Source organism: Macaca nemestrina, chromosome 9 (genome assembly GCF_043159975.1).
Source record: "Macaca nemestrina isolate mMacNem1 chromosome 9, mMacNem.hap1, whole genome shotgun sequence".
NCBI lineage: Eukaryota > Metazoa > Chordata > Mammalia > Primates > Cercopithecidae > Macaca > Macaca nemestrina.
Genome location: NC_092133.1, coordinates 67,675,535 through 67,819,081, shown reverse-complemented (window position 1 = coordinate 67,819,081; position 143,547 = coordinate 67,675,535). Strand labels below are relative to the sequence as shown.

Here is a 143,547-nt window from a genome sequence, read left to right as displayed (position 1 = left end):
TCGGGGCAGGGGTGGGGGCTGAAGGCGCAGTGGCTGTACTGAGATTCCGGCTGGAGAGAGCATCAGAGTCCCCCTGCCAGTCGTCCCTTGACAAGGAAGGCGCACTAGACAGGGAGTGCAGGGATAAATTCAAGGAGTCAGGGATTTTGCATGCTCTGCCACTGCTGTTGGGGAGCTTAGGCAGATCCCTCTCCTTCTGCCTCGCCCTCTGCCCCATTTTCCAGCCTCAGGATGGGGACAAAAAGCTCTGCCCTGCGCTCCAGTCCTACCTCCCAGCCACAGGTGTCCTGTGCACCTTGGTCACTGTTGGGGTGGCTGCAGCGTGGCCCACAGGAACCCCAGGGGACAGGAGCCTGACATGGTGTCAGGTGGGGAAGCCAGGTGGCCTCATGGTCAGGCGCATGGGTCCCCACCCAGCGCCTGGGGACCGAAGGAGTGACCCAGCAGGATCCTCGATGGCTGGTCAGTCTAGGATGGGATGGGGCGGGCCTGCCCAGGCCGCTTCCTGCCTCCCCAACCAGCCCATGGACGAAGGAGAATTGCTAGAGTACATTGAGGCCAGAGGGGAGAAGGGCAGGAGGCTTGAAAGAGAGAAGACAGGCTGGCAAGGGGTTTTGACAGCCCTGAGCCCTACCCACCTCTGACTACCAGGGAGGGGAGGAGAGATCAGCTGGGGCAACGGGGTCAGGTGGAAGCAAAGTGGCGAGGGCAGTGTGGTCTGGTCTGGGGCACAAGTGAAGGGCTAGGTCAGGGCGGGTGTCTAGAGGGTGGCCTGAGAAGGTGATTCAGTCACCCACTCTCCCCCAGTCCCTAAAGTCAGCCACTGCCCCAGCAGGCCAAAGGAATAGCACTGGCTGCTTCAGACAGGGACCAGGAAGAGGGGACTATGCTAAGCAATGAGAGAGAGAGGGACCCTTGTGCGTATGGCAAGCACATAGTCCACACGCAGGCCGACCACATGCGTTTTGGCATAGAATTGCTAGATGACCTTGGGCAACTTGCTTAGCTTCTCTGTGCCCCATTTTGCTCCCCTTAGAGAAAGATTACTTCTGATAATAAAGGAGCCAACGCTTAATAAGCACTTATTCTGTGCCAGTCAGTATTCTAAGTGCTTGATGTATAGATTAATCTATTTGATCATTTCGACGACCAGAGAAGGAAAGTCCTATTATCGTTCCCATTTTAAAGACAAGGAAATTAAAGCACAGCAAGGTTAAGACACTCGCCCAAGGGACCCCTTGGCTGAAGTGGGACTGGAAGACAGGAGGTCAGCTCTGACTGTACGCTCTGTTCTTGTTCTCACCCTGAATGCATGAAGCATCTTTCATCTGGAGAGCTCAAGGGGAGACTGCCATGTCTCACAGGGGAAGGCAGCTGAGGGCTTAGCACCTGCTATATTTCTACTGATGTATTTTTTTTTCTTTTTTCATTTTTTGAGACAGAGTCTCGCTCTGTCACCCAGGCTGGAGTGCAAGGGCACGATCTCAGCTCACTGCAATCTCTGCCTCCTGGGTTCCAGCAATCCTTGTGCCTCAGCCTCCCAAGTAGCTAGGATTACAAGTGTGCACCACCACCATGCCCAGCTAATTTTTGTATTTTTATTAGAGTTGGGGTTGTGCCATGTTGGCCATGCTGGTCTTGAACTCCTGACCTCAAGCGATCCTCCCACCTCGGCCTCTCAAAGTGCTGGGATTACAGGCAAGAGCCACCGTGCCAGGCCAAGTGTATTTCTTTTTAACAGATGAAGAAAGTGAGTGGAACGGAATGGGGGAGGGGGGTGGGTCCCAGGTGGCAGAGTCCCCAGGGAGGCTGAAGAAAGTGTCCTGATTCCCACCGTCCAGTGAACATGGAGGTCAGGGCTGCTCTCAGGCGCCCCTGATTAAAGCCTCCCACGTGGGGCGGGGGGAGCAGGGTTGGAGGGGTGATATCCTGACAGAAGCCCGCATGGAGGGTGAGAGACCCCTGCTTTGTACAGCCTTGGGCCAGTACTTCTCCAGGGTTCGGTGTCTCCTCTGTAAAATGTGCTGGGAGTTAAGAAAACGCCTGAGGCTGTCTTGCACTCTGAGAGTCTTTGAGACTGTGCTGTGCTCCTGGGTTGCCTGGATGGGAGTGAGCTCCCCACCACAGGGGGGATTCCAGTAGGGATCCCTCCAAACATGGAGGCAAGGAGAGGGGATCCTCGAGGGACACTCAGGCTGCAGGACGCTAGCAACACTCCAACAAGCACGAGCCTGCAGCGGCCTCCAGAGACTCCGCCTGGCTCCCTGCAGAGAGAGAAGGAGCTGGCCCCCCATAGGAATGTGTGTGCGTGTGTCACCAGGCACACGGTGCCCACAGCTCTTCTCTGGGGATGCCATGGCCCCCGGGGATGCCACATCAGGCGTGCCTGCTCTCCTGGCCTGCCTTCAGTGCAGCCCAGGACTGCTTTGCTCCCCACCACCTGCTGTCCAGGGGCCAAGCGAGAGGCGAATGCCCAGGCCTCTTCTAGCCTCCTCCATGGGCTCTGGAGCTGGCACTCAGAGCGGGCTGCTGCAAGGCCAGGAAAGGAGGGCAGAGGGGAAGCCTCCTGGCTGCGATTCCTTTGCTCAGACTATGCCCTCCAGCAGGATGCCCTTCTTCCTGCTCACCTAGTTTAAAACTACTTCTTGGTCTTCACAGCCAGATCAAATGCTGACCCTTCTGGCTGGGTTTCTGCTGTTCCCTCAGGCCCAGTTCATCTTTTCTTCTGATGGACGTCCCTGGAGCTGCTCCCATCCTTCATTACCACTCTATTCACCCTGCAGTATAGGAAATCCTGCGTGTGTCTTTCTCCCCTGCCAGGCTCTGAACTTTGAGAATAGTTATTTCCTCCATTCCCCCAGAGCTGGATGCAGTAGGTCACACACGGTGCAAATAGTAGGTGCTCAGAACACAGCCGTGGAACTGAACAGAGCTGTGGCCAGTCCCTGCACCCCAGGAGGAGGACGGTTTGCGGTCACAGGTGCCTCCTTCCCTCAGAGCTCACGTATTTCTCAAGGCTCCTCCCATTCCCTCTTGTGTCCCAGGCTTTGGGGACAGCTGGTATTTTCAGCCCTGTGAGAGCTGCAGAAGGCAACCGAGGCCCAGAGAGAGAAGTATGTGCCTCAGTCCCACAGTAAGGCAGTGTCTCCAGAGTCCCAGAGCACAAAGCTGAACCACCAGCCCCAACACCCTCCAGCCTGGCCTCCTGTGCGGAGGCTGCCCGTGGAGTAGACACAGGGAGGACTGGACTTACCCCAGCATCCAGAGATCAGCACCAAAAGCCAGGCCACGTGGCAGCTGGTAGCAACATGGCACCCCATGGCTCCTGGGGACACAAAGAAGGAGAAGAGGATGAGAAGCCTCCTGGGCAGCAGGGGGTCTGCTCCTCAGCCCCCCCCACCTCTGCAGCTCCAGAGAGAACTGGGGCTTGGAAGGGAGGAGAAGGAATCAAGTCAGATGGAGGGTTTGGGAGCACATGGGAAAAAAGAGAGGGTCTGTATCATTTGGTTTTAACATTGTTCAATCCTGGGTATAGCACAGTGGCCTGTGAAACACTGGGGCTGGGGCCTATCGGGTCCTCTTTGCCCTCATGGGGACTGGCTGTCCTGCAAGGGAACTCTGGGCAAAGAGTGACATATTCTAGGCTCAGTAGATGGAGGGAGGAGCTGCTGCCTTCAGCCTCCAGGACGACATCCCCCAAGAGTGACAGAGCCTGGTTATCCTGGGGACAGCATTGAGGAGATGGGCACTGCCTGGGAAGACAGAGGTCTAACAGGAGGCTTGACAAGTCCAACAAGCCCAAGCCCACCACCAGCGCCCAATGAGCATAGCTCTTCCTATTTTTCATTTTTTATATTCACCATATTATCCCATAACCTTGTATATGAAGGGATGCAGCAGGCCATGGTGTCCAAAGAGGCACAGAGAGGGGAGACCTGCCCAGGACCTCACAGCAAGTCTGTGGAGGCTAAAGCTGAATTTTGAAGGGCTCAGAGCTAAGCTCTAGTGAGATCTGGGGCTCAGCTGACAGAGGTTCTGTAAGATCAGATCCCATTTCTAAGGGTGGCTGGGAGGGTAGACAGCTCTCTCCCACATGGCAGCAGCCCCCACTCTGGTCCCATTCCATCAGGGCCCTGGTCCTCCAGCGGCTCAGAAGCAGGCCTCCCTAGAGCCCAGCAGTGACACCAGGGGGACCACGCTCACCAACCGGGAATCCTAACCTCCTACAGAACTGTCTGCCTTGGTAGTGCAGGGCCGGACTCACACACATCAGCCTTCAATGTGTACCTACTGTGCATCTGGCCTGGGGGGTGTCCATCTCCCTGGCTCACAAAGTAGGGTTAGAGCCATTCGGCAATTTGTTCAGAGACCTCCAGCTAGAGACCAGCATCAAGACCCAAGCTGGTGTACTATCTCTCTTGTCAATAAGTGACCAGGAAAGACACAGGGCAGTGAATGGAGCTGGAAGAAAGGACTTTTGGAGAGACTTCCACATCTCTGCCAACATATAGGGGTGAGGGATTAAGAAAGAGCTGAGAGCCCAGAGCCCTTAATTCTGGACTTGGAGGGGCCCCAATCCCTCTCAGCCCACATCCCCAGTGAACAATGAGGTGACCCTACCAGATGGTTCCTGACCAACATGACATACAACAGTCCAGTCCACAGTCCCCTTTTGCTTTCCTTCTAATATTATAATTAAAATATCCTAATTACAAAGCATGCAATAGTCATTTGAAGAATAAAATATGCTTTTTCTTTCCTTCTTTTTTTTCTTTCTTTTTTTTTCATTTTTCTTTTTTTTTTGGACAGAATCTCACTCTGTCACCCAGGCTGGAGTGCAGTGGGGTAATCTTGGCTCACTGCAACCTCCACCACCTGGATTCAAGTGATTCTCCTGCCTCAGCCTCCCGAGTAGCTGGGATTACAGGTGCGTGCCACCAAGCTTGGCTCATTTTTTTTTGTATTTTTAGTAGAGACGGGGTTTCACCATGTTAGCCATGCTGGTCTCGAACTCCTGAACTCAAGTGATCCACCCGGCTCAGCCTCCCAAAGTGCTGGGATTACGGGTATGAGCCACCATGCACGACAAAACACAAAAGATTCTAAGACGTATTTGCATAATAAGGGGCAACTCTTCCCCTACACATCCTATTGAGTTTCTGAATATTAACAGCCTATCACAAGGGTTGCAAACTGAAATGCCTACAAGGCCAGCAGGGAATTTAGATGAGGGTGATGCTGGGTGGGTGGGGATGATGGCCAGTTGGAGGCCACATGCTCTCTATTGAAAAGTGGCAGCTGTTGATGTGTTTCAGCCAAGAGGGAATGTGGGCCCAGGGTGGCAGAGCCTCTGATTTTTCTCAATGAAAAACTAGAAATCAGGCTTTTCACATGAATTCAATTTTTAAATGTTGGCAAATAACTCAATTTGTAAGGAACACTTTGTGAGTCAAACATGACCATGGCCAGAGTGGGCAGGCAGGGCCTGGCATGCATCCTACCAGGTCTTTCTCTGCACCCAAGAAATATGTTCCCATTACACACATGTACGGAGCCGTGAGGCTACTGTTTACTTTGAGAATAACGGAGTTACCCTCTACATACAAGCAACTTGCTTTTCACACTTCAAGAAATTCCACAGATGGCACTCCAGGCCAACATTGCTTAGAATTACCTCTTTCTATTTAGGAGATAATAATAGCTCATGGTATGGATGTTTCCTAATGGAGACTTCATCCCTTACCGATGGGCATTTGGATGTTTCCAGATTCCCGCCCCCGTGAGCAATGCCACCGCGAACGTCTCTCTGTACATAATTGTGTTGGGATTTGGCTCTTCCGTTTGGTTCTCCAACAGTGGGAGTGCTGGGTCAATTAAATACAACCCGGAGTGTGTATGTGAACTTTTACTAGACGCTGCCATATTATCTTCTGGAAAAGGCTGTGGCAATTCGCAGTCCCGCCACCAGTATATGAGGGGGCCTATGTGCCCACCTGGAAGTGATCTCTCTTTTAAATGGCTGCCAATCGGACACATGAAAAATGGTATAGCATTGCTGCTTTAATTTGCATTTCCCTAACTACTAGCAAGGTTGAGCAAGATGCCTTTCTCTAAACGTTCAAACCACTTTCCATCTGTTATCTTGAGTTACCCTATCATATCCTGCAAAGAAGCTAGCCAGCAGCACTAGCATTATCCCTGATTTACAAGTGGAGAAACCGAGGCACTGGGCAATTAGGTGACAATCTGACATCTCACAGTGAGTGAGTATCTTCTACAGAAAAAACCTCAGCCCTCTGCCATTCCAAACCAGATGTCATGAGAATTAAACAACATCTGCTAAGAACATCATCCACAAATAGCTGGGGAGAGCACGCCATTCTGCTGGGTGTTGCAGGAAGTTTGCGGTGGAAGGAAGGGAGGAAATGAACACTTGTTAGGCAATCCCACAGGCCAAGGATTTTCACAGGTATTATTTTTACTCAAACTTCCAAAATAGCTCTATGAAGTAGGTCTTCTTGTCCCCATTTGATAGACGAGGACATTGAGGCTCAGAGAGGTCACTCTAGGATTGATCAGGTGTGCCTGAGTCAGAGTCTCCTGCTGTTTCCATCACACCATGCTGCTGCTCCCGTTTCCTGACTGTGTAAAAGGGGGAGACATGACCCCTCCCTCATGGAGCATAATATCCATCACACAAAAAACACAGGGTGAATATCTGCCAAGAGGTGAGCGCCTGCACACACATATGTGCATAATGCCTTTCGCTTTCCACAGTGTGAGCTCAGGCTCCAACACTGCCAGGCACACTGGGCCTCCAACCTCTCTTCTTAAGTGCCCTTCTCCTTTCCCCATCTGAGGCGATCAGACTGCCTCAGTGCCCAGATCCAACAGTCAGGGGTAGATGCACACAATCCTAATTCTGCAGGATTGGCAGGGACTGCCTCCAGAGCATCCGGAAGCAGGGACCATCTCAGCTCCATCCTGACTCTGCCTCCATCCTCCCCATAGGGCGAAGTGGCACCGACACTAGGTCAAGGTGACACAGGCTCCAAAGGGTAAAGCAAAGCAGCTGGACCTGAAGGGCTCCACCCTGCTGCTGGGTTTTCCCTGAGGTCCCAGATCTTCTTCCTCTGGCTCCTCTGGCTATGGGAGGAAAGTAAGGCCCAGAGAGAGCAGAGGCTGATGCCAGCAGGAAGAGACAGACTCCTAAGCCCTGACCTCCAGCCTCGGTGTGGTGAGCGACGCTGCTTTGCCTGCTGGCATTCCTCAGTAGCGGGGCCTCAGCGAGCAGCATGGGTCCCCAGGGAGAGCCTGATCTCACTCTGCTCTGTGCAATAGCTGCTTCCCCAGCCTCCTGGCCTCCTCACCTCCCATTCAGCATAGCCAAGTGGCTTCCTCCACCATCTTCAGGCCCACCCTTAGGATGGGGCCTGAGCTCCCACCAACCCTCATGTCTCCCCACTGGATCAGGAAACACAGACACACCCTTCTGTGCTGGGCTTCCTGCTTGGACCTGGGATAGGTGCCAGAGACCTGCTCCAGAGGTAGGGGCAGGGCCACAGCCAGCTGCCCCCAAATCTCTCAAGTTCTGGCTTAGAGCTCTCCTCCTAAGACGACACACAGCCAGGCCCCAAAGCCCTCAGACTCCAATTCCCTACATCCTTCTTCATGCCAAACTTTGTGCCAGGCACAGTGGGGGACATAGGGCCATGAGAACATACAGCCGTGACTGGAAACATGTGCTAGGTTTCAAATAAGTGAAACAGACTGTCACTGCCCAGGGCCGTCAGGAGACAGAAAATCCCAGGGCTCCTAGCTTTCAGGGCTCAAGCTATACACACGTCAGATTCATAATTCTAACATTTACTGATCTATATTCTATGCCAGTCATTGTGATATACAATGCACTCTACATGCTGGGGCTCAGAGAGGCTAAACAACTTGCTCAAGGTCACACAGCTAATAAGTGTCAAATCTGGATTTGAACTCCATTCTGATGGCCATCATGGCCAGGCTCCCAGCCTCAGCCCCAACCCTTGCTGAGCTCAGACATGACCCAGGGGAGGGTCCTGCAGAGGCGCCTGATAGGAAGTCTTTGGGCAAGACCCTGTGGCATCTATTCAGCGAGCCCAGTGAGAATTCCAGCATGCTCACAGCCAAGGTACGCTGGGCCAGCAGGAGGTAAGCTGCACATGCCAGGAAGAAGGCGGATGGCTAGGGTGGTGGTGGGTGGGCTCCGGTTTCATCTGCCCTCCCAGGCTGTTGGCAACTCACATGCATTGCCCCTAGAACCAGTAGCAATCAGAGAATGCATGCTCCATCTGGGGTGAGCAAGTCTCCCCGCTCCTCACCTGCTACTGCTTCCCTCCACCACCTTCCCCTCAAGGTTGACACCTTCGTCCCTGGTGGAAGTTGACTACGAATTTCTCAGATTTAGGGCAGCAGCCCCACCCACATTAACCACCTTCTCCTGTCAGACCAGCTCTGGGATGAGGGCTGGCTAGGGAGGCTCTGAGAGGTGGTTCAGTGACAGCATCCATGGAGTCACCCACATAGGACTCACCCCCCCAGTCACCACCAAGTCCAATCAAATCTCAACTTACACCACAGAGAGCCACTGAGCTGCAAGGGGAGGCTTTGGGCAGTGGGAGATCCAGCTGGGTCTGGCCACACTGCAGAAGTCTGCCCTGACAGGCCCTACTGTGTGCTAGACACTGTGCTAGGGCTTAGGGACACAGAAGGGAACAAGGTAAAGCCCGCACCTTGGGGGAGCTGAGACTGCCTGGGAGAGACCAACCCCAATAGAGCAGGTGGGTGAGTCATCCAGAGTGTCAGGAGCGAGGTGTCCTGGGAAAGAAGGGGCAGCACAGGAACCAGCTGAGGGTCACTGGGGAGGTGACACTTGAGCACGCACTCGCAGGAGAGTTGGCCATGTGGATATCTGGGAGGAATGCCTCCCAGGCAGAGGGAGTGGCCTGTGCAAAGGCCCTGAGGCAACAGCATGCCTAGTGTGCTTGAGGAGCATGAGGAGGCCAGTGTGGCTGGAAAGGGTGCACAGTGGGAAGAGCTGCAGGAGATGAGGGCAGAGAGATCTCAGGGGCCATCATGGACACTTTGCAGGCCACTGATTGTGAGGAAACACGTGATATGAATAACCAGTTTTCAAGGAGCACCCTGGCTGCTGTGATGAGGACACACTGTAGGGGGTATGGGCGGGAGTGGCTAGACTGGTGTCCAGGCTCCTGCCAGGATGCAGGCAGAGATGATGGGCTCCAGGCAGCAGGGCGGTGTGGGATCTGGCAGATTCTGGACATATTTCAAGGTAGAGCTGAGAGGGTTTCCTGTTGGTGGGGATGTGACTGTGCAAGAATGAATCGAGCCCAAGCACCTGGGAGGATGGCATTGCCATTAGCTAGGACAGGAGAGGCTGCAGGTGGAGCTGGCTGAGGGACAAGATCAGAAGTTCATTTGAGACATGGCGAGTCTGGCATGGCTGTTGACAACCAAGTAGCAACAGTGGGTCGGCAGCTGGACATGCTCAGCCAAGGTCCAGGCCAGGCTGGAAGCAGAAGTGTGGGAGCCACCAGCAGGGAGGTGGCGCTTACCACCGCCAGAGAGGCAAGATCAGCAGGGCTCCCACACCCCTGAGCTGAGGCAGCCGGGCGGAGAAGCAGTCCGCCTTTGAAAATTGTCCAAAGAGCCTGAAAACGCATATACCCTGTGGCCCAGCAATTCCACCTCCAGAAGCTCAGCTGAGGAAATCGCCATGGCTGTACGTGGACACCAAGCCACAGGGATGTCCACTGCTGCGTTACTTATGACAGATACCCAACAGGGGACTGGTTCAACTGTGGGATGTCCCTAGGAAGCAACAGGGGATGGTGTGTGGATTCCTAGTGTGTGAATGTGTGCAGGGGAGTGTGCACATACGGCACTGGGGGGTGAAGCTGGGGTGTTGTGTGAGTGGTGAGGTCATGGGAAATTTTATTTTCTTCTACCTAGTTTCTGCATTCCGCCTGGCTTCTATAATAAGCATTCAACGTGTTGATATCAGTGACCTCACTTATGTCCACCCTACCAAAATCTTGCCACAGCCTGTGAACACGTGGACAACCCTGATTAGACGTTCTCTCCCGCACTCTCCTGATCCTCCCTGAAGCCCAGAGTCCCAGGTGCAAACACCAGGGGAGACTTTGGGAACTGGGAGGGTCCTCGGCGGTCCTCTGACTGACACCCCTCCCTAGACTGCTACCAGACATTTCTAGGGACATGGAGCTCCTTTTACCCTGGGCAGTGGGTCCCAGCTGGAGAGGCCCTGCCTCTCCATCCCCTGAGTCCAGCCCCACTGGGTCTTTCCTCGCTAGGCCAGGAGGTCAGATTGCTCCCACCACCAGGAGGGCTCCCTCATGCTTCACCTGCAGGCAGCCACGAGCAGCAGAATGGGCTAAACCCCAGGATCGGAGACAAGGCCCAGGGCTGGCGCTTGGCCACATACTGAGGGGTTCTCCTTTCCCCAGTAGAAGACCAACAGTGTGAAAGAAAAGCTTGTGCCTGAAAGCGCACAAACACACACAGTCACACACACCACATACACACACACACTCTGACACACTCACCTTTACACTCACACACCACACACACTCACACACACTCAAACACACACACTCACCCGCACACACCCTCATACACTCACAAACACCACACACAGTCTCTAACACACACACTCAAACACTCATACACTCTCACACACACACAGTCTCACACACACACATGCTCTCACACATACTCAAACACACCACACACAGCCTCCCACACACACTCACTCACACACTCTCAAACACACACACTGTACACACACACTCTCACACACCCACACACTCACATGGTCTCACACATACACACACCACACACACTCGCCCACACACTCGCCCACACACTCGCCCACACACTGCACACACACTCTCTCTCTCAAACTCACACCCACACACATGCTCTCGCACACACACACTCTCACACCCACACACTCACACACACAGCGCACACACTCAAACACCCACACACACTCTCATACACACACACCCACACACTCACACACACACACTCTTTCACACAGTCATCCACACACCCACACACACCACTCTCTCAAACACATACCCACACACTCACACTCACACACACAAATACACACACTGCACACAAGTCTCTCACACACCCACACACTCTCACACACACACACACACTCTCAAACACACTCATGCACACACACTCTCAAACACGCTCATGTGTGCCCACTCTCACACACACATACACACAATTGTGTTCTGCCACTCCCTCCAGGAGATGCATCCACAAAATGCCCTCACTCCACCACACGGTACAACCCTGGAGGGCCCCTCCTTCCTGTCCCACTCCTTTGCCCGGGCTGGAGGAAGCCAGATTCCTTGCAAAGCTCCCCATGACCTGTGGGGGTTTCACCAAACACCTCTGAATCCCGGTAAAAAAACCTAAGACGAAGCCTGTTGAAGCCTGGTGTCCTAGACTGGAAAGCCACATTCCTTGTCTCTGCTGGAGCAAGGCACACTCCCCTCTTTTGGGAAATAGGCAGTTCTGGGCCTAACTCCCGGGGCAGGGCCCCACCGTGACTGTCTCCCATCTCTTCCTGCAGCCCGCTCAGGAGGTACAATGGCAGAGGGCGCACTGCTGCCTGCGGACAGGCAACGCCTCCTGGCCCAGCAGGCAGGGGGACACGAGAGAACAGAGCAGGGGGAAGGAAAAGGGCAGGAGGGGACATCTGGGCAGTGTTTCAGTTTTTCGGGAGTGAGAGATTTTCACAGCAGGGTGCCACAATTTAGTTTGAACTGTTATGAATTCCCATAAAATCAGATGCACTCAACTTTGAATAGAAATACTGAAATGCGCTGCAGAAATCAAATACTACTGAAATGCGTTGCAGAAATCAAATACAATTTGGGGATTATTCACCACCGCTACACACAGAGAGTTTCGTGCGTGCAAGAAGGCGCCTGCAGACGACACCATTAGGGCTGCTAATGGCCAAGCCCTTGTAGGCCACCGATGACCACGCTTCAAAGCCCACACTATCCAGGCCACCACCGGGGAGGCTGCTGTGATGGAAAGAGGAGACAAGACCACCTCATGGCTATTCTGTTCTTGTGCCCTCCTCTGAATCCCTCCCAGAAGCTTCCATGAAGTGGTGCCTGGGGTGGGAAGGGAGGGCACGACCTGAGACCCCTAGGGTGGGGAGCCACAGGCATCAGCCTCCCCCATGTGAAGCCTGGTGTCTCCGAGTTCCCCTCACCGACTCTTTTAAAAATATAATTCAGCAGAAGACATATTTTATTTTACTTTATTCTTTTGGGGAGCAATGTACGGACATAGTAAATAACTGAAAAAAGAGTATACAGCAGGAGGCCAGTCTCCTGTCTCCCTACCCCACGTCTCCTTCCCAGAGGCAACCCTTAAGGTCTCATTCCAGAAGTTCTATATATTCATATGAGCACATCGGCCCCTCCCTCTCTTTAAAGAAAATCCGAGTTGTACTCATGCTATCCGACTCCTAGCTTTTTACATGACCATGTATCCTGAGGACTGTTTCACTTCAGTACATACAGAGTTGCTTGTTCTTTTTAGCAGCTACAGGGTGTCCTTCTATAGGGGGGACCATACTTTAACCAGTCCTCTGCCAATGGACATTTAGGCTGTTTTTTTTTTTTTTTCTGTCACCCAGGCTGGAGTGCAGTGGCGCAATCTCGGCTCACTGCAACCTCCGCCTCCCAGGTTCAAGTGATTCTCCTACCTCAGCCTCCCAAGTAGCTGGGAGTACATGGGAGTACAGGCGCCCACCACCAAGCCTGGCTAACATTTTTGTATTTTTAGTAGAGACAGGGTTTCATCATGTTGGTCAGGCCGTCTCAAACTCCTGACCTCAAATGATCCACCCACCTCAGCCTCCCAAAGTGCGGGGATTACAGGCGTAAGCCACCGTGCCTGGCCTAGGCTATTCTTAATCTTTCGCTTTGACGAAGAAAGCCATGACAAATATCTTTGTTCCTATGTCTGTGTGTAGTGGTGCATTTAGAAGCACGAAATTTTCATATTTTCACAGCTGTTGGCAAGTTGCCCTCCAAAGAGGGTGCACCAAGTTATACCTCCTCCACCACCAACAATGAGGAAACAGTGGTTTTCCCACAGCTTTGCCATCACTGGGCTCTCACCTTTTTTTTTTTTGAGTTCCAAAAAGACAGAGGAGGCTCCTGATCCTCATATCCCCAGGCCCCACTGGGCACACAGACAAGAATGGAGTGATCAAAGTCAGCTTCCTCCTATCCCCTGGCTCACCAGCAGGGGAACAGCCCACAGACCCCAGCCCAGGCCTGGCATATTGCTGAAACCTGCACCCACCCTCTCACTGGGGTCACTGCCCGTCACCCACCCTGTGTTCTCCCTGTGCCCTGACTCGGTGGCTCCCTCCATCTGGAGCACTCCCTGGCTCCACCTTTCACATTCCACCGTACAGCTCAAATGCCCTGCATCTATGAAGCCGCCGTGGAACCCTGCTGGAGCAGGAGGCTGAGTCACCCTCATCCTTACTACATTGTTGGAGGCATCTATCCCGGCTGCGTGGGACAACTGGCCATGCCCTTGTCCTCCTGCTGCCAGGAGACCCACAGATCCTTGCAAGCAGAGTCTACTTCGTCTTATACAGCCATTTGCCCACTAGCATGTGTCTCTAAAATTTAACAGGTCTGGCAGTGAGCTGATTTCTTTCCTAAATAGGTTCCAGTCCTTGCCTTTCCCATCTCAGCACATTCATCTCTATCCAGCCAGTCAGTCACGATACCTTCCTTTGATTAATTCAGTTAATGAACATCTTCCACGCACCTGCTAAATACGACTTTTCTCCCTGTCCCCGATCACTGTATTTCAGCCACACTAGCCCCTCTCAGCCTCAAAGCTGCCAGCTCATTCTCACCTGCTGGCCATCACTGGGCTTGATCAGATTCTCGATCCCAGCCCTCCACTCGTCTTCAGAAGAATGACGCATCCACACCCATGCAGGGGTCTCCCCCTTCTCATGCTGAGCTTGACTGTGAGACTCACTTTGACCAAGTTCCACAGTAGCACAAGTATGCACCTTGTGCAGAGGGACTTGTCTATTGAGCTCCTGCCATTCGACTTGAGAAGAACACACTCCATGCAGACCCCTGGCCCCAGAAAAGTGAGCAGATGGAACCCACGCACAGCCTAGAGTCAAGCTCAGTCACGCCCAGTCTAGATTTGCTGACCCTCCCTCCAGCTGACCCCTGACACATAAGCAAGAACAAATGACTGCTGTGGTGCTTTGCTGTGCAGCTTTATAAAGATAACAATGACTGATAACACTATGGATATGACACCAAAAACACAGGCAAGAAATGGAAAAAATCGATAAATTGGACTTCATCCAAATGAAAAACTTTTGTGCGTCACAGGACACTATCAGCACAGTCAAAACGCAACCCACAGAAAATATCTGCAAATCACATGCCTGATAAGGGATTCATACCTAAAATATAGAAAAGACTCCTAAAACTCAAACAAGACAAACAACCCAATTCGAAAGGAGGCAAATATCTCCATAGGATATATACAAACAGCCTGCCAGGTGTGGTGGCTGAGTCCTGGAATCCCAGCACTTTGGGAGGCCAAGGCAGGCAGATTGACCGAGGTCAGGAGTTTGAGACCAGTCTGGCCAACATGGTAAAACCCTGTCTCTACTAAAAATACAAAAATTAGCCAGGCGTGGTGGCATGCACCTGTAGTCCCAGCTACTCAGGAGGCTGAGGCAGGAGAATAGCTTGAACTCAGGAGGTGGAGGTTGCAGTGAGCCGAGATTGCACCACTGCACTCCAGCCTGGGTGACAGAGTGAGACTCCATCTAAAAAAAAAAGTAAGCATAGAATTACTGTATGCTCCAGGAATTCCACTTCTGGGAATATACACAAAAGAACTGAAAGTAAAAACTGGAACCTGTATTTGTACACCAATGTCTATGGCATCATTATTCATAATAGCCAAAACATGAAAACAAACCAAGTGTCCTTCAGCAGAAAAATGGATAAACAAAATGTGGTATATCCATTGACATACCACAATGAATTGTTATCCAGCCATGAAAAAGAATGGAGACTGACACCTGCTCCAACGAGGATGAACCCTCAAAACCTGGCGCCATCAGCCAGTCACCAAGGACCACATATTATGAGTTTCTTTAAGTGAAATGTCCAGAAGAGGTAAATCTTCCAGGCACCAGGGGTAATGGGGAGGGAGGGTAGCTAAAAAGTATGGGCTTGCCTGCCTGCCTGCCTTCCTTCCTTCTTCCTTCCTTCCTTCCTTCCTAACTTCCTTCCTTCCTTCCTTCCTTCCTTCCTTCCTTCCTTCCTTCCTTCCTTCCTTCCTTCCTTCGTTCCTCCCTCCCTCCCTGTCTCCCTCCCTCCCTCCCTGCCTCCCTCCCTCCCTTTCTTTCTTTTTCTCTTTTTTGAGACAGGGTCTCACTCTGTTGCCCAGGCTGGAGTGCAGTGGTGCAGTCACAGCTCACTGCAGCCTCAACCTCCTGGGCTCAAGCAATCCTCTCACCTCAGCCTCCCGAGTAGCTGGGATTACAGGAGCGTGCCACCATGCCTAGCTAATTTTTTTATTTTTATTTTTGTAGACACAAGGTCTCACTGTGTTGCTGAGGCTGGTCTCAAACTCCTGGACTCAAGCAATTCTTCCATCTCTGCCTCCCAAAGTGCTAGGATTACAGGTGTGAGCCACTGCGCCCAGCTAGAGGTATCTTTGTGATATGATGAAAATGTTCCAAAATAGGCTGTGATGATGGTTGCACATATAACCATTGAATTGTACATTTCAATGTGCGTGCCCTAATAACCATTGAATTGTACATTTTAAATGGGCATATTGGATCATATGTGAATAACATATCAATAGAGCAGTTTTAAAAAATTAAAAAATGAATTTAATAAACAAATAAATAAAGCTAGTGTAGAAACCGAAGCTTATCAAATCTAAGTGAGGTACACTGCCAAGTTCACCCTTGGTGCAGACCCCCTTCCAGTCTCCTTACTTCCCCGCAGCCCCCACTTGCCTCCCTGGGCCCCACCTCTCACCCCCAGCCAGAAAGGCAGGCTGGCCTCACCTAGCCCCTCCTGCTGCACCTGAAGTCCATCTCCTGTGGTGAGCCAACCCAGGCCAGCCAGCTCATTTGACAGATAAGGGAAATGAGGCTCACAGAGGCTGCCTTCCCTGTCTTCAGACCATCAGTCCAAGAGCCAAGGATGGAAAGGAAGACCCCAAGTCCTGGGCCTGTCCCCCATTCTCTCATAGGATGGCCCTTAGAAAGTCCTGGCCCCCCTCTGAAAGGGCAGGGCAGACTTGGTAACCCCAGGCATTTTCAGCTCTGCTCTTCTCAGCCTGTCGGATGCTGACCCCATCACCACTCCCAAGTTACGACCATTTGCTCAGGGGCCATGCAGGTGGTCGATGGAACTATGGGTGAGGCCAAGGCCACTCCTAGTGGCCGCCTGTTCAACTTCCACTTGCTCATTCACTGCCAGGCCCTTCTGCCCTCTCCAAGACGGAGGGGTGGGAGGCAAGCCAGGACATCCTTTCTTATTTCCCCTTCTCCCCAGTCAATAGAAAGGTTCACAGGTGTCCCAAGACTCCACCTTCTTCTCTCCTTTGCTCTCTCTGCTCTCATCCCCTGCACCCCAAAACCTTCCCAAAAGGAATCTCAATGCTGAGAACCCAGCAGCTTCCATCCTGTGTCCTCCAACTCCAAGCAGCTGCCAGGAGAACACCTCCCTTGATGACTTTAACTCTGCAAAGTCTTTCTGTACGTGTGACTGCAATCTAGACAGGGTGATGTTATGCCCATTTCACAGACAGGGGCACTGAGCACTCAGAGGATCAGCTTAACACCAAGGATCAGCCAAGGAGTCAGCAACAGAGTCTGGGCCTCTCATCTGAAGACAGAGCTTCCCCCTGGCACAGAACCCCATGCAGGGTGAAAGTGAGGCAAACAACATGCAACTGGCCACTCCCTGCTGCGCTCGCACCCACACAGGAGCTCCAAACCCCGCGCTGGGGCAGCACTGTCCTGCAGATGGGCGGGGCTGGCTCTAGATCAGCCACAAAACTGAAGGCCTCTCTCAGACTCCTCCCTCCCATGTGATCTAATGACCTGGGAGCTTATTCTTCTCCTCTCCCCTCCCTTTCTCTCTCCTCCCCTCCCCTCCCCTTCCCTTCTTTCTCTCTGCACCCCGTGACTATTCTGTTTTTCTTTCTTTCCTTTCCTTTTCTTCCTCCCCTTCCTTCCTTTCCCTCGTTCCTTCCTTCCTCTCTCTCTCTCTCTCTCTCTCTGTCTGTCTCTGCCCCACCGTGATTTTAGCCAAGCTGGTTTCCTACCCTTCCACCCTCACCCACTCCGGGACACCTTCCACGACATTCTCCAGTCATCACAGACACCCCTTCAGCACTCAGCCCCTCTTCCTTGACCTTAGGTACAAATAGGAGTTCTCACTCCAAGCAGAGCCGTGGGTCAGCCGTGTGACCCTGGGCAAGGTGGCAGATCTCTCCAGGCCTCAGTGTACTTGTCTGCAAAATGCAACTTGGGACACAGCTCCCGCCTTTGCTGAGACAGGGCCCTATGAGCAGAGGGCCTTCCTCCCACTTGGGATGCGGGGACTGAGGAGCCTTCCCTGAGCCCCTCTCAGGCGCCCGGGCAGAAGCAGGCCTTCTATTCTGTGTCTGGGGTCTCTGAGATGTGACTCACACTGCTTTCAAGCCTAGTGTGGTGCCGCTGGAGCTCTGCTTTGTGTGACAGTTTCACTGTCTATGCTGCAGGCTTCGCCACAGCCTGCCCAGAGCCTGGCAGATAGTAGGTGCACAGTGAGCACTGGATGAATCAATGACTGAACAAATAAAGAAACGAGGTCCCTTCCAGCCTGAACAGCCTGACACTATGCTGCAGGGAAGGCCCGGGCACAGCCCCACCAGCCAGCTGCCAGGCACACTCTCAGCCAGGGGAAGGGGATCCCTGTGGGGATGAGTGGGGGTATCGAAGAGAGAGGGTAAGGCACACACTCTCTAACAGCAAGCTGATCATTTTCCCTTTGAGTTAAGTCATACATCTTTTCCAGATTGCCTGTGACAGCCACTTCCTCCCCACATAATTGTGTGACATGCTGTTTGGATTATTTTTATGCGTGTTAATATCACAGCTTCCAAAAGGAGCAAGGGGCAGCCAGTGGGAGCTTGACCAGAAGGAGCTTTGGGCTCCTGAGAGCTCAGTGGGAAACCTGGGCTCAGTGGGAAACCTGGGTCCCATCAGGTTACCTAACTGCGAGTGGAGAGAAAAGGACAAGTCCACCCGGGAACCATCAGGCAGGGCACGAGATCCAGTTTCAAATCCCTGCTCTGCCTCAGTTTCCTCTCTATGCTGATGGAGGCAGCACCTTCGTGGCAGGATGTAGTGAGGACTCAAAGGCAGCATACCTGAGAACGCCCACAGGTGCACCTGGCACGTGGTGTGTGTCCGGCCCACCCAAGCATCCTCTTGCCTTGCCTCTTCCCAGTCCCCATCTCTTCTGCCCAATTCTCAAGCCACTAACAACAGTCGCAGTGACAACCATGCTCCGTTGTATGTAGAGCATGTCACCCTTGTTGTACTCATCACAAGCACCCGACACCTGGACTGCAGGTTCTGTGAGAGCAGGCAGGGAAGACCCAGACCAGGCGATCTTAGAACAGAGCAGAGAGCGCCACCCGTCCTGCCCTGCCCAGCAAGCATCACCAGCCTCTCAGGTCGCTCGGCCTTCACAGACCTTGGAGGCGGGAACACCACCTCATTTTCCAAATGGTGAAAATGAACCTCAGGGAGGATAGAAGCACAACCCTAAAACCCTGCAGTGCTGAGGCCCCAGTATGACTGACGGAACTAGAAATTTGGGGTGTAGGCTGAGTCTCCCCTAAAACTGTCACCTCCTGCCACCACCTTCTCTGCCTCCCTCCCCTCATTCCATTCTCCAGCGAATGCATCACCTTCCTGGAGGTACTGGTTGGCTCTCTCTCCTGCCTGTCTATTGCTAACCTCCCCGTAACTGTGCTCCTCACAGGAGCCCAGCCAAGGAGCAACTTCTACTCTAGAGGCAATGGACTTGCCCAGAGCCTACAGCAGGGGGTGCTTTCAAATCCAGCCTCAGGTGAAATGCACAGCTGGACATTTGATTGTCGCCAAGCCCCAGCTCTGTAGAGGCACCAAATCCACAGCAAGTTCCTTCTCTTCCTTCAACAGGGCTTAGCCATCACCTCCTCTGGGAAGTCTCCTCTGATTTCACCAGCTAGGCTGCAGCAGGCCCTCCCTCCACCCCACTGTGCTTCTGACAAACAGACGTCCCCCCGTTCGAATCCTCCGTGCCCTGTGTGTGCGCACACGTCTGTTTCCTTCACTGGCCCTTACACTTCCCGAGGACCTGAGGATCAGGGCCTACCTATTTCACCCCGGTTGCTCCAGAGCCTAACACAAGGCTGTCATAACATAGGAGGAGTTCAATAGTAGTGGCTGAAATATAAAAACATAAATGGAAGGGAGGGAGAGAGGGAGAGAGAGAAAGAGGGAAAGAAGGAAGGAGGGAGAGAGGGAAGGAGGGAAAGAGGGAAGGAGGGAGAGAGGGAAAGAGGAAAGGAGGGAGAGAGGGAAAGAGGGAGGCCAGAGCACAACCCCTCCTCCCAAAATCAAACTCTCAAGAATTCCGAAGACTTTGCCCCTCTGCTCTGCCCTCCCCCAATGAAGTTGCCCAGGAAATGGAGTCATGGGGCTGTGGTAGAGGCAGATAAGCATACTGTTCTTCCCCTCTCTGGGCCTCAGCTTTCCCACCCGTGAAATGGAGATCCAGTTTCCTGAAGGCAGATCAAGCACAGGGAGAGCTTACAGTGGGTCCTTTGGCTAGGAAAGCCACCCACATTGATGCAGGTGGTGAGGAAAGAGGTCCAAGCATTTGGGCAGGCCTGTGGAGGCCTTGAGACCCCAGGGGGCCTAGCTCCTCACCCCAACAATTTTTCTTCCTCATACAAGGGACACTACAAACCAGTGGCAGAAATCTAGAGCCAGAAGAAGCTTGGAGATCCTCAGCATACTGCTCATTTCACAGATGGGGAAACTGAGGCCCAGAAAGGCAGAAGGGAAGGATATTGGCATGTGCTGAGTGAGCCTACTGTGTGCTAGACTTTCTATAGAACTTCATAAATAGCACCACTCCCTATGAGGGGGTCTTGCTGACCCACTTTGCAGGTGAAGAAATGGGGACTCAGGAAGATCTGTAGTTGACTGAGGTCTCACAGAAGTAAGTGACAGTGGCAGGATTCGAACCCAGGTAGCTCTGGCTCCAAAGACCAAGCTCTTTGCATGGCACCACAGGGCAAAGGCTTCCCGGAGCCAGGACCACCAGAGCCAGTGATTTCAAGATGATGGTTCCTTGACATCCAATCCAGTGCTCACTCCTCTACACACTGTAGGGCTGCTGCACAATGTCCCACCTTCTACACCCATGTGTCTGCCATGTGTCTGATTCAGAAAATCATTAAACACCATGATTGGAGATGACTATAGTTGGCTCCTCATGTAACTGTTGTACTTTACAGCATCCTCCCTCATAGATCTTCAACCCAAACTTGTATACCTCCAGGGGTGGGAAGCTCACTACCTACTCAGGACACATTCCATCTTTTGGACAACTTGGTTAATAAGGATGCCTTTCTTCTTAATGCCCTTCCTCCTTTAATGACCCAAAAACTTCACACAACTCCTGGTTCACTGTGTCCACATTTACTCCCATTCAGACACACACACACACACACACACACAAACACACACACACACACAGGCTTCCTCACCATCCACCACACCAGCCTCTTTTAATTTATTTTCTAGCCCTCTCCCTCCTTCCCTTCCCCAGTAACTTTCTAACCTTTACTAAGGACAAGTATATCTTTTTTAAAATACTCAGTTTAAGAAAAAATATTTCACATCTGCATGAGCAATACACAAATCGTAATTCTTAAAAATAACAAATTGCAGGCCAGAGTAATCATAAGTAAATTGATATTGATAAATAAGCTTTTCTCCAGAGCAGTAGGTGGTTTATTTTAATCTAATGAGTTTTGTATTTTCCCAGCTTTCAGATTCCATGATGAAGGGCTGTCTGCAATAGAATTACGACGCTCTCCGAAATATTGTAATTTAATGCCTCATTTTGTCAAGACTTTCTTGAAAATGAGATTTGTTCCCAGTGAAGAATTTTACTCAGCTCTTTCTCATATGCCCCCACCCACTCCCCATGCACATAGGTTCTCCTCAGCTGGGGCAGGTCATGGGGCACAAGGGCAGGGGGCCAACAGGCCAGGTTAAATAAACATGGTGGCAGGAAGCAGAGGGCTGGGCAGGGAGCAGGAGTGGAACTGCTCCTGGCTGGACACAGCCTTGCTGTGTGACTGGGCAGTACCCAAGGCCCACTCTGGGCCCAGCACTGCCTCCTGCAAACAAAGAGGGGAGCACAGGCTTCATCTTTCCTATGAGGAGCTGAAAGGGCTCCTATCTGGGGGTTAAAGAGAGCAGTATAAGAACCTGGAGACCTCTGAAGACTGGAGAGAATGACAGACCCCACAGGCAGGGAGCAGCAGAAACCAAGGTTTGTGGGGAAAGGAACAAAGCTATTTGCAGAGAGCCTCTGGGGCTCATTTGGTTGAATGCCCTTCAGAGACAGGAAGCTCAGCACCTCCTCAGCCAGCCTGCTGCTCTGTGAGGTTACTACAGATCGGCCACTGCGGGGACCTTCCGGATGGGGGTGGTGCCGCGAAATGCTGAAGTGAGTAAAGCAGAGGCCAAAAGAGCAGCCAGGCTGACTGCCCAACTTGCTATGTGAGCTTGCAAGAGCTGCTTAGCCTCTCTGTGCCTCAGTTTCCCTAATCTCTTAAATGGAGATAATAGTCATACCTACTTCATAGGGTTGTTATAAGTATCAAATGAGGTAATACATGTGAAATCTCTGGAATACAAACTCACCTACATTAAGTTCCCAATAAGTGCTATTATTAGTAGCAGCAGCATTACCATCACCATCATTATCATCACCATCACCATCATTCCATCATCATCATCACCATTATCATCACCATCACCATTGTCATCACCATCATCATCATTGCCATCACCATCATTATCCCATTACCATCACCATCATCATCATCACCATCATCACCATCACCACCATCATCACCATCACCATCATCACCACCATCATCACCATCACCATCACCATCACCATCATCATCACCATCATCATCATCGCCATTACCATCACCATCACCACCATCATCACCATCACCATCACCGTTATCACCATCACCATCACCATTATCACCATCACCATTATCACCATCACCATCATCACCATCATCATCACCATCACCATCATCACCATCATCATCACCATCATCACCATCACCATTATCACCATCACCATTATCACCATCACCATCATCACCATCATCATCACCATCACCATCACCATTATCACCATCATCATCACCATCACCATCATCACCATCATCATCACCATCACCATCATCACCATCACCATCATCACCATCATCATCATCACAATCATCACCATCACCATCACCATCATCACCATCACCATCACCATCATCACCATCACCATTATCATCATATGTGTGCATAGACTACTGGAGAGGGCACTGAGAAAGCAAAAAAGGACAACTTCTGGGAGGGAAGCCTAGGCGTCTGGAGGAGAGAGGTGGGAGAGAAGCGTTTCACTGGATTCCACTTTGGGCCTTCTGAATTTTCTACATATGTTATTATTGCCTGCCCAAAAAAATAAAAATTAAAAAAGAGATAATTTGGTATTTTTAAAAAGAGAAAGGAGAAAGACAAATTGCCCTTCTAATGTACCCCAATCTGCCTTCCAATAACTTTCCCTCCCTATTTGGATTTCTGGACTCTAGAGTCACATAGTCAACCCCCGCCCTTTAGAGGAAGTCATTCATTGGCTTAATAAACTCTTCTTGAGCACCAGCTATAGCTGTTGAGTGCAAGGCATCCAGCAGAAGCCGGGACAGACTCCATCCCTACAGCCTGGCAGGTGAGAGACATGCTCAGCCTCGCCATCTGGGTCCCAGGTACCCCAAGTGAAACTCCTAGTGACATCACCTCCTTCCCTTCTTGGCCCACTCTCCCCTAAACAGCTATTCTCCTGACTGAATTAAGTTTCAGGTCCCCATTTTTGATTGTTAAATTAGATGAGTTCACCACTTACTGATACACATGCTGAGGAGTTTATGGGTAAAGTGAGCTGTTGTTCACACTAACTTTGAAATGCATCCAAAACAATGGTCTGATGGAAGGATGGGGAATGAATAGATAGAAAAAGTAAAGGAAATGTAACAAAATGTACTCTATAGAATCCCAGTGGTGAGTACCTAGGTGTTCACTGGACAAGTCTTTTGACCTTTCTGCATGCTCAAAAATTAATTAAAATGTTAGGGGGAAATTAGGAGAATTCAAAACCACCAAACCTCCAGGTGGCTTTTCACATCTGAGTGGCCCTCCAATGCCCTTTTCTTCTGGGCTAGAGACTTTCCATGGGGAAATGTCCCTGCACGTCCATGTTAAAGGGCCTGGGTGTTGCCTCCAAGGCCTTTCTCATACCATCCCCCACTGGAAAGGGCACAGTGATATACTGGGGCGGATGGGGAGCAGGGGCATAGCAGAGGCTAAGGGATGTCACTCCATTCCCCCTCAAGGTCACTTCATTCTTCAGAGAGTCCATTCCTGTAGCACAAGCAGCTCTGGGACAGGCCCAGCTAAGGAGAAGAAAGCTTGCACACTCTGCTATTGCAGGGAGAAGGGAAGGGAGAAGTAGAGGGAGGGGAGAGTATGCATATGTCTTTGAGGGCAGAGAGAGGAAGTGGGTGGCTGAATTTATGCTGAGGTCACAGAGGAAAACTAACCTCAGTCCCCTCAAAGTCATGCTATGAAACCCTTAACACCTTCCCAAAGTTTTTTCCTACTTGATAGTAAAGTAACAAAAACAAAGTTAAAAATTTATTATTATAGTAGCTCTCCTTTGTTGAGTGCATAGTACATGCAAACATTGTGTTTATTAGTTAGTTCCCACAGCCATCTGATGAGGGGGATGCAATTATTGCTATACCCATTTCACAGATAAAGAGATTGAGACTAAGAGAGAAGAGGTCATTAGCCCAAGGTTACTCAGCTAGTAAACAGTGAACCAGGATTTAAATCCCAATTGGTTACTGCTTGTAATTATAATGTAATAGCCATGGCAGACAAATAATCTCCATGAGACTAGAAAATTGGGTCCAAAAAATAAAAATTCACTTGAAGCTACCAGAGAACCGTCAGGTTAGACAGAAGCTGTGGTATGATAATCCAGAGAGAACAGAATCTCCCAGAGGTAAGCCCAGCCTTCTGAGAGCCTCTTTTGCACTCAGAGCTTTGGCACAGAATGAGAAAGGAGGCGCGGGCAGAATGTTGGCCTTTTCCTGTGAGCCTGGGGAGATCAAGATTGAGTTGGGGCTAACAAGGCAGCCAGGACTTGAGGCTCCCAGATCCCAGAGAGGAGGGAGGCACAGAGACATGAACTCAGACCCCTGGAGAGTTGCTGATGGACTGTGAATGAATTAGATGAAGATGAAGCATTACAAAGACTAACGGAACCTCGAGTCAGCTCAGGCCCTGACTGGATTAAGATGATCAGCTGCTCTGTTGTCTGCTGGATGATAAGATGAATCTTCCCTGAAAAGAAACAGTATCATTCAGATCCTCTACAATTTTTCATACGAAATGACTGACATTCATTAAAACATTACCAGCTATATCATAAACAGGAGAAAGAAAAAAACAGTCAATAAAAACAAGCCCATAGGTGACTCAGTTACTAGATTATCAAATATGGGCTTACAAATTATAGTGATCAATATGTTCAAGACAATGGTTGAAAAAAGATGAGCGACATCACCAAGGAACTAGAAACTACAAAACAAATAAAAGTAAATTCCCAAAAGGAATAATACAATAATTAGAATCAGGATCTTAACAGATGGGTTTAACAGTGAATTAGATAGAGTTGAAGAGAAGATGAGTGAACTGAAAATAGGCCCACAGAAAATAACTGGAATGAGCTGGGTGCAGTGGCTCATGCCTGTAATTCCAGCATTTTTAAGGCCAAGGCAGGCTGATCACTTGAGCTCACGGGTTCGAGACCATCTTGGGCAACATGACGAAACCCTGTCTCTACAAAACATACAAAAATTAGCCAGGCATCAGTGAGCACATGTAGTCCCAGCTACTTGGGAGGCTGAAGTGGGAGGATGGCTTGAGCCCTGGAGGTGGAGGTTGCAGTGAGCTGAGATTGTGCCACTGCACTCCAGCCTGGGTGATAGAGCCAGAACTTGCCTCAAAAAAAAAAAAAAAAAAAAAAGAAGCACAGATGGGAAAGTGTTAAAATAGCTTAAGAGATATATGGGACACAGTGAAAATATCTAGTACATGTGTATAATTTAAGTCATGAAGAAAGAGAGAGATTAAGTCAGAAGCAATAGTTGAAAATATATTGGCCGAATATCTTTTGAAACTGATTGAAATATCAAGTCACAGAATGGATAAATCCTGAGGATACAAAGCAGGATAAATAAAAGTATAACTGTAGAAAACCAAAGGCAAGGCCAGGCACGGTGGCTCAGACCTGTAATCCCAGCACTTTGGGAGACCGAGGCAGGTGGATCACCTGAGGTCAGGAGTTTGAGAACAGCCTGGGCAACATGGTGAAAACCCATCTCTACTAAAAATACAAAAATTATCTTGGCATGGTAGTGTGCACCTGTAGTCCCAGGTACTCGGGAGGCTGAGGCAGGAGAATCACTTGAACCCTGGCAGCAGAGGTTGGCAGTGAGCCGAGATCGTGCCATTGCACTCCAGCCTGGATGACAGAGCCAGACTCCATCTCAGTTTTTAAAAAAAGAAAGAAAGAAAAAAGAAAACCAAAGGCAAAAAAAGAAAAAAAATTAAAGGAGCCAGAGAGAAAAGACACACAAATTCAAAAGTGCTAATAAAACTTATAGGTGACTTTTTAAAACAAACAATGGGAAACAGAAGGCAATGAAATGAATGACCTCTTTAGTGTGACAATAAAATTTTATACTCAGTAAAAATATCCTTCAAAATTGAAGGTATTAGCCGGGCATGGTGGCACGTGCTTATAGTCCTACCTATTTGGGAGACTGGGGTGGGAGGATCGCTTGAGCCCAGGAGTTCAAGGTTGCAGTGAGCTATGATCACACCACTGCACACTCTAACCTGGGTGACAGAGTGAGACCCTGTCTCTAAAAATAAAAAGCAAAGGTATCATAAATACATTCAAAGATGAGCAAAAACTGCAAAAATTCATTAGCAGATCCACACCAAAAGGAGAGATCTTCAGACAATGAGGAAATTACTCCAAAGGAAAATGTAAAATACAATGAAGAACAAAGTATATCAGGGCAAATATGTAAGCAAACGAATACTGACTGAAAGACACACAATAATGTCTTATGGATGTAAAATATATACACAATTAAAATTTATAACAACCAGTAACACTAACCATAGAAAGGGAGTAAATGGAGTTAAAGTGTTCCAAAGTTCTAGTTTTGTCCAAGAGATAGTAGAAAAAAAGTTAAGAATACAGGCTATAGCTGGGCATGGTGGCTTACGCCTGTAATCCCAGCACTTCAGGAGGCCAAGGTGGGCAGATCACTTGAGGTCAGGAGTTATAGACCAACCTCATCAACATGGTGAAACCACATCTCTACTAAAAATACAAAAATTAGCCAGGCATGGTGGTGCGCACCTGTAATCCCAGCTACTTGGGAGGCTGAGGCAGGAGAATTCATTGAACCCAGGAGGTGGAGGTGGAGGTGGAGGTTGCCGTGAGCCAAGATCATGCCACCGCACTCCAGTCTGGGTGACAGAGTGAGACTCCATCTCGGAAAAAAAAAAAAAAAAGGAAAGAAAGAAAAAGAATACAAGCTGTAATCTCTAGGGGATCCACTGCAAGGAAGAGTAAAGAACTGCATAATTAACGAGCTAATGAAGGGGAGAGCTGAATAACAAAAAATATCCAAGAAATCCAAGAGAAAACAATAATGTAGTTAAAGGAAAAAAAGAAAAGAGGTGGGCAAATAAAAAACTATTATTAAGATGGTAGAAATTGCCTAAATATATCAGTAATTACATTAAGTATAAATGGAACAAATACTCAAAAGACAAATGCTCAAAATACTGGATTTTAAAACAACCACATTCTGCTTACAAAAGATATACCTTAAATATAAGGACACATAAGTGCTGAAATCAAGGGATGAAAAATATTACAACACACAAAATTTTGTCAGAAGAAAGCTGGCATAGCTACTTCAACAGCAAACAAGTTACACTTAAGAGAAAAAGATACTAGATACTAATAGTACAAGCTACTAGATATTCCTAGTGTTACTAACAACAGATATTTCAAAAACAGGCATTTCAACATTATCAAAGGGTGAATTCACCAAGAAAGCAGCTGAAGATAAAGAAAGTAGAAAGTACAACAATTCTAAATTTTTACTCCCTATTTTTCTTTCTAGTTTTGTCAATTTTTGTTTATGTATTTTGAAGCTGTGTTATCAGGTAAGTAAAAATTTAGAATTGTACTTTCTACTTTCTTTATCTTCAGCTGCTTTCTTCCCACAATCATAATGGGAGACTTCAACACAACTTTCTCAATAACCATAGAAAAGCTGAAAACAAATCAGTAAGGACACCAATATCTGAATGATATGATGTACATATTTAACCTCATCAATAAAATTGAACATGGTATACAATAACAGAATAAACACTATTCTTGTGGGACAATGAAAAATATTTATAAAAATTCCCCATGCTGGGTCATAAAGTAACTCTCAAACCAGGTCAAAGAACTGAAATCAGTAAAAGCATATTCTTTGATCATAACAGAATTAAGCTTAAAAACGACTATAAAAAAGCATGAAATCCCCAAATGTTTGGAAATAAAGCAATGAGGTTTAAAAATCCATAAATCAAAGAGGAAACTATAACAGAAATTAGAAAACACTTTGAACCTCACAACAATAAAAATATGACATTAAAATTTGTGACATACTAATCGCTGTGCTCAAAAGAAAATTTACAGCCTTAAATTCAGATTTTAGAAAAGAAGAAAATCTACAAAACAATGAGCTATGTATGTGTCTCAAAAAATATTTTTAAAAGTAAATTAAAATTGAAGAAAAGAAATACAAATTCTGAAGAAAAATTAGTGGTCAGGCGCGGGGGCTCACGCCTGTAATCCCAGCACTTTGGGAGGCTGAGGCAGGTGGATCACGAGGTCAGGAGATCGAGACCATCCTGGCTAACACGGTGAAACCCTGTCTCTACTAAAAATACAAAAAAATTAGCCAGGCGTGGTGGCAGGCACCTGTAGTCCCAGCTACTCGGGAGGCTGAGGCAGAAGAATGGCGTGAACCCGGGAGGCGGAGCTTGCAGTGAGCTGAGATCACACCACTGTACTCCAGCCTGGGTGATAGAGCGAGACTCCGTCTCAAAAAAAAAAAAAAAGAAAGAAAGAAAAATTAGTGACATAGAATACAAAATTTAATACACAAAAATCAGTAAAACTAAAAAGTTGGTTTTTTGAAAAGATCAATACAATTGATTAATCCAGTGATCAACAAGATGACAAAGAAAATGAGATAGATGGCTGGGCACAGTGGCTCACGCCTGTAATAGCACTTTAGGAGGTAGAGGCAGGAGGATCATTTGAGCCCAGGAGTTGAAGAATAGCCTAAGCAACACAGCGAGACCTCGTCTCTACAAATAATTTAAAACTTAGCCAGGTGTGATAGTGCATTCCTGAGAAGGCTAAGGCAGGAGGATTGCTTGAGCCCAAGAGGTAGAGGTTGCAGTGAGCCGTGATCATGCCCCTGCACTCCAGCCTGGGCACTAGAGTGAGATCCTGTCTAAAAAAGAATAATAACAGTAATAATAAAGGCAATAAAAATGAAAGAGAAGATACATGTTACCAATTTCATCCATGAAAAGATATCACTGTAGATTCTGTAGAGAGTATAAAAATGCATGAGGACAATTAAGGAGATTTTATAAATAACTTTATGTCAATTCATTTGGAATTACATATAAAATAGATAAAGTTCTAAAAAATGTAATGTACTAACACTGACATACGAAAACATAAGAATATAAATGATCCTATATTTATTACAGAAATTGAAACTGTACTTTATAACTTTCCCACTAAGAAATCTAACCTTACATGGGTTCTCCATTGAATTGTTCTAAATTTTTAAGGATAAAAATAACACAAATCTTATCCACACTCCTCCAGAAAACAAACAGAAAAAGAAGGAACAGTTCCCAATTTGTATTATGAGGTCAGCAGAACTTGATACTATAATCTGACAATGATTTTACAAGAAAGAAAAGCCACATGAACACAGATGAAAAAAATCTTAAGCAGAACATTAGCAATTCACTTATGCCAAAATACAAACAAAAGCTGTTGTAGCGATTGCAATAACAGATAAGGGATTATGAGAAGAATAACACATCATGACAAAGTTGGATTTATTCCAAGAATGCAAGGTTGGTTAACTTTTGAAAATCAACCAATGTAATTTACCACATTAGCAGAAGAAAGAAGGAAAATTATACGATCATTTCAATAGATACAAACATACATTTGATAAAATTCTATGCACATTTATGGAAAAAACTCTTAACAAAAAGGAACAAAAGTGGCCATAAAAGGAAAAGCCCACAGCTAGTATCATACAAAATGGCAAAAGACTGAATGCTTTTCTCCTAAGATCAGAAACAAAACAAGGATGCCTTTTATTGCCATTTCCATTTAACATAGTATTGGAAGTTGTATGTAGTCAGAGCAGTTAGACAAGAAAGAGAAAGAAAAGGTATGCAAATTGGAAAGGAAGAAGTAAAATTATTTCTGTTTGCAGATGACATGATCATACATGCAAAAAACTCTGACAATTACACACACACACACACACACACACACAACCCAGAAGCTAATAAACTCAGCAAAATTGCAGTGTAAAAAATCAACACATAAAAATCAGTTGTATTTCTAAATACCAATAATGAACAATCAGAAAAGGAAATAAGAAAAACAGTTCCATTTACAATAGCATCAAAAAGAAGACAATATTTAGAAATAAATTTAACCCAGGAGGCAAACAACTTGTACACTGAAAAGTAACAAATATTGCTAAAGTAGGCATGGTGGCACATGCCTGTAGTCCCAGCTGCTTGGGAAGCTGAAGCAAGAGGATCAACTTGAGCCCAGGAGTTTGCATCCAGCCTGAGCAACATAGTGAGACCTTGTCTCTAAAAAAAAAATTTTAAGGAAAAGAAAGTAAAGAAGATATAAATAAGTGAAAAGACATCCCATGTTCATAAATTGGAAAACTTACTATTGTTAAGATACCATATTTAATATTGTTAAGATATACTATTGTTCAGATACACTACTGCACAAAGCAATCTACAGATTTAATGCAATTCTTATCAAAAGCTCAATGGCATTTTTCACAGAAACAGAAAAACCCATTCTAAGATTTTATGTGGAATCTCAAAGTACCCCCAAATAGTCAAGACAATCTTGAAAAAACAGAAGAACAAAGTTGGAGTACTCACGCTTTCTATTTCAAAACTTACTACAGAGCTACAGTGATCAAAAAGTGTGGAACTTACGTAAAGACAGACTTACAGACCAATGGAATAGAACTGAAAGCCTAGAAATAAACTGTCACATAAACAAGCAATTGATTTTTTGACAAGAGTGCTAAGATCACTCAATGCAGAAAGGACAGGTTTTCAACAAATGATGCTGAGAAAACTGTGTATCCACATGCAAAATAATCAAGTTGGACTCTAATCCTATACCATATACAAAAATTAACTCAAAACAAATAAAAGACCTAAGCATAAGAACCACAACTATAAACTTCTCAGATGAAAACACAGGGGAAACCTTCATGATATTGGATTATAGCAATGATTTCTTGGATATGACACCAAAAGCACAGGCAACAACAACAACAAAAAGATATTTGTACTTCATCAAAATTAAAAATTTTTCAGCATCAAAGGACACTATCTATGGAGCGAAAAAGCCACCCAGAGGATGGTGAAAATATCTGTAAATCATACATCTGATAAAGGATTAATATCCAGAATATATAAAGAATGCCTACAACTCAACAACAACAAGACAAACAACCCAATTCAAAAATATTTTGCCATAGAAGATATACAAATAAGCAGATGAAAAGATTTTCAACATCACTAGTCATTAGGGAAATGCAAATAGAAACCACAGTGAGATACTACTTCACACCCATTAGGATGACTATTATCAAAAACCAAAAAATTAGCTGGGTGCAGTGGTGCACTCCTGTAGGCCCAGCTACTTGTGAGGCTGAGGCGTGAAGATCACTTGAGCTCAGGAATTCTAAACTGTAGTGCACAACTGTGTAGTGTAGTTTAAAACTGTGCACTACAGTTTAGTGTAGCCACTGCACTCCAGCCTGGTCAACACAGCAAGACAGCCATCTCGAAAAATAAAATAACAAGAGTTGGTAAGGAAGTGGAGAAATTGTCAGCCTTGTACATTGCTGGTAGGAATATAAAATGGTGTAGCTACTATGGAAAACAGTATGGCAGTTCCTCAAAAAATTAAACATAGAATTAACATATTATCCAGGAACTCCACACCTAGGTATACACTCAAAAGAACTGATAGCAGAGACTCAAATAGGTATTTGTACATCAACATTCATAGCATCATTATTCACAAGAACCAGAAGGTGGCAACAATCCAAATGTCCATTAACAGATGAATGGATATAAAACATGGTATATACATACATGGAATATTATTCAGCCTTTAAAAGGCATTAAATTCATACACCTACTAGAACATGAATTAATCTTGAAAACATTATGCTAAGTGAAATAAGCCAGACGTAAAAGGATGAATATTGTATGATTCCACTCATACCAGACACCCATAAAAGGCAAATTCGTAGAGAAATAAATTAGGATCAAGGTTATACAGGCAGACAGGAGAAGGAATGGGGAGTTACTGTTTCATGGGTACAGTATTTCTATTTCAGATGATGCAAAAGTTTTGGAAATGCATAGTGGTTGCACAACATTGTGAATATACTAATACCACTGAACTGTACACTGAAAAAAGGTTTAAAGTTAAATTTTATGTTATGCACATTTTACTATAATTTTGAAAAAAAAATTAGAAGAAAACTTTCCTAATTTGAAAAATGACAGCTATTTAAAAAAACCTACAGCAAACATCACATTTAGTGATAAAATATTGAAAGCTTTCCCCTTGATACCAGAATTGAAGTAAGTATGCTTATTATCACCACTTCCATTCAATATTATGCTGAAACTCCTTGCCATTGCAATAAAGCAAGAAAAAAAGATATAAGTATTATAAAAGAAGATATAAAACTGTTATTATTTATAGAAAACATAATCATATATGTTTTAAAAAATCAAAAAATGCAATGACCTATAAGAATAAATAAGTAAATTTAACAACAGTTGTGTAATCAATGAAAAAATCAGTTATACTTCTATATGACAAGTTAATAATCAAAATGAAAAAATGAAGAATCATTTACAATAGTAATGAAAAACATAAAACACATAGAAGGCAATCCAGTTCTAAAAGTGTAAGATTGCTACACAGACAACTAAAAGCATTCTTGAATATAATGTATTAAAACTTAGAAAAATGGAGGAGTATATCTTGTTCATGCATTGGAAAACTCAATATTGTAAAGATGCCAATTTTCCTCAAATTGACCTACATAGTTTTGATGCAGTCTCAATCAAAATCTCAGCAGGGTTTTTATGGAATTTCAGAAGCCAATTCTAAAATGTATCTGTAAATGCAAAAAGCCAAAATTAAGCAAGAGTCTTGAAGAAGAACAAAACTGAAGAGTTTACACTGGCAATATCAAGACTACGTCTGTAAAGCTATAGTAATTAAGCTCTAAAGCTTGTGTTGGTAAAAGGATAGTCAAATACCTATAGAATTGCATATACCTATGTACACCAAAGAACACACACACAAATATTCTTAACAGCCTCTTTTGTAATAGCCAAGAATAAAAGCAACCCGACTGTCCAACAACAGTAGAATGGATGAATTGTGGTATATTCACAACATGGAACACTATGCAGCAATGAAAATAAACACATTAACTATACACAACAGGATGACTCTCACAAACAAGTTAAGGAGAAGGAAACATCACAAAGACAACCCACTGCATTATTCAACTTACTTTATGTAAGTTCAAAATAGGCAAAATGAATCTATCGTATTCGAAGTCAGGATGGGAGTAACTTCGGAGGATGACGGGTAATGGCTCTGGTAATCGCTTTTTTCTTAGTCTGGGCGGCAGTTACATGAGCATGGTCCCTTTGAGACAACTCAGGATAAACACATTTGCACACTTTTCTGCATGTGTTGTACTTCAATTAAAAAGTTGCCTTAAAAAGTCATTGTTGACTTGGCACCAATATCAGTGCTACTAACAGCTGTCCTACTCTGCCTCTCTTCCAGCCCTCTTGCCATGGGAAGAACAGTGCTGGCGGGCAAAGAGCAAAGCTGCAGCCTCAGGGCAAGGGACCTCCCCATCCTGGAGGTCTTCCAGGACTGCACCCCCTCAACCTACAGCCTTTCTCATAGGTATGATAGTTAGTTACTCTTGGAACCCACAGGCAGCCTGCAAGACTGTGAGCTCCCAGAATGCAGAAGCTGAGAATAACAGTAGCACAGTAATAAACAATAGCAACATTTGTTGAACATTTACTATGTGCCAAGCACTTTTTCTAAACATTTTACATGCAATAATTCATTTTACATGCAATAATTCATTTAATACTCCCAATAACCCTTTGAATCGGGTACTATTATTCTCATTTTGTGGAAGAGAAAACAAGACACAGATGAGTAATGATTAATTAAACCGCCAGAAGTCCACACAGTTCACAAATGAAAGAGCTAGGATTTGAACCTGGGGGGTCGGGCTCCAGAGCCAGAAACATCTCCTCTCATTTAGGGGACGGGCCCAGAGGTAAGGCCTGGTGCCCAGAGCCCTGGCCACACCCACCCAGACAAGGCACAAAGGAAGAGATGCTTCTCATCTCTTACAGGCAGGCCAGTGTGTCTGTGGACAGTGATGAGGTGTGTACCCTCTTGAAAGCCTGGTTCTAAGACTTTAGGGCAGCAGGCAGGCTCCAGCCCATGGAACTGGGCTCTTAAGCCTGGGGAAGCAGGCTGCGGCTGCAGCATGGGTTTGGGGAGAGAAGTCCCTTTCCAGTCCTAGGGAAGAGGGTCTTAGAGCCCCTCAAGGGTCAGGCCCCTGCCAACAGCACTCAGGACAAAGAAGGAAGCAGACACCAAGGGCACCTTTTCCTGTCCCAAGCACTGCCCAGGGGCTGTCTGCTTTCCACTCCCAAATCATTTCATCCATCCCACCCCCAGGCCAGCAGTCAGGAAACAGCCATGTGGAAGGTAAAGCCAGTCTACTCTGGGAATGAATTCTAGTGCCTCACCATCCTCCATCCCTTAAACAACATACCATGTAACCAGTTCCTCCTTGGGTCTACTTTTAACCCCTCCTGGTGCAGTTTCCTCTCAGTTCCCTTTGTTCTTAAACAATGAGTTTAAGCTCATTGCTCTTGGAAGAGGCCCTCACCTCCGCTCAGAGACTTTGTCTACCTGAGAGGTACTGGGGTTCAGCAGCCCCTTTGTTTCAGGTCTGGATGAGTTAGCCAGAGCTTCATGACGGACCCCACACATTAGAAGGGAACACCAGGGAATCCCCTACCCCTTACGTCAAACAGGGCCCTTTTGTCAGAGGCCAAAGCCTCAGGAGACAAAAAGTTCTGCCCAGGAGACTTCTTAGTTCACAGCAGCCAGATACTTAAAGGTGACACCACACATCTGTGCCAGAGACTAGGGGCAGGCCTGATATCCAGTTCAGCAAACAGACCTTGTGATCAGGCCAAGGGGCAGGGTGTAAGAGAAAGCCCACCCTTACATCAGCCAGTGCATGCACACACACATATGCAGACACGCACACGCACATATGCAGACGCACACACACACACACGTGCACACATGGCCAAGGCCGTCTGGGTCAACACCAGAAAGGAGAGGCAATAGTTAGTACCACGGACTTCTGAGCCAGGCAGTTGAAAGGAAAGTAGGAAGGAAAAACAGATAAACTATGTCTACATGTGGCTTTTCCCATTCCCCTCTGCCCTTGCCCCTGACACCCAGGCCCTCCACAGCGGCTGCCGAGGAAGCTGTGAAGCACACAGGTGCAACGAGGTCACCTAGTTAACAGCCTGTCTCCCGCTGTATTATTCATGGGCTCCCTTCTTCCGGCCTGAGCTCCAGTTTCCAACAGCCCTCAGGCAGGCAGCAGACACAGCTTGGCAGGTCAGCTGCCCGGCAGGTCCTAGCCCATGGCTGCCCTCACTCTCTACACCCCATGCCCATCCCAGCCCCTCCTAGGATGTAGCCATCCCATGGTAACTCAGACCCAGTGGTCACCAGGACTTCAGGTGAGGGGGAGAATTTGGGGGCAGTGAGGAAGATCAGAGAAGGAAAACCTTGGCCTTGGCTGAGTCAGGCACGAGATGCTGGTATTTCCTGAGGAGATACAACTCTCTCTCTCTCTCTCTCTCTCTCTCTCTCTCCCCCCCCCCCTTCTAACACACACATCCTGAACTGATTGCCCCAAATACAGATCTCTGAATAAGTGTGAGAGCTCATGGGAGACAAGGGCCATGCTTTGTCTATTTCTGTATCTCAGTGTGCCCTGTATAGTATCTTGCAAACAGTAGGCGCTTAATAAATATCAATTGACTGGTACATCTCCCCAGAAAAGATGGATGTCAAATTGTTAATAGTGAGCAGAGTTACATCAAGTCATTACAAAGACATTGCTCCTTGGGTTTCAAGATTGTCATGTTATTTAAATGTCCAACTGCATATATCTCATAGATCCCACATAATTCAAGTCATTAATACTTAGTAAAAATTAATTACAATGACACATACTATTTGCATAGCATGATTTTTAGGTTATCACAACTCATTCGCAACTCATTTTGCCGAGCACTTTTATGTCTCTCATGAGAGCCCCCTACTCACTGAATCATGATTGGTCAGAAGGGGTTTTCTCCTCTCTTTTACAGATGAGAAAACTGTGGCTCAGAGAATTAAAGCACTTGGATCAATGTAAGGACTATCACTAAGGTCTTCACACACTTGTCGGGGGCATTTTTCTTCATTATTCACACCTGTTTCACTGCCGCATGATTACCACGCATATAGCAACATGATAAAACTACAAGGATGGGCTTCTCTGATGAGGTTACTTGGGTCAAGACCCAGAAAGCCCAGGCCAAGGTCAGCTTAAGACTAATACGCATGGCCAGAAATACCCAGGAGCTCCTGAGACAGCCTGGCCAATGGCAGGGAAAGGTTTGCGGTTGGAGTTAAATTATAGGCACCACTGCATGCAAACCCCTAGGTTTACGGATGGGAAGAGCTGGGGTCCAGGCAAGTGCAGAGACCCTGACATACGTGGCATTCCCAGATGGGGGCAATCTGCTCAGGGTAGATAACCATCCACCTCATTCACTCCCATGGATGTTTCAATCCCAGCCAGCCTCACTCTCTCACATCCCCTGCCCAAATGCTAGAGGTGCCTGAACATTCAGCCTCAGCCCAGGATCAATTACAGGGGAAGTCAGGACTGTAATAAACACACCTGGCAGGGCTGGATTGAAAGGGGTGACCCGGAACCCAGCCCCAGCTCTGTCATTGCCTCTCTGTGGATCCCAGGTGGGACTTTTGTCCTTTCTTGAGTTCAGTTTCCATCTGTATAGCAAAAGGTTTGGCTCTGGACTTCTGTAAGTGCAGTACAAAGTAATGATCAGGGAGTCAGACTGCCTTCGTGCAAAAATCTGCCCCACCGCCTGCAAGCTATGTGACTTTGGGCAAATTGCTTAACCGCTCTGTGCCTCATATTTCTCACCTGTAAAATATGAGTAACAGCTGACCCTAATTCGTAGGGTTGTTGTAAGGACTAAGTGAGGGATTTTAGATGAAGTGTTAAGCTCAGGGCCTGGCACACAGTAAGTACTTAATAAATGTTTCTCATTGCTACTGTCAGCTCTGACACTCTCTAAGTCTATGGTCATAAACTGGCCATCTATGGGCGACATGCAGCTTGCTGAAGAGTTTTCCCCACCGCAGACGCTTCATAAGGGCAGGGGCCACTGATGGGCCCCAAGGGCCTAGAACAGCACCTGGCACACAGTAAGGGCTCAATGACTATTTCCTAAATGAATGAATGGCCTCACTGTGTCTTCAAATATTAAATTCATTGCTAACATCTCAGAAAGATTTTTTGTTTAATCTCAATGTTTAGATTCTTTTGAAAATCAAAGTGTCTGGCAAGCCTAAAAGCTGTTCTGTACTGCGGCTTAGCAACATAGACCAAACAGTAGCAGTGGCCCCCATTAGCCGAGGTAAGTATGTACAGTTTGCCACAGTACACTTGCCAGCTGTGTGGACCCTGGAGCCACCTGAATGCTTCCTGGGGGGACCATGACACCCTTGGCCCAGGGTATATCACAGGAGAAGTGCAGACAGCACGAAAAGTTTGCATTTACCTGGCCCCAGGGCTTCTGCCCCCAGAGATTGCGCCGGGTTTGCTAAGTGCCCATGATACTCTGGCATCCAAACCCCCTCTGCTGTGGACAGGCCAGACCCTCGTCCCCAGAGGAAAGCCTCAAACACTCCACATTGCTGCAACTTCCTTAGCTTTCTAGGCTGTGTCACTCCCTGCTTGGAAAACTCCCAAAAGCAAAAACCAACAGAAAGATGAATTTAATACTTATCTTTCTCATAGAAAGAGCACAGAGATAGGAAGGCACACCTTGGGAGGCTCAGGTGGGAAGATCACTTGAGCCCAGGAGGTCAAGGCTGCAATGAGCTATGATCTTACCACTGCACTCCAGCCTGGGCAACAGAGAAAGACCTTGCCAAAAAAAAAAAAAAAAAAAAAAAAAAAAAAATTACCTGCTTCTTTTCACTTTTTCAAAGTGGATACTACAAAATTTAAAACTGCACATGTGGCTTGCATTATTTTTCTACTGGGCAGTGCAGCTGTGGACTCTCAGCATGAAGTCCCAGCAACTAGATGGAGACTGGGACACAGGTGATGTTCAGTATTGGCTGAGGAATGGCGTCCCCAACAGTAGATGTGAGATCCTAAAGCACAGACAGGATGGGTTTGGAAGGATCCCCCACCCTACCACCCAGTTATGTGCTGGTTTTCTAGTGAAAGTCCATCCATGACTGGGCACGATGGCTCATGTCTGTAATTCCAGCACTTTGGGAGGCCAAGGCAGGTGGATCACCTGAGGTCAGGAGTTCAAGACCAGCCTGGCCAACATGATGAAACCCCATCTCTACTAAAAATACAAAAATTAGCCTGGCGTGGTGGCATGCACCTGTAGTCCTAACTACTTGGGAGGCTGAGGCAGGAGAATTGTTTGAATCCGGGAGGTGGAGATTGCAGTGAGCCAAGATTGTGCCACTGTATTCACTCTAGCCTGGGCGACAGGGAAAGACACTGTCAAAAAAAAAAAAAAAAAAAAAAATAGTCCACCTGTGCCTCACCCTCTAAGACAAAGCCTTAGGCCCCCATAGAGTGTCTGAGAAAGGTCTGGCCTAGAGTTCCATTGCCACTGGTTCCCTGGAGATGACATCAGTGATCCTGGCTCCAGGAAAGAAGGGCAAGATCAGCCTCCTGCCGGGCCAGGGGCAGTTCCTAGCAAGAGAAGGAACACGGGGAGCTGGAGGAGAATAAACTCCCTTATGAGCCGGGGTAGGATGGCTAAGCTCCTGTCTCTGTAGGCAAGGAACAGAAGAAAAGTGAGCAGAGCTAAAGGGCACACCTCAGAGGGACTCAGCCCACACTAACCCGAAGCCAGGGAAAGCCAGCATTCCTCGGGGACAGAATTAGTGATACAAATTGATACCCAGACAGGGTCGCGGCTTCCCCTTTTGTTTTCCCTTTCTACCCTCCCACTCTCTCTCTCTCTTGCTCTCGCCTCTACTTCCCTCCCTCCCTTGCTTTCACTGGCTCCCAAATTACAGCCTTCTCTCAGAAACAGACACAATCAAGGTGGTGTGCATGGCCCTTGTCACAAATGGCATCTCAGGTCCTCTCCAAATGGAGCATGGCGTTTAAAGAGGAAGGTGATATCACTAACCTCCTGCCTCGAGGAAGATGCATCTCCAGGAAGACACAGGTCAGAAAAAACTCCCGCCCTCTTCGGCTGATTGGCCTGAGGCAGGCTCTGGGTGGCTGATTGCAGGGCCAGGCCTGGGGCTGCTGGGGTCTGAAAGACAAGGCATGCCCGCCCTCCTCAACACTCCTTGTGCTGGAGCGGGAGGAGCAGGGCTCTGCCCTTGACTGGCCAGCATTCAGGCTCAGCTTCATCTGGGGTCCTTAAACAAGCTTACTCTCTGACTCTAGGTCTCAGTTTCCCCACTTGTAAAATGGAACGACTAGCTGGTCTCTGAGAACACTTCCAGACCTTGAGTACAGGTCACAAACTCAAATGGCTAAAGGAGCAAGGCGGTATCGGAAATGAATAAAGTGGGGTCTAAAGTGAGGCGATAGGGAATGGTGAGGACTGTGGAGAACTGCAAGCTGCAGGCTCACCTAAATCTAAAAGGCAGCTGCAGGCAAAACTCACAGGGGCGACAGAAGTCAGAGTGAAGAGTAGTGACTTCTGGAGTAGATAACATGGGGTGGGAGGGGGCATCAGAGAGCCTGCCAAGTCACTGGAGATGTTCTGTATCTCCATGGCAGTGAGGTGGTTACACAGGTGTATACATATGTGAAAATTCACCACTTCCACTTAAGATCTGTTGACCTTATTTTATGTATGTATGTATGTATGTATTATTTATTTATTTATTTATTTATTTATTTATTTATTTATTAAGACAGGGTCTTGCTCTGTCGCCCAGACTGGAGTGCAGTGGCACCATCTCAGCTCATTGCAACCTCTGCCTCCCGGGTTCAAGAGATTCTCATGCCTCAGCTTCCTGAAAACCTGGGACTGCAGGCACGTGCCACCACGCCCAGCTAAATTTTTTACATTTTTAGTAGAGACGGGGTTTCACCATGTTGGTCAGGCTGGTCTCTAACTCCTGACCTCAAATGATCCACCCACCTCGGCCTCCCAAAGTACTGGGATTACAGGCATAAGCCACTGTGCCTGGCCCATTAAATAATTTTTAAAAGAAAATAGCACTTTGGGAGGCTGAGGCGGGCAGATCACAGGGTCAAGAGATCGAGACCATCCTGGTAAACATGGTGAAACCCCGTCTCTACTAAAAACACAAAAATTAGCTGGGTGTGGTGGCATGCACCTGTAGTCCCAGCTACTCGGGAGGCTGAGGCAGGAGAATCACTTGAATCCGGGAGGCGGAGGTTGCAGTGAGCTGAGATCGTGCCACTGCACTCCAGCTTGGCAAAAGAGAGATACTCCGTCAAAAAAAAAGAAGAAAGAAAGAAAAGAAAGGAAAGAAATGAGGGAAGGAGGGAGGGAGGGAAGGAAGGAAGGAAGGAAGGAAGGAAGGAAGGAAGGAAGGAAGGAAGGAAGGAAGGAAGGAAGGAAGGGAGGGAAAGAAGGGAAAGAAAGAAAGAAAATGAAAGAGAGAGAGAGAGAGAAAGAAAGAAAGAAAGAAAGAAAGAAAGAAAGAAAGAAAGAAAGAAAGAAAGAAAGAAAGAAAGAAAGAAAGAGAAAGAAAGAAAGAAAGAAAGAAAGAAAGAAAGAAAGAAAGAAAGAAAGAAAGAAAGAAAGAAAGAAAGAAAGAAAGAAAGAAAGAAAGAGAAAGAAAGAAAGAAAGAAGAGAAAAGAAAAAGAGAGAGAGGGGTACCTGCAACTCAGCTCCAACCAACAACTGTTCAACTGTTGGTTGGCAACATGGACACAATGTTGCTAGTTCTAATCAGAGATGCCAGAAGTCTAGATGTTTACACTGGACTGCTGGATTTTTAAATGCTATCAGTAAGTAATTACAAATGAAAAACCACAACATCTCCCACCCAACGTGCGCTCGCACGCACACACACATATACACACATACACACATACACACATTCAGGAAGAATTCAATTTATGAAGAACAGGTTTCACCTCTTTACTAGAATACATTGTGCCTAACATATAAGTAAGTCAAAGGCATACAATAAAAGCTACTACATTTTGCATGTATACTGTGTGCCAGGTACTACACAAAAGGCATTGTGTAAAGTTGTCCTCTTATTAATGCTCATAGCAAGCTTATAGGGCAATTGAAAATTATTTCCATTTTACAGATGAGAAAACTAAGTCAAATCCAAGGCTTTAGAGCTCTAGTGGAAGAACTGGTGCTCAATATCAAGTCTGTCAGCCTGCAAACTGCCTTATGAAAATCACAAAGTGAATGCATTATGATCATAATAATAACCAACACTTGCCTGGGGTTTTAGAATATGTAAAAAATATGAATGCTAAAACTGAACCTGCTGTGTCACTCTCAGCAACACAGCCTGCAGCCCCTGAGGCTGAGGAGGGCTGTCTGATATTCCCATTCCCCTCACCAATACATTGAGCTATGCCAACATTTATTATCGAGGTGACACAGGGCCCCAAGACCTCAAACCCTGAGGCCCCAAATATATGGAGCTGTGGGCAGTAGCAGCGGCCCGCCCCACTCTCCATGAGGGATTCTGATCAACTTTCACACTGAAAGACTAGAAAACTGTCTCCATGTGGCTACATCTTAAATATGCCAGTTTTCTGGCTGACACCTTTCTCGTGAATAAGGTTGGTAAGAATATGCATTTTCTGCCCTATGGGATTCAATAAAGCCATTTTCATGTTGAATCCAAATAAATATGACCTATAAATGTTCTAATGTTTTCTGAATTGGCTCTTTTGCAAAAATGATCATTCACCACTGTTGCAGACATTCAGATCGAGCATTAGAAACATCCAGCATGCCAGCAGCACCCCTGTACCCCAGTCATTATGCCCCCGGGAGTAACCATTATTCTGACTTCTATCACGTGGATGGGTTTTGCCACTTCTCTGTGGGGCCTATGCTTTTCAGTTCTCCCCAGTCCCCACCACTCCCTATTGTGTTACATTTGGCACTGCTTTACTCTTTTGTCTGCATCCTCGCCTCCCTAGGTATGCAAATGTCCAAGGGCAGATGCCTAGAGTCCAGAGTACAGCAAGATGGACATTCACCACCCATCTTGAAAGTAACCACCATGAAGAGTTAAAACTGGATACAGGCACAGCAAACGGTTGGTGTGTTAATGATCACTTAACAATAGGGCTGGAGAAGGTAAGAGAACCATCACCTAGCAATAACCCATTCGGTCAATGAACAGTTACTGAGCACCAACTACTCCACTAGTGTGGAGGAAAGAGATGCAGCCTGTGCCCTGGAGGAGCTCAGCGGCTACTGAGAGGCCAGAGCCATGCAGAATAGTAAGAAGCACCAAGGAAGGACCGCGAGCGAGGGAGGCACAGGCTGGAGGGGCAGCCCACCTGCACCAGCCATCCCACCCGAGGACTCGGGAGGGCTTTCTGGAGTTGACGACTCCTGAGCAGCATCAGTGTCACCCACATTATGCACAGGAGGCTGGAACACGGAAGAACCCGATCTGATCCGCAGTTCTCTACTGAAGGCAAAGTACTCCCACCCTGAAATAACCTATCTGGTAGGGTTCGACTTGTAAACAACCTTACTCATCTATTCATGGACAAACAGGATTGCCCCAGTGCCAAGAGGAAGCCAAATCAAGGCTCAAACTAAAATAAAATAAAATGTTTAAAAAACAACTAAAACTGAATTTGAAAGCAATGAGTTCAATGGGAATTAAGTCAATTTTTACAATCATCTTTACATATTAAGACCTGGGGGTTCAAGAAAACAGTGAGACTTACTAACCTACTTATTTTTAAATTTTTATTATTTTTATTTATCGATTGATTTTGAGTTGGAGTCTCGCCCTGTCCCCCAGGCTGGAATGCAGTGGCACAGTCTCAGCTCACTGCAACCTCCATGTCCCAGGTTCAAGCAATTCTCCTGCCTCAGCCTCTCACGTAGCTGGGATTACAGGTGCCCACCACCACGTCTGGGTAATTTTTGTATTTTTAGTAGAGCCGGGGTTTCACCATGTTGGCCTAGCTGGTCTCAAACTCCTGGTCTCAAGTGATCCACCTGCCTTGGCCTCTGAAAGTGCTGGGATTATAGGTGTGAGCCACCACACCTGGCCTAACCTAACTATTTTTGAACTCACTGATTTTCAAATCGATGTCTGAATGTCTTCACATTAGCTCGCTCTTTGTAAGGCCCTTGACTATGTCTCCCATAGTTCCTCCTCATCACCCTGTCCCCTGGCAGAGCTGCCCTCTCTCTGGGAGAGGCTAGCTTAGGGGAAGGATAGGCTCTTTGGGCAGGGTGGGATGCCTGAGCCATGCAATGACCTTTCACCTGTGACACCATCGGCTACACCAGGCCTCTGATCCAAATCTCTCCAGCAGTGTTTCAAATCTCCTACTCTCACGCCAGCCTTGATGGCTTCAGGGTCATCATTCAGAGGACCAGGGGTATAACCTGCCACCATGCCTTGGCATCATCCCTGTGTCTTGAGGCTAGAGGGATGAACCACCCTAGGGCAGTAGAAGTTGGACGTCCAGTCCAGGATGGGGTCAAGGGAGAGCTTGGTCAGTATCCTCCCCTCTGTAGGCTGTTCCAAATTGGCACTCATGCTCCTCCACTCTGCATAAGTCCTATGGCCACTGAGAGGTGTTATCAATGGGTCAATCCACCCATTTGGGAGGGCAGATGAGGTGGAAAGTAGTTGCTCAATTCCTTCTGCTTGAGGGACAGCATCTAGTCTCAGTCTCAGGCATCCTAGAGGCAGAGTATGTATATCTAGCTTCCGGAAACCCTGCCCCTTCCACTCACCTCCTACTGGAACGTGTGCAGGGGTTTTTGTTGGTTTTTTTTTAAACAGGGTCTCGTTATATTGCCCAGTCTGGAGTACAGTGGGTATTCACAGGCACGATCCTAGCACACTACAGCCTTGAACTTCTGGGCTCAAGCAATCCTGTTGCCTCAGCCTCCCCAATAGCTGGGACTACAGGGGTTCACCACTGCACCCGGTTCCGTGTACAGTTTTGACTGCACACAAAGCTGAGATGCTATTCTAATCCGTTTAAAAGACCCTAAAACACAGACACTCTTGTGGCATTAGCATGGTACAACCCGAAGGGGCCAGTGGTGGGCTATTAATCCAAGCCTAGCAAAGCAGCCAGAGAAAGAAGTTCAATCTCATTCTCATTTCTGTTCTTATTCACTGCCCTATACAACACTCTGCACCAAGTAACTATGTAATACCTCTTAGAGAAGGCACTGTGGACGACAGCTTAAAACTTTACTGAGCACATGAGTCACCCAAGGATCTTACCAAATGCAGATTCTCATTCAGAAGGTCTGGGATGGGGCCCAAGAGTCTGCATTTCTAACAAGTCCCTAGGTGATGCCAAGGCTGCATGTCCACAGGCCACACTCAGAGGAGCAAGGTTCCACCAGACCTTCACCTCCCAGAAGAATGTGCATTTTAAATGAGCACTTCAGGAAGGTGCCCTTTAAAATATTTGGCTCAAATAAATGAACCTCAAATGGTGAAACTGCAGGTAAGGTAGCTTGTTGGGTGGGGGAGCTCTTCCAGAGGCAACCAGGACCATCTGCCATCACACCCCTCAAATCAAGCCCTTTGGTAAGCAGACGTGAGGAGCCCAGCTGTTTGGAGGTGGGGAAGGCCAAGTCAGAGAAGTATATGCAGGCCCAGCACAGAGGAGGCCAGGATGCTAGCTCTGGGCCTCCCACCCCTCACTGCTGTCCTCCAGCACTTGAGGCAGAGCTTCCTGGTTCACACCAGTCGCTTCTGTGTGCCACCTTCCCAGCTCACCGGGTATACCCACCCTCTACCATGAGACACTCTGCCTTCCCGTCCTCCCCAGCCCTGGCAGCCAGAGCCAAGCCTTGCTATTCCCCCAGCCAAGGGACCCCTTCCCAGCTCCTCCTTGGCAGAGTGACATCTAGTGCCCCCACCCCTGTAGGTGCTGACCGCAGTGCACCTACCCCTGCACCAGGAACCAAGCACTAACTCCAAGCCAGCTCTCCTATCATGGGCTGATTCATCATCACCATGCAACTGGCCCCAACTAGGTTCTTCAAGCCCGCCCTACCCCACACCCCACAACCTAATTCTTCCCTGTGTGAGGGTCTGACTCCACCCAACACACACACACACACGCACACACACACACACACACACACACTCCTCCTGTGTCTCTCTAGCTTATTTCAAAATCCAAATTAGGGTGGGGGCACTTGCCAAGGGGCTGGAAGGCGAGGTCAATGCCAGCTCTGGTCTGAGAGGGCAAAGGACGCAGAAAAAGAAGGCTCTGGTTTCTGAATTACTAGGGAGGATGGGGGCGTATTTCTACAGAGGAAAGGCTAATTTCCTCCCAGTGGACCGCTGACAGCACTAGCGCTGGGGCTGGGGTCGCAGTGGGGCGGCGGCTGGCACCGGATCTCCGCTCACAGCACGGAGGCAGCCTCTCTAGGTGCCCGCTCCAGGAAAGCCAGGCAGAGTGCCCGCCGGCTGGCGCCGCCACTACCTCAGAACACGCGGGCTCTGCCCGAGTCCTGGGTTGACCTACGGTGGAGACGAGGGGCAGTGCTCCCGGGTGCGAGCTCCTCGGCGCAGCCAGCACCGCTGGTAGCGGGCCATCTCCAGGGCCAGGAAGGAGAAGCTCGAGCCGCATAAGGCTCCCGGCTCCGCGAGGGGCGCGTCTTCCCATAGCTGGACCGAATCTGGGAGGACGTGTAAGTCCCCTGGGGTCTCCCGCGGGCACAGGGACGTGATGAGGGGAGGGGAGAACTACGTGCCTTTAGTTCCCTTCAGCGCCGCTGCCCAGCCCACAGTAGGGGTGCGCCCCACCCCATCCCCACTGTCCAAATGAGGACCCAGGGCTCAGAAGGGGAGGGGATTGGATCCCAACGCGCTCCACTCCCGAAAATCTCTCCACCCCAGACCTGGACCCTCTCCGTAGCGCCAAGAGCAAAGCCCCCGAATGTTCGCGGTCCCAGGACCGGGATGGGGGATGGGGTGCCTGTCCTCCCAAGGCCAACGCGAATTGAATTCGAGTTCCCGGGAATCAAAGTTGCCGCGCGTCGGTCCGGGAGCTCGGAGCGGGGCGCGGGGCTGGGGCTAGGGGCCTGGGACCGAAGGATGCCACGAGCGCCCGCCGCGGGCGATGGCCGCGCTGAGAACAAGTGGTTCGGCAGCCGCTGTAGCCACCAACTTTCCCGCCGCGCGGCGGGCGAACGGCTAGGGGAAGGAGAGGGAAGCAAGAAGGGAAGGGGCGGTGCGTGGCTCCGGGTACCGTGTGCGTGTGTGCAGCGACGCCGCGCCTCGCCTGGAGCTCTGCTCTCCGCCGGATCGGCCCCCGCGGGCCGCCTGCTCTTGCCCTGGCCACCGCCGCGTCTCGCAGCCGGCGCGAAGGCTCATCCGCGGCGTGCCGGCCGCTCTCGGGTCCCCGCGGGCCGCTCGCCGCTCGCAACTTCAGACGTGCCGGGGGCTCGGACTAGGCGCGCCCCAAACGTCCAGAGGCTCAGCCACCCAGCACTCCACGCCCGGGCAGGGCTGCCCTGCCCAGCCCAGCTCAGCGTCCGGCCGCCGTCGGACGCGTCCTCTGGCCAAGCATCGCGCCTGCTGCCCACGTTCCTCTCTCACGAGCCGCTACCGCCGCTCAAGTCCGCGATCAACTTTCCCTTGCTTCCCCCGCCCCGCTCGGCCCCCGCCGTCCAGACCCCGCCTCCCGCCGCTCCCTCCCTCACCTCCCTTCTCGCCCGGCCCCCGCCCGCCCGCCTGCGCTCGGCGCTTCCCCACCCCTCCGGCCGCCAGGACCCCCGAGCTCCCGCCCCGGCCCCGCCCGGACCCCCCGGGAGCGGCGCCGAGCCCCGCCGGGCGCTCAGGGCATGAATATTTCAGTGCTGGCGAAGCTGCCCTCTGCCGATGTCATGGCACCGGCTGCTGTGGCAACTCCACGAATGCCCCAAAGGGGCAGGGAGGAAGCCCGCAGAAGCGGCCCCAGGTGCGAGACAGAGCCGTGCCCCACAGGGCCGCCCGCCATCCCGCAGAGGGGCGCGCAGGCGGATGGGGGCCCCTAGCCTAGCGTCCGCCCTGCGCCTCCGGCAGAGCTAGGTAACGCTCCCGGGAAGCCCGGGATGGTGAGCGGGCGCTCGGCCTAGGTGAGCCCGCGCCATCTGTTGGCTTTAAGCGCCCCCTCTCTGCTCCCAGAGTCGCTGAGCGGTCCCTCTAGTCCTTGGGGCCGCTTGGCCTACGCTTCTCTCCAACCTTTGCCCACCCGACTCGACTCGTGCGCTCCCACCTGTGCCTCCTCCCTCACTCAAGCTCAAGATGCCTCCAAGTGCTTAGAAAGGAAGGACCCTGGGTTGGAGGAGACCTGTGAGGTCACCTAGGCGCCCTCACCCCTTTGGGAGCCCCGTCTGCAGTGCCCGAGTCATGGTCTCCCGGCTTCTTTTTGCACACCTATAGGAACAGTGACTTTATGGCTTTTTGAGACAGCTGGATCAAGGAAGGGTCCATATGCAGGTAATGGAAGAGGTTTATTCCCTACCTTTGATCTTTACTTCCCCGGGGCTAAACATTCTGATTTTTTAAAACTATTTCTCACATGACAGGATTTCTGGAGCTGTCACTGTTCCAGTCAGTACATTGACAGTACCTGCCTGGAGCCAGGCTCTGGGCGAGACTTTCTGGGCCTCAACTCATTCTATCTTCAGCAAAGTCTTTCTGGTAGGTCCTGCCATTATCCCCGTTTTACAGTGAGAAATAGGCTTTAGGAGGTTGGGGACTTGCCCCTGTGGTGGAGTCAGGTATTGAACCCAGAATCTATCTGGTTCCAAAGCTCCAGTTCCTTACCATTCGCCCATTCATTATTCATTCATTCATTGGTTCATTCATTCATTCATTCATTTATTCACAGTCACTGCTACCTGCTAGCTAACTGAAACAGGTTCTAGGAATAGGATGGAGAACAAAGCAGGCTTGGTCCCTGTGCCCCATGAAGCTCCTCTAGTAGGGGAACCAGACATTCATCAATGAAATACATAAGCAGGTAAAATTACAGCCAGAATCAGTGCCAGGAAGAAGAGTGCTTTAATGGTGCCTGGCCTAGGGGATCAGGGAAGACCTCCTGGAGGAGGTGACTGAGCTGAAGGATGAGCAAGGGAGAGAGAGTGGAGTTTTAGGCAGGAGAAACAGCATGTGCAAAGACCCCAGGTGCCCACTACGGGCAACGGCTGGGCCAGGAACAATGGTTTGGTGGCCGCAGTTGCAATCAACTTGTGCAAAGGTGGGAAGGAGCTGGCATATGTCAGGAAGTTCAGAAAGGGTGGGGAGAGCTCTGTGCCTCCAGTGAACGAGGAAATGCTCCCGGGAAGCTTGGGAGGGTAAGTGAGCAGGCACTTGGCCTAGATGAGCCTGCACCATCTGTTGGCTTTAAGCACCCCCTCTCTGATCCCAGTCACTGAGTGGTCCCTCTAGTCCTTGGCAGTGACTGTAAAGCCACAATGGAGTGGGGGCCAAACTGTGCAGGTGTGTTGGCCTTAATCAGGGGTTGATCTTTATCTTAAGACTGACAGCTTGGGCTGGGCGCAGTGGCTCAAGCCTGTAATCCCAGCACTTTGGGAGACCCAGACGGGTGGATCACGAGGTCAGGAGATCAAGACCATCCTGGCTAACGCGGTGAAACCCCGTCTCTACTAAAAAATACCAAAAAACTATCCGGGCAAGGTGGCGGGCACCTGTAGTCCCAGCTACTCAGGAAGCTGAGGCAGGAGAATGGCGTAAACCTGGGAGGCGGAGCTTGCAGTGAGCCGAGATCCAGCCACTGCACTCCAGCCTGGGCGATAGAGTGAGGCTCCGTCTCAAAAAAAAAAAAAAGACTGACAGCTTCAGAGGCCGGGCATGGTGGCTGATGCCTGTAATGGCAGCATTTTGGGAGGCTGAGGCAGTAGGATCACTTGAGTCTAGGGGTTTCAGACCAGCCTGAGCACCATAGCAAGCCCTTATCACTACAAAAAAATTAAATATTAGCCAGACATCATGGCGTGAACCTGTAGTCCCAGCTACTCAGGAAGCTGAGGTGGAAGGATCACTTGAGCCCAAAAGTTCAAGGCTTCAGTGAGCTATTATCATGCCACTGTGCTCCAGCCTGGGCAACAGAGCAAGACCCTATCTCAAAAAATAAAAATAAAAAGACTGAAGGCTTCAAAGCAGGTAGCTGGAGTGGAAGTTGAGGGGTAGGAGTGTCATGATCAGATTTATAGTTAGGAAAAATGAGAATTGAGGCAGGGCATGGTGGCTCAACACATGTAATCCCAGCACTTTGGGAGGCGAGGCAGGCGGATAGCTTCAGGTCAGGAGTTTGAGACCAGGCTGCCCAACATAGCGAGACCCCATCTCTACTAAAAAATGCAAAAAAAAATTAGCAGGGTGTGGTTTGCGCCTGTAGTCCCAGCTACTCAGGAGGCTGAGACAGGAGAATCGCTTGAACCCGGGAGCTGGAGGTTGCAGTGAGCCAAGATTGTGCCACTGCACTCCAGTCTGGGTGACAGAGCAAGACTCTATCTCAAAAAAAAAAAAAAAAAGAGAGAGAGAGAGAATTGATTGAATTGATTGGGAGGCAATAGTTGATGAGAAGAGACTTCTTCAATTAAAAGTATTTATTTGTCAAATACTATGTTTCAAGAAATTTTCTAGACCAGGGGTGAGCACACCGCTACCCAGAGGTCAAATCTGCCTCATCACATGTTTTTGTAAAGAAAGTTTTAGGGGCACACAGATGTGGCCTATCCAGTTGTGTCTCCTTTCACACTACAACTATAGACATAAGGAATTTCAACAGGGACCATATGGCCTGCAAAAACAAAAATATTTACAGCCTTGCCCCTTACAGAAAAAGTTAGCTAATCCCTGTGAATTTAGACACTTCCGATATGTCAATGAGCAACACATGCACACACATGTACACGCACACACATATGCACACACACGCGCACACACACATACACGCATGCTTTCGCCAAACAAATCCTTGCCCTGGTGAAACTTACATGTCCTCAGGCTGCTGCAGTGCCTAGGTGATTGGTGCCAGAGGCCTGGAATGAGAGGGTGGGTAGAAGTGGAGAGAAGTGACTTTCAGGAGGTAAAAATCTACAGGGCCAGGAGAGGGAGTGGTTTTACATGAGATAGAGCAAAGGGTCAAGGAGACTTCTGGGTTTCTGGCTTGTGGTGGTAGATGGACAGCGTGCTGTTTCCTGTGATGGGGCCCTCTGAGGAGGCCGCTATGGAGACCTGAGCAAGAGCTCCCTTGGGACGTGTTGTATGAGAGGCCTGTGCAGTCACAGAACAGAGATGCCAAGCAGGCTCTTGGACAAATGAACTGGAGCCGTGGTCCTACATGTCTTAGATGGTCATGCTTTTAGACAGAGTGATGGAGCCAGGAGTCTGGAGCTGGGATCTGACTTCTAGACCATCCTGTAGCTGGATGGTGGCGGGTTGGACACTGGACCTCTCTTGGCCTCGTGTTCCCCATTCGTAAAATGAAAGCATGAGAAGAGGTGTTCTTCAAGGTTCTCCACTCCTCAAACCTTCTGTTACACTCTGTGCCAAGCACCATGCTGGGAACTGGGGTATCAGCTGGGGTGCAGCCAGCCCACAGAACCACCATGAATGTGTAACAGGGAATGGAAGAGCTGAGAATTCTAACTGGATGGTGAAGCGACCCAGAGTGCAGCAACAGCAGAAAGTGTGCCACCTCTGGACTGGAGGGACAAGGGAGGAAGCAGAGTGGCCAGGATCAGGGCATGCAGTGGAAGGTGAGCCCACAGTGGGCCTGTGTGGTGTGGGCTCTAGTCACAGAAACACAGCTACTGCCAGAGACGGTGGAGTATGAAGACGCGTTCCGTCTTCTTTCCCCAGCCCCTCTCATCTCCCACCTGAAGCCAGCGGACCTGGGAGTTTGCGGGGTCAGCCTGCCGTGATGCAGAGCAGCAGCACCACAGAGGGGAGGAGAGAATGGCCCTGAGGGAAACAGGCCAGGACCGCACACCAGGGACACAGACGTGAGTGACATCCATCCTGTCTTCAAGGCACTCCCCGTAGGAGAGAGGGGCAGACGAATCAGTTACAACCTAGCAAGGTAAGTGTGGCAAAGTGGACAAGTGGCCCAAAGGAGAGTGGGGTGATTCATTGTCATGAAATCTTGAGTCCAGAAAGGCTGCCTGGACAAGGGGACGTCAGAGCTTGCTGCAGTGAGCTGAGACTGACCAGGAGGTCCACAGGCAGCAGAAGCAGAAGGGCGTTCCAGGTGGAGGAGCAGCATGTGCATAGGGCCTGGAGGCGTGCACAGGGACCCTCCCCAGGGAGCCATGGGAGCTACTGGATCCCGGAGGTGAACAGCAGTCTTGCTCTTCTGCACATGAACCAGCCAAAGGTAGGATGATGGCGTTTGCAGGAGCCTCAGAGCTGGGAAGAAGAACCCAGCCTCTATCCTCTGAACCAGCATCTCAGAAATTCTAATCTCCTCATTCCAGGAGATGAATCACCTAAGTTTTCACCTTTCTGCCTTTCTGGGATTTCCATTCCTGAAACCATGTCAGGGCTGTTTCAACAACAGCTCTCGAAGTTCTCCCTAGAGCCCTTTCCTCAGGAAACACTTGCCTGCTCTCCAAGCCCGTGGGGCATCGAGGAAGGTACACCTGTGTGATAAAGAAGCACCCCTTGCCACCTTATGTAGTCTGGACAAGTCACTGAACCTCTCTGTGCCTTGTTTCCACTTCTGAAAATGAGAGAATGGTGCCTGCCCAGCCTCCCTCCTGGGGTGGATGTAAAAGCACTTGGACAGCCACAAAGAGCCACAGAGATGCCAACTTCCCACTCATCCAAACTCCACTCCTACTGGGGGACCCCCACTGTATGAAGTAAGGGGTAGGACCAGACCCTGCTTTAATTGAAAAAGCTATAAAGAAAGGCCTTCTGCCTGCAGGGCACAGTGCATGGCCTAGGCAAGCCAGTCAGAAGCTCTACTCTCAACTTTGAACCTTGAGAAGGACTATAACGTTTATAAACAGTCAAGAATCCTTTTGAAGCTATGCAAAGCACCTAGCCCTGACTCCAGGACTCCTGAGGCCTGACCTGGGTTGTATTTTCAGCTGCATCCTTGGCCACCAGCCTCCTTTTGTTCCTATTTGTTGTCTGGGTCTGTCCTCCAGTCTTCTGGTTGAATCTGCCCCTGTTAACTAACTAGTGAGTTCATTTTTTGCATCAGTAGCCAGAGTTCATTTCTGTTGCTAGCGACCGTGAGAACCCTGCCTGGTGCAGACCATCTGATTATTCTTCCGGTGATTGTCGTAGGGAGCATAGAACAGTGTAGAGTCAGCATTATTAGAATAATGCCACCTCCCCTTTCCCAAAATTAAAAAGAAAAGAGAAAGAAAGAAAAAAAGTGATATGCAGTTCCTTCCATATCCAGGGCATCTTGCCCAGGGATTTCCAGAAGCGGCCACATCTGTACAGTGGCTTCAAGATCATGTTTAGCCCACAGCACACTTGATTTTAAGATTCTCGAAGGCAGGGACTGTGTGTTTGTTCATTCACCTAACACACGTTTCTGAAGGGCCCACAGTGTGCCAGTCTGTGGGCTGGGTGCCGAGGACACAAAGAGCAAATGACATCATTCTGGTCCTCAGAGAAGCTATAGTCCAGCTGGAGAGATAGAGACAGAAACAGTTGGGAAGAAGTAGGATGATGCCATCCTTCAGGCTGGGACTAGGTTCAACATTGACAGAGGGGACCCCGAGCAGGGTGCAATCCACTCTAACCAAGGAGATTAGGGAAGACTCTGAACAGGAGAGACCACTTAAATAGAGCCTTGAAAGACAAGAGTACCTGGCAAGGTAAGACCGGCAAGGACATCTGAGGTAGCAGGGACTGTGTGTGCAAGGTCACAGGGGCAGCACACAGTTTAGAGACCTCAAGTAATATGGCAATAGGGCTGGACCAAGGAGTGTGCTATGCAGAGGCAGCAAGAGCTGGACCATGAAGGGTTTGAGGGCCCCACTGGGAGCCCAGGTTTCTTTCAGTAAGCAATGCTGGAGATGGAGGCGCTAGGCTTGGAGGTGCAGATACACAGTAGAAAGCATGACCAGCTACAGGAGGAAGAGGGGACAGTGCATTGTCCCAGGGTGACCTGGGCTGACATCTTGGAGGAAGGGGCATCTCCCCTTCAATGTCTTTGCATCCTCACACACCAAATAACCAGCTGGCCTACTGGCACTCTCAGAGAATGAGGATACAAAGAAGGGAGGGAATCCAAATCTGTTGTTTTAAATATGCCAACCCCTGGAACCACCTGGAATTGGACTCCATTCCACCTTGGCCTTCCAGCCTCACGGGGGTGCTTTCTGCCACTGCCTTGCCCCTGGGGAATGCAAGAGAGGCAGGGTGGTGCAACACAAAGCTCGCTCCACCAGGCTGTGGTTCATATGGGTCTTAGCCTACCGGTCCGAGCATCAGGTTCCTCAACTATAAATGGGTATGATAACCCCCAGGTGCTGAAACACCTCTCGAGGCTGCCTTTCAGATCAAAAGAGAAAAACACACATTAAAGTGCTTTACAAACTGTAAAAACAGAGCAGCCCTCACAGGCGAGTCTTTCCTCCCCATGAGGGTCGATGATTATTTTTAAAGCACACAAACGCCTCTCCTGTGGGTTCCTCCATAGCAGCCTCTCCATCCCTTCCTGCTCCCCCTTTCATGCCCCCACCCCACAGCTGATAAAGAGCTGTTTGTTGCTTCCTGCTGTCGTCGTCCCCAGCCCATGCGTCCTCTCCCGGGGCAGCGCCTGCCACCATAAACCAGACATGTGTGCTCCCGAGTTTAGTTTGTGAGCCCTCGGAGCCTGGCACAGCTGTGGCGGCCCTGCTTGGCTTGTGGAGGAGCAGGCTGGAAGGCTGACAAAGTGGGCTGTGGCCACCCCTCTGCAGCATGGAGGCCCCCAGGAAAGCCCCGGGGGCATGAGGTTCCCTGGGCCCAGCCTTGGAAGCTCACCCCTCCCTTGTGTGGCTGAAGAAAAGAGGGTCCTTCCCTCACATTCCTGCCCCTCTCTCCACTCCCCTCGCCCATCATTTATTTATAAGGTGTTCAGAGCAAAATGAATGACAAAAAGTTAGAAGCTAATTAAAGCTGGCACAGATTGGCACACGGGGGCATGAATTATACATTGGTGCAGAATGGCACTTGGTGGCAAGGACTGGCACCAAGTGCCCTGGGCACTGGTAGGAAGTGGGCACGAGCCCCACCTCTGCCTCGGCCCCCGCCATGCCTTTCCAAGGCACCCTCCGTCCAGGGCTCTTGGCCTCTCTCTGGGGCAGCTGGCACCTTGTCAGCCACCACCCCTCAGTGGGCAATTCCTCTCTGCACAGCCTAGCACATCCTGGCTGTGAGAACATCAATACCATAATCATAGGCTGGACTCGTCCCACAGAAGTGGTCCCTGGTTCTCCAAGCACATGCCTGTTGCCGCCTCTGCATTCACGAGAAAGGGCAAGCTTCCACAAACATGAGGGCAAGTGGAGAAGTTCTGAGACCCAGCCAGCTGATCACAACAAAGGCACATCAGAGCTGGAAGACACCGTTCAAGACCCTGCAGTCCAAACCCCACAGTATGCTCACACAGAGAGGACCTGAGTGAGGCTCAGAGGGGGACAGGTTCTATGCAAAGGCACACAGCAAATATAATAATAACTATAACAATTATAAGGGTAAGATTTATTTAAAGCTCATCCTGTGCTAGCCGCTGTTCCAAATCTTTGTATGGATGGTCTCATTCAATCCTTATGTGAAGAAGACACTATAGTTATCTAAACTGACAGGTGAGAAAACTGAGGCAGCACAGAACTGTTAAAGCAGTGTGCCCAAAGTCACAGAGCTAATGAGAGGCAAAGTCTGGATCAAATGAAATCCAAAGAGCCTGATTCTGAGCCCTGTCTCCTGTGGGCAAGGACAGTGGTTCTCACCTGACTACACTTCAGAAACTTCTGGGAGGTGAGGGGGACACAAAAATAGTATCAGTGATTCTGATTTTTTTGGTCTTGGCTAACATCTGAACACGGCATTCTGAAAGCTCCTCAGATGATTCTAATGTGCAGAAAAAAACCATTGGTGGGGGGAGGGTTGTAGATTTTAACCCCAAAAGTCATGGATGTGAGTTCTTGTTCTGCCACTACTTAGTGACTTTGAGCCTAGGGCTTAACCTCTATGGGTCTCAGTTTCCTCAGCTGTATAATGGGGTTTGTGATAGCATGGCTCTGGAGTTGGACTGTTGGGATTTGGTTTGAACCCTGGCTCTGCCTTCTGGGCAGATTACCTAACTTATCTTTGCCTCAGTTTGCTCATTTGTAAAATGGTGATAATACTAGCAGAGCTGTCATGAGGACTGAGTGATGTGGTGAATATAAAGTGGCACCTGGCATAGTAAGTGCTCATGAAAATGGGAGACATGGTCAGTAGCTGTCCTGGGATGGAGGAACCTTGCCTCTCATGTCCCACAGGGCTGTGGCCAAGATGAAACGAGGCCACATATAACAGAGTGGCTGCGTGCACGGCAGGACACAGTGAGAGGCTGTCAATCAGAAGAGACTGGGTCTCCTGGCTGCCTGTCCCTGACTTTCTCTTTCTTTGCATATGGGAGACATGAACACATTATCAGCATGAACATTTCAGACCACGTAGACAAACCACTGTTCTCAATTTGGTGTATTTCCTTCAAGGAATGTTCTATGTGCATATGGAAATGTATAGTTTTTGGCTGGGGGCAGGGGTGGAAGAGAAAGATATCTATCATGACACACTTCTGTACTTTTGAATTTTGAACCATATGAATGGCTCAAATATAAAAATAAATACAAAAGGGTATGCTTCAGGCAGAAGGAAAGTGGTCCCAGATGGAAGCTTGGATATTCAGAAAAGAAACAAGAGCAATAGAAAGGGAAATATGGGTAAATACAAATGAATCTTGGCTGTATAAAACAATAAAACTAATGTTTAAAATATATAGGGAGAATTAAAATACACGATCCAATGGCACACAAGCAGGAAGGGGGTAAATGGAGTTAGAATGCTCTAAGGTCCTCGCATTGTCCAAGAAGTGGGTAGAAATGGGGAGTGTCTGGTAAACATGAATAAATCAAGGATGCCTGCTCCATCTCCAGGCTAACCCTAGAAGAGTGGTAATTGCACATATTACTAACCAGCCAGTTGAGGGAAAATGGAATAATGAAGTGTGTGTGTGTGTATTTTTAAAATTTTAAGAATTTTTTGTTTTTACAAATACAGCCATACTGCACATATTGTCCTATAACTTGTTTTTTTTTTTTTTCTCTCTCTCTCTCTTAAGGTATGTCCTGTAGCTCTTTCCACAATGGTCCCCAGAGGGTCTGCCTCCTTTTTGTCTGCCAGTGTGTATCCCGTGGAATGATGGCAACAACAGAGCATTAAACCGAGTGTTGAACTCTTCTGAACACAGGCCTCTATGTGACAGCACAGGTCACACGTCCACGGAGCCCGCCCTGACTGCAGATGATGGTGTAGGGAGAAGGCAATTCCCATTCTCCTTGTAATGCCCCCAAAAAAGTGTCTTTTTTTTTTTTTTAATGTCCAGAGATCACTTTCTTCTTTTATTGGGAAGCAGACTCAGAGTTAGGGTCTCCACAACCTATAGTCAGGGACAGTAAGCAAGATCTGTTCTCTTTTGTTGTGAACCCCCACACCCCAGCCCGACCCATTAGTCCCACACAAGAAAACCTAATGTCCACCAAAAAGAGGGGCGGATTTGGACCATCCGGCCCAGTCTTCCACCCCTGGGCCCTACTGCTGCCAAACTACCCCACAAAAGAACTTGCTCTCATTCTGGTGACAGTCTTCAGAGGACAGGATGCCCATTCGGTGTGGTCTACAAGTCACTTTCTGCCGGAGGCAAGCCTTCTTCATGTGACCTCTTTGAATCACATGGTGAGAAAGTTATTTCCCTGTCAGTTCTGTCCTAGCCTATACAAACGAGCAAAGGAGAAAGTCTCAATTTGTGCTATTATGTCTTTAATACTTGATAATCCCTCTTCCTTGAACCAGAAGGAATCAGGCCTTCTGCTCTGCCTCTGGCAGGCACTTATGGCTGTATTTAATAATTCTGATTTGCTATCATCATATTTATTTTAATAGTTATCTTGTATTTATTGCAAGTAGCATAGTTTTTATTTTTTTAAAAATCTGGCCGGGCGCGGTGGCTCAAGCCTGTAATCCCAGCACTTTGGGAGGCCGAGACAGGCGGATCACGAGGTCAGGAGATCGAGACCATCCTGGCTGACACGGTGAAACCCCGTCTCTACTAAAAAATACAAAAACTTAGCCGGGCGAGGTGGCGGGCGCCTGTAGTCCCAGCTACTCGGGAGGCTGAGGCGGGAGAATGGCGTAAACCCGGGAGGTGGAGCTTGCAGTGAGCTGAGATCTGGCCACTACACTCCAGCCTGGGCGACAGAGCAAGACTCCGTCTCAAAAAAAAAAAAAAAAAATCTGGGAGGCCGAGAAGGGCGGATCACGAGGTCAGGAGATTGAGACCATCTTGGCTAACATGGTAAAACCCTATCTCTACTAAAAATACAAAAAAAAAAAAAAAAAAAAAAAATTAACCAGGCGTGGTGGCGGGCACCTGTAGTCCCAGCTACTTGGGAGGCGGAGGGGGGAGAATGGCGTGAACTTGGGAGGCGGAGCTTGCAGTGAGCTGAGATCGTGCCACTGCACTCCAGCCTGGGCCACAGACCGAGACTTTGTTTTTAAAAAAAAAAAAATTCTATGATGGTGATAAAAAGTCTCTTAAAATAAATGTATGAGTTTAAAAGTGAGGGATTAAAATTTAAATTGGGTCAGTAATAGTATAGTTGTCACATGAATAGGCCAAAATTGGTAAATATGGTAAGCGAATGATTGAAACTGGGAGGTCTTGGCCTGAAAAATTAAGTCAAATCATCTCTGTGTCACTCACATTCAAAAGCCTTCCAAACCCTACAACACCATTCCTGCAAATCAGGCCACCATACCTTTCCAGGTTCAACCCAACCTCTCTTCTCTAGAAAACTTCTATCTCAGCTGACAAAATACACAGATACATAGAGGGGTGTTTAGTGCAGTGCTCTTTATAATAGGGGTCAAAAAGGGGAAGAAATCTACATGTCCCTCAAACTGGTTAAACATACCACGCTTTGATCTATCTGTTCTATGGACCACTCTGCTCTTTGACCTCCCTGTCTCCTGGCCTGGGATTATACCGTCATCTCCCCCACCATTGCCTTCTGCCCACTCCTCCTCTCTGCTGAAACCCATACTTCAAATCCCATCGGCTCCCAGAAGCCTTCTCTGCCCACTTCCCAGACCACCCAGGTCCTTGTCCTCCTCTGGCCCTCAGAACCCTCACTGTCTGGATGACTCTTGCATCTGGGTATAGCATGGAATCTTGAATGACCTTTCCGTAGCATGTCTGTCTTGTTTCCAAATAGATCATGAACTCCCAGAGGGCAGGGACCAAAATGTGTCTGAAGGTATACATTGGACAAGGCTCAGAAAGTCAGGATTCAGCCCTGACTCTCCCACCATTTGCCTGCATGACCTTGAACAAAGCATCCCCTCCTCTGCCCCAAGCCTCGGTGTCCTCATCTCAACATGAAATGTGAGTTCAAATTCCTAGGGCCCCTCTTGCTCTGAGCATGTAGGATCATTTCATATTCTTCTGTATCTTCCCATAGAATGATAAAAACTAAGATTTTTACATCTTAAGAGGGTTGCATCCACGATCTCATTTAACCCTCATAACAACTCTATGATAGTAGTTCTATTATTATCCCCATTTTCACTGATGAGAAAATTGGGGCACAGGGAGGTTGCATCCATAAAATTAACCTAGTCTGCACTGTGGTATAAACAAACCCTGAAGCCTCAATGGCAATAAAAGTTTACTTCTTGCTCATACATAACACAGTGCTGCTGGGGTGGCTTTCCTCTGAGGGTGGCTTAGGGGATCTAGGGTGCTTCCATCTTAGAGCTTTACCATAAAAACACATGGCCCTTTGGCCATACGCAGGTCACTGTGGCAGGGCAAGAAAGGGCAGAGGAATCCACAAGTTCTTACCTGCCTTGGCCTAGAGTGACACATGCCCACATCACTCCTGTTCCCCCATTTCCCTGGCCAGAGCTAGTGAGTCACATGGCTCCACCCTAGCTTCTAGGAGCCTGTGTTCTGTAGTGGTGAGCACTAAGAATCTGCAACACGGGAGCCGCCTGACCGAGGCCACACAGGAAGGCGCAGAGGCAAGGTTTTGCACACAGACCTGGGGTCTTCCACTTAACCACTCTTCTGTATTGTCTTCCAGGCAGTACCAGGTCCGTAGGGGATGGATAACAGAGCTTGGCAGTGATTGGTAAGGCATGGTGTGATGGATTGCCATTGTGATGTGGAAAAGACTAAGAAGAGATAGCTGCCAGGCAGATGTGACATTAGGACAGGTAGCCACTGTCCATGAGAATAATCCTGACAGTTCCCAATTGCTGAGTGCCTGCAATGGGCCAGGCACCTTTTTTTCTCTCTTTTTGAGATGGAGTTTCGCTCTTGTTGCCCAGGCTGGAGTGCACTGGTGCAATCTCGGCTTACTGCAACCTCTGCCTCTCGGGTTCAAGTGATTCTCCTGCCTTGGCCTCCTGAGTAGCTGGGATTACAGGCATGAGCCACTACGCCCAGCTAATTTTTGTATTTTTAGTAGAGACGGGTTTCTCCATGTTGGCCAGGCTGATCTCGAACTCCTGACCTCAGGTGATCCGCCCACCTCGGCCTCCCAAAGTGCTGGGATTATAGGCGTGAGCCACCGTACCCGGCTCTAATTTTTGTATTTTTAGTAGAGACAGAATTTCGCCGTGTTGGCCAGGCTGGTCTTGAACTCCTGACCTCGTGATCTACCCGCCTCGGCCTTCCAAAGTGCTTGTATTACAGGCATGAGCCACCGTGCCCAGCCAGGGCCAGGCATTTTATAAATGTTCCATCTGATCCTCCCAATACCCTGGACATAAAACCCACTTCTGCTCTACAGATGAGGAAAGTAGGCGTCCAAGAGGCTCAGTAAACTGACCAAAGTCAAGCAGCTGGATGATCTCCAGTCCTTCTGAGGTTTCTTACCCAGGACCCTGCAGAGGGCATGGCCAGGGAAGAAGGAGTTGAGGTGTGAGTTCCTATCTGGGTGCTGTCAGCCCTCTGCTGCCACAGCCAGGCATAGGCAGCCAGGGTGAGAGGGGAGCTTTTGTCTAAGGGCATCCTGAACACGCTGGTGAGTGACCCACTGCCCTGGCCCCACCCTGCCCAGCCACAGGAAAATCCCCTGCAGGCTCCCATTCCCTGGGGGAGTCCAGAACTGCAGTGCGGGCGCCACCTGCAGGCCGAGTGCTGCACAACACCTCTCACCCCTCTCAGCTCTGGGTCACTTCCCCAGTCCCTACTTTGGAGGGAAGGCTAAAGGGCAACTTCCAGAAAAAAAGCAGCAGGTTAGTGGTCTCCAGCAAGGCCTGTTCTTCACCACCTGCTCCTCCCCACTGCTTCCCTATCCTCAACCATCCAGGGATTCTCCCTAGCCTTGTTTCTATCACAAATATTAATGGATGGCCGGGTGCAGTGGCTCATGCCTGCAGTCCGAGAACTTTGGGAGGCCAAGGCAGGAGGATCACTTGACCCAGGAGGTCAAGGCTGCAGTAAGCCATGTTTGTGTCGCTGCACTTCAGTCTGGGCAACAGAGTGAGATCCTGTCTCTAAAACAAATATGACTTGAAGATCTCCTATGGGCCAGGTACTTTTATGGGCTCATTTTGGAACTGGAAGTCTGGACTCTTGGTTTCAGTCTCTATCCAGCCACTAGCTGGCTGTGTGACTCTGGGAAAATCACTGCCCATCTCTGGGCCTCAGCTGCCTTCCTTATAAAATGCAGGTAACAACCAGAGGCAACACTGTGGGGCCTGGAGTCAGGTAGGCTTGAATTTGAATCCCACCTGTGTCGCTTCCTTGCTGTGTGACCCTTTGGGCAACTTAATTAACTTTTGTGTGCCCTAGTTAATTCATCTGTAAAATGGGTTGATGGTGCCTATCCAAAGAGTCTTTTTTCTTTTTCTTTTTCTTTTTTAAACAGCATCTCACTCTGTCACCTAGACTACTGGAGTCTGGTGACATGATCTCAGCTCACTGCAACCTCCGCCTCATAGGCTCAAGTGATTCTCCTGCCTCAGCCTCCCGAGTAGCTGGGATTACAGGCGTGCACCACTACCGTTTGGCTAATTTTTGTATTTTTAGTAGAGACGAGGTTTCACCACTTTGGCCAGGCTGGTCTTGAACTGCTGACCTCAAATGATTCACTCACCTCAGTCTCCCAGAATGCTGGGATTACAGGCGTGAGCCACTGCACCCGGCCCCAAAGGGTCTTATTATCAGAATAAATTATTGCTTACATATGATATGGTACATGTAATAATACACGTGAAGTACCCAGCTCAGAATCTTGCTCCCTTTCTTCAACTTCCTCACATTTTGAAACTTAGGGTTCAGTTCCCAGGTCCTTCCTATGCTTCTCCCTAGGAAGGGTGGAGATCAGCCTCCTGATGCGGCCACTCTGATGCCGCCACTCTGATGCCGGACCCTGCCTATTCAGGGAATGCCAGGAGCCCTGGTTCCTGGAACAGGGGTCCTAACCCAGGCCCAGTCAGTGTATAGAGAGGCCCCCTATCACCTCCTAGAGTCACCCCCAGCTTTATGGTGAGGACTTAACTTCTTTGCTGGTTCATTGCTGTTATGATGAATGAGATCCCTCTGCTAGAGTTGCACAGTTACAACCACAGCAGCTGTTGATGGCTTCCCTGATGCTGAAATTCTCAGTAACTAAAAACAGGCGCACTGGGATATAGTCCCATACCAGGTGGAGTGAGAGGAAGGGCTAGCAGGCAGAATCCTTGTAGCTTTAGAAGGTCTTAAGAAGACCCGTAACTCCAGCTGAGACAGAGGCCCAGCTCCTCTGGAGCGCAAAGCTTAGACATGTCTCCTGATGCATCCAAATTGGGATGGGGAGGCTCTAGCTCTCGTTTGCAGGCCTTGTGTTTATTTTCCCTGAGCCTCAGTTTCCTCATCTGTAATATGTGGGGATCATCCCTGGCCTGTTTACTTTCTCTGGTTGTGAGATAAAGAAAAATCTGAAAGTCTTCCAACTGTCCAGTCCTGTTGAGATGTAGTTCCACCCATAGCACACCTAATTCCTTTACTTATTTTTTGAGTACACAGCTGGGCAAAGGGGTAGTTGGCTGGAGTTGTTATGGTGAGTTCAACAGGCATTTTTCTTCCCCTAAAGCATCTTGAGGGACAAAGAAGAAAAGAAGTATCTGGCACCTTCCCAAGGAACCTACAGCCTCCTTCTCCTTCCCTGCCTCCATTTCCTTCTGGGTAGGACTCCCTAGGTGCCTCATGCTGTGCCCAGCACATCACACACATATGTCACATCATTTGATCTTTCAGCCAACTGAGGCAGGTGCCATCATCCCCATTTTAGGGATGGGAAAACTGAGGCTCAGGAAATGTAACTTTAAGTACAGGAAGCTGGATTCAAATCCAGATTTTTCTGGGCTCTCCAATGAGAGTTAACCTCTACACTATACAGGGAACAGATAATAAACAATTACTGAGGGTTTGTTAGGTGTCAAAGGACAGTGCCAGACAATTTCCAGACTTCATTTTATGGAATCCCTATACCGACCATGCCAGTTAGGTATATTAACCTGGTTTTACAGATGAGGAAACTGAGTCTCCAAGAGAATAAGGGAAGCCTCTCATTGCTATGCTGGTTGACGTCTTGGGAGTTGGACAGATTACAGTAATCAGCTAATGACTGAGCAGTGCTCTACAGATGAAAAGCTTATTGAAAGTGCTAAGCATGATGATTAACTTGGAAGGTGGAATTAGCTGCACAGTGGGAGCAGGCTGCAACCAACAGGAGAGGATTAGTGACTTGTTGCCTGATTCTGTGGAAGGCAGGTTAGGAGCGAAAAAAAACTGAGAAAGGTTTTCAGCTCCCTGGTGGTGCTCACATCCGAGAGGATGAGAGAGTCTGTGGACCTGCAAGGCAGTGATCACACCCCGGTGTTGAAGGGATCAGACAGCATCCATGGAAAGCAAAGTGGGCTCCCAGCTCCCTTTGTCCACCCATCCATTCATCCATCCATCCAACAATTACTCACCAAGGACCTAGTAGGCCTCACGCAAGCTCTCATGAGGCTCCCAACCCAGTGGAGGGAGATACACATTTAACAGTAATCACATACCAAAGAATTATTGTTCATTTTTTAGTTTTAATAACAGGAGCTTTGCTCTTTTGATTTTACTTTTTAAGACTTAACTTTTTTCAGAGTAGTTTTAAGTTCACAACAAAATTGAGAAGAAGGTACAGAGACTGCCCCCACGTTGTGCACAGCCTGCCACAGTATCAACATCCCCCAGCTCAGCAGAGCATTTGATACAGTAATGAGCCTGCATTGACACATCATCGTCATCCCAAGTCCATCATTCACATCAGGGTTCACTCTTAGAGTTGTACATTCTGTGGGTTTGGATAAATGTATAATGACATGTATTTGTGGTTATATTTTACAGAAGAGCCCTTATTTTTAGCAATACCTACCAAAACATTTACAGATGTGTTGCATCAAATTAATACTAGGAGGCAGGAGTGAGTAGGGGTAGAGATAAAACGAGATTGACCTCGAGTTGATCACTGTTGAAGCTGAGTGATAGGTATATGGAGTCTGTGATACTGTTCTGTTTTGGGTTTTTCTGGTAAATGTTGGAAACTTTTCATAATAAAGTTTTGTTTAAAAAAAACAGATATTGATAAGTAATTAGCACTTATAATAAGTGCCACAAAGGAAGAGTGAATGGCATGATGATATTATTGTAGAGGGATCCACTTTAGACTTGAGGGTGGGAGTGGGGGGTCGGTTTGGGACAGGGTGAAGCATTGGGACATCCTTAAGCCTAGTGATTACCAAAGTAACCCTTTCTGTCTCCTTCCTCCCGGAAAGGCAGGCTGCCAGAGTCCTGGGGAGAGACCCCTACCTTTTGAGCATCACCAGCAACCTACTGGGAGACCAAGGTCCTGGAAAAGTCAAGACCAGCCCCAAATTCCCTGATCAATTGTGATGGAGGGAACAGAGGGAGGTCCCAATTGCAACCCGCACCCATCACTGTGCGTGCCCATGTTATTCACCTACTATGAGCACGGCCTCATTAGAACAACCTCAGGGGAGGGGAGCAGGACTCCCCACTTTACAGATGAGATAATGAGGCTCTGAGAGGTAAAAAAGGACTCGCTCAAAGTCAGCAGCAGAGCCAAAGACCAAGGTTTGTCATCTTGTTAGTGTCTCCCCAACCACCCCCCAACCTGTTAACACAGTCATCGTTCCTACCTCACAGGGAGAAAAATTGTTAACAAGACTGCTGGAACCTCAAGCCACAGGAGCTGTGGGCCCAGAGAAGGCAGGGCCCTTCCTCTTAAGTGTAAAAGCCTTGGGGTGAGGGCATGCGGGAAAGGAATGAGAGCTATAGTTTGCTGGAAATCTGAAGAATCAAATGACGTTGGACCTCCAAACATGAGACAGAACAGAGTTCAGGGGTAAGCACTCCTCCCCAACCCTTCTAGTGTCCCTCAGATGCAGATCTGGCTCAATTTCCAGGTATCTGCGAAAGGAGGGGCTCCAGCTTCAGGTTACAGGGCACATGCTTGGTCACATGCTGTGGGCTGGAGGGTGTAGGGATGGACCTTGAGGGAGCATGGGGTGAAGGACCATAGGCACTGGGAGCCAGGGAACTCTCAGGCCAGTGTGCCCCACTATTTCAGGCCAGCAGTGTCCACAGAGTGCACTCTGGATTTTTCCAAAGTGTCCAGCCTATAGCACTCCGCACAACAAAACTGGATCCCTGAATCAAAAGACAAAATGACAATAAGTTAAGCTTAAAGATCTCAAATGGCTTTATTGCAATTTTAGAATCTGGCAACACTTCATTCCATAAAATAGAATAAGTGTTTCGATAAGCTGAGCAGAGCGAGTTGGTTTTATAGACAGAGAGAGCTGAAGGAAACAGAAGCAAAGAACAAAGAGCCTATTCGTTGCTTCAGAGCCACTTTCCTCATGAGGTGGGGACAGGGAGACAGAATGACAGAAAAATAACTGATTCATTAACATCAGGCTACTCAACGCTACTTCTCTCGTATAAGGAATAAAGCAGAGGGGATTCACTCTTGTGCCTGTTCAGATTTGAACTGGCCTGTTTGGGAAATTGCCTGCTACCTCTTTTCAGGTAACTACTTAGTTTGGGTTTAGTGACATGGAACTTTAGCATGGGTGACTCCCTTTGGATTTTTAGCCTGGTCTGTTGCGGCCTAATTCAGAAACTTAGTCCAAAACAATGGCCTCCTATAATTTTCATTTAACACTTGCCTGCTCTGAGAAGAGTAGGAATGACAAGACAGCAAAACATGGACTGACCCTCTGCCCTCACTGGTAAGGAGCTCACCTTTTGGACTCAGGCAGACCTGGATTCAAATCCTTGGACAAGCCACTTAAATCCTCCAAACCCTATTTTCCCCGTTGGGGGGCAACATCTCCCTCTCAACTGAGGCATGGTGAAGGTGAAGCAGACAACAAGAGTAAAGGATTTAGCAGAGCATTTCATTCTCCTTGAAGCCAGCTTCATTGGGCAATGACACCTCCCCCAGTTGTTCCCATCTGAGGTGGTGTTTCTCTAGAAGCCGATCCCAGACAAAGATTTAAGTGCGAGTCGTTTGTTAGAAGTGACTTCAGGAAGCTCCAGCTGAAGAATGAGGAAGTGAGACAAGAAGGGGAAGGAGACCAAAATAAGATGTGTTATCAAGCAGGTTACCATTGTAGACAACGGGAGCTCCGGGGAACAGCCTAGCAGAACTGTCGTACTCAAACTTCAGCACAGACTCACTAGGAGGGATTGTTGAAACACCAGTGACTGGGCCCCAGCCCCTAGAGTTTTAGAATCAGTAGGTACAGCTTAGTAGTAGGCTGACAATGTGCATTTCTAACAAGTTCTCAAGTGGTACAGATTGCTGCTGGTTTGGGACTACACCCTAAGAACCACTAAGTGTCTCAGCATGATCTCAACTGAGGGATGAGGAAGCTAGGGAATTTCTCCACCAACTCCCTGTTCATCAGTATTTGGGGGCTGCTTCTGAGGGCATTCGCCCTCTGGCACTCAAGTTGACTCAGGCCAAAATGGCTCCTATGGCCAGAAAAGCCCTATTAAGCCTGTTGCTAGGGTCTTCAGGTCCTTTAGCTGGGAGACAGGGTGGGGAGGAGAACCTCAGAGAAGCTTGCAAGGTAGTTTGCCATCTGAAGGATTTCAAGGGAAGCTAAGGGTCAAAGATGGCTTCGTTGAGTCCCTAGCTATGCATTCATATGGTCGTATATTTTTGTAAAATTAGCAAGAATATTTTGTTGTGATTTCTTTTTACATTCTAAATAAGTTTGTTTTTATACCTGATTTTATATTTGCAATTTTTTATTCTTTTTTCCAAAAGAGGGCCCCCCAAATTGTCTAAGCTTCAGACCCCATAAAACCTGGATTGGTCCCACATGGTCTAGTAGGAACACAGATTTAGGTTTGCTGAACTGAAATGAGTGTCCACGGTTTGACTGATTAAGAAAACAAGCCACCTGAGTTCAGGACCACCCAACTTCAAATTCCAGCTCTGCCACTCCCTAGTTTGAGGTAGTTTGGCCAACATGCTTAATCTGTCTAAACTCCTGTTTTCTCATTTACAAATTGGGACAGTAACCATACTTTCCCTACAAAATCAGATGATCAAATTAAATAATCCTTGCAAAGAGCCAGGCCGACAGTAAGTGCTCAACAAATATGAGTATCTTTTTTTATCATTATTTGCTCCCCTGGTTTATTTCTGCTTTTTATCATTTGCCTCCACGATCTTCCTCCAAGACCAGGTAGGAAAGAGTGATCTGGGGACAAAACAAAAAGCCGCTTCCGGAATTGGCAGGTCGCCTCTCCCTAGAGCTTTCTTGCTGGCTCTTCCAGCCCTACTGGCTCCGCCCCCCTCGACTGGGCGTCCACCCTGTTGCCGGGTAACTACCAACGGGACCCCGCGCGGGCCTTGGCTGTAGGGCCCGGCTCCCGGCCTGCCCCGCGGCTCCCGGAAGCCGCTCGCGACCATCTGTTTCGTGGCGTGTGGCCGTTTGCCTGCCAGAGGCCAGCGAGGGCGGTCCAGGCCCTGGCTTTAGGAGCTGTTTCTGGCCGCGCTGAGCGTGGCGGGCCCGGCACAGCCGTGAGTTGCTGAACAAGGTGGCTTTGCGGACCTGACGATTCGACACACCCCGCTTGGTGTGTCACCGCCGTGGAAGTCTCCAGGTAGCCCGATCCCAGGGAATACCGGACGGCAGCTTAGAGCATCTTCCGGGAGCATCTGCCGGTGGCCTGGGCACCTCCCCATCAGCCCCTACCGTGCCACCCCCGCCTGGGCCTTGAGGCCCAGAGATCTGAGCACTCCGGGACCTATCCCTCAGCCTAACCAACTTGGTTCAGCTCTGTGACATTGGGCCAAGTGACTGAGAAAAGACAGGGCCAGACGCGGTGGCTCACGTCTGTAATCCCAGCACTTTGGGAGGGCGAGGTCATGAGTTTGAGACCAGCCTGGGCAACATGGTGAAACCACGTCTCCACTAAAAATATAAAAATCAGCCAGGCGTGGTGGTGGGTACCTGTAATCTAAAAATATAAAAATCAGCCGGGCGTGGTGGTGGGTACCTGTAATCCCAGCTACTCGGGAGGCTGAGGCAGAGGCAGGAGAATCGCCTGAATCCAGGAGGTGGTGTTTGCAATGAGCTGAGATCACATCACTGCATTCCACCCTGGGCAACAAAGGGAGACTCCGTCCCAAAACACACACACACATACACAAACAAACCCACTTCTAACTGCTGCTACTCAGCATGTACATTCAGGGAAACTTGAATCTATGCTCCTGGGTGGCCATCCTCAAGCTTTGGGCTTGAATAAACTCTATAGTTAGTCATATTTTCTATATCTAATTGTTTAAGGTGGACAAACTTCAGAAGCTTCTTTGCTCTTCTGGTACTGATAATACCAACAGTGAATAATAAGTGATATTGTTATTGGTTGCTTACTTCCTACCCCTGATAAATGTTCTAATGCTGAAGTCTAAGAGGTATAATAGTTATTACGCCCATTTAGTATAATGGGTATAATGAATGAGGAACTAGGCTCAGGGAAGAATTTGATTTGCTCTGACACACAGCTCTACAGGGCCAGATTTCCAACCCAGGGTAGTCAAGTCCAGAGCCTGCAATTTTCACTTGAAGTCTTCCTGTAAGGATTGACAACAGGATGTTCAGTCTTAGCCAGGTGCCTGACAGCTACTGAGGGCCCAGTGGAGGTTAGTGGGCAAATCATCATAGTAGTTTTAATAAGCAATAGTTCTGTCAGTATCAAAGAGTGGCTGTGGTCAGAGCTTTGTGAGAGACACATTGCTGTATTTACTTAGGACGGGAACAATCTGGAGTTTGTTTCCACCACTCCCTGGAGTTTCAAGTCCTTAAAAATGTTCAAGCTGGTTTGCCTTTGTGTCTTCTATTTCCTGTCTACACTTTGCTCCACCTCTATTTTTGCCCCTTCCTCCCCCACTTCCGGTTATACCTAACGCCACAACTGACGCCCTTCGCTTATGAAAAATGGCCAGCTTTCTGCCCTCAATTTAAACGGATCAATCCGTAGCCCCAGACGTTCTTATTGTTCTTGGCTAAAATGAAAATGGCGAAAACATAACCACAAAAGGCAGACTCTTGTTAATGGGGGTCCTAAATGTGAAAGGGAGAACTTACCTGGCCCATGAGTATCTGGCTTTCAGTCAGCGGAGACAGCGGTCTGTGCTCTTCCTAAATGTCTGCTTATACCACACTGGGGTTTGGAGACTCCTGCCTGCTTCTCCCTTTCCTTGCCTATGAAACGAATAATATTAGTCACGTCCAAGTACCACCTGTATTTTTTTTAAAGTACTTCTAAATTGTTTTTTTAGTTGATTTACTTATATTTACTTTTAAAATGTGTATGTCATTACTTTAATGGAAAACCACTATCAGCTGCCATAAATAGAAAGTAAGAAACCACATAAAGAGATGAAAATTAAAATATTGTTTTCAATTCTAGTGGGCAGAACCTTGAGTGCTTTGTTAAAAAGGGAGACTGTTGAGTTTTAGTGAGGTGTTGAAGAATTCAAACACTAAACTGAAAGTTTCTCCTGTGGGTAATCAGGATTGAAAGTATTGAAAAGGGGAGAACTTGGACATGCTGAGGTTCTGTGTTTAATCCTCTGCTTGGTAGCACCCAAAGTCACTCAGCACAGTACCAGCACTTCACTCTCTTTCCATCTGTGGAGAAACGGTAGCCGCAGTAGTCCTTGGAGCCTTCAGTGCTCATGTCTAATAAGCATTTTCTCTGATTCTTTTAGGGTTGTTGGGGCAGGTGGGATGGGGTGCAAATGGATCTAAGAGCAGGATAAGAACAAGAGCTAATATCTGATAGGCTTTTTGCAGTTCACAAAGCTGTCTCACAAGCCTGCCACCTCTGTATTCCCGCCTGCGCTTTTCCTCCTTTGCGTTATCGCCATCTCAGGCACAGGTGAGATGAGCTGTTTAGCAGATTTTCATATGTACCAAAAGCTGTTCTACTACTGCTGCATCCTCCCAGGACCCCAAGAAGCAAGTGGGGAACAGTTATTCTCATCTTACTTTCTGGAGCAGGAGAGGCTTGACTCACAGAGGCAAGCGACCCCATTTCTGGACCAGTCTCTGCACTGTCAAACAGTGTCTGGGTAGAAAGGGGATGTTGAAAGAGGGTTTTACATGGAGCAAATTGTGGATAATGACACCCTAGTGGCAAGCCAAGGAAGTTAGGAGGTCCAGGTTCTACACCAGAAGGGGCCCAACTCAAAGTGGTGAAGTTGCTGGCTGCTGCCTTTCGCCAGCTACCGTTCTCCTGCTGCCAGCTGAGGACCTGCGCCCTTCCAGGATGGAGATGGGGACAGGGGCAGGCAACATCACTCTTCTTGTAATTCTCTGCCCAAAAATCTAGGCTTCTCAGGCCTGCTCCCCACAACACCCCCCCCCCCACAAGATGGATCCTCTTGGCTTACCTTAGGGTTACCACGGTGGGAGAATGGAGCTCTATCTTCTTACCATGAAGTTACACAGATACCGCTATCTTGAAACCTCTTAAGAGGGAAAAAGGAGGCCAGCCGTTGACCAGAGAGGACACTTGGCCCCTGCCTATCATCTGTCCCACATGTCCTGAGGTGGGGGAAATGGTTTAAGGGAGAGAGGAAAGGGAGCCCCCTAAATCTCTACCAATCCTGGCTATATATCCTAATAAGGCTCAGCTATGCATATTTAGGAAGACAGAGGAGAGGGAAATAGGAAGAGAGGTACAAATAATGAGGAAAGCAAGAGGTCTGCCTGGCTCAAAGGAAGTGAATTCAAACTTCTAGTAATGAGAATGGGCCCAGGACAATAATACACATGGAGGCCCTATACCAGGTGTTTTCATATGTAAGTTATACATCAACGACTAAACTTAAAATGTTCTCCTTGTTCTTCTACCTTGACACATGTATACCTTTATAACAACCTGGAAGGTCAGGTTGGAATCTAGAATTCTCTGACTTCTCAGAATTCTGCTCAGTCCCACATCTAGAAGGGTCTCCTGTGTACAAATGTAGATATCCCAACCTATAAGTCCCAACTCTGCACCCCTTGCAAACAGCCATCCCTTGCACCCTGGAGTGCCCTTAGCAGTCTGCCCTTGGGGCCATGGGTCTAGAAAAAGGCCTTCCCAGCCCTTCCTTATAGGTTCAAGCCCATCTGGGCAAGGGATTCAAGTGTCCCTCGTACCCAGAGCATGGCAGAATGGGAGAGGGCTGTGAGCTCCCGGTTATTATGTCCCCTTGGTCCTACAGACTCCTTGTCCCATAGGATGGGGTGCAAATGGATCTAAGGGCAGGATAATAAGAGCTAATATCTGATATGCTTTTTGCAGTTCACAAGGCACTCTGACATGATCAGAATGTCGAGGCATGCAGGATTAATATCTCTATTTTACGGATGAGGATACTGAGGTTCAGAGTTCTCTGATTCCAAGCCCTGTGTCCTGACTCCCCTATTTCAAAAATCGAAGTGGCTGTTCCTTACCTAACAGGGCAGAGCCTGAGGATCTTGAGCAGCAGAAAGCAAGGAAAGGGAAATTTCCCGACATTCTCACAACAGGACAGGGCCAGCACATGTTGACATTTGACCCCTCCTATTCCTTTCTCCCAGAGCTTTTATAAGCAGAAGGCAAGCCACAGATGTCTGTCTTCTGAAAGACAAGGTCAGAGTTCTGCATTCGTAGTTCACACAACATTATCAGAAAATGCAGTCAATTCAGTTTCTGTTTCAAAAAATGTTGCTAGTTGGTAATGGCTCATTTCCCCTTTTTGAGTCTCAGCAAAGACTCAGAAAATGAAAAACAGTTAACATCACCTCAGCAGCTAATGAGTTCCAGAGAACAGGTAGGAGGTGTGACTGTGCCCTGGCAGGAGGCAGCCCTGCACCCCCCACCCACTGCTCCCCAGTTACAGGAATGCCTGCGAGGGGGTGAGATCATAGCGCCTTCCAACCTGTCATCGCACGGCTTGAGACTTACCCCTCGGCCTCACTGTCTCACCCCTGCCCCTCTCCCTCCTCCCTCCTGAATATGGATGGTGTTGGGCCTCAGCTGAAGGGAGCAGGTGGGAAAGACACAAGTGAGGGGTAAAGCCACCAGGCGCCAACCTTGGGGCGTGGTGAAGAAGATGAGCTTGGTACTTAAAATGCAAAGGCTCTGCCCTGAATCTGTGATCATTTTCAAGGAAGGTTGAGTGAGTGTCCACAATGCATTAGCTTCATTAAAGACTTTCCGGTTCCTGAGCCCTCAACTGGAACAGCAGCAGATGAAGCCCTCACGTTCGCTTCCTGGGCCAGGTGTGAGCTCCTGACAACCCCTCATCACTCTGGTTTAGCACAGTGATTCTCCACGTGGGGTTCTCAGACCAGCAGCATCAGCACCACCTGGGAACTTGTTGGAGCTGCAAATTATCAGGTCCCACACCAGACCTATGGAATCAGGGACTCTGGGAGCGGATACAGCAATCTGCATTTACCAAGTGCTCCAGGTGATTCTAATGAGGACTGCTGCTGTTGTGACCATCAGGCACTTGAGTCTTGGAGTCGGGCAGACCTGAGTTTGAATCTCGGTTCTGCCACTTAGCAGCTATGTGAATGAGTCTTAGTTTTGGCACATATAAAATGGGGATAATAATCCTTCCGCCTAGTGACTGTATGGATTAAGTAAGATTATGCATTCACTTGCCCGGTTCATAGTGCTCAACAAGCAGTAGTTCCTCTATTTCTCTGGAAATCTGATTAGAGGCCCTTCAAGGAGGTCACCGTGAAGATGCTAACAGGCCAGTTCAGGTGTGTGGCTCCTGACTCACGCCTAAAGCCACCTCCTGCATCCTGTGACCTATGACTGGTTCTCACTACTTGACCGGGACTGAAATTGTTGACAGATCTGTTTATTCCCGAGTTCTCTAAAAGGAATCCTCCCGACTCTGAAAGCGGTGTGCAGACTTCCTCTTTGCAATGATTTCATGAAACAGTCAGCAGGACCTGCTGCACTTGCAGGCAGAACTCTGGAACTGGGCTATTATTTCTGTCATTCTTCCTCATTGAAAAAGTGGTCAGGATAACCTCTGCCCTGCCAACCTCCAAGGGCGATGGGAGGAGAAGTAATCATTCAGCCTGAATGGAGAGCTTTATGTGGATTAACTCATTTAATCTTCACAACAATCCCATGAGGATAGACACACTGTCAATCCCTTTTACAGATAAGGAAACAGAGACACAGAGAGGTTAAGAAACCTGCCCAAGATCACTGACTAATAAGACACAGAGTCGGGGTTCAAAATCAGGCAGTCTGGCCTCTAAGTCCCTGCCCTTAAGCACTGTGTTCTGTCCATTGCTCTGTCCAGGAACACCACTAAACAGGACAGGTCACTGTAACTTGGCACCCAGGGGCTCGGAAACCTTCTTGGAATGCGGACCCCTTTGACTATCTTATGTAAGCTATAGCCGCTCCCCCAAAACACACAGACTTCTGCATATGATCTCAGGGGTTCCTTGAATCCCTCTTTCCACCCAGGGGCCCCAGATTAAGACCCACATAAGACTCTTAGAGGGAAGTAGCACAGACATAAGTCCAGAGGCATTAGAACTTTCTTGCCCTGGTTAAACTCCAAGGAGTGGGGTGGGTCAGTGCAGTAGTGATGGAGGCTGTCGAGTGAGAGTGCTGGGAAGAGGACCTCACATCCTTCAGCCTGGAGTGAGTGCATGGGAAGTGGGCTAGGAATGTGGGGGCTTTTTCCAGAATCAGAACAGCACCAGTAAGACCTAGTGTTTGATGGATCAGTATTCATTACACTTTACAATAACCTATGATATATTTCAAAATAGCTAGAAGAGAATCATTTGGGCCAAGTGCGATGACTCACGCCTGTAATCCCAGCACTTTGGGAGGCCGAGGTGAGTAGATCGCTTAAGCTCAGGAGTTCGAGACCTGAGTAGATTGCTTAAGCTCAGGAGTTCGAGACCAATATAGGGAGACCCTGTCTCTATCAAAAATTTAAAAATAAATAATAAAATAATTTAAATGTTTCTAGTATAAAGAAAAGACAAATATTTAAGGCGATGACTATCCCAATTGCACTGATTTGATCTTTACAAATGATATCAGTGTATTATCATATGTACCCTGAAAATATGTACATCTATTATGTATCAATACAAAATTACATTAAAAAATGTAAAACAATGGCACTTTTCTCACCAATATTTTGTTTTGGAAAATATAGTTACATTTCATTTTTTTGAAAAGCTGGGCACCGTGTCACATGCCTGTAGTCCCAGCTACTTGGGAAGCTGAGGTGGGAGGATCACTTGAGACTAGGAGTTGGAGGTTGCAGTGAGCTGTGATTGCACCACTGAACAGCCACTGCACTCCAACCTCAGCAACACAGTAAGACTCCATCTCTTAAAATGTATATAATAAATAAATAAATAAATAAGAACAGCACTGAGGATGCTCAATCTCCTTGGGCCTCTGGGACTTAATCTGTTAGAAACTGTTGATCAGCGTAGGCCTGGTGCCAGCTGGTTTACAGTAGCCCAAGCATGGTAGAGATTGGACTTGGTGGCCTCAGGGCCCCACCAGCTCTAGGCATATGTTTTAAGTTGGGAACAGAAGGCATGGTTATCCTAGGACTTCATACTTTACTCTTCTCCGTGTCTGGGAAGGTGGACCCACCCACAGTTCCTTGGCATGTTGGAGAGGACAGGCTTGAGGCATGTGGCACATGAGATCCAGATGGCGAACCTCTCTGCCTGTATCACATGCTCTGTAAATCTTGCTCTTGCCTTCATGAACCTTATGTTTCAAGTGCCTATAATAAATGCAGCCTTGGGTATTGATGACCAGTGACCCATCAGTGCCACCATAGAAGGACTGAGGGCAGGCTGGGTGGCCCCCGTCCCTCATACCAGACAAGTTCGTCCTGACTCTGCTTCTCCCCCTCCTTACCCTGTCTACCCAGCGTGTGCTCTGGGTGTCCTCAGATCCACAAACCATTTAAACTGGAATTGCCCTTCTCAATCTTTTAAGGCAGCAGGGTGAAGAGGAAAGACAGGCTTTGGAGCCTCCTAACTCTGGTCTGAATTCTAACATGGTCTCTTATTGACTTTATCTTTCTGAGTCTCCGTTTCCTCATCTGTAAAATGGGGATGACCCACCCCACCTGGCAGGGATACTGTACATAGGCACAGCCTGACCATAGTAGCTGCTTAATGATCTGCACCTTCCTTTACTTTGATGTAGACCACACTCATCCTGCTGCAGAAGCAGGGCCTGCTCCCAAGCTCATGGCCAGCAGTGGATTGCAGAGCCCAGGTCGGATTGTTGATGCTCTCTGATCTCCTTAGCAAACAGTCATTTGACTACACCTGTAGTGTTCTCTTTTTTTGCAATATGAATAGGCTGAGGATTTTCCAAGGCTTTAGGTTCTGCTTCCTTTTTGCTTCACCATTCCATGTTTAAGTCATTTCTCTTTTCTCACATGTTATTAGGAGGAGCCAAGCCACACTTTCAATACATTGCATAGAAATGTCCTCAGCTAAGTATCTTGTTTCATCACTCTCAAGTTCTACCTGCCACAAAACACTAGAATACAAACACAGTTCAGTCAAGCTCCTTCACATTTGTCTTAGTCTGTTCATGCTGCTATAACAAAAATATCATAGACTGGGTGGCTCATATACAACAGAAATTTATTCCTCACAGTTTTAGAGGCTGGGAGGTCCCAGATCAAGGTTGCAGCAGATTTGGTATGTGGTGAGGGTCTGCTTCCTGGTTCACAGAGGGCCATCTTCTCACTGTGTTCTCACATGGCACAGGGGTGACGGAACTCTGCTGAGTCTCTTTTATAAGGTTACTAATCACATTTATGAGGGTTCTACTCTCATGATCTAATCACCTCCCAAACATCCAACCTCCTAATACCATCAGGTTGGGGGTTAGGATTGGAACATGTGAATTTGAGGGGGACACAAACATTCATCTGTAGCACCAGGCTCCATTCCAAATGTTTTATGTGCATTGCTAGTATATCATCATAACCGGGTATGAGAGCAGTACTACAATCGCCCCTAGTGTTCAGATGAGAAAACGGAGGCGGGGATTGGACCTTCAGTCATACAGCCAGGAACTAATAAGGACTCAAACCTAGGCAGAACGACTCCAGAGCCCAGGCTCTCGTAACCCCATTGGAACTACACCGGTTTCTAAAGGGCATCTTTGTTCATGGCTGTGCATTCATGATAGTGATAGAATGGGTACTGGGGTACCCAATTTTCCAGCTGAGGCATAGAAAAAACAGTGAAGCAGCCTGTCCAAAGGAGAAAGTGCGTGGTCTGGGGTCTTGGATTTCCAGCTTTCTACCCAGTGTATCCTGCCCCCAGGTCGGGCATGCCTGGGTAGGCAGATCCAGGTGGGGGGCCTGAGCATCAAACAAGTGTCAGGTTCTAGGCCTGGGGGCCAGGCAAGGGGCCTGGCAAGTCCATTGCGCACTGGGTACAGGGTACAGCCTGCCACAGGGAAGCAGCTGGCATTGCAACGAGTTGTCCAGGCAGCAGCAAAACCTGGAAGAAAACCAAGTTTGTTGAGGATCTATCATACGCCAGGTACTTTGCATATGATATTAGGGCTTATTTAATCTTTCTACAGCCTTGAGAGGCTTCTCATTTTATTTTTTATTTTTTTTAGAGACACAGTCTCACTCTGTTGCCCAGGATGGGGTGCAGTGGTGCAATTCTAGCTCACTGTAACCTCCACCTCCTGGGCTCAAGCAATTCTCCTGCCTCAGCTTCTTGAGTAGCTGGGACTATAGGCATGCACCACTAGGCCTGGCTAATTTTTGTACTTTTTTTTTTTTTTTTTTTGTAGTGACAGGGTCTTACTATGTTGTCCAGGCTCGTCTTGAACTCCTGGCCTCAAGTGATTCTCCCGCCTCAACCTCCCAAAGTGCTGGGATTGTAGGTGTGAGCCACCATGCCTGGCTGGCTTATTTTAGACATCAGAAAAGCGCACCAGCAGGATGTGGCTAAAGTGACCCAGCTAGGAGGTGGCAGAAACAGCATTCCAACTTCAGTCTGCATGTCTGAATCCTGTGACTGTCAATTCCTTGGCCCTGTGTTGTGGCCCTGGAGCTCCTCTAACTTCCAGTCAAGCGCCGGAACTGTTCTTAGCGGGGAGCACAGTGCCAATGGGTCAGTTGGCTGGAACCTTGTAGGGGCAGAGAGCATGGCTATCTTTGTCACTCTCCTTCAGGGTCAAGCCCAGGGAAGCCTGAAGTTGAGTTCGCCATCTCAGGCTGAGGCTGCCCTGGACTTCCTGAGTGGCAGAAACCTGGTGGCAGTAGGGGGTGTGCACTGTGCCCTGAGTTGCCTACTGCAAAGGCTGTGACGCCTGGTGCAGCTCTTGCGTATGTGGGCTGGGGAGTGGGTGTGACTTGGGTGAAAGGCTGGCTCAGTGGCACAGCAGATGGTCACAGCTCTGGGACTTACTATTATCCCTATTTTACAGATGAGGAAATGAGACTCAGGAACGTTGACTCACACAGATGGTGCCTTGTGGGGCTGGGAGCAAGACTTCCTGACCTCTAAAGCTGTGTCTCATGTCCCACAACCCTGCTGTTCCAAGACAGGTTTATCAGCAGCGAGACATGCAGGGGTCACCTCAGCAGCAGGGGCTGGTGAAGTGTGTGCAACTTAATCTGTCATCTCCAGGCCCTACCATCACCACCCACCTCCCCGCTTGTGCTCCACACTACCTACAAATCATCTAACAGATGCCTCCTCCACTTCTTTGAAAGTTATTCCCCTGCAACAGAGCATGAGAGACCCCCACTACTCCTTCCCCAGTAGCCAGCTCTATGGCTACATGACTAGTCCTAGCTTCTACCTGATAGTGGGGCAGAAATTCTTTCTAGGATCCTGCTGGAGTCAACGCTGGACCAGGGACCAGGCAGCCTCAGCGAGTGAGTGAAGAGCAACAGTGACTCAGGCCCAGAGGCATACTGGCACTGACAATGCTGCCACCAAGGAAGTGATGATGGTAGAATAGGCACGAGGTGCTCCCACTCAGAAAGCCCACCAAGTGGAGACATGCGTGGGCTCTCAGTTCACATTCAGCTGGAATATACTATAAATATGCCAACAGGCTTTCCGCCCTCTTCTACGTGGAGTTCTCTATAAAAGCGTGACATTGGCTCAAAAGTGAAGCGCCCACATCACCTCCGAGCTGATGAGGAGGCTGAAGTCTTCTCCCTGGAGCACGGAGTGGAAGGCAGCTGAACGAGGGGTCTTTGCTCATAATAGCGCCCCTGGTTGAAGTTCCCCCCAGCTCCTGCATATGTAGGAACAAGCATGTTCTCAGAAATCCCTGTTGCCCACTGGTTGAAGAGTCCACTCGTGCGGCTTTGTTAATTGAATAATGGAGAAAAATGGTCGGGCATGGTGGCTCATGCCTGTAATCCCAGCACTTTGGGAGGCCGAGGCGGGAAAATTGTTGAGTCCTCCCACCTTCTCACATTTTATTATAAGCAGTCAGGAGGAGCCAAGCCACACTTTCAATACATTGCGTAGAAATGTCCTCAGCTAAACATCTGATTTCATCACTCTCAAGTTCTACCTTTCACAGAACACTAGAACACAAACACAGTGTTTGCTTGCGTGGTTAGAGACCAGCCTAGGCAACACGCTGAGGCTCTGCCTCTATAAAAAATTTAAAAAATAATTAGCTAGGTGTGGTGGCATGCACCTGTGGTCCTAGCTCATAGGGAGGCTGAGGTGTGATGATCGCTTGAGCCCATGAGGTGGAGGCTGCAGTGAGCTGTGATCATGCCATTGCACTCCAGCCTGGGTGACAGAGACCTTGTCTCAAAGAAACCAAAAAATTAAAAATTAAGAAGGAGGAAAATGAACATCTGTATGGTGCCCTAAAAACTGCCATTTGGAATTAAATCAGAGAACTCTTAGACAACGACAACCTCTCAAGGCACCCCCTCTACCTCCCTCATTGAAAACTCCCCTCCTCTTTGGTGAGTTTTGTTCACCCCTCCAAACATACTAGCTGGTTCACAAGCCTGCTGGGTTCACATGAGACTTGAGATCCAGAGCAGCCGAAGCCCATGAGCTGCTTCTCACAGCGAAGGGTTATTGAACTCCCCAACCATCCTTCTGCCTGGAGATGGATTTTCATTTTCCTTCCTCCCTCCCTGGGAGGGAATGACCCTCTGTGAAGTGCCCACTAAGGTGAGTAACCAAGCAAAGTGAGCGAAAGCCTGGATGATCCCCAACAGCCAAGCCGCCAGCCCCTCCCAACAGAGTGACCTCTCCTCCCCTGGCAAAGTGGATGCAACTTAGTCTATCATCTCCATGCCCTACCATCATCACGGCCGGCCCCCCAACTCCCCGTGCTCCACACTAACTGCAAATCATCTCTCTAATGGAGATGCCTCCTCCACTTCTTTGAAAGCCATTTCCCTACAACAGAGCATGAGAGACCACCACTACTCCTTCCCCAATAGCTGCAAGGTGATCGCTCCAAGGTGGTCCCCATCTCTGAGCTCAGAGACTGCTGGTTTACTTTAAGGCAGGCATGGTGCCCATTTCTTTTTCTTTTTCTTTTTTCTCTTTTGAGATGGAGTTTTGCTCTTTTTGCCCAGGCTGGAGTGCAATGGCATGGTCTCAGCTTACTGCAACATCTGCCTCCCGGGTTCAAGTGATTCTCCTGACTCAGCCTCCTGAGTAGTTGGGATTACAGGCTCCCGCCACCACATCCAGCTAATTTTTGTATTTTCAGTAGAGACAGGATTTCGATGTGTTGGTCAGGCTGGTCTTGAACTCCTGACCTCAGGTGATACACCTGCCTCGGCCTCCCAAAGTGCTGAGATTACAGGCGTGAGCCATCGCGCCCAGCTAATTTTTGTATTTTCAGTAGAGATGGGATTTTGACATGTTGGTCAGACTGGTCTCGAACTCCTGACCTCAGATTGTCCGCCTGCCTTGGCCTCCCAAAGTGCTGGGATTACAGGCATGAACCACTGTGCTCGGCCCATGCTTCTCATTTCTAAAACACTTATGATTGAGATGAGTCACCAGCTAGACCAACACCCCAAATCATCCACAGCATTAAAGTCAATGAAGAAACCAAGGGGGAGATTTCAGGCTCCTGCAAAGGGAGGGGAGAATTTTTCCTTTTTGGTAGGTATCGAGTTCAGAAACCCTTTCAAGGTGTCCTCTTTAATTCTCTGGCCAAGGAGAGGGAATATGTACTAGGCTGAGACGGCAGGGAACATGAACTGCTGCCACCGGCTGGATTACTGACTGCTTCTCAGTTTCATCAGCCTCTGCAGGGCACCACTGAGCCAGTGCGCTTCTGCAGAGAAGCAGAGGGCTGATTCACAGCTCTAGGGGTTGCCACACCTTGGGGGCAAGTTCTGTTCTTTCTGCAGGACTCTTGAGAGAGAGCTCCTGGTCTGATCTGGTTCCTTTCTCTCTCTGATTCCCGAGCCATGCTGTTTTCCAAGGAACAGCCTTTTGGGAGCCTTCTAGACACCTGAAAAAAATATAAATTACTCTTCATGTCAGGAGATCGCCAACATGAGGGGCCACAGCCTCCCCAGAAAAAGCAATGGAAACTGGGGGTTGTCTTTTGAAACAACAGCTTCAATATACACAACTATCTGCAACAAACCAGAACAAAGCAACACCTAATTCTGCTGATCAAAGCTTCAGACCTCCAGAGATGTTCACAAAAAATAAACCTGTGAAAGCCAAGGTGCTCGCTGGTCCTGCAATGCATGAGACCCGGGGCCAGACACCTCCCTGCTTCTCTAGGCCCCTTTCCACCCTCTCCACCTGCGGCTGGCTGGGCTTTAGTGCACAGGGACATGGAAATCAGAGGAAGAATGGAGGGAATTTATTCCTTCAGCTCCCTCCTGCAGGGTTACAGCAGGCTGGATGTGTCCCATCCTATCCCCAGACAAAGTCACTCCCTAGGTTCTAGAAGGACTCCCTCCCGCCCACCACATCAGGCTTGAGCTGGAATGGCCTCCCTATTACTAGTTTTTGGATAGAATGCACAACCCCCTGGGGTTCCTACACCTGCTCTTAAAATATCCTCAAGGTTGCAGTGAGCCAACATTGCGCCACTGCACTCCAGCCTGGGCAACAGAGCAAGACTTCATCTCAAAAAAAGAAAAAAAAAAGAAAAAAAAAAGAAAAAAAAAAAAAGAAAATCCTCAAATTAGGCTGGCACAGTGGCTCACACCTGTAATCCCAGCACTTTGGGAAGCTGAGGTGGGAGGATTGCTCGAGCTCAGGAATTCAAGACCAGGTTGGGCAACATAGTAAACCCCATCTGTATGAAAAATTTTAAAAATACAGAAATTAGCCAGCCATGGTTGTGTGCACCTGTAGTCCCAGCTACTCAGGAGGCTGAGGCTGGAAGATCACTTGAGCCCAGGAGTTCAAGGCTGCAGTGAGCTATGATTGAGCTACTGCACTCCAGCCTGGGTGACAGAGTGATATCTTGTCTCAATAATTAGAATAATACAATTTTAAAAAATTCTCAAATTGCCTAATCTGAGTATGCCATTGCTTGTTAAGACTCTGACTAACACAAACATCAATGAGGCTTACATAGAATACTCAAGTATTTATTATGCCCTTAAACCAATGGCTTTGATATGTTGTAAATAGGAACACTAAAAGACCCTCATCTTGACCCAGGCTATAGACCACCAGGCCATGAGGATCCCTCTTTGAAAACCCAAGCCAGACACACTTGATCCCTTGCACAGGGAGGCCCTCTGGTCCCTCTGGAATGAAGCATTAGTGGAAGGCCCGTCTTTCTGGGTTTTCCAGTCTGGTTGGTGGGCAGTTGTTCACCCACAGAACACAGGGGTCTGAGTCTTGGGCCTGAGGACTGACCATGCCAGGGGGAATTCCATTCCAGGGAGACCCCTTCAGGGTAAGGAGGGCTGAGCATTTGCTTGCATCTCACTGTCAGCTGGAATGAGCACAGCTGGGAGGATGCAAAGAGCCCATGGCTGGGTTTTGGCACTGGCTTTGTAACAACTCTAGGGCGAACACTGGCAGCACCTTTGAAGGGCTAGAAAGAAGGTGGAATGTTAACCATTGGCTGTGAAGGGAGTACCCCTGCTTTGTACTATTTCTTTTTCAACTGTCTCAGAGTGTTCTGTTAACGTGTCTGGAATATCTGCCTCGCATGGAATGGGCATGGACGTGGCTCACTGGCATCTTGGGAGGGATGAGGCCAGAGTGTGCTCTGCTCTCTGTCCCAAGCGAAACTCTAGGCCTCTCCTCCATGGCCCCCAGCCTTCTTGCACTCTCTCCTCATCTTCCAAGGCTCTGAAGCACCAATGTCCTTGTGTCCTCCCTCCTAGATGAGATGCACCAGGAGGGTGGAGCAGGCTGAGCCCAGCGTTAAGCCCAAGCACAGATAAAAGGACATCACCACCCCCGTGGCCTCGGCCAGCTCTCTGGGCACAATCTTAGGCCCATAGAGGAGGGCTAGGGTGCTGAGGTAGCCGTTGCTGAGCCCCAGCAGGGAGCTGAGGAGTGCAGGGTACACATCGGACTGAAAGACCACGGTCTTCAGGTGGACACGGGGCTGGTAGTTACAGAGCACAAAGAGGGGGATGAGGCAGGTCCGGAGGAGCACGAACCCTGGCAGCGCCTTGCTGTTGGGCCCTGGCACCTGGATCCAGGCGGTGAGCTGCCGGCCACACAGGTCAGCAAAGTTGTACAGGAGGAAGGTAGTGAGGGGGATGAAGAACTTGGTGGTCCACAGTGAGCCTGAGTCCTTGTTAAGGGACTCGATGTTGGTGCAGACGGCGGGGTAGATGAGGCTGGTGATGAAGAAGACATAGGTGACACAGAAGCCCAGGCTGGCCGTCTTCTTCAGGATGGGGCGGAGAGGGGGCGTGTGGGAATCACTGAATCTGGAGGCCACCAAAGGGACACTGGGGGAGTCCTGAGGAAGTTCCTGTTCACCAGAAAAGACACGGGCCAGAAGAACAGGCCTCATGTAGTACCTGCGGGGAGGAGACAGGGCCACCGTCAAGCAGGTTGTTTGGGATCTGAGTCAGCATAGCCAGGGATGGGCACTCAGAACAGAACCTTCCAGCCCAGCATGGAAAGCCCAAGCCCCATATGCCTACAGCCCCAGCGTTCCCTGAGATGATGGATGCTGTCGCGAGGTGGTCAGAGGAAGGCCTGCACTGTGCCTGGCCGGCCTGCCTGCCAGCCAGCGTGGTGGGCATGCCACGAGCAGGGACAGAGGAAACCAGGACTGACCACCGCATGGTGAGTCTGGGCCCCTGTCCTGGCTCACCTGTTTTTGTTATGTTTTAGGAGAATAGAGGTAAAATAGTATTAAAAATGCAAATTTATAAAATGATAAAATGAATACATGCTTGATACAACAAACCCAAATAATACAAAAAATAAATGGTATAGTATTAATAGAAAGAGGACTCTGACCTCTTCCCACTTCTGATTTTACTCCTTAGTGGTACTGGCCGTTAACATTCTAGGCCAGGCCTGATGGCTCATGCCTATAATCCCAATACTTTGGGAGACAGAGGCAGAAGGATTGCTTGAGCCCAGGAGTTCAACATCAGCCTGTACAACAAAGTCAAACCCTGTCTCTTCAAAAATGATGATAATAATAATAATTTAAAAATAAAATTAGCCAGGGGTGGTGGTACATGCCCGTAGTCCCAGCTACTGGGGAGGCTGAGGCAGGAGGATTGCTTGAGCCCAGTTGTTCAATATAGTGAGCTATGATCACATTACCACACTCCAGCCTGGATAACAGAGTGAGACCCTGTCTCAACAAAACAAAACAACAGAAAAACCAATCTGGTACATACTATTCCATGCACACACAAACAACACTCACACGGTTATATTTCTTAAGCAAGAGTGGGGTCAAGCCATACATATTGTAAAACTTTCTACAACAGTGTAATGCCTAAATACAATATATGTAAATAATATACACAAGTGCCTTATACTAACTGCCTAAATCCTGCATAACTGTGAAACATAAATGAATACATAAAATTGCATAAAGAACAGTATCGCGTGGCCATCCTTCTACACAGCAACACATGGCCTATGTCTCCCTTATGTTACTCTATGATGGTTCACCCAATGGATGTACAATTTAACTGCTCCCCTACTGATGGACACTTAGGTTGCCTCAACTTTTCATTACTACAGACGGTGCTGCAATGAATATCCCTACACATAAATCCTTGCACATGTATACTAGTATTTTGGTAGGGCAGACTTCTAGAAGAGGAAATTGCTGGACTAAAAGGTTTACACCTTTAACATTTTGATAGCTACTGATAAACTGCTCTCCTAATAGGTATTACCGGTTTAACTCTGCTCAGCACCATTTACCCACCCTAACTGAAGTAACGTGCCCTGTTCATCTCTACCAGAGCACCTGTTTAGTTCCTTCAAAAGATCTGACCACAATCTACAGCAATTGCATTGGCTTACTTGTTTATCATGTGTCTCCTTCGGTAGAAGACAAGTTCTTGTCACGTCTGTAATCCCAGCACTTTGGGAGGCTGAGGTGGGCAGGTCACCTGAGGTTAGGAGTTCAAGACCAGCCTGACCCAATGGTGAAACCCTATCTCTACTAAAAATACAAAGATTAGCCAGGCATGGTGGTGTAGTGTGCGACTGTAGTCCCAGCTACTCAGGAGGCTGAGGCAGGAGAATCGCCTGAACCCGGGAGGTGGACATTGCAGTGAGCCAAGATCACGCCACTGCACTCCAGCCTGGGTAACAGAGTAAGATTCCATCTCAAAAAAAAAAAAAAAAAAAAAAAAAGAAAAGAAGAAGAAGAAGAAGAAGACAGGTTCCTGGAGCAATGACTACATTTGACTGTTTCTAGCTAAATCTTCAGGCACAGAGCAGTCCTTCAACACATAACTGTTGAAAGAACTGAGAAGTAGCCTATAGAAGTGTCTTCCATATCTTCAACACTGAATATCATCAATCTCTCCAACTTCTGCTACTCTGACCAGTGAGAAAGCTTAGATCACTTTCCCTTACTGTGTGACCTTGCTTGGGCCACTCAACCTCTCTGGACCCCAGGTATCTGAAAACCAGAAGATATAGGCTGACTGTATTAATGCAGCTCAAACAGAGGGAATTGGTGTAGGGGTGTGTGTAAGCGGTAACGTGGTTCTGGTTTCAGCCTTGTCTCTGCCTCCCTGTGTGATCTTGGGCCAGGCACACCCCTTTCTGGGCCTGCTTCCTCCTCTGTAAAATGGAGGTTTCATACAGTCAAGTTTTGAAGCCCCAGTTAGTCCTCCTACCCTAAGGACCTGCAGATAACTCGCATGTGGGTGGTGGATGAGTAGGTGTGTGGGAGGGCCGCTCCCCAGAATCACTCTCGAGTGGCGGTGAACGGGGTGCTTTAGCCAAGAGCCCTGTCTGGTTTCACAATCTATCTAGGGAAAGGAATATTCTTACTTCCCCTCTATTCAGCGTTGTCAGGTCCTTGCCTTAAGCTGCTCTCAGGAAATTCCCCACCAAGTTCCTCTGGTCACAGCTCTTCCTCCTAAGTTCTTCCAAATTTTCCTGCGTCACCTCACCCTCCCAAATGTAGGATGGGCGAACTTGCCTTTTCAGGAAGATTTAGTTCAAGCAGACCTGGAAGCACAGCTCTCTCCATGAGCCCCATCCTTAGAGAAGTGTCTATGAGCCCACAAATCCTGACCCTAGTTTTAATCAGCAAAGAAACAGAAGCTTCTGTCCAGGCACAGTGGCTCGTGCCTATAATCAATCCCAGCGCTTTGGGAGGCTGAGGCAGGTGGATCACTTGAGGTCAGGGGTTTGAGACCAGCCTGGCCAACATGGTGAAACTCTGTCTCTACAAAAAATACAAAAATTAGCTGGGCGTGGTGGCCCATGCCTGTTGTCCCAAATACTCGGGAGGCTAACTTGAGGATTGCTTGAGCCCTGGAGATCAAGGCTGCAGTGAGCCGTGATTGCACCACTGCACTCCAACCTGGGTGACAGAGTGAGACTCTGTCGCAAAAAAAGAAAAAGAAAAAGAAATAGAAAAGTCTACAGGATAGCATGGTCCTGGGTGTTCTCTGTCTCACACGCTCAGCCGTAAGGGACTCTGGCCTGCCCAAATGAGACTAGGAACTAGGGTGACCAACCATCCTGGTTTGCCTGAAACTGTCCTGGTTTTAATACTTACAGTCCCTTGTCCTGGGAGCTCCTTTGGCTCTAGGCAAGCAAGGCAGGTTGACTACCCTGCTGGAAACAGACCACCCAAAGCACCAGAAATAGGACATGAGGAAACAGAACAAGGAATGGGGCGACCCTCCTGTTCCTCTGTTCATTCAGTGGCTGCAGAATCATTTAAGGCACAACGCTGAGGTGTCAGGCAGTGTACAGGATGCTGGGGGATGGACAGCCAGCCAGGCAGGAGGAAGCTCGGGGACGTCAGCCTGGAGCCACAGCTAGGCAATTTCTGATGACAGCCCTGAAGGGGCGGGGAGAGCTGGGCAGCCCAGGCGTCTGTAGGTGCCTGGGATACTGCATAGCTCAAGCAGATCAGCCTCCTCCTACCCTCCTGAACCCTGAGGACTGCTGAAGCGGTGAAGAGTCCTACAGCTGAGGAAAGTGGCTCACTCCCAGCCCAGGGGGAATCGATGTTCTGCTGAAAGGCTGGGGGTTCTAGGGGTTAACGAGGTGACTCTCCTCATGAGGACAGGGAGAACGAATGATGAGAAAGGGCCCTTGCAGTCGCGAGCCAGGGATATAGCATGAGCCGGTGGGGAGAGGATACTCCGGAAACAGCTCCGGTCCTGCCTGTGACTCACCAGATGAGTGAGCTGGGGCATGCTTGTGAACTCTCCTAAGCCTCAGTTTCCCCAGCTCTCAAGCGAGAAAATACAATCACAAATGCACAGATTGTCATAAATCATAAACAAAAATATACACGTAAACTGCTTAGCTTTGTGCCACTGCAAAAAATAGCTTCCTGTGGAACAGGGCCGCATCAGGGGCAGATCTCTCCCCAGCTCTGCTGGCTCACGCACCTGGCACACCACTTAGCCTTCTCTTGGTCTTAGTTTCCTTACCCATTAAATGGGGATAACTCCTGCCTTTCCTATATCAAATAATAGTGGAGAGGAAAATGCTTTGAAAACAATAAAACATGAGAGAAAGACAAGGGTTGTTTTTGTAAAAAGCAGCAGGAAGCAAGAAAGCAAAAGGAGGAACTGGAGAGAGAAAGCAAGAGTAAGACTCGAGGCGAGAAAACAGGTCCTAGAGGTGGAAAGAAGCCCCATAAGGCAGCAAGCTGTCCAAGCACAGGTTTGGAGTCATCTTAAAATCCTGCCTGGCTCTACTACCTACTGGCTCTGAGATTCAGGCAAGTAATTTAACCTCTTTATGCCGGGCACTGTGACTCATGCTTGTAATCCTAGCACTTTGGGAGGCTGAGGCAGGAGGATCACTTGAGCATAGGAGTTCAAGACCAGCCTGGGCAACACAGTAAGACTCTGTCTCTACAAAAACTGTTTTTTGTTTTTCTTTCTCTTTTTTTTTTTATTTATTTTTTTGAGATGGAATCTTGCTCTGTCACCCAGGCTGGAGTGCAGTGGCATGATCTCGGCTCACTGCAAGCTCCGCCTCCCAGGTTCACGCCATTCTCCTGCCTCAGCCTCCCGAGTAGCTGGGACTACAGGCGCCCACCACCATGCCTGGCTAATTTTTTGTATTTTTAGTAGAAACGGGGTTTCACTGTGTTAGCCAGGATGGTCTCGATCTCCTAACCTTGTGATCTGGCCCGCCTCGGCCTCCCAAAGTGTTGGGATTACAGGCGTGAGCCACCGTGTCCGGCCTACAAAAACTTTTAAAAAAAATAGCTGGGTGTGGTGGTACACCTGGAGTCCCAGCTATTTGGGAGGCTGAAGTGGAAGGATAGCTTGAGCCCAGGAGGTCAAGGCTGCAGCAGGCCATGATTGCATCACTGCACTCCAGCCTGGCCCGCAGAGTGAGACCCTGTCTCTTCAAAAACAACAGCAATTTAATCTCTCTGAACCTTGGTTTTCTAATCTGTGCATGGGAATAATAATAAATAATAATAGTACTGTACTCTAAGAGGAACAGAGGAGTGTGAGTTTGTTTTTTGTTTCTTTGTTTGTTTGTTTTTTAGAGAGACATGGTCTTGCTGTCACCCAGGCTGGAATTGCAGTAGTGTAATCAGCTCACTGTAGCCTCTAACTCCTGGGCTCGAGCGATCCTCCTACTTCAGCCTCCTGAGTAGCTGGGACTAGAGGCACATGGTGCTATGCCTAGCCAAGTTTTTATTTTTTGTAGAGACAGGGTCTCACTGTGTTGCCCAGAATGGGTCTTGAACTCCTGGGCTCAGGCAATCTACTGCCTTGGCCTCCCAAAGTGCTGGGATTACAGGTGTGCTCCACGGTGCCTGGATAGAGGTGTGAGCATTGAATGAGGTAGAACACATCACGCTAGCAGGAACACAGCGCTGGAATAAGGGGCTGTGTTTCACCAATGGGAACTACTGTTCACCATGATTAAACGTGAGGCTCCAACTGCTTGGGCGCAGCACAGAGCCAGCTTCTCACGTCCACCAGCCAAGCCAATTTGTTGAGCAACTGCTTTGAGTCATAGCACCTAGACAAGAAGCCAGCATAGAATTTGCTGAGAAAAAGAAGCATGGCCATAACTGGACACACAGGAAGGAGGCGCGGACAGTGAGTGGCAACTTCACCTGGCATACTCTAGCCTGGACAGCAGCAGGTAGAGTCCCATGCAGAGCACGAGGAAGATGGTGGCTGTCAGGAAGAAGGCCAGGGCGCTGTCCCTCACATCACTGGATGCAGCCAAGTCCACCAGGGAGGCCACGGCGCTGACCGTCCCGCCCATGGCTCCTCCTGCAGAGAACAGAGGACATGCAGAGATGGTGAGGGGTGGGCGAGGAGGAGGAGTGCCTGCAGGCCCCTCCCTGCTTGGGTTTCACAAACCAAAATAAAAATTCCTCAGTGCGAAAAATGCCAAAGCTCTCTCAGTGTCCTGAAGCCTCAGAGACAGGGAGGGCCCAGCAGCCAAGCATTTCCAGCGTTTCCTGAGTTTCCGAGGGGGTCGTGTCCCCCTCTCTCTGCCGGACTTGTCAGAGGCTGCTGCCTGAGGTGGCACATGGCCTCCAGGGGACCACCAGTCCGCTGCCTTTCCTGTTGCACCTCGGACCCTCGACCTCCATCTCTCTTTATTGCCCTTCTAGTAGGGGCTGAAATTTTAGATTTAGGGGCAGGAAGTGCCAGAGACCTCCGGATTTCCTCTTCTCTGTCCCCAGCCCAAAGCACCCACCAACCAAACTGGGAAGGAGGCTCAGGGGCTGCCCGGAGGCCACCCTTTCTGGGGTATCCTCACTGGCTATAAACCCCCACCATTGCCCACCCATGAGCTCACAGAACCTGCTGTGTACCCCAAGGCGACTGTGGCACCACACACATGTGAATGCATGTGTAACACATACAACACTCACACACACACAGTCACACACCTACGCACACACACAAGCACGCAACCACCCCACCACATGGAATGTTCTCCTTGCCAATGGCTTTGATACATATTACCCATGAGACTGTGTGGCTGCCACACCTTTCACCGCTACCTAACAGAGGAGGCCACACGACTTACTGGGGTGCCAACGGGCCTAGGAGTCAGGCGGACGGATGTGTCACCCTGGACTCTGCTACTTGCTAGCTGGGACCCTAGGGGTAACATGGCTTCTCTGACTTTACAGTGTGCTCGCTTGTAGAATGGGAATAACAACCCCGCCCTGTGTGGTTGCTTTGAGGACTGACTGAGATGATGTTCAGAAAGGGCCTGGCACACAGTAGCCTTCAACAAACACTATGCCCTGCTTTGCCACGATTGCACCATTGCTTCTGGGAGGCAGCAGACATGTATTTCTGTTCCTTAGAACCCTCACAGCCATGGGTCATCTTCCTGTGCTGGCCACGAGTCAGAAGGCCTGTGTGCAGCACTGCTTGGGAACACTGGCACCAGCATGGGCAGATCACTTACTTTCTTCCCTGCCTGTGTTTATTTGCCTGGAAAGTGGGGCTAATACTTGTCCTGTTCATCACAGGTGACTGTAGTGAGGTGGAAACAGGACGATGAATGGAAAAGCACTGACTACAAGGCCAAGACCATCACCATCAATGTGGGAAGGGCCTGGTGGATGAGCCGGGTTGACTGGCAGGATGAACCTGCCCACTTCAGAAGATCAGAATGTCCATTCCTGAAGAGGAGGGAAGAAGTCTGGGTCTGTGTGGGCATGGCCTGCTCTGTCTCCATCGGGCAGCTCTTATGCAGCACCACTTTCCTGCCCACTGTTGCATGAAGCAGAGGGGAAGCGGGACAGTCAGGCCCCGTCCTCCATGGTGTGCCATCACGGCTCCCCATGCTCTGCCTGTGGCCTCTGTGGCTCTACAGAGAATAGCCTTTGGCCCGATGGAGGATCCTTTCCCCAGCCTCCCCGCCATAAGTTGTATTAGCCTGGGTAGTACTTGAGGGAGGGCAAAGGTATAAAAATTAGCACTGTAATTAGGAACACAGACTCTAGAATCAAAACATCCGAGTCCAAACCTGGCTCTACTACTTCCAGTTATGTGACCTTCAGCAAGTCCTTAACCTCACTGTGCCTCTGTATCCTCATCTATACAATGGGGGTGTTAATCATACCCGCCTCATAGGGCTGTGATGAAGATTAAAAGGATTAGTACACGTGAAGCACTCAGAAGCCTGCCTGGCAAGGAGAAGTGCCAAATACCAAACAAATCCTTTCTGATTCCCAGTTAGGTGCTTGGCTATTTCTGTCCTTCTCACATCAAAGCAGCAACAACGGGTAAACCCTTTGCCAAGAGGATGCCCACTTCTGAGAAGCTGTAATCCCCGCCTAGACATTTTGTAAGAACTGGGGTTAAACTCAGTAAGACACTCCCCAGCTGCCCCAAGGAAGAGATCTTAACATCACTGCCTACTGACTTTCCTCTCTCTCTTTCCAACTTGTACAGAATTTACAATATTATCATCAACAACAAACCAGGCCTCCGGGAGCTCATCCTTCATGACTCTCTACTTTTATCTCATCAGTTATGGAAATACATGCAAATGAGGGGTTTAAAAAAACACCAGCGCAAAACAAATGAATTGTTCCTCAGATGCCAACGCATGTGGAATTCACAGACAGGCTGTGCTGGAAAAAAAGCAAGTGGGGCTGGCGAGGTGGCCTTGCGACCTCTGGGAGACTGGGACACCTTGATATTCCAGGGTGTTGGGTGCCCACAAGGGCCCCATACAGTGGTGACCATGGTTTAGACTCAGGGTCATTAATACTGGCATAGAAGTACTAAACTTCCCCACTTTTCTAAATAGACTTTCTGAAAAATCCACAGGAGACTCCCCATCCCTAGAAGATCACAGGTGGACAGAGGAACCCGAGGACTGCTTGTCAATGTAAATGGTAAGTTTGGTCACTGGCTCCTGGAGAGGCTGCCAGCAAGGATGGAAGGAACTAAGGGGACAAGAGCCTCCTTCTGAGACCACGGTGACAGAAGGGATTAAATCCCATGTCCAGTGGCCACTGCCTTTAGTCCAGAAATGCCCGTTTGAAAGCATCGCTAGTACGTGTTGCCTGCACCCAGGAAACTTAGCAACAGGTCCATTTTTATTTTATCTTAGACTCAAGTGTTTCCCAGGATACAGCCAGAAGCCTAATCCGATCTCAGAAATGGCAAACAGATTGAAGCTCACATCTAGACTCTGACTGCTGAGAGTAACTGCCTCAAGTGCTGCGCTGAGAAGGATTTAGAAGCTCAGGATGAAAGATAGAGATCCACCAGTGATGTCTGGCACTGGCCTGAGTGGGGAAGGGACATACCCTTGTCAAAGTATTGTCATCCTGGCCACATGCTTCCCGGCGTTATTAACTGAGGGGCACAGCGCAGGTTCCTTGTGAAATTGCTGTCAGTGGGCAAATGTTTAGAGCTCTCATCTGCACAACAGGGGCATGTGGAGGGGCAGACACAGCAGCAGAGCCTCCAGTCTTGCTCCCAGGGACTGTGGCCTCCTGGCAAAGCACCAATGGTTCCTGACCCGCTCCTTTTTACCTGGCTGGGTCACCTGGGTGAGAGACGTGTGTGTCTCCAGCTTAGAGAACAAAACTGCCAAGGCCTCCGGAACAGGCTCATCAACATCAGCATCAAACGTCAGCTAGAGGGGTCAGCCCACGTTGTGCACAGGTACACCCACGGTATACCAAAACTTGGGGGAGCTGGGGATGAGAGTTTATTCACTGAGCCAGCAGCTCCGAGGGGACCAGTGCTTGTTCATCTTTGCATCCCCAGGACATAGCAGGTTCTCTATAAAATCAGAAAGGAAGAAAAGACAGAAGGAAGGAAAGGAGACAAGAAGGGAAAAAAGATAAGGAAAAGGAAAAATAGAAGAGGAATAGGAGAAGGAGAGAAGGAAAGGGAAGAAGACTGGTTTCAGGAACTGCATTTTGTAGGCAGACCATGTTATCCAAAAATAGCTGCAACTCCATCTCCCCTCCTGCCTACCTTCTCACAGTCACAGTGGGAGACCTGCATACTCTCCCAGAGGTGGGTCCATCTGTCTCGAGTCTGTGTGAGCTTATGGCTATGGTAGAACTGACCCTATGTGGCTTCTTTTGCTAAATCAGAAATAAAGCTTCTGCCTGGATCTCCTGAAATGCTGGCTTTTGCAACCCCGACACTATGCCATGAGGAAGTCAGAGTTGCCATTTGAGGTCCACATAGAGAGGAATGGAAGTCCCTGGCCCCAGCTCAGCCCTGGCTAAGCTGCCAGCCAGCAGCCACCACCAACACGCCAGCCAGGAGAGCGCGCCACCTGGAACTGGATCCTCCAGCTCCCTGTCGAGCTATGCTGGCTGATGCCATGGGGAGAAGAGAAGAGCTACACCTGCAAACTCCTGTCCGAGCTGCAAATTTGTGAGTAGTAGAAATGACCGTTGTTGTTCTAAGCCACTAAGTTTTGGGGTAGCTTGTTCTACATCACTAGATGACTGAAACACAAATAGCACCCACGCCATTTCCTTTTCAGAAAAGGCCACCACATGCTCATCTCTGGCTCCCTCCCATGACTCCTGGGTGGATGAACCTGGTCAGCTGCCCGGACCCCGGCTCTCACCTGATATCAGTGCCTGGGAGTTTCTCATAGGGAAGGAGCCGGTCATGCCATAGATGCTGCTGCTGAAGACAGTGGAGGCACCGCTGAGGATCACCATGCAGACAATGGTGACTGCAAAAAAGCCACGGGTCCAGGAGGAGGTGTCCACCTTCACCAGTGCGGTTATCACCATGAAGATGGCCAGGATGACCGTCAGTGAGGACAGGACACGGATGTGGACCGCAACCCTGGGGCGAGGATACCAGAAGCTGTTAGACACCCCTTTGGGGCTCCTGTGTGGGCTGGGGCTGGTGAGCCACCTTAAGGGAAGCAGGCGGGCTTAGCAGTTAGGACTATTCACTCTGCAGTCAAGAGGCCTGAACTCGAATCCTGCCTTCCTGGCTCCCTAGCTGTGTGGCCTTGGGTAAGGGACTCAGTTGCTCTGGTTTCAGCTTTTGAACTTGTACAATGGGGAGAGCTGATTCAACTCATGTGGGGGTGTGGTGGAAGAGGTGAGCAGTGTGGGGTGCAGAGGGCAGTGCCTGGCTCGGGACCAGCGCTCAGTGGGTACTGCTGCTTTTCACCTTGCTGTGAGGTTCGAGGACACGAGGACACCAGGATGTTCGAGGCAAACCCCTGCTCTTCCTGCCATAGGGCTGAGCTCCTGCTGGCTTTGTCTAGTGTTTAAACAGAGCAGCCACCCACTGAGCTTCCTTTCCCCAAAACTTAGCAGGAGGTTTGGGGGGAAAGGGAAGAAGGGAAGAAAATCATCATCATCATCATCATCACCATCATCATCATCATTGCAAACATTCAAACAGTGTTTAATGCATACTTTTCTAGCACTCTTCTAGGCATTTTCTATATGCCAGTGTGTTTGATTCTTATACTGGTTCTGTAAGACAGGTATTCCTACCTATCTCATGTATACAGATAAGGAAGTTGAGGTCAGAGAGGTTGAGGAACTTGCTCAAAGTCACTCAGCAATGAACCCAGGAGGTCTGGCTCTGGTCAGTTCTCAGAATGATGTTCTACTGCCTCCCCTGGAGTGAGGAAATATGGATGGCACAGAAGTGGTGGTCAGGGCAGGGGCATCCTCCTGTGATGGCCTCAGTCATCATGGGGAGCAGCTGATGCCAAATGAGTGCTGCCTGGGGCCAAGGGAACCCTCACACTCCCTAGCACCAGGCCTGCGTATGAGCCATGCACTCTTCCCAGCCCCCATACTGGCCTGGGGAGAAAAGCAGGGAAGGAATCTATCTGAGAAGCTGCACATTTTTATTCTAGGGAGCAAGAACATCATCTCAAGGGGCTGCTTAAATCATCAGATTAGACTAAGCTTTAAACCGGATTGGATGTGTAGTTAATTTTCCTGCTAACCAGTGGGAGGGGCTGGGAGAAAAGCCAGATTCCGTAACTTTTTTTTTTATTAAAAAAAGAAAAATTTGAACGGTAGAAAAAAAATACACACACACACACACACACACACAAGTAGGTGTGAAATGAACATGAAAAGCAAGAAAGGAATTTTTTCAAAGTGCTTTTGTGGCCCCAGGCTAATCTGAGTTTCCCTCTGGTCCTCAGCTAAAGGGAGAGCAGGTGCTGTCACTGCTTTCTAAGGGGTGTGAGGAAGCCCAAGGAGGTGAAGGGACAGTTCAGGGTTGTGGAGTGAGTCCGTAGGGAGCTTGGATGAGAACCCAGGTGTGCTGAGTCCCAGCCCATCACTCAGAGTGTTAACGTGTATACTCAATGGTGTGGTCATTCTGCAAATGTCCACTGAGCAACTACTGTGTGTCCAGTACTGTGCTGGATGCCCAGGACACGGGACAGACCAGCAACAGGTACCACTGTGGCAGATGCTCCATCCGGAGGCCCAGGGCATCATGCAGCACATCTGAGGGGCACAAAACCCACCCTGGGCATCGTGGAAGGTCATTTGGAGGCAATGTCTATGCTGGATGGTAACGATGAATGAGAGGATGTGAGTGCACGTGTCTTGGGAGAGAGAGCAAGGCATGTTCAGGGAGCTGCAAATGGACTCTGGCTGCAGTCAAGATGGGAGCAGAGGAGCACAGAGGTGATGCTGGAGAGAGGTGTGTGGACTCACGTGCTGGAGGAGGGCGGGGCGTAGGGCCTTTGTCTGTCAGCACCACCCCCTGGGAGAACATTCCTTCGCCTAGTCATCCTGGGGAGGTGGTCAGCCAGGTTGCCCATACCCACACCGACAGAGCCACAAACAACAGGCACGTGACGCAGCCTGGGGCAATCAGAGTGTTCCCTGCTCCTGGCCCCTGGGGTTGAGTTAGGAATTAGCAGGTGACCGACACAGGGTCATTAAGTCTTCCCTGGGACTGCTACATGGAAGCTGTGGAGAGAAGCTTGCTGCTGAGACTGTGTCTGGGGCTGCTGGCTGCCATCTAGCCAGCTGTGTGGGGCGAGGCTAGACACGGAGGAAAAGCCACGCAGAGACACACAGAGCCCAGGAGGGGCGCAGAGGAGATCCCCTTGATCCAATGATGCCTATAGGTGGACCTGTCTTTAATTTCCACTTAAAGAAAGAGGACATCCTTTTTTGTGTCTCTGTTGTTCCTACTAAAAGTACCCACTAAGACAAAGAGGTACATCAGGGTTTCAAGCTGGGAATGACAGGGTCAGAAGCTACAGCAATGCTGGGAGTGACAGGTAAGTAACACCACCTAGGAGCAGCCTTCAACCAATGACTAGGGAAGTTGGTACACAAACACTCCAGCTCAGCTCCCTCCTGCTCAGCCATGCTCCACACTGGCACTCCGAGATCCCCGGCAGGACTGTGTTCTTGTCCCTTCTGAGGGAGCTGACTTGATGAGGAATCCTCTGCTGACTGCCTTCCCTTTCCTGTCCCCATTCTGTATTCTCCCACCTTCACCTCCCATATAAACTACTCGCATTTGAATCCTTGTTTCAGGGCCTGATTGTGGGGAACCTTGCATTAAGATGCCCATGAAGACCTCACACTAACGCACATCTTCTCAAGGTCTGCAGGGGCTCTGGCCTGGACAGGAGCTGCTGGGCAGCCAGGTGGGCATCTGGACCCTTGGTGGCCCAAAGCATCTATCGTAAGAGTACAGCAGGGGCCCTGGAGGCCAGCAGTCAAGCCTTACCCCGATGCTCGAGGTGGTCCTACATACGGAGCCCTGTCACACAGTGTCCCCGCCCTCTCCTAGCAGCTAGAGCTGTCCCATCCACTCCCAAGATAAGAGCCAGCAGGGCATGGAGCCTGAGTCAGGAGACCAGAGCCCCGCCCAGCTCTGTCATCTGCTTGCTGTGTAACCCCCGACAAATATTCAACCTCTTTGGGCCTCGGTCCCCTCATCTATAACAACAAGCTAGACCAGATAATATTAAGGTCCCTAACAGCTAATGATTCTAAATCTGAAAAAAATTCAAGTGGAGAGAGAGGTTGGGAACAAATGCCAAGAAGTTTGAACCAGTTCCTTGGGGCAAGAAGGAGGCAAAGGCCAGGCTGGAGAGATGAGGCATGCTAAAAAGGCAGGGCCCTGCCTGTTCTCCCCCAGCACAGACACAGGACCTGGAGGCGCTGGGTAAATATTTGCCGGATGTACAAATTGACAAGCAAGGGAGATCACTAGCACCCGGGGGGCGGTTTCACGCTGGCCTGAACCTCCCAGCGACTGTCTGTTTCTTGATCCCTGCCACCTCAGCATGGCAGGAAGTTCGGCTGGAAACATCCACCAGCCTCGGGAATGGCCTCTGCCTCTAACCGCCTCCTCATAGACACAGCCAGGAAAAAGTCCAGCAGGAATGGTGCAGCATCACGGGAGCCCTCCTGTGTGCCTGTCGCTACAAGGTAGTAAGTTCCTTGAACAGGAAGGTTGTTTTGCAGAGAGCTGGGGGACTGCTTACTCAGGCACCCCCAGGGCAGGATGGGGAGGAATTAGAGAGGAGGAGGTCAATACCAAATGCATTCCAGAAACAATGCAGTGTGGAATGCTGTTCTGTCCCCTGCTCTGTCCCTCTATGCGGCCCTTCATCCTCACAGGTCTCCTTCCTGCCTGCTAATTATCTGCTGCATAAACCACTCTTGCCTAGAGCCTCCATCCATGGGCTCCAGGGCTATTTTCAACATTCATCAAGCTTCACGAAACGTGCCAGGTGCAAGCCTGGTCCACAGGCACAAACGGAGGACACTGGCTTCCCTCTCTGCCACTTCCACCAGGGAAGAAGAGTGGCCCTGGGGACGGTGGTGCTCTTAGGGTCTTAGGAAAGTCTAGACTTTCAGTTACTCTGACATCTGGGGTTCTACTTGGAGACAGGGCATAGCCAAGAGGACAGCTCCAAGACCAAGACCCTGGGGCAGGTCTCAGTCCTGTGAAGACTCTTGGAGAGGCTGCCTCCAGTACCCAGGTTGCCCGTCCCCCTACTCCCTGACTCGTGAGGGCTCAGGACCCCAGGGGACTGATTTCTTCATAAGTCTCCAAGATGTAAATCCTCCTCATAAGTATTTATCATGCTGCAGATTTAACATAATAAAACACTTGGCGATTACGGATAAGCCAGTTGAGAAAGCCAGGGTTCTCCAGGATGGGAGAAGAGGAGACATTTCAATCTCACACATTAAATAAAAAACAGCTTAGCCCCAGACCATCTTCCCACAGCCTGGAAACAGATGGAGGTCCCAGAGCGTGTTCCTGCACTGCCCTTGCCCCTCTCCTAGAGCCCAGGAGGAGCAAGGGCAGGACAGGGGTGGACTAATCCCCTCTGAGAATGTCCTGTAACTGCTGAGCCATCTGCCGGGACCCAATCTCGGAGGGCAGCTGGCCTGGGGGCCCACATCTCACTGGAGACAGACCCAGCCCTTCTTAACCACCCCCTTCCATCCCAGCAGCCTGAATCCTGGAGAGACAGGGCTCTCACTAGAAGGATCTTGGGAGTCACTCTGGCTGCAGGGGCAGGGGTAGGTGCAAAGCTGGGGAACTAGGATGTAGGTGGCTCGGGGGTTCTAAGCACAGATGTAGGGTGAGAAGGTCCTGGTTCAGATCCTGACTCCTCCCTTTCATTCTAGCTGAGGTTGGAGTGCAGTGACGTGACCATAGCTCACTGCAGACTTGAACTCCTTGGCTCAAGCAATCCTCCTGCCTCAGCCTACTGAGTAGCTGGGACTACATGCATGTGTCACCATGCCAGGCTAGTATTTTTTTTCTTTCTTCTTTTTTTTTTTTTTTTTTTTTTTTTCTGTAGAAATAGCATTTTGCTGTAGTGCCCAGAGTGCTCTCAAACTCCTGGGCTCAAGCAATCCTCCTGACATGAATTCCCAAAGTGCTGAGATTACAGGCGTGAACCACTGCACTACACCTGGCTCCATCCTTAATGGCCACATTCCCCTGGGCCAGTCACCTCCATGAGCCTGTTTTCCCATCTCAAAGCAGGGTCACAGCAGTTTCCCGCTCTTAGGTTGCCATGAGGGTTAAAGGAGATAATGCATCTGCAGGATATAATGGTCAGAAGTGCTAGGATTATTAGACAGCATTCTCTCAGGGCCCAGGGGCTGGACCTTCCCTGCTACTCCTGACCCATGGCCCAGGAGGACTTTCAGCCTGTGGGACCTCCGAACCACTGAAGAGGCAAGAGGCAGGCTCAGCCGCCCCATAGTGCCCCTGTGGTCTCCTGACTTCCACCTGGAAAATGGGACAATGTCATGGCCTCCTTCCTGGGTCACAGTGAAGCCTAAGGGACATGACAAGGGGTGACTGAGGCATTATACTCTCGCTATAGTTCACATGGTGATTCTGGAACTGGAAGGGGCTGGGAGCTCTCTCTAGGCTATCTGGGCTGGACAAATAGCCCCATCCTCAGGGCTGGCCAAGTGAGTAGACAGAGAAAACCATGAGGGAGCCGAGGGTTCCCCCCAACACAGCTGTCTCCCCTCTTCCTTGCCTCCCGCTCCTGCCTGCACTGGCTCTCCACACACCCTCTCTCCTGTGAGGTGCAGCCGGGGCCCCTGCTCTGCCCTCCTCCACTCTCCTCCTGGGGTGGGGTCTCTGCAGGCTGTGCCCCCTCTGCTAGGACACTGAATATGGCCCTAGGAAGGCAGGAGTGAGGCCCGCAAAGGCCAGCTGGTTGGTGAGAGGGGCTGCAACGCACCTCTCCTTCTCACTCTTCCAGACCGCACTTTGGTTTGGAGAAGGGTGCAAATTCTTTGACCCTCTTTCCATTGGGAGGTGGGTTCTATGTCCCCTTGAAACGAAGTGGACTTTGTGACTGCCCAAACCAGTCAAGTGTGGCAAAAGTGACAGCACATGACTTCCAAGACCAGGCTGTAAAAACCACACAGCCTCTCCCTTGCTCTCAGCCACTGGGTAAGCCGTCCTATTACCCTGAGGCCAACGTGTGAGACTACAAAGAGAGAAGAGACAGAGAGAGAGGGGATACGAATGGCTCCAGCTCCAGCTGCCATCTGACTGCAGATGCAGGAGAGACTACGACAGCTGAGCCTTGATAACCCCCAGAACGTGAGAAGTACTCACAACTGCTATTGTTTTAAGCCATTATGCTTTGGGATCATATTATGTAACAGATAACTGCAATATCCCCATGGCATGATATGTTTGGAAAGACTGATCTACTCAGGCTCAGCATGTAAAAGACACTCATGGTGCCCTCTCTCCTCCTGTACCCAGAGCAGACATCACTAATCAATCCCAGAACCCTCCCTGAAGCCAGACCTGCCTTAGAATCTTGTCCAGCTAGAGGTCTGGCAGTCGCTACAAACTGATTAGAACTGGGCAAAACAGATTTACCATCAGTGACCTCAGGTTTTAGTAGGCCATGGCGAACAGGAGTCCAGGTTTCTGGACCATAACGTAGCCATTGATATCACTTAGGAGAAATGCAGGCAAAGCAGCTAGCGCTATTGCCCTTGTAAACTCAAATTGAGAATTTGAGCCAGCAAGTCACCCAAGGGGGTCTATGGACATGCTAATTTGCCTAGCTAGCTCCTGAATAACTCCTTCCCAGGCACATCCAGATGGAGCCTCTCCTGGCCCTTACCATTACAATGTCAGGACTTCCGCATAAGCCTTCTTGGGAATGGCAGACACATGAGCTGGCGTTACCAGCTTAGCACTGAACGGTCAGGTGACCCATTCTGGGCCAAGGGACTTGCAAACTGACAGACAGGACCCCTGAGAAGAGAAGGGAGGAAGATCCCTGCATCCCCACACACTTCCTACTGGCTGCTGCCACAATGTCACAGCGATGTTACAGCGTGTGGCTGGAGAGTGAAAGCCCAGCTCCCCCAGGGGCATCAGCAGGGACCTGATCTGACTTCTCGCTGTTCATGCACAAATCTGAGCTGCTGCCTCCTACTTGGGTGACCACCACTTAAGTAGGCAGAAAAAAAGCAGCTGCAGGCAAGAGGGGAGTAGAGGAGGCAGGAGGCCAAGGTGGAGGCCTGAGAGAGGGAGGAGAGCCGCCTACCTGTTGACAAGCAGGAAGTTGGCCACCAGGCACAGCATGGAGGGCACGGTGGAGGCAACGGCAAGGTAGCTCTCAAAGTAGTTCTGCAAGCACACAAGTGAGGAGGTGCTGTGGTCACTCAGGGACGGAGGTGAACAGTCCCACCCAAGCAGAGACAGAGCCCCTCTCCGTGGGGCTTCTCCCCACTGTCTTCAGACACCCAGGAGCCGTGGGTGAACCCACCTCCAAACAAGGCCTCACCCCATCTCCAGCCTAAGACCACTCACTCAGCCACTCAACAAACAGCTGTCAATGTCAGCTGTACTAAGTGCTAGAGGCATAGGAAGGATAAGACGTCGGCCCTGTCCCCAGTGAGGCCCTTGGTGCTGTACAGCCTACACTTCTGCCCATGGACTGAGGCCATGGGGACAGAACTCAATGTACATCTGAAAAGAAAAGTTTGCCCTATCAGCCTTCTTGGCCCATCACCAAAATGCAAGACTATCCACGTTTTTAAGTTTTTAGTAGAGACAAGGTCTTGCTATGTTGCCCAGGCTGGTCTCAAACTCCTGAGTTCAAGTGATCCTGTCGCCTCAGCCCCGCAAAGTGCTGGGATTACAGGCATGAGGCACTGCTCGCTTGGGTTTTCTTGTGACCCAACCATATTCTTGCTTTCTTGCCAAGTGAGACCTCTTAGAAATACACCAGGCCCTGCTCCCTACAGGGAAACTCTGTTCTCACTCTGGATTTGCTCTCTTAATAGAGCAGCTACAGAAGGTCAAAGCCGTTTGGGGGAGTAGCTCCTAGACTGGACAGAATGAGGAAAAAGGGCATTTTCCGGCAGCAGCTCAGGGGTGTGAGAGATAATTGTGCAAACACAGACAGATGAATCGCCTGATTATCATGTGCTGGAACTCGCAGCTAAAGCAGCTGTGTGGCAGTTATATGTGTCTGTGAAAACTCAGAAATGCCCACTCATTAGGATGGACTGTACTGTGTGTGCATTATCTCTTAATATACCTATCTTTAAAAACAAAACAAGCCTGGGCATCTTGACTCATACTTGTAATCCCAGCATTTTGGGAGGCCAAGGTGGGAGGATGGCTTGAATCCAGGAGACAACCCTGGGCAAATAGTGAGACTCTGTCTCTACAAAAAATAAAAAAAAAAGTAGTCGGGCATGGTGGTGTGCACCTGTAAGTCCCAACTACTCAGAAGGCTGAGGCAGGGGGATTGCTGGAGCCCAGGAGTTCGAGGCTGCAGTGAGTACACCACTGTACTTCAGCCTGGGCAACAGAGTGAGACCCCATTTCTAAAAAATAAAAGAAAGAACGATGTCGTCATGGGCTCCTTTGTGTCTGAAGCACAAGCCTTCCATAGTTCCCTTTGAAGCCTGCAGAGTGCTTTGTGGTCTTTGAAATCTGTGCCCTGAATATAAGGCTGTGGTGGCCTTGCAATTAAAATGATAATCGCAGCTAGTGAGGTCCGTCAACCATGAGCCTGAGAAATAGCCTTTGAGCTGCACCTCATTGTTCCTGCCCTGATGGGCTCAGTAGAGCCTGGACTGGTCTGGGGCAGTCAGTCAATTACATCTTGACACAGTGGCTGGGCATCTGAGGCTGGGAGGGCACTGGGTGGGAATGAAGGAGAGAGGCCCTTAGGAGGAGAGGGCTGCAGATGGGGCTGCGACTGCCCCCAGCCCAAGCCCCTGGTGAGGTTCCTTCATCCAGTGGCTGCTCGATCTGTGTAATGCAGAATCTCTGATGATTTTGTTTCTTCGAGCAGGCTCAGGTTTCCCGAATGAGAATTTTCCAGGTAACTGAATGTGCCTGTTTGTTGATATTTAAGCAGAAAAACATATCGTTTACTGTTGGAAAGCTTTTCGGATATTGACCACTGGATAAGACTCTGAGTCTCTTTCTGTTGTCTGGGCCCACTTCTCCGCCTTACAAAGAACTCAGAGAACAGACTTGAGGCCAGGCCATCATTCCACGAGCGCAGATCAGGAGATGGAGATGCACATGATGTGACAGGAGCTGACTCAGCACATCCCACGGAATTTATAAAAACAAACCACTTAATTCCTGATGAAACACGTGGTGGGTTTTATTCAATTATTTGCTGCTTTCGCCTATAGGAAAAGTTCTAAAATGAGGTGTGGTGGCACGTGGCCCGTGATCCCTGCCCTCCTGGTGCTCACACCTGTGCAATGCCCTCCCCTGAGTGTGGATGAGACCTGTGGCTGCTTCCAACCAAGACACTAGAGCAAACATGATGGCGTTACATAGGACTATAGTGCCCACCTTGTTGGACTCTTTTCCTCCCTTGCTGGATTTGGGGAGGCAAGTGGCCATGTTGGGGAACACTACCTGGCATAGAACCCCAAGTTGCTGAGGGCGGTCTCCAGCACTCTCCCCACTAGAAACTGAAGCTCTCAGGCCTGCAACCACTAGGAACTGAATTCTGCCAACAACTGGAGTGGACTTGGAAGTGACCCTTCTCCAGCTAAGCCTCGGAGGAGACTGTAGCTCTGGCTGACTGATTGCAGCCTTGTGCAAATTCAGGCAGGAGACCCAGCTCAGCTGTGCCTGGAATCCTGGCCCACAGAAACCCTGTAATTATAAATGCAGGTTGTTTTAAGCCACTCATTTGTAGTATTTCGCGAGGCAGCAATAGATTCCTAATTCATGAGGGTTTCCGATAGCTGGGTTCCTGCTAATCAGGGTTTTCCTGAATCTTTCAGCCTTCCTGTTTCAATTTAAATGCAGTTCCTTGATGAAAACCAGGACAGTTGATCATGCTCCTTTCTTTGACCCCCCCCCAAGAGACAGGAAGAGCAGTGTGCTCACCCATGAGGGGCACAGAGGATGAGCACACGGGTCCCCGAAGCCCTTCCCCACCAAACCCTCAGCTAAAATTAGGGTTTTTGCAGGTGGCATGTGCTGATATCAAGAAACTGGACTTAGTGGATGTTGCTCCAGACGGACTCATCCTGCCTGCCCCTGCAGGTTACTCACCTTGGTCCCCTGTCCAGAGCTGTTGGTCCCATGGTCATAAAATCACTGCCACTGCTGCTGCCACTGCCACCCAAGGAGGAGCTGACTCCCACAGAGAGACCCCACACCCTGCCAGGCTGCACCAGTGGCTGAGGGGCGGGGGATGCTCCCCGGAAGATGGGGAAGTCAAGTCCCATGAGACCCAGTTTTACCAATGAGAGGCAGGAACTGGAAAGAGCCCACGGATGGTTCGCCCACCTCTCCTCACCCCAGACTGGCTGCTCTGAATGTGGGGGCTCCACAAGGCTTCTCCAAGGTGTTCCATGTGTGCTGCTACAAAGCTGTAGCCACTCCAAAATACCATCGTCCCTTGTGTTTGCTCTCTCTGTCCCAGCCCTACTTTCCTTTCCCTCCCTCTTACTTCCCTGGACTGCACTCCCTGATGGAGTATTCCCACCAGCACTGCCTTCCTAAGAAACCTCCAGCGGCCGGCGAAGGTCACGTTCCACTCTTGATTATTTATTTTGTAGCCGGGCAGCTGGCACGTCCCTCCTGGGTTCGTCTCATTTGCTTTCAAGAGGTGTTAGGGCTATCTTCTCCCATTTTACTTAAGGAAATGTAAAGACATTTGAATACAGATCTAAACACACTGTGACTAGGATGGTAACAGGACTGCCCCCAAAGCAATCCGTCCATCTAACCAGTGGGGGATTTTACGTACAGTAGTGTTTGGGGACCATTCACAGAGTTCACCTTCCACCAGGGCCTGATTCCTGAGAGCTCCCTCAAAAGTCTGTTTTGATTTGTTTTACCCCTGCAACCAACTCCACTTCTAGAGATGAGCATACGGACCCAAAGGCCAGCTCCAGCCGTGGAGGAGTGGGGGGATGAGAATATCATCAGGGAGCTGGCAGTGGGGCCACTGCGTATGATGGTGGAGGCTGAGCTTTGCACAACTCCAGGGGCACCAGACCTGTAGGCTGTGATAGGAATGGTGTCACTCAGAATTATGCCACAGCAGCTCTGTTTACATAGCCAATTAAAACACTGGAGGCCTGGGGGTCAATGTGGGCCTTACAGAACCAGAGGTGAAAGGCTGGGTGTGACTAAGCAAGAAGGCAGGGCTGGAATGCAGGTGGATGCAGGGCAAACACCTTAGGAGGTGACAGGCCTCCCAAGCAGGCTTCTCTGCCCCAGCAGGAAGGCCCCGGGCAGGAGACCCTTAGGCTGGTGAGTAATCCCACGGTGCTCAGCCCTGGCTGGGCACCCACTGTCTGTGCAGGTCAGCGCCTCTTCCTGTTTTCACCTGTCCCTTTGTTTGCTGGAGAGGTGTCAAGCCCATACGCCAGTGCTGTGCTGGCAGCTGGGTGGATACAACGGAGGAACTGTGGCACCTGCATGCCCTCGGGGAGGTGGGTACAAGCCTGGAGCTGGAGTACAACAGATACAAGGTGTTGGGAGGCATGAAAGGAGGGGCTCTGGGGGGCTTCCACCAGCGCCATCTTGGACGGTGGCTGGAAAGATTGGGGGAAGCATGTCAGACAGATATGGGAGGTACAGGTGCCAGTGGAGAGAGAAACATTCCCAACAGGATGGAACAGTTGGCACAAAAGCATGAACGGATGCTTCCCCACCACCGAGAATGCCAGTGCAGCTCATCTGTTGAAAGCAACTTCTGGGGCTTCCTCAGCATCGACAACCTCTCCTGAGCCGAAGCAAACCACACTGTGTTGTCCATCCCATCCACAGGAAGGCTGGCAGAACCTCAGGCAGCCACGGCACTCACCCCCAGAGTGCTCGTGGCAGACAGGCCCATCAGTCACCTCTGAATTCTCAAACCCACGTGGGGGAGGCCCAGGGAAGCTCTGAGGAACAGAGGGATAGCTGTGCTCCTTGAAGGTGAGATCTCATCTTCCTGTGCGCCACTATCTCCCCAGCATTATCCGCGCCCTGCAATGACCTGGAGCTCAGGCAGGGTGGGGGACTCAACATCCAGCCTCTACTAGTACTTGCACCAAAGTCAGGTAACCCAGGTGGGGAAGTGGGAGCTCTGCAGAACGCCAGGGAACTCTGACATGCAAGCAGCACAGCTTCCAGAAGGCCTGCACAGACCCCAGCCCATGTGCTCTTACACAGCCAGTGAGGGCGAGGCAGGGCTGGAATCGCTCCCATTTTACAGATGAGCAGCCTGAGGCTCACAGAGGCGGAGGAACTTCCCAGAGGTACACAGAGGCCCACACCCGGGAGTGCTGGTGGCAGCATCTTTTGCTGCAGAGCAGGGCAGGGACCGGGGAGGGGGGGGGACATATTTATCATCTCCCTACAAATGCATAAGCTGCTCTAGCTGAGGCTGCCTGTCTCCTGGAGGCACAAGCCCAAACACTATCACTGGGGTCTTGGCGCATCGCCAGGAAGCCTCAGAGGCCGGGCCTGGCAGCCACGTGCCTTCCCCGCAGCAAGCAGGGATGTGAGACACGTTCCTCTCAGGGTGGGCAGTGTCCTTCTTCCATCTGGCCCTAAGGCAGGTGACCTGCCCAAGCCAGCAAACAGACAGAGTCTCGCTCTGTCGCTCAGGCTTGAGTGCAGTGGCGTGATCCTGGCTCACTGCAACCTCCGCCTCCTGGGTTCAAGCGATTCTCCTACCTCAACCTCCCGAGTAGCTGGGATTACAGGCATGCACTACCACACCCAGCTAATTTTGTATTTTTAGTAGAGATAGGGTTTCACCGTGTTAGCCAGGATGATCTCGAACTCCCGACCTCAGGTGATACATCTGCCTCGGCCTCCCAAAGTGCTGGAATTACAGGCGTTGAGCCATGGTGCCCGGCCAGGGTTTGATTTCTTTCTCCTCTTTTTGCAGTGGTAGACAAGAGTAAAGGAATGCATTAGCTAATCTTTTCTCTCAAATCCCACTGCTCATTCCCCTCAGCATTTCCAGAGGTCTATGGGTCTTTGTAGTGTTCAAAAGAAAAGAAAAGAAAAAAGATTAAGAGAAAAGCCCCCACCTCTGTCAGTTACCCGAAATGGATGGACATGGTTGGCAGCTAAGCAAAGACCATGTTAAAGAGTGCCTGTGGGTGGGTGGCACGGGGCAGGCTTCCAAGCTCTCGCCTTACTCTGCAACCCCTAAAAACAGCCCCAGTGGGCATGGGGGCCTCAACCAGACAGGCCCAGGGTGGGCATGGGGGTTCCTCACCCAGACTGTGGACAGGCCCTGGCCTAGGGGTGCCAGGTGCCAGGGTCCCCCCATATGGCGGGTGAATGTGGATAAGCCACTGCCGGCCTGGGCAGGGGGGTGCTTGAGTCACTTGCTCTGGTGAGAAGGAAACTCATTTTCATTCGCTACACTCTGACCCAGTTTGCGAACACCAGGAAAGGGGAGAGACGCTCTTCAAACACAATTTAAAAGCCCACCAGAGCCAGCTGGCCAGATGTGAGGCCCATTTTACGACAGGGCACATTTCCTCTCCTCCAGCACACTGAGAGGCTCCGTGCTAAGCGTCTCTTCTGGAAGAATTTAATTCCAGGCTCAGAGTCCAGGTAAAGAGGTTTCTTTGGGCAGGGAGGCCCCGAAATGAGCCCGTTTATCTCTGGCAGACCCTGGTTAAGCTTTCTCTCCTCTGAATGCCATTATGGGCACTTTGAAATAAGTGCAGCAAATTAGTCACGAGCTGCGGCAGACTTGGTGTCCGTGCTGCTGAGCGGCTTCTGCAAAGGAGCTTTGTGTAGCCCCCACCTCCAGAAAGCAGCAGCAGAGGCAGCTGGGCTCCTGCCGGGCGAGGAAAAGCGATTCAAGCCTGGGGGTGGCAGCTCAAGGCAGCAGAGCGTTACCTGGATCACAGGGGCATGAAATTAGCAGCAGCGAGCAGGTTGGAGCCAAGAATAGTTTGCCGTTGCAAACTTGCTGCTTTCGGATAGCTGAATTCTGCAGCCTAGGATGTTGTAGGGGAGGTGCCCTTGCCCTGAGCATCAGCCCAGATCATTCCTGAGCAAACTGAGGTGAGCAGAAGGCAGATGTCCCCATAAGGGATGGGGCTGGTGTCCTTTCTGCCACTTGCAAGGCCCTATGTTTGGAGCACTGGCCCAGGAAAGTTAATGGGTGTGTGGCCAAGGGCAGGGACCAGCTGGGAGGGCTGGCTGGGCAGGGAAGGGGGGCAATGCCTGCTCCAGGGGCCAGGCAGGAGGCTAGACGCAGCCAGGCTGAATGGAGAGGCCAGAGGCCCAAGGAAAGGACGAATCTGGGGTCAGAATCAGACAGGTAAGCTCTGGAAAATGCTGGCCAGACAGACAAAGCCACTGTGGCCACCCTAAGGAAGAGGGTCCCCATCTGACCATTGCATACAGCCCTCCCTCCTTTGGTCTCCCAGGATAGCTCCAGGCCTGGGCTCACTGTAAATCCTGCTCTCTGAGCACCCAGGGGCTCTTCCCAACCTCCAATCCTTTCTCATGCCTCCTTGGGAATCCCGGCCGGAAGATGAGTAAACTTCCTGTCTTCTGGAATGAGCTTCCCCGCCTTCCTCCCCGCGGTGTGTGCAAGGCTTTCTGGAGCACACCTCCTCTCCGCTCTGCAAGAAGGGCTCTTCCTCCAGCCTAAGCTGACTTCCCGGAGACTCACATGAACCCCACCTTTCTTGCCTGCATTTTCTCTCTTTCCCTCAGGGCTGCTTGTTCCTTTCTCTGCTGGCCAAGAGGCTCTCTTAGGTCTCCCTTTAGGTAAAAACAAACAAACAAACAAACAAAACAAAAAAACACTTTGACTCTGTTGCCTCCAGGCACCAGGCCCCTCCTCCCCTTCACTCCACACTCCTTGAAAATGCAGTCCATGCTGCCACTGCCAGCCGTGTCCCTCCCAGCTGCCCTGGGGAAACATTTCCTCTAAGGGTCCTCAGTGTCCTCCTCACAGCCCACCTGTAACCAAGGCCTGGTCTTGTTCTTCACACTCCAGACACTACATGCTACCTTGTCTAGAGGGGGCTGAATTCATGCCCCAAAATTCATGTCTACCCAGAACCTCAGGATGTGACTTATCTGGACATAGGGTCTTTGCAGATGTGCTTAATTAAGAGGAGATCCTACTGGAGGAGGAATGACCCCTCAATCCACCGTAGATGGGAAAAGAGGGAAGGACACACAGACACACAGGCAGAGGCTGCGTGAAGATAGAGCCACAGACTCTAGTGATGCTGCCATAAGTCAAAAAATGCCAAAGAGGCAGCAAGGAAACGTTATTCCCTAGAGCCTTGCTTTTCAGCTACCCAGTTTATGGTACTTGGTGAAGACAGCCACAAGAAACGAATGCAATGTCCTTTCAGCACTCCTCTCCTCCAAATTCACAAGGCCACACCCATTCCTGCCTCCACCACACTTCCTCATCATCTCCGTCCACCTGTGGCTCCCTCCACCACCCCGAGGTGCCCCCTGAGCTCCATCCTTCATTTCCTGCCCTCCTTTTGTTAAGGGTGAGGGTGGTGTTAGGAGAAGCTCACTTCCCCTGGCTTCATGACCTCTACCCACACATCCGTCTCTTCCTCCAGAACAACTGCTTAGGGGTCCTGCTGAGCCCAAACCCCAAGCTCCTCAAATCAAAGGTCTTCAAGAGAAGACTCTCAAGCAGCCCCTCCAAAGGGCCCATGGTCATCCTCCTTTTCTTAGCCCCTCCTCACAGCTTCCTTGGTTTCTCCTTCACCCTCACCCCAGTCAATCACATCTACTGGTCCCGTCTCCACATCGCCTGACTATGGCTCACACATCCACCCAGTCTCCCCTCGGGTTCTAGCCTCTCCCCCAGGCATCCCCTCCATGCCTTTGCTCAAGCTTCTCCCTGGGCCTGGCCACCCTTAGCCTACATGCCTTATCAATCAGCCTCCCTGTGACTGCTACTGCTACGCCTCCTCCTCCTTGCAGCCTCGCCTCCAGGCCCCTTGTGCACTTTGCTGCACTGTCCCCTCGCTAGGCTCCTTTTCAGGAAACCTTGGGGGCTCCACTTGGAGAAATAACGGGGTATGTGGAGGCAAGAGTGGCTGAGGGCCGATTCGGGGGTGGTCTCAGGCAGCTGCCTAAAGAGAGGTTTTGTTTTTGAAGGTACTGGGGAGCTCTGGGGGCTTCTCAATGCCAAACAGTATGGGGGCAGTGCTGGGCATAGAGGGAATCACCTGGCAGAAATGGGTGGAGGGAGCAGATGGGAAGAAGCAGGTGGCAGTGGTTAATTTACCCATTCATCTATTCAATCACTAAAGGTGAAAGGTGGTTGACCTTCTAGAGCTCATTCACTCATTCAACAAATGATGGCCAAGCACCTTGTATGTGCCCAATGTGTTCTAGGGGCTGGGGATGCCAGTGTTCTAGTGAGGGAGGCACAAAAAAAAAAAAAAAAGAAAAAGAAAAAAAAAGAATCAATAGCAAGTGTGTGGGGGAAAGACTGCAAATTAGGATAATTTGCAATAAAACTGAAAAACAAATAATTGGCTAACCTAGAGCCTGGACAGAGGGAACAGGGTACGGCTGACCCTGAGTCAGGAAAGAGCTTGATGTGTTCAAGCCTCCACAGGGGTGAACTGGAGTATGGATGGGGATGGGGAAAGGGGGGATGAGGCTGGGGCCCAGGCAGGCCCGGGTGTGCAGGCTGTGGTGCAGGTGCGTCGCAGGACCACAGTGCACACTCAGGTGATGGCGGTTCTTCCTCCCGTCCCTCTCTCCTCTCCACAAATACTCACAGATGGATTCATCCTTCTGCAAATATTTACTGAGCTCACTAAATGTTGTAGACATAGGAGATTCAGCTCAAGTTCCTGCCTTTATGGAACTGCCCATCTAGTCAAAGAGACGGCCAGCAAATGCATAAACAAATAGATAATAGGCCAGGCAGTGGTCAGTGATATGAAGACAAATTCAGCAGGGTAGGTACCTCTGTAATAGATCACAGAACTGGGAAAGAGCCATAAGGGAGTGTTCCCAGTCCAGAGGTTGGCAACAGGCTATCCCCGGGCCAAGTCTGCCCTCTTCCTTTGTGTGAACACTGGAGCCAGGTCGGCCTTCGGTCAGCCCATTTGTTTATGTGTTGTCAAGGGCAGCTTTCACTCTGCAAGGGCAGAGCTGAGATCGCAAACAGAGACTGTGGGGCCCACAAAGCCTAAAATACGAACCATCTGGCCCTTTGCAGGAAAAGTTTCTGGATCCCAATCTACGGTCTAATATCTTCATTTCTCAAAGGAGGACATGGTCTCAGGTCACCCAGCAAGTTTGAAACACAGTCAGAAACAGAAGCCAGCTCTCCTGAATCCAGAGTCTTTCTGCCAGGCAGAGTGAGCAAGGAAGACGGAAACCTCATTTCTATCTACCCTTATATCCTGCCTCGGCCAAGCCTTCATGAGGCCTCCTAGTAAGGGGCAAGCTGACTGCTTTGATTCTTTTCCCTTTTATTTCCCCCATGTACTCTCAGGCTGGAACCTGAATAGGCAGAGTAAGGGCTCAGAAACCGAGGGGTCAGAGAAACTGGGAACCTCACGGATCCATGCACGAGTGACCTCCAGCTCCCTGAGGATGAGCTGATTGGAGGCTCGGCCACTGCTGATGCTCGGGCCAGCCAGTCTTTCCTCTTCTGCAGCCTGACTTCTGCCATGTGATAGGGAAAAGAGGAAGAAGGCCTTTCAAGAAAACTCCCCATCTACCCACGCAGCCCTTGCCTGACCGGGGAGGCTTGTGCATCCCCCAGAGGGTCCCGTGCATCACTGTCACGAGGCTGATGACCAGGCACAAGGGCCTGCCCTGTGACCTGGTGGTAATGAGGAGGTGGTCTGGGGGTGCTCCAGCCTCTCTCTGTAGTAGAAAACATGAGGGACCATCAGGAAGAGAGAGTCCTTAGCCAACCCCTGGCAGGCACTTCCTCAACAACAGACCGCTCCCGCCTTGGGGAGGCCGTTTCTCTTTGGAGGTGCGTGTGGGCAGAAACCACAGGCTGCTCTAGGCCTCAGGTGCCTGCATGCAGACAGGCACAGACGCGCACAGAAGCACAGGCAGTGAGGACCTGCAAGAGGCCAGCAAGGAGGCCCCAGGCACCCAGTGCCGCAGACCCCTCCCAGGCTCCCTGCCTGTGTCGAAAGCGCTGGGCTCCTCAGTGCAGACTCTAATTTAGGTTCCGCTATCTGGACACTTGTGATGATCAATCATGTTAAAGAGACACTTGAACACTTAAGGTCCAGGCCATCTTCTAATTTGTCCAGGAAATCGCCTCTGGATTTTAAGGATATCTGTAGGAAGAAATTGAAGGCAGAGAGGGAGCAGTCGATAGCCCGGAGGGCAAGGGAGCATAGCGCAGGTGGGGAAAAAGGGGTCGTGAGCACTTAGGGAGAAAATAAGAAAAGAACTAGAGAAGCTGAGGCCACCAAAGGCATGACTGACAGTGTTTCAAACTAGGCTTTTTTTTCCCCCCTCTGTAGGACGCAGCAAGAGCTAAAAACAGAAGAAAAAGCCATCACAGGTGTATTATTTATTGGGAATGGCATGCTGGCTGGGCCCGCAGTTAGAATCAGAGGGTGGACAAGGGGATTTTAAAAAATGACTCACTTTGGTTCTAATTTTTAAAAATGGTTTAGAGCAGTCATCCACGCCAGCCGAAGCAACTGGCAGCCACTCACGCACACCCAGAGGCAGAAAGCCTGAAGCCCCCCGCATCCTGCCTGACCTCAGACTCCCCATCTCCTTTCCTAGGATGACAAAGCTCAGGCAAAATCCCACTTTAATACGCGGGAGGAGGGGTGTTGTACCCTTCTCCACTCTTGGGAATTCTGCTCTTAAAAAGTGGATTACTGGTACGGTGCAGTGGCTCACGCCTGTAATCCCAGCACTTTGAGAGGCCAAGGTGGGCGGATCACTTGAGGTCAGGAGTTCAAGACCAACCTGGCCAACATGGTGAAACCCTATCTCTACTAAAAATACAAAAATTACCCAGGCATGGTGGCAGGCTCCTGTAATCCCAGCTACTCAGGAGGCTGAGGCAGGAGAATTGCTTGAACCTGGGAGGTGGAGTGAACCCAGGAGCCGAGATCGCGCCACTTCACTCCAGCCTGGGCGATACAGCAAGACTCTGTCTCAAAAAAGAAAAAAAAAAAAAAAAAAGGAAAAGAAAAAGAAAAAAAGAATAAAAGAGGATTGCCAAAGGGAGTCTAAACATTGTTTCCATTTGGAGAGAGATCTGAGTAGCACTAAAATGGGTCTGCAGGAACACCATCTGGCACAAAGAGAGACTCCTGAATACCTGTTCCCCTGGCCAGCTGGCATCAGGACCACCTGGCAACAATGCCCAGGCCTCACCCAAGGAGATAAAGTCATCACAGAAAGGTCCAGGAATCCAGGTATTTTCCAAATGTCCCAGGAAATCTGATACTGATTCAGGTACCCTGGGCTGCGGCCCCCATTCTGGTCTTATTAGCTATGTGACACTAACGAGTTACTGTCTCTACTTTCCTCCTCTGTACAATGAGGACATGCCACATCCTCATAGATGGCTACAAAGTTAGGGGGAAACAGGTAGAGCAGGTTGTTCAAAGTTTAATGAGTTGTTGCACAGCTCATTAAAGAATATGAAATCCATTTGATGGGTCACAACCAGAATTTTATTTTATTCTATTTAATCCTTTGTTGCCTTCTTTCTTACTAAAGGTGAGTGAGCTGTCTGCATCTTTTTCAGGGAGCCTTCTCTGTGCACCCGAGCCCTCTGGCCTGCTCATGGACCTCGCTCAGGTAAGTTCCCTCTTCTTCATCACGCGTTTTTCCTTCTCTGCTGGATCATTTGCTTCTGCACACAAACTCCCTGCCATGTCTCTCGTATTAAAAATAAAAGAACAGAACATTCTTCCCCTTCTGAATTACAGTTCCCTGCAGCTTGTGCCTCATTGTCCTGCTCCCATTTAAAGTAAAATTCCTTGAGTTTGCTGTCTCCTCTGCCTCTCCCCCCATCCTCCACAATGCTGCTCCCCAAGGTCACCAGGAACCTGCACAAGGTCAAATGCTCCATCCTCATCCTGCAAGGTTTACAACCAGCACTGCCACTGTTGATCACTTGCTCCTCCTTGAAACTGCAGTCAGAGTGCAGTTTCCTTTTTTTAAGTACAGATGCAGCTTCATGAAACTGTTGTCTGCATTATAGATACAAAGGTCTTGCCAGGTGAGATAGCCATCATGCTCAAAAAAATTTTGAAAACGCTGATATAAAGCACTGGGGTTAAGATCATAAATACATGGGTTGACAGGGCCCCAGTCTGAGTCCCAGTTGTCACATACTTTGTACCTGGGGGCAAATGACTTAAACTTTTTCAACCTTGGTTTCCTTCTCTGTATAAAGGGCATAATAAACCTATGTCTTCGGACTCTTAAAAAAAACAAAAAACAAAAAACAAAAAAAAATGGGGAAAAAAAAACTTCTAGCACACAGTAGATTGCTTAATAAATATTGCTGAGTTAATGAATGAATTTGTACCCTTAGCAGTGCCTGGCACATGGTAAGAGTTTAGTAAAGGTAGTGAATGTTGGGATTTAGCAAAGTCCTCACACAGCGGCCACCACCTTATAAGGCACGCCATAACTGTCAGGACTTTCCGCCCTACCTGTGTCTGCAGCGTTATGTAAATGCTGCCAGGTGGGTCTGTGGGCAGAAGGCCCAGGGGCCACAGAGCCTGTCCCCAACCCACACAGTAGGTAAGGGCACTGCTAGACTAGAGTCCCTCTGTTGCCAAATCTGGGTTCCTCCCAGCTACCTTGTGGTCCTTTGAGACAGGACTAATCCACCTTTCACCCAGCTATGGAGCCTTTACCAAACAGTTGTCCTATGACTCTTAAACCTCTGGGAACAGGGAGCCTCCACTCCCTGATACAGCACAGAGAGGTTACCCAGCTGGGTCAGGGCCTCAGGACTGCCTCTCTTCTGCTCTCCAGTTTCACTTGCTCTTGCTTTGTGCCACCCCAGGTGTAGGATGCCCACATTGAGCCCAGTTGGCCCTATCACTCCTTTTCCAGGAGCCTGGGAAATTGGAAGGAAGAGGAGGGTGGCTGTGGAGCCCCCATCTCCTAACTACAGCCCTTGGCCCCCTGGCCCAGCAAAGGGGAGCATTACCAAGAGAAAGGGCAAAGGCTCCTCCAGGGGCCGCCACTGGTTGGCGTGGAACTGTGGGCTCGCGGGTGCAGCTCAAGCCCAGAGCATTTCCGTTAGACAAGCACCGAACCCTCCAACCACCTACATTTGTAGGGAGTCCCATGAGGAACCCCATACTCTAAGGTAGACTAGGCCACCTCCTTGCACTTCCCGCAGGATGGTGGCCCTAATTCTCCAAGGGGGAAACTGTCCCCTTCACTGCTAGGTTTGACAACTTGACTTGCATGGCAGGAAGTTCTCCCAGAAGGCTCACCTAAGTCTCTCATGATGTGGCCTTTGCCTGTTTAATGGGTTAATGGGTACTCTAGTGGAGGCAGAGGACAGCTGCTTCTTCCCCCTATGTGGTAACGTTTTACTTGAATCATAGTCCTTTTTGTTTTGAGACTGGGGTTTCACTATGTTGCCAAGTCTGGTCACGAACTCCTAGGCTCAAGCTCACTGTTCTGTTCTCCCATCTCAGCCTCCTGAGTAGCTGGGACTATAGGTACACACCACCATGCCTGGCCTGGATCATGGTTATCTGGCTACACATTAGCCTTATCTGGAGAACTTAAAATGCTTATGCCCAGGCCCCTCAGAAGGAATTAGAATTGGGTGAGTGGAACACGTGGGATGTGGGGTATTTTCTTTTCTGTTCTTTTCTCTTTTGAGACAGATTCTTGCTCTGTTGCCCAGGCTGGAGTGCATTGGCACGATCTCGGTTCACTGCAGCCTCTGCCTTCCAGGTTCCAGTGATTCTCCTGCCTCAGCCTCCTGGGTAGCTGGGATTACAGGCGCATGCCGGTGGGGTATTTTCTAAAAGCTTCCCAGGTGATCCCGATGTGCAGCCAGGGCTGAGAGTGCCAAGGTAGACAGATAGCTTGGAGAACACGCTGGTTATAAGCATGGGCTCTGCAGTTCTATCACTTGCTAGCAAGTGACCTTGGGTCAGTGGCCTAAAGTCTGTGAGCCTTGATTTCATTTGGCAACTGGGATGACAGTACCTAACTCACCAGGATGTCATGTGGAAGGAAGATGGCAGGTCATGTGGGAGGTGGGTACAGGCTGCATGGCAGGGACTTGGTAACCTCTGATAACCTGTCCTCCAGCTTCCTCTTCTCCACATAAGCTTATCCTGCTTCCTTTGAACACTTCCTCCTTGGACTGGGAGGTCCGCACTTCAAGGGCAGATCAGCCTTGCTGCTTTGCAGGGCTGAGAGACTGGACCAGAACTAAGGGACTGGAAATTAGGGGAGGGGATGCCCTACATCCCCCACTTGCTGAACCAGGACAACCTGGCTACCTTCCCTATGGCAGGAACCCCACTTCATGTCTATGCCAACACACCTGAAAGATCAGAACTCCTTTACTGGTAGCCGCTGTGACACCCAGAGCTTCTTCTGCTCCCTTGCAGAGCCATGGCATCACTCTCATGGATTGGGTTGTGGAGCTTTCCTTCTCAGCCTTATGATAACTAATGTGACAAATATTTATGTGCTATTATGTGTTGGGTGCCATGCCAGGTGTGCCAGGGGCACAGGATGTAAAGTAAGAGAGTTTTATTCACTGGCGGGGGAGGCCTCCTCATCTGTCATGGTGGATGATAACAGTTCCTGACCTACAGGGGTGCTGTGGGGCTGCATGAGATAATGCAGGCAAAGTGCTGAGAGCCGCGGCTCCCACCCAGCCAGCGCTCGGTCTCCGTGAGCTATAGGGCAGGATGTGATGGGGAAGTATGATGCTTCTCTGAAGACCCAGACGTGGAGCCCCTAACTCAGAGAGGTGGCTTCAGGGGACGTGCCCGGAGACGAGATGATTCTGTCTCCTGCCTCACCCCCGGGACTGAGTGGTGGGGTGCCTCCTGGTCAGATGGGGGGATGGACAGGGGCATCAGTAGAGTGCCTGGCCCAGGTCCCAGCCCTGCTGACACCAAGTCGGGCTGTAGGTCCCACCCATGACCTGGCTGTGTCCTGCAGTCCCTCAGAGAGAAGTCCCTGGGCAGACCGAGGTACACAGGAAGGAAGGTGTGGAGAGCGACTGTGGGGGCCTTGCAACAAGGAATGGCCAAGAGAAGGTGCAGACACTCTTCTCTCCGGGGCAGTAAGTGGGGCTTGTTCAGCTCACTGTTCTGTTCTAGGCCAAGGGCAGCCAATACAGGCCTGCAGGAGAGCCTGGGGAAGGGTGAGGAGGCCCCACAGGGCAGGGGATGGCTTACAACCCCAGAGCTGGGGAGGACCTCCAGCTAAACAGGTCAGGTGGGGAAGGGAGAAGGGATGCTGGGTCCAGGACCCAGGGGTAGAACACAGGCACCTGTGGTTTCAGGCTGGAAAAGGAGGCCAGACCAAGGGCAGGCTCTCCAAAGGAAGGAAGATGGTGTTTGGTGGAGTCAAAGTGTGGGGGGTAGGGGGTGGGGCATCTCCAGGATATACCCTATATACCACTCTCTGAGTATGAATGAGTCTGTAATCATCTATCCACCTCAATGCCCCATAAAATTCTCTATAGCTCTTTCTAGCTCTTTCAGGCAGGTTACCTAGCCTCTCTGAGCCTCTGGTTTTTGTCTTAAGAAAAGGGTTACGAAGACTTGCATTGCAGGGCTAATGAGAAACAGCACATGCAATACCCCTGCCAGCATGGTGGGCCCAGAGTCGGGCTCAGGCAATGCCAGCTGTTGCAGGCCCCTGTGCCATCTTTTCTTATCAATTCTTCCTCATTTATGCTCTAATTTTGTTTGTCCCTGGGCCAGCAGGCCTGTGATAGATTGGAGGTTCTTATTCCAGAGAATAGAGACAGGAGGGCAGAGTGAGCAGGATACTAAGGCATCCCCACATTTGTCCAGGCAGAAGGAAATGAGCCCGCTGACCTTGAAAGTGACATAATTTGGGGGAGGGGGTGTCTGGGTAAACCCTCCTCCTGGGTCTTGCTCCCCATCAAATGGTATTCATCCCCAGAAAATGTTCAAAGGAAAGTACAGGAAAGAATAAACATCTAGACCCACAGCTAATTGAGTTGCAGGACCATTTGACTCTCCTCCTCCTTCCCCCAAAGTGGCCCTCAGGTGACAGGGCAGACAGGCAGCCTCTCGCAGGGAAATCAGGAAGAGAGGAGGAAAGAGCTGGGGAGGTGGGTGGCTGGGATGAGGAATGAGGCAAAGAAAAATGGCCCGCAAAATGCAGAAACGCCCCAGCATGCTCGCTTCCCAAACCCGGCCCATGAATCGAGGGGTGACAGGTCTCTCATCTCCGATGCCAAGAGCCAGGAGCTCCGGGCAGCCGCAGGTACTACATCTGCACCTGCCAGCAGTTGGAGAGAGGCCATAAAGCATCGTAGCAGGGCTCAGAATGCCAAGTGCCTGCAGCTGGGAAGGGATCGCCTTGCGGTGAAAGCAGTACACAGGGCGAGGGCTGCTCCCAGAGCCAAGCCTGGGCACCCCTCCCTCCAGAGGCTGCTTGATCCTGGGGGCCTGGTGGTGGACAGAGGAGGGGCAGGGCAGGTGCACACGCAATCTAGCTCTGTGCCGGCCGAGACAGGCAGGGACCTTCTGGAGGAAGCCCAGTAGGCCAGGTGATTTACTGCGGCTGGCAGAAAGCTGGGACATCGGAGTCACTGGTAAATAAAAGTGGATTGTAAAGCACCCGGGCTAAGCCTGCGCCTGCGGAAATGCACCAGGGCTCCAGACAGCTTAGAAGCATGGGCCCCATCCCCCAAATGATCATCACAATCATAGTTTATACGGCACTTTGGATAGGCGTGCCAGGCCTGTCCTAACTGCTTTTTAACACATATTAATATACTTAATCCTCACAACAGCCCTAAGAAGTTGGTGGTAGCATTATAATATCTTCCTTTAACATACCAGAAAGATGACCGGGTGTGGTGGCTCATGCCTATAATCCCAGCACTTTGGGAGGCCGAGGCGGGTGGATCTCTTGAACCCAGGAGTTTGAGACCAGCCTGGGCAACATAGTGAGACTCTGTCTCTACAATAAATACAAAAAATTGGCCAGGCATGGTGGCGTGCGCCTGTAGTCTCAGTTACTCAGGAGGCTGAGGCAAGAGCATCACTTGAGCCCAGGGAGGTCGAGGCTCCAGTGAGGCTTGACTGTGCCACTGCACTCCAGCCTGGGTGACAGTGCAAGACTCTGTCTCAAAAAAAAAAAAAAGTACTAATACAGTCCAGAAACATGAGGCAGCACGGAGAGGTCACACAGCCAAGCCCTGTCCAGTGCACCACAAACCCTACTGTGCCCTTCAGTCACCCGAAGGGCTTGGCAGCTCACAGGCCCTGTCTCAATCGGCCTCGGGTGGGCGGGAGACCGCATCACTAACAAGCTCCCAGATGAGGCCGCTGGTCTGAGGACCACACCTTGAGTCGAGAGGCTGTAAACTACTCTGCTGCCTTCCTGTGGCACTTCCTCAGCTTTAGAAATGGTTTATATCCCATTGCTCTGGCCCCGGGAGGCATCTATGAGTTCCTCAGTTAACAGAAAAGGCCCTCACAGGTGTCAGATGTGTCAGATCATGGGGGGAGTTGAGGGGTGGAGTAGGGGAGTGTGGAAGTATGAAGTTGTAAGCATATCAATGTCTACACCCCAGCTCAGGCTAATCTAATCAGAATCCCTGGGGCATGGCCCACACTGGTATTTTTATTTCTTTTCATTGGACAGGTAATGTGCCAATGACATAACAAGGTTTGAGGGAGGCCCATCTCACACATGTGCATGGAAACCCAGTCATCACGTTCATGAACTACAAAAGGACCATGAACTGGTGTTTTTTTAAGAAGCTCCCTGGGTGATCCACATGTGTAGCCGCAGTGAGTCCTTGAGATGGACAACAGGGATGCCTCCTCGTTATGGCAGATTCATGCCTATAAAACTGAGGACAGCTCTTTGGGGCGAGGCCAAGGATTTCCTTCTGGGAAGCAGTGATGAGCCACCTCCTGGGCCACTGGAAGGTGCGGCTGGGGTCTGCTAGCATACCTCCTTCTTGTTTCTGAGGCACCCCTAGAGAAGAAGGGCACAGCTGGGCAGCCGGCTACATCCCATCTTGGCATTTGTCGGAGAAGTCCTTGCCTCCCCATGCTCTCACGTGACAGCAGACACCAGCCTGGGTTAGCTGTGGAAATGGAGGCTCCTGACCAAGACTCTCCTTGACCAAACTTTCGTCAGGTTCCTCTGAGCCCCATCCTCGACCTTGGCCCCAACCCCAGTCCTGACTTCTGCCTGCCCAACCCAGTCTTAGCCAAGAACCTTGCCAAGTCAGATTAGCCAGCATGCCCCTGAGGAGAGAAGCCATTTCTCTTACTGTCTCCTGTCTCTGAAGAGGACAAAGTAAAAGTTGAAAAACAACAGGAATGAAGTCAGTGGCAAGACCAGCCGGTGCCACTGATGACCAGGCCTGAGATTAAAAGATTAACCCCCCACTCTAACCACATGTGCTCTCAATCTATCACGACCCTTTCACGTGGAACCCCTTGTAAGTCCTTAAAAGGGCCAGGAACACTGTCTTCGGAGAGCTCGGCTCTGGAGACGTGAGTCTGCCGACGCTCCCGGCCGAATAAATAAACCTCTTCCTTCTTTAATCCGGTGTCTGAGGAGTTTTGTCTGCAGCTCGTCCTGCTACATTTCTTGGTTCACCTGACTGGGAGGCGAGGTGATTAACAGACGGTCGGTCGAAGCTGCTGCTTAGGCCTGCCCTGTGGAACAACCCTGCGGGGGACTCTGGCCAGCTTGAGCGACACGGATCCTGAGAGCGCTCCTGGGTAGGCAATTGCCCGGCTGGAACGCCTCGTCAGAGCAGTGCACAGCAGGCCCCCACAGAGGATCAGCGCAGTGGCTGAACACGGGGAAGGAACTGGCACTTTAAGTCTGGACATCTGAAACTTGGTAAGACTGGTCTTTGGAACTTGCCCACTCCATTTGAGCGGAAGCGTGGCCTGATCACCCACGGCGTGCCTGTACCGGCACTTTGGTTTTTGAGTTGACTTGAATTGCTTGATATTTTGGTTTTGACCTGGCTTGGATTTCTGGATACTCTGATTTTGGTTTTGATTCTGGTTTGGTGTAAACTGAAAAAGTTGTGGGTGCCCTTTTTACCTGTTCTTTGTTCTGTGGTGTGCGTGTGGTGTGAGCGTGGTGTTTTGTCTCGAGGAAACATGGATCAGACACAAAGTATGCCTAGTCCGCTAGGAACTATGTTGAAAAATTTCAAGGAAGGATTTAGTGGAGACTATGGGGTTACTATGACACCAGGAAAACTTAGAACTTTGTGTAAAATAGATTGGCCAACATTAGAAGTGGGTTGGCCATCAGAAGGAAGCCTGGACAGGTCCCTTGTTTCTAAGGTATGGCACAAGGTAACTGGTGAGTCAGGATACTCAGACCAGTTCCCATACATAGACACTTGGTTACAGCTGATGCTAGATCCCCCACAGTGGCTAAGAGGGCAGGCAGCAGCAGTGCTAGTAGCAAAGAGACAGATAGCCAAGGAAGGATCCTACTCCACCCGCTGAGGAAAATCAACTCCTAAAGTTCTGTTCGACCCAACATCAGAAGATCCATTGCAGGAGATGGCACCAGTGATCCCAGCGGTGCCCTCCCCTTACCAGGGGGAGAGGCTCCCCACTCGAGCCCACAGAGCTTGCGCCTCCGCAAGACAAACATATCCCTAGGCCACCTAGAGTAGACTAGAGAGGAGGTGAAGCCTCGGGAGAAACCCCTCCCTTGGCAGCTCGTTTACGACCCAAAACTGGGATACAAATGCCCCTGAGAGAGCAGCGGTATACTGGGATAGATGAGGAAGGGCACATGGTGGAGAGGCATGTTTTTGTGTACCAGCCCTTCACCTCTGCCGACCTTCTCAACTGGAAAAACAATATCCCATCCTATACTGAAAAGCCACAAGCTCTAATTGATTTGCTCCAAACTATTATCCAGACCCACAACCCCACCTGGGCTGACTGCCACCAGTTGCTCATGTTCCTCTTTAACACAGATGAAAGGTGGAGAGTGCTTCAAGCAGCAACTAAGTGGCTAGAGGAACATGCACCGGCTGATTACCAAAGCCCCAAGAGTATGTGAGGACCCAGTTCCCAGGAACAGACCCCCAGTGGGACCCAAATGAAAGAGAGGGTATGCAAAGGCCGAATCGATACAGGGAAGCTGTCTTGGAAGGATTAAAGAGGGGAGCCCTGAAAGCCACAAACGTTAACAAGGTCTCTGAGGTCATTCAGGGAAAAAAAGTCCAGCACAATTCTTTTTTTTTTTTTGAGACGGAGTCTCGCTCTGTTGCCCAGGTTGGAGTGCAGTGGCTCATCTCAGCTCACTGCAAGCTCCGCCTCCCGGGTTCACACATTCTCCTGCCTCAGCCTCCCGAGTAGCTGGGACTACAGGCACCTGCCACCACGCTCGGCTAATTTTTTTTGTATTTTTAGTAGAGACGGGGTTTCACCATGTTAGCCAGGATGGTGTCATCTCCTGACCTCGTGATCCGCCCGTCTCAGCCTCCCAAAGTGCTGGGATTACAGGCGTGAGCCACCACGCCCGGCCAGTCCAGCACAATTCTACGCGAGATTGTGTGAGGCCTATCGTATGTACACATCCTTTGATCCCAATAGCCCTGAAAATCAGTGCATGATTAACATGGCTTTAGTTAGTAAAAGCACAGAAGACATTATAAGAAAACTGCAGAAACAGTCTGGGTTTGCAGGGATGAATACATCACAGTTATTAGAAATAGCTAACCAGGTGTTTGTAAACAGGGATGCAGTAAGCCGTAAGGAAAACCGCAAAGAGAATGAAAGTCAGGCCTGGTGAAATGCTGACCTACTAGCAATCAGAAGGGTCCCTCCAAAGAGGCAAGGGAAGGGGGGGTGCCCTGGAAAGGAAACTGAGCCTGGCTGTCAGAGTTTGCAGCGTAACCAGGGAGGGACAGCATTAGGAGATATACCTAATGTAAATGACAAGTTAATGGGTGCAGCACACCAACATGGCACATGTATACATATGTAACAAACCTGCACATTGTGCACATGTACCCAAGAACTTAAAAAAAAAAAAAAAAAGGACATTGGGAGAACAAATGCCCTCAGCGAAAAGGAAAACAAGGTGACTCAGACCAGGAGGTCCCAGACAAGGAGGAAGGGGCCCTGCTCAACCTGGCAGAATGGTTATTGGACTGAGGAAGGTCATTTGCAATCTACTGGAGCCTAAGAGCAGAAGGCAGATGAGAGAATTCTTAGGAGCTGTGGGGTTTTGCAGGCTGTGGATCCCAAACTTTGCAGCATTAGCCAAGCCTTTGTATGAGGTCACAAAGCGGGGGACCAGGAACCTTTTGAATGGGGATCCCAACAACAACAAGCCTTTCATGAGTTAAAGGAAAAACTTCTGTCAGCCCCAGCCCTGGGGCTACCCGATCTGACAAAGCCTTTTACATTGTATGTGTCAGAGAGAAAAGATGGCACTAGGAGTTTTAACCCAAACTGTGGTGCCCTGGCCGAGGCCGGTGGCCTACCTCTCTAAACAACTAGATGGAGTTTCTAAAGGATGGCCCCCATGTTTGAGGGCCTTGGCAGCAACTGCCCTGCTAGTATAAGAAGCAGATAAACTGACTCTTGGGCAAAACCTGAACATAAAGGCCCCCCATGCTGTGGTGACCTTAATGAATACTAAAGGACATCATTGGCTAATGAATGCTAGACTCACCAAGTACCAAAGTTTGCTCTTGGATTTTACACAGTGAAAATCCCTGTGTAACCATTGAAGTTTGTAACACCCTGAACCCTGCCACCTTGCTCCGGGTATCAGAGAACCCTGTCGAGCATGACTGTGTAGAAGTGTTAGACTCAGTTTAGCAGACCTGACATCCGGGACCAGCCTTGGGAATCAGTAGACTGGGAACTATACATGGATGGGAGCAGCTTCATCAACCCACAAGGAGAGAGATGTGTAGGGTATGTAGTGGTAACCCTGTACACTGCTGAAGCCAGATCGTAGCCCCAGGGCACTTCAGCCCAGAAAGCTGAACTCACTGCTTTAATTTGGGCCTTAGAACTCAGTGAAGGTAAGACTAAACATTTACACTGATTCTCGGTATGCCTTTATAACCCTTCAAGTGCATGGAGCATTATATAAAGAAAAGGGCCTATTGAACTCTGGGGGAAAGGACATAAAATATCAACAATAAATTCTACAATTATTAGAAGTAGTATGGAAAGCCCACAAGGTGGCAGTTATGCATTGCAGAGGACACCAGCGAGCTTCCACCTTGGTGGGTTTGGGGAATTCCCGCGTTGACTCAGAGGCTCGAAAAGCAGCATCTGCCCCCTTCCAGGCATCAGTCACAGCCCCCCTGCTCCCTCAAGTACCTGATCTTGTACCTACTTATTCTAAAGAAAAGGACTTTCTCCAGGCAGAAGGAGGACAAGTGATGAAGAATGGATTCGGTTACCACATGGGAGAGTAGCTGTGCCATAGCTGCTAGGAGCCGCAGTTGTACTGGCTGTGCATGAAACCACCCATTTAGGTCAGGAGTCACTTGAAAAGTTGTTAGGCCAGTATTTCTACATCTCGCATTTGTCAGCCCTTGCCAAAACGGTGACGCAGCTGTGTGTTATCTGCCGACAGCATAATGCGAGGCAAGGTCCAGCTGTTCCGCCCAGTATACAAGTTTATGGAACAGTCCCCTTTGAAGATCTCCAGGTGGACTTCACAGAGCTGCCAAAGTGTGGAGGTAACAAGTATTTACTAGTTCTTGTGTGTACCTACTCTGGGTGGGTGAAGGCTTATCCAACACGAACTGAGAAAGCTCGTGAAGTAACCCATATGCTTCTTTGAGATCTTATTCCTAGATTTGGGCTGCCCTTATGGATCGACTCAGATAACAGGCCGGCGGTGTTTGTGGCTGACTTGGTACAGAAGACGGCAAAGGTATTGGGGATCACATGGAAACTGCATGCCGCCTACCAGCCTCAGAGTTCCAGAAAGGTGGAGCAGATGAATCGGACTATCAAAAATAGTTTAGGGAAAGTATGTCAGGAAATAGGATTAAAACGGATACAGGCTCTCCCTATGGTATTATTTAAAATTAGATGTACCCCTTCTAAAAGAACAGGATATTCCCCTTATGAAATATATCATAGGCCCCCTCCCACATTGCGGGGACCTTCAGGCACTCCCTGAGAGTGAGGTGAAATTAAGTTACAGCTACAGGCTTTAGGAAAAATAACACAATCTCAGCCTGGGTAAATGAGAGATGCCCTGTTAGCTTATTCTCCCCAGTTCACCCTTTCTCCCCAGGTAATCGAGTGTGGATCAAGGACTGGAATGTAGCCTCTTTATGGCCATGGTGCAAAGGACCCCAGACTGTCATCCTGACCACTCCCACCACTGTGAAGGTAGAGGGAATCCCAGCCTGGATCCACCACAGCCGTGTAAAACCTGCAGCACCTGAAACCTGGGAGGCAAGACCAAGCCTGGACAACCCTTGAAGAGTGACTCTGAAGATGGCAAGCCCTGCTCCAGTCATACCCAGAAGCTGACTGGTCCATGCACAGCCGAAGCATGAGGAAGCTCATTGTGGGATTCATTTTTCTTAAATTTTGGACTTGTACAGTAAGGACTTCAACTGACCTTCCTCAGACAGAGATAGGGCAAAAACTTGAAACAGTCTTGTTGTTTAAAAGGGACTTGTGAGTATAATGCCACCCAGTGCAAGATATGCAGCCCAGGAAGTGACCAGCCTGATGTGTGCTATAACCCATTAGAACTACTTGATCCCCGTTAGAAAACAGAGTATGTAACTCTAGGAATCAATGGAACTGGATTGGCAGGAAGACCTGGATAGTGAAGATGAGAGTGAGAACTCACACTAGTGAGTGAGGTTCTCAAAGGGGGGAATGAGGAGAGAAGCCATTTCTCTTACTGTCTCCTGTCTCTGAAGAGGAGAAAGTAAAAGTTAAAAAAACAACAGGAATGAAGTCAGTGGCAAGACCAGCCAGTGCCACTGATGACCAGGCCTGAGGTTACTTTTAATCCCCCACTCTAACCACATGTGCTCTCAATCTATCATGACCCTTTCAAGTGGAACCCCTTAGAGTTGTAAGCCCTTAAAAGGGCCAGGAACTCTGTCTTCGGAGAGTTTGGCTTTTGAGACGCAAGTCTGCCGACGCTTCTGGCCAAATAAAATATCTCTTCCTTCTTTAATCCAGTGTCTGAGGAGTTTTGTCTGCAGCTTGTCCTGCTACACCCCCACCTTTGAGATCTGATCGAGTTCCTCATTCCCCACCTCTGATGTTCAGCTGTCTCTCCATATACTCAGGGCATTGGTCCAGGACTCCCACCTATACCCAAATCCACACGTACTCAGGTCTCCAGTCAGCCTTGTGGAACCCAGCTCTCCCTATAATCAGGTTTTGAACTTTACTAATAGCACATTTTCCATCAGCATTTGTTTGAAAAACTTCACATATAACACAATTCAAACCCATATTGTTTAAGAGTAGACTGTGTAAGTCCTAGGCCTGCTTTCAGCAAGCATCCTGTTAGGCCAGTTGAGCCAGAATATTCCCTTCTCTCATATCCGATCAAGCTCCTCACACCATTCAGTGTACTCAAGGGATTGGTTCCAGGATCCCCCCCAGGTACCAAAACCCGAGCATACTCAGTCGGTCTTGCAGAACCACAAATAGGAAACATTGGCCCTCTGTATATGCAGGTTTCACAACTCACAAATACTGCATTTTCCATCCACATTTGGTTGAAACAAAAATCTGCATCTAAGTGAACCCCTGTTGTTCAAGGGTCAACTGTGTAAGTCCTGGGCCTGCTTTCAGCAAGCAGAGGCCTCGCCTTGACTCTCCTCTTAGAAATGTGCCATCCTCCGGCCCCTCATGCTGCCCCTTGGCTATAAATCCCCATGTCTCCTTTTCAGAGTTGGACTCCATTTATCTCCCCTACTACAAGTCTTAAATAAAGCTTTCCTTAACTGTTTTAACAAGTGTCATAATTTTTTTCTTTAATCCTCTTCCCCTACCACCCCCACCTCTCTGGAAAAGTCACCCAGCAAAGTGAGCAGCCCTGTCAGCTAAACAAAATTGACTCCTCACCTTGACATTCAAGGCCCCGGGCAATGATCTCAAGACCTCTCTCTCTTACTTGTGCCCCAAACACAGCTTCACTGTTTGTCATATATACCTGGACTTTCCTCCCATTCTGCCATTGCCCAGCCTTTTTCTTCTACCTGGATCGTTTTCTCCCCTTTCTTGAAACCCACCAACTCCAAGTCACAGCAATCTCTCCCATGGTGATCAGACTAATTATCCCTTTGGATTAATTTTCCCCATCTTCCATAACAGAACCTCCCATTTTAGCAGGCACATGGTTCTCTGAGATAAAGCTACATGGAAAGACTACATTTCCCAGCATGCTCTGTAAGCTGATGTGGTCACATGCCTAAGTTTTGACCAATGCAATGTAAGAAGAGCAAGGTGTGTCACTTCCAGGAAGTGTTCTTACAGGCAACAGGCATTTCTTCCTCCTCCTCTTGCTTCTACCTACTGATGTAATAGCTGGACCTACAACAGCCATCTTGTACTGTGAGGCGGCCTTGGCCATGAAAGCTGCACAGAGTTGAAGCAACTGGGTTCCTAATGCCATAGAATGTCATACCAGCCTTGGGCTGTCCCTACCAGAATTGAACATAGGAGAAAAATGACCTTCCATCTCATTTTAGTTACTAGTCTTTTGGAATTTTCTGTAACTAATGCTATTCAGTCCATACCTTCACACCCCTGGAGGTGTGGACTCTAGATTCTTGCGTTTACCATACACACCACATGGAACCATAATTTGCATGTTCTTCCCAAGCTAAACAGTAAGTAATCTAAAGGCTGGAAATGTGTCTGAAATCTCCATCTTCCCCTGCCATGTGAGGCATGAGGCCTCTGTATGCTCCCACCAGCCTTGCAGGAGAAACATGCCCTTACCAGGATGTCTGAGCCCTCAGGGTCCTCCCCCGTGGCTGGGCTGGAGGAGTTGCCGAGTTTGAACATCCAGTACTCCTTGGCAGTGACAAGGAAGTTCCATGGCAGTAGACTGCCAATGCCCAGGCTGAAGAAGATGATGTATGTGCCATAGAAGCGGTCCTCGGGCCTCTGTAGGCCAGGGGGCGGGTGGTCCAGCAGCTTCTCAAGCAGTGCCTCCTGGTCAGCTTGCAGACTGCTGCCTATGGTTCTGTAGGTGGAGTTTGAACTGTGCTGAAAGTCGTCCTCTGAAGCAATGGCCACTATTGGAGCAAGAAGGGCAACAGAGACAGGGTAGATAAGTAGAAACTGAGGCTGGGGACAGCTGGGGACCCACCCAGCCTACAAAATGACCATGCCCCCTCACCCTGGGCTCTGTAAAGTCACTAAAGCCTGGTTGGAGAACTTCATTTTAAGGATCAGGGAGAAAGACAAAAATTAGACCTGGAGAAGGGCAATTTTTACAGGTCTAAAAATTAGACCTGTAAGTGTCCTCAGAGGTCACCCCAACCATGCAAGTGCAACAGAGGTAGCACATAATTGTGGAACAGGCTGGGTGTAAACCACTGCATGATAGTGGGGACTGTGGCAATGTACCCAGAAAGGCAAACCTAGTCTAAAGGCATTCACAGTTCTGTGCAGCCATAAAAAAAGAATTAGGACCCCTGATGGGCAAAGAATGATCTTTAAACCCTTTTCGACTTTATTTGAAAGAAATAAGGGGCAGGATAGTATGTAGAATATGCTACTATGTGTGTAAAAAAAGTGGGGAGAGAAAAATATACATATGCATATGCATTTGTATATGCACATAATATCTCTGGAAGGCTACATAAGAAGTTTCTAACAGTGAGTGGCTGCCTCTAAGGAGGGAGACTTCCCTGCATTCTTATTTGTGCCTCCTGAATTTTTAACTATGTTCCTAGTTTATTATCAGTTCCAAAATAAAATTAAAAGTGTAAATAAAAATAAAAACCTTCAGATTAAATAATTGTTTAAAAACTGGTAGTGTCTAGGGCTGCCTCCATAAGCTGGTGTGTAGCCTCTGATAGTCCATTCCCATTTCATTTGTGGGGAAAGAGAGGTCCAAAGAACAGAAGGCCATAGACTAGGTAAATGGTCAAGCCTGGGTTTGCAGCTCCTGCCTGGGTCCCACCTCTGCTCATCACGCCCTACCAGGAGTCAGCTACTTTCTTTTTTTTTTTTTTTTTTTTTTTGAGACGGAGTCTCGCTCTGTCGCCCAGGCTGGAGTGCAGTGGCCTGATCTCAGCTCACTGTAAGCTCCGCCTCCCGGGTTCACGTCATTCTCCTGCCTCAGCCTCCCAAGTAGCTGGGACTACAGGCGCCCACCACCTCGCCCGGCTAGTTTTTTGTATTTTTTTTTAGTAGAGACGGGGTTTCACCGTGTTAGCCAGGATGGTCTCGATCTCCGGACCTCGTGATCCACCCGTCTCGGCCTCACAAAGTGCTGGGATTACAGGCTTGAGCCACCGCGCCCGGCCGAGTCAGCTACTTTCAATCTATGGTAGCGCCTAAGACAAATGGAAGAGCCTGGGCTACCAGCAACTATTGTCTACATGTCCTTGGGCAGGTTACCATATTTCTGTGCCTCAATTTCCCTAAATGTAAACCCAGGGAAGCCATTTTTATGATAGTTATGCAACTGCAACTGGCTGGCAATGCCTGGCCTGTAAGCAGCTGTTGAACAAATGTCAGCATCTCCCTGGCATCCTGGGCCTGTCGCATGGCTGGCTGGCTGCTGGATTTGGCTGTAAAGTAGCATGCCTGCTTCTTTGCTCTAGATAGCACTTAGGATGTGGCAGCAGCTTGTTAAATGAGAAATGTCTCCGTAATGCTGAGGATGGGACACTTCAGAGTCCCTTCTGCAGTAGCCTCTTCCCTACCCAATAAACTAATAAATAAATAAATGCATCTTGATTTCTATAGGAGGCTAAACCTAACTCAAAGCATCGTGCCAAGAAGACTGGGGCCTTTATTCCCTGGTGGGATGGGAATACCTCCTCATGTGGGTGCAGAACCTTATCCACTATTTCAGGAGAACCTCAGAGCATCCCTTGGAATTAGAGCAAAAAACATTGCTCTCTTTTTTCAGATGGAAAGACTGAGGTCTGGAAGGCACTTGCTATGTCCCACGTTCAAATAGAAAGAACTCCCAATAGCTAAACTTAAGTCCAGTAATCACAAATGCCAAGGTCTGTGCCTAACAGAGGTCACACTTGAGGCTGACAACAGCCTAATATATTAGGTACTACTCTAAGACCCATTTCACAGATGAGGGGTCTGAGGCTCAGAAAGGTTGAGTAACTTGCCCAGGGTCACAAAACTAGCAGATGGCAAGAGTGAAGTTACACAGCCAAGCTGACTGGGGACCATGCTGGACTCCTCAGCACACCGGGGAGGACTGGCTGGGAATGGGAATCTTGTGTCTGCTGGTTCCAAGTACAAGCATCCTTCCTGCAAGCGTTGAAGTCAGTGAGTGGGGAGGGGCCCAGGCACACTGAAGGCACCCTTGTCAATGTTTGCTGAATGAATGGACTCTGCACCACCAGGACATTCTCCCCTGCTGGGGTAGCATGTACCCTGGAGCCGGCAGGCGGGAGGCCACTGGATGCCCAAGTGCAATGCATCCAGCCAGCAAGTCTATTTTAAACTCCTCTGGTTAGCAGAGCCCCTCCCCAGCCTGGATTCGGATGGAGGCTAGCATTAACAAGCTCACTGTCTGGAAGCTCACTGTGTGGAAAATCTCTTTCCACATGCACCCACTCACAGAGTAAAGGCCATGTGAAGGCACAGCAAGAAGGAGGCTGTCTGCAAGTCAGGAAGAGAGCCCTCATCAGAAACCAAATCAACCAGCATCTTGATCTTGCCCTTCCCAGCCTCCATATCCATGAGAAACAAATTTTAAGCCACCTAGTCTATGGTATTTTGTCTGGCACAAAATGGTACAAATGTAACAAGCTCACCTGTTACATTTTAAAAATTAGTGTTTAAAACGTAAAAAATAATCATGACCCACCCACATAGAACAAGAGAGAACCACAAGTGGTTCTTCCCAGAGGCTCCAGCTACCTGTGGCTAAAAGGACCACCAGCCCTGTCACTCAGGACCACACTTGGCTAGGGCCCCTTCTCAGTACCTGGCGTCTATTTGTGAAGGACCATTCAGCCTTGACTGAGCTTCTGAACAAGGAGCCAGGAATTTTCTCTAACCAGGGTCACAGGCCAGGGCACTGGAGTGAGCAGTCTTATTAGTCTTTACAAAAGCTAGCTGCTGACTTCTGGATTAAAAAAGAAAGAGAAAGGCAGGCAAGGAAGTGCCCAACCTTCCCCAAAACAGGCTCGCTGTGGCCTGGAACGTGCTCCTGGGTCACCTGCAGGAGCCCGGCCATGCATAGAGAGGCAGCCCTGCACAAGGAGGCAGGCACTGCTGGGGCCGCGGCAAAACCTCATCTGGGCCAGGAAGCCTAGGTACTGGTTCCAAGGAGGCTCCTGACTCTGGCTAGGTGGCTCTCCCTTCTGTGCCTCGATTTCTTGGGCTGTGCACCGGGGTGGGGAGCTGGTAGGGCTAACCTGTGGGAGGGCACTGGGAAGCGCAGGGCACCGCCCACTGGCCGCTGCAGAACCGGCTTTGCGGTGTAAACAGCCCCAGCCTCAGGCCGGGCAGCTGGGACCGAGAGAACCAGCCAGCAACTGGATACTTCGGGCCGACAGGTCCATACCAGGCCCCCACCATACAGGCAGTAAGGTCCAGTCTGAGGGAGGAGGAGGAGGGGAGAGAGGATCTGAGGAAGAGAAGACAGAGACCCAGAAAGAGGGGTGGCAGAGAGCAAGGAGGGAGAGGAGGGACGGTGGGGAAGGGACCACGGAGGGGGTGGGGTCCTTTGGCTCCCCTGGCAGCCCGCAGCCGTCCCCAGGGCCCGGGAGGGAGGTCGCTGAGCGCGAGTCTGGGGGGGGCCGGGACCGGAGCCGGAAGAGCCCGAGCCAGCCCGCACTTACTGTCGCCGCTGCGCTGCGCCGCGCCGCCGCCGCCTCCGGCGCACGGCCAGGACCACTGGGCTTGGTAGGCGGCAGGCGGGCTCCTCCCCCGGCCCCGCTCCGCCCCTCCCGGCACCACGCCGCCGCTTCCCCGTTTGCAAACAAGCCTTTTTCCTTTGTCTTCTGCCGGCGCGCCGGGGCTCCCCCTCCTGGCACTGGGCTGGGGCCAGCCTGCGCCCATTTCACAGGAGAAAAAGTGAGGCGCCCAGTGTTAAACGCACTGCCCATGCTTGCGATGGGTGCGCGGCGCATCAGGCCTCCTGGTTGCTGCTCCTTTTTTACCTTGGAGTCAGACCCCACTGTCTGAGACCTCCCCTTTAGCTACAATAACCTGCACCCCAGGACTAAGAGGAGCCCTCATCTTGCCCCCACACCGCTGCCGAGACCCCTCTCCAAAGGCTGCTTCTACCCTTCCCGGCTGCCCCTGCTCTGGAGGTGAAGCGGGACCCACACCTGGACTGAACTGGGCCTCCCAGGCTGGGCAGCTATTTTCAGTAGACCCAGAACTTGGCAGTCAGCAATTCCAGCCCTCACACTTGACCGCAGCCGCAGCGTGTAACACACAGCTGTTGCGTGTTCTTTAAGAAAGTGGGGGCCGGGTGCGGTGGCTCACGCCTGTAATCCCAGCACTTTGGGAAGCCAAGGCAAGCGGATCACCTGAGGTTGGGAGTTCGAGACCAGCCTGACCAACATGGCAAAACTCCATCTCTACTGAAAATACAAAATTAGCCGGGCATGGTGGTGCGTGCCTGTGATCCCAGCTACTCGGGAGCCTAAGGCAGGATACTCGCTTGAACCTGGGAGGCGGAGGTTGCAGTGAGCCGAGATCGTGCCATTGCACTCCAGCCTGGGCAACAAGAGGGAAACTCTGTCTCAAAAAAAAGAAAAGTAAAGAAAGCGGGAACCAGGCTGGGCGCACTGCCTCACGCCTCTAATCCTAACGCTTTGGGAAGCTGAAGCAGGTGGATCGCTTGAAGCCAGGAGTTCGAGATCAACCTGGTTAACATGGCCAAACTCCATCTCTACTAAAATTACAAAAATTAGCTGGGTGTTGTGGCGCACACCTGCGATCCCAGCTATATGGGAGGCTGAGGCAGGAGAATTGCTTGAATCCGGGAGGCGGAGGTTTCAGTGAACCGAGATGATGCCACTGCACTCCAGCCTGGAGCCTGGGTGACAGAGCAAGACTCCAACTCAAAAAGAAAAAAAAAAAAAAAAATAGTGGAAACCTTCTTGACTCCCGGTCCTGGCCCAGTTGGCCAATTCAGAGCGGGGATCTAGATGCTTCACAGGGCCTGAAGATCTGTGACCATGGATAGTAAATCCTTGCAGTTGCCACCCCAGGGCTCAAGAGTGCCACAGAGCCCATCGAGGCTGTCAGTAGTGTGGACAGGTTCTCAGAGCATCCCCACTCCCCGCCCCAGCCTCTCATTTTATAACCACCATTCCCCAAACACTGGCCTGATCATATAAGTCTCTGGGTACACATCCAGATTCTGGGGACCTCTCCCCAGGAGGGTTGCTGCTACTCCCCACTCCCTAAGGGTGGTGCTATACCTACTTTGTTTGCTCTTCCCTCATAGTGGGCACATAATTTGTGTTCAATAAATACCTGGATTGATACAATCCATCATTCAAGGGGTGCAGACTGGGAAGCCAGAATGGATCATTTAACAAGCTCCACCAGCAGGCGAGTTTGGAGACTAGCACCCTAAATTGTCAGAAAGCCCCCCAGCCAAGGAGAGGAAGGGGCTTAGCTCCAGACTTACGAGCTGCGGGATAATGGTAAAATTACTAAACCTCTCTGAATCCCAGGGTCGGCTTAGGACTAGCGGAAGCATTAAGTCAGGTGATCCATGCCAGGCACTCAATGCAAATTTCCATCACTTCCAAGGAAGACACTCCCCACCCCCAGAATGTGATAGTTCATATGCTAGTTTAGTCATCAGGCCTTATTTTTGGCCTTCTTTACGTTGGAAAAAAAAATCCTCTAATATACAAAGCATTTTCATGAACAGTCTCTCATTTGATCTCCCCTCCCCCACCCCAGTACCCAGTGAAATGGGATTGTTGTCCCCATTTTATAGATGAGGAAACCCAGGCTCAAAGAGGTAAAGTGGCTTCCCAGGGCATACAGCTGGCAATGATGGAGTGGCAGAACCCAGAGCCAAGGCTCTTTCTGTCATGCCCAGTTACAAGCAGGCAGGTGAGGCTGAGGGGAGGGGGCACAGCCCAAGGGACAAAGTCCTAGGATCCAATGAGGGCAGCAGATCAGGGCTATTTCTGGCCCAGCCTGGGGACCATGCCCTACCTCTGTGAAGCTCCAGTGCTTTGTCACTTGATTGCTTTTACTTCAGGCAGAGTCCTCAGTTGTTTGTAGTCAGTGTTATCTTTATCTTTGGAGAATGTGCCTGTATGTGAGTGAGTGAGACAGTTTCAGGACACCTGCTTAGAGAATCAGAGGTGCCAGGAGCCCTCTTCCAGAGCTCTGAGGCTGGGGTCTTAATTCAAATGGAGGAGGCGCCAGCCACTTGGGGATCTGCTGTTGCTAGGGCTGAGTTCAGGAAGGGGCTCTGGGGATGGCCTCCATTATGAAAGCAGAAAGCTGTGGGAGGAAACAGGTTGCTAATGTATCCGTGGGGCTGCTTCCCGGCCAACGTGGGCTTGTCATCTCCTCCAGGATCTAGGCAGATGGTGGTGGTAATGTCTAGCTTGGGGGCAAGATGAGTCAGGTACTGTTGGGCATTCAGCTTCCCAGGGAATGTTTGAGGCTGTGGGGGATCAGGGAAGGAACAGGAGAATGGGGGTCCAGAGGCTTGAGCTCTGAGTCTGCCCCGGTCCCTGGCCAGCAGGCACTTCAGTGACCAGGTAATAAAAACATTTACCCTGACAGATGATCAGAAAAGAGGGAGATAGGGTCAAGAAAGGGAAGTAGAGAGGAAACAGAATAAAAGTGTTTTCACAACGCCCACTTGACAGCAGCGGACTCCAGGGAGGAGAGGGATGGGGAGGCTGGGGTGGGCAGGCCTCAGAAATTGGCTGGGTTCCTGTCTCTTGCCTGAAGTTATCCTGAACATTGCTTTTGATAAGGGCTGTAGGAGTGGAAAGGTAATTTTTTCTAGCCTTCCTGAGGTAGGGTAGACCCCCGAAACAATCTTGAGATTGAGAAGAGTAAAACAAATAGAAATTTAGTAATGTTTATATGTCATGCACACTTGGGAAATACTCAGATAAATGAGTAAATCTCCAAAATCCATGACTTTGAGTTCAGGTTTAAATGCCATCTTCAACTGAAACAAAGAAAGAAGGCCCAGCTGTGGGGATCTGGGCAGGAAAAGCTCAGTCAACAAGGGGAAAGTTGGTCTGACAGACTGAAGTTTGTGCCTTCTCCATTGTTAAGTGTTTCTAGTGATTAGAGACATCTTTCTCTTCCTGGTGCAGACAGGGAGACACCCTGACGTATCATTTCTTTTAAAGATGTAAGTTTCTCTTTCCAAGGGGTAAGTTTTCCTTTTGTTCTTAGAGCTTCTCCTGAGTCTGCAGTTTCTCAAATTAACCAGCTCAAAATTATTCTTATGCCAAGGAGGCATATTTTGGGTGGCCTATTCTGGTCTCCTACAGTCATAAGTTTGGGGTAGTGTGTCCTGAACCCCATCTGTGTCTAGCAATGCAGTGGTCATGCTTTTCTGCCTTGAGAGCCCCCAACTCTGTATCTGACTGGGGCATATGAGGCATTGCAACCAAGCAGAGTCGACGACAGCAACCATCTATGCTCAAGTATTGTTGGAGAAGGTCAGGGAAAATATTTGTAAATGGTAAAGTACTACACCCATTAGGCATCTTTATTCTTATACACGAGGAGAAAAAGGAGGAGGAGAAGAAGGAGAAGAGAAGGAAAGAAAACTCCAAATGGCCAAAGCACTTTCCACTGGATCGACATTTTACAATCTTTAGTCCTTTGAAAAAGCACGCTGGCTGGGTGCAGTGGCTCGTGCCTGTAATCCCAACACTTTCGGAGGCCAAAGCAGGCAGATCACGAGGTCAGGAGTTTGAAATCAGCATGGCCAACATGGTGAAACCCTGTCTCTACTAAAAATACAAAAAAAAAAAAAAAAATTAGCTGGGCATGGTGGTGGGCGCCTGTAATCTCAGCTACTTGGGAGGCTGAGGCAGGAGAATCGCTTGAATCCCAGAAGGCGGAGGTTGCAGTGAGCTGAGATTGTGCCACTGCGCTACAGCCTGGGCAACGAGAGCGAGACTCTGTCTCACAAAAAAAAAAAAGAAGAAGAAGAAAAGAAAAGAAAAGAAAAAAGCACCCTGTTTCTCGTTGGTTTGGAAATGCCCTGAAAGGTTCTGAGTGCTGGCAGAAGCCATCCCACTATCACAAGAGGACCAGCTCCAGGTCCAGGGAACTGGAAGATGAGATGCCAAGGCTGGCCAGAGCAGCCGATAGGGAGGCCTCTTGGCTTGGTGGTCAGAACTGGGCCCTGGAGTCAGACAGACCTGGGCTAGGATGCTTTTTATGTGGCCCTAGGAAGTCAAGCCTCAGTTTTCTCATCTGTAAAGGGGGTGATAATAACAACCTAACAGCCTTCTAGGAGGCACAGAGTAGGTGTATGGATTGCTATTAAAGACGGTCAGCCAGAGGACACAGCTCCCGCTCTGGCTCCAACCCCAACCCCCCCACCTGCCGCCCCCTATCCCGTAGAATCCACCACACACCGTGAGGTCGGTGCAGCTGTCAGCCCCATTTATCTTATGTGGAAAGTGGGGCACAGAGAGGTTAGTACCTCATTCAGAGTCACACAGCTGGTCAACTGCAGAGCCAAAATTCACATGGATGCCTTTCTGCCTCCAGAACCCACCCAGGAGACTCCATGAAAAGTGGTTGGGAGTGGGGGTCACACAAGCCCTCATCCTCTAAGACTGGAGTCCTACAAGCTCTCCTCTTCTCTTCCCCAGGGTCTGTTGACCTACAGGGAATACAACAATCAGGAAGAGTCAGAATCTTTCTCACAGGCTCCTTTTGGGGGAGGAGGCGGGGCCAGGGGCCGCAGGGCTGGGGGCGCGGAGAGCTCCAGGCATAAGGCTCATGGGCAGATGCTGCCATCTCGTGCAACTTCTCTATCACTGCAATGCTCACATATTGGGGTCACTCACTCACTAGGGTCTTTCTTTCCAGGGTTACTGGATACCCATGTGAGACACAAGGATTCTGAGAGGTAAGGTTAGTAGTTATGGTGATAAAGCCATAACTATGGACTCATAAATTCTCTGCTTCCACATCACTAATTTATTTTTTAAGAGACAGGGTATTGCTCTGTCACCCAGGCTGGAGTGCAGTGGCATGATCATAGCCTACAGCAGCCTCCGGCTCCTGGGCTCAAGTGATCCTCCCTCCTCAGCCTCCCTGAGTAGCTGGAACTACAGGTGCAGGCCACCACTCCTGGCTAATTTAAAAATTTTTTTTTTTTTTTTTTTTTTTTTTTTTTTTAGAAATGGGGGTCTCGGCCGGGCGCGGTGGCTCAAGCCTGTAATCCCAGCACTTTGGAAGGCCGAGACGGGCGGATCACGAGGTCAGGAGATCGAGACCATCCTGGCTAACACAGTGAAACCCCGTCTCTACTAAAAATACAAAAAATTAGCCGGGCGTGGTGGCGGCGCCTGTAGTCCCAGCTACGCAGGAGGCTGAGGCAGGAGAATGGTGGGAACCCGGGAGGCGGAGCTTGCAGTGAGCTGAGATCCGGCCACTGCACTCCAGCCTGGGCGACAGAGCGAGACTCCGCCTCAAAAAAAAAAAAAAAGAAAAGAAATGGGGGTCTCACTATGTTGCCCAGCCTGGTCTCAAACTCTTGGCTTCAAGTGATCCTCCGGCTTCAGCCTCCCAAGATGCTGGGATTACAGGTGTGAGCCACCATGGATGGCCCACATCACTGATTTGAATTCCAGTCCCCATTCTGACTCTAGCCACCTCTCCTTACTGTGTGTTGGTCAATGGCTCCCTCTGGGAATGTTCTGGATTTCCAGGAGATGCCAGCACTGACTCCTGTCTCCCCCACATCCATCAAGCATGTCCTTCCTTCCATCCTCAGGCAGCTTAGATCCCAAGGTCCACCATGTCAGTAACATCTTCGCAGTACCCTAAACTCCCATGTCCCTCATCTTGTGGCAGCGTGGGCCCACCCTGGGGGAGCCCAGCTACAGCTGACAAATGATCCTCACTGGAGAGTCCCTAGCAGACCGGCGCGTCCACTTGGAACTCACAGTTATCAACACCAGATGGGCCTGAGGATTGCCTGCAGGCCTACCACGTGTCTTGGCTCCTGCTTGCTGCAAGAACCATTGCCATCTTCCTCCTCCATGTGCCCCAAGCCCCTGAACACACCCCTCCCGGAGATGGTCTTTACGGAGAAAACAGAGGCCACCAGTTAGGGATGCTTTCATTTCTCAGCGCCAATCTATCTCCTGCTGCACGGTTACAACAGGGAAATTGCTCTGCGTCCCCTCCCCCCTTTTCTTTGGTACTCTCGTTTGAGTTCTTTTTATAGAAGTACCACCTCCATAGAGATTAGTGTGCAGATTATAAGTGTAGAGTTCATGAATGATCACAGAATGGTGACATCTGTTTCACCAGCACCCGGAATGAGAAAGTGAACACTCTTAAAGCCCTAGAAACCCCTCTCCTCTGGTCACTATGTCTACAAAACAAATGACCCCCAAATGTAGTGGTGCCAAAATAACTTTGTTATGACACAGATTCTGTGGGTTGGGAAATGGACAGGGCGGGATGAGGATGCCTTGTCTCTGCGCTGCACGCTCACTCGACCACCATGGCTGTGGCCTCGGCTGGAAGACTCAAAGGCTGGGAACTGGAATCATCTGAAAGTGTCCTCCCTCTCTTGTGTCTGGCAATTGATGCTGGCTGTGGGCTAGACTTCTGCTGGGATTACTGTCCACAACTCCTTCAAGTGACCTCTTTCTGTGGCTTCTTAGGCTTAAGGATATACAGGGTGTTTTTAGGATCCAACCTTGAGAGTTAGGCACGGCTACTTCTGCTGTTCTGTGTTGGTCAAGGAGTCACCGATGTCCACCCAGGATCCAGAGGGAGGGGACATAGACTTCACTTCTTGATGGAAGAGTGCCAAGGTCAAGTTGGAAGAAGAGCATGTCAAGTGGTACATATTATTGCAGTGATAGTTGGAAAATATAATCTGCTATGATGGTCATATGATCTTTGTCTTTATTCTATTAATGTGGTAAATTTACATTAATTGATTTTCAAATGGTAAATCAGCCTTGCATTTCTGGAATAAACCCAACTTGATTATGATGTATCACTTTTTAAAAATATTACTCTGGCCAGGTGCAGTGACTTATGCCTATAATCCCAGTGTTTTGGGAGCCTGAAGAAAGAGGATTGCTTGAGGCCAGGAGTTTAAGACCAGCCTGGCAGCATGGTAAGATTTTGTTTCCACAAAATGAATAGCTAAATAAATAATTAAAACGATGTGTTGCTTAATTTTTTTTGTTAGTATTTTGCTTGGGATTTTTGCATCTTTGTTCATGAGAGAGTTTGGTCTATGGCTTTCTTTTCTTGTAGTGTGTGTTTTGTTTTGGTTTTTGCCTTAATGTGTATTTTCTAATTTTAGTGGAATTACACTAGCTTCATTTTGAATCATGTTTCTATGATATATCTTTCTTCATTCTTATAATTTTATCAGATATCCCTACATGTAAGGCGTGTTTCTGGTAAATGGGGCATATACTTAAAAAAATCCACTCTAGCTATCTTTACCTTTAAGTTGAAGTCTTTTGTCCATTTATATTTAATATAATTACTGATAGACAGATATATTTGAGTTAATGCTACTACTTTTTTCCCAATAGCACACCTTGTCTCTGTTCCTTTGTTCTCCTCTTTTCTTGTCTCTTTTTGGATTGATCAATTTTAAAACTTATTTCTTTCTCACTTCTCTAAGTTAAATATTCTCTAGAGCTTATATTTATCCATACATGATTTACTAGGCTCTAATATCAATTAGTAGTACATTTCCCACTTTCCCACGTGTTGCAGGTACCTTAGAATACCTTAATTACACTCACCCTGACCCAACTTTTGTGTTACCATTTTAACATGATTTACATTATTTTAAAACTCACAAGATGCTTTTTTTTTCTTTTTTCACAGTTCATATTAATTTCTATTTACTCACATATTTACCCATTCTCATTGTTCCTCATACCTTCCTGCATTTGCTTCTTCCTGGAGTCATTCCTGTAAGCCCAAAGGCTTACATTTCTGGAGCCCAAAGACTCCATTTCTTTTTAATGTCAGTCTTTTAGCAATGAAGTTTCTCAATTTTTATTGGCCTGGAAATGCCCTTTGCCCTATTTTCACCAGGTCTAGAATTCTAGTTTGGTGCTTATTTTCTTTTGGCACTTTAAAGATCATTTCACTGCCTTTTGCATTCCATGGCTTCTGTTAAGAAGCTAGCTATGAATCTTACTGTTCCTTTGAAGGTACAGTCGGGCCAGGAGAGGATGCCCCGGTGCTGGCCCCGCCACCCTCCTTGGAAAGAGAAACACAGTTTGAGGGGCACTGGGAAGGAGGTCAGCATCCAGGGCTCTCACCAGCCTGGGGAATCCAGATCCTTCCTGGTCCCAGTTGCATCAATGTGAAAGCAGTGGTGGCTGCTTTCATATTGTCCCACTGGACCTGTGGCCACACATGGGATCCGATCCTGCTGCAGTGCCCAAAGGGCAAGACTTCCAGGGGGCTGGTGGGTGACCTCTCTTTCACCCAAAGGTTGACCAGCTGTCTGGACCCTAGACTCTTTCGCCACCCTGTCCCCAGCCCCATATACATATGTATATACATGCGGTCTCAGGTCAGCCAGATTTTGGGTGGAGGTAACGCTCTTGTCTGGGGCTCTGGACTCTGTGTGTCTAGGACTTGGTTCAGGTATGTGTGAGGATTTCATGTCTCAAGTGAGGTGCGTAGGAGGACTCGTTCTCTGTCCTCATGGGGGTCTGGACCTGCCAGTTTTTAGAGTCAATCAGGGGTCTAGACTTCCAGGGTCAACCAGATGTCCGGTGAGGGTGAGATTCAAGTCTAGGGCTCTACTCTCTGTGTGGTAAGGATTTATTCTTCATGTGAAAGTGGACTTAGCGTCTGTGAGAACAAGGATCTTCTGTCCAGTGTCAGGCTTGGGATATAGTCCCTGGTGTCAAAAATCTGCAGTCTCTCTCTCTCTCTCTGGGCAGGTGGGCAGAACTGGGTCCTGAGTACACTAGATGTCTGGACTCAGGGGATAAAAAGATGACCAGAATCAGGGCTCACTCAGATGTATGTATGTGTAGTTTCTATTATCTGTTATTTTTCTTGGTCCTGTCTATTGGGATGTCCAGTAATTTTTTACTGAATGTTAGACATTGTAAATGAAAACTTAGAGGCATACTGATCTTCCCACAGGAGGATTACTTTTAGCTTCTGGTAGGTGATTGGAGTGGGGATTAAGAATGGCTGGGTTTCAGTCTTTTTAAGGCCTGATCTGCTTCCTGTTTGCTCTTATCCTAGGCTGTGGCCCTTCAGGGACCCCAGGTCAAAGGCTGGGTTGTTGACCAGGGCTCCCCCTTCACTCCCAGTGTTGTCCCCTGTAGTGGTGGGTCTGTCAAAAGCTCTGCTTGGTTTCTCAGCCTCTTAGCCGCTGCTTTCAGTTTGGCACTCACTGATTAGAAATCAGTAAGTGACTTGGGCAGAGGGGCTGGGGTGAGGGGAGAAGGACAGAATATCAAATTTCCTTGAGCTTCCCTTCTCTCTAAGATACTGGTTTCTCAGATCCCCGTATCTGTTTTGGTAGTGCTGAAGTGGTCTTGCCCTGACTTCCCCAGTTATCCTCGCTCATAACCTGCCTTTATTTTCTGTGTATCTTTACATATAACATTTTTAAATTGTCTGTCTTCCTTCCACCAACATGAGAACTGTAAATGTTTGTTTAGTGGAAGCAGGATTGTGTTGAGCTGAGATTGAACCTGGCTAATCATCTACGCTAGCTCAGATGCTCTGGAGTTCTGGTTCCAACCCAGGTGGGCAAGGTACTAATTGTCCTGTGTTTTTCCATCTATGAGGCCAAGAGTAGGGTCCCTGTCCTGACTGCCTCCAGTGGCGTGGCAGTGGGATTAGTTCTGGTAATCGAGGAGAGCATTGGTACGAAGGTGTTTGGGGAATGCCACAAAGGTACATCAATGTCAGAGGCAGTACAGACTGGGGAGGAAGGGCTACAGCTGGCTTGTGTTTCCCACTCCGTGGGGCTGTAGTGGGAGCACTGGACTGGGAGTCAGTGCTCTAGCCATGTGGCTTGCTGGCCTTCTCCTAGCTACATAAAAAGAGAAAATGTAGGGCACATGGTGCTTTGTAATCTCAGGTGTCTGCAAATGCAAGGAGCGTATTCTTCCTTCTTATCTTCATCTAATGGGCGAGAGGTCACAGTGATCATCCAGAGAAACACCTGCAACTGCTATTGATCCCGATGATGACAAAATGGAAAGAGATTCATATGATTACTCTCTTAATATTTACACATATTACCTCATTTAGTCCTTACAGGAAGCCTATAAGGAAGGGCTTGTCATCCTTATTGCTGGAAAATCTGAGGTTCCAGGAGTTTAGGCAATTGGCTCAAGGTCACATGGAGAGCAGATGGTAGAGTGTGGCCATAAACCAAGGTCAGGCTGACCCCAAAGCTTGTTCCCTTAAACCTGCAGCCGAGCTGGAACTATGGATAATGTGAGTTTCATAATTATCCTGTGGGAATTGAGGAAATGGAGGCAAGCCACCAGAACCCCGAGGGAGCACCAGTGGGACATGGATGCTGAGCCCAGCCATGCGAGAGACTGGGAGCACCTCGGAGGAGGAGAAGAGGCAGGGTGGGCCAAGAAAGCTGTTTTCAAATATTTGCAAAGGTGGTATGGAGTGGAAAGCTTCGACTTACTCCCATTGGTTCCTATGGGTCAAATCAGCCCCTACAGTGAAAATGCCAGCTATTATTACAATTAAGAAGTAGTGTTCCTCATCTCTGGAAGTATTCAAGGAGAAACTGGGGAAGCCCTTGTCTGAGCCATTGTGGAGGGAATTCTGGAATCAGATGAGGATGGATTAGATAGCAGCCAAGGACCCGCATCTCTGCCATCCTAGAAGCCTGTGAGATAGATCCTGATGAACCCCTGAAGTCCTTG

At 49.4% G+C, this 143,547-nt stretch overlaps 2 protein-coding genes and 1 non-coding gene across 7 annotated transcripts in view; all 3 read right to left on the bottom strand.

The window, feature by feature from the left end:
- LOC105466056 (cadherin-23) overlaps nucleotides 1-47,221 on the bottom strand; it is a 386,971-nt gene extending 339,750 nt beyond the window's left edge. For all 3 annotated transcript variants that reach the window (XM_071069711.1, XM_071069712.1, XM_071069713.1), the window contains exons 1-2: nucleotides 46,841-47,221; nucleotides 3,254-3,325 (exon numbers count right to left, since the gene is read on the bottom strand). In XM_071069711.1, coding sequence (XP_070925812.1) covers nucleotides 3,254-3,320 — 67 coding nt within the window. In that variant the 5' untranslated portion in view covers nucleotides 3,321-3,325; nucleotides 46,841-47,221. The remainder of the gene's footprint in view (nucleotides 1-3,253; nucleotides 3,326-46,840) is intronic.
- Nucleotides 47,222-82,048: 34,827 nt separating this feature from the next.
- On the bottom strand, nucleotides 82,049-132,350 carry LOC105466059 (solute carrier family 29 member 3). Of its 3 annotated transcripts, XM_011714916.2 has the most exons (7): nucleotides 132,274-132,350; nucleotides 128,222-128,520; nucleotides 108,738-108,818; nucleotides 101,137-101,219; nucleotides 93,682-93,908; nucleotides 89,213-89,375; nucleotides 82,049-83,465 (listed from the first exon to the last, which is right to left on the bottom strand). In XM_011714916.2, coding segments are annotated over exons 1-7 (1,509 nt in total). In that variant the 5' UTR covers nucleotides 132,275-132,350; the 3' UTR covers nucleotides 82,049-82,810. The 3 variants fall into 3 exon arrangements, with proteins under 3 accessions (XP_011713218.1, XP_011713219.1, XP_011713220.1); XM_011714917.2 differs by lacking the exon at nucleotides 108,738-108,818; XM_011714918.2 differs by lacking the exons at nucleotides 101,137-101,219; nucleotides 108,738-108,818 and having other exon boundaries at nucleotides 132,274-132,330.
- Nucleotides 119,894-119,997, bottom strand: LOC112423923 (small nucleolar RNA U13). The gene has a single exon (XR_003014529.2). It is a non-coding gene; the product is annotated as a small nucleolar RNA U13 (small nucleolar RNA).
- Nucleotides 132,351-143,547: the final 11,197 nt, after the last annotated feature.

Excerpts from the sequence above, each read along its gene's own strand:
- LOC105466059 (XM_011714916.2), bottom strand. Across the intron at positions 101,220-108,737 it reads AGAAAATGCAGGCAAGAAAG|AACTACTTTGAGAGCTACCT; the intron begins GTGGGGTTCATG and ends GTGTGCTTGCAG. Across the intron at positions 83,466-89,212 it reads TCCAGGCTAGAGTATGCCAG|GTACTACATGAGGCCTGTTC; the intron begins GTGAAGTTGCCA and ends TCCTCCCCGCAG.